The sequence below is a fragment of the Ceratotherium simum genome, chromosome 1 (assembly GCF_057802395.1).
Source record: "Ceratotherium simum simum isolate JZ-2026a chromosome 1, ASM5780239v1, whole genome shotgun sequence".
NCBI classification, from domain to species: domain Eukaryota; kingdom Metazoa; phylum Chordata; class Mammalia; order Perissodactyla; family Rhinocerotidae; genus Ceratotherium; species Ceratotherium simum.
In genome coordinates this window covers 81,982,282-82,126,460 of record NC_141900.1, presented here as the reverse complement: position 1 = coordinate 82,126,460, position 144,179 = coordinate 81,982,282, and the positions used below count along the sequence as shown (strand labels likewise).

The 144,179-nt window shown below is 34.5% G+C and overlaps 1 protein-coding gene and 1 non-coding gene across 6 annotated transcripts; one reads left to right on the top strand and one right to left on the bottom strand.

Annotated features, from left to right (window-relative positions):
- Positions 1–28,405: 28,405 nt before the first annotated feature.
- On the bottom strand, positions 28,406–28,512 carry LOC147918262 (U6 spliceosomal RNA). The gene has a single exon (XR_015553517.1). It is a non-coding gene; the product is annotated as a U6 spliceosomal RNA (small nuclear RNA).
- Positions 28,513–45,086: 16,574 nt separating this feature from the next.
- Positions 45,087–135,367, top strand: POT1 (protection of telomeres 1). 5 transcript variants are annotated; one of them, XM_087430285.1, is made up of 20 exons: positions 45,087–45,192; positions 45,951–46,135; positions 52,954–53,041; positions 56,798–56,889; positions 70,074–70,184; positions 70,959–71,006; positions 72,967–73,081; positions 94,790–94,920; positions 99,956–100,246; positions 107,337–107,492; positions 112,940–113,109; positions 114,218–114,306; positions 118,614–118,670; positions 120,976–121,132; positions 122,923–123,128; positions 125,004–125,139; positions 128,299–128,387; positions 130,252–130,343; positions 132,014–132,119; positions 134,187–135,367. In XM_087430285.1, the coding sequence occupies exons 2-20, from the start codon at positions 46,013–46,015 to the stop codon at positions 134,297–134,299; spliced, it is 2,370 nt and encodes a 789-aa protein (XP_087286411.1). In that variant the 5' UTR covers positions 45,087–45,192; positions 45,951–46,012; the 3' UTR covers positions 134,300–135,367. The 5 variants fall into 5 exon arrangements, with proteins under 5 accessions (XP_087286411.1, XP_014640680.1, XP_087286415.1 ...); XM_014785194.2 differs by lacking the exon at positions 52,954–53,041 and adding an exon at positions 51,505–51,577; XM_087430289.1 differs by having other exon boundaries at positions 45,116–45,145.
- Positions 135,368–144,179: the final 8,812 nt, after the last annotated feature.

Sequence of the window (144,179 nt, the reverse complement as noted above, 5' to 3'; positions counted from 1 at the left end):
AATAAAATAATTTTAATATAACAGTTTCCTAAAATATCAATAAATGAAGAAAATACAAGAAAATATTTTGTTTTTAGAAAAAATAGTAAATATCTAGGAATAACTGCAAAACCTATATAATAAAAATTACAATATTTTACTGAATGTCTAAAACAAAACTTGAACAAATGAAAAGCATTTCCTGTTCCTAGCTACAAAAATAGGATATTATAAAGATGTTGGGTCTTTCCACAATAATGCCACTTGTACAAATATCCCAAAGGACTCTTTATCAAAAGGACAGTAATTTTTTTCTGAAAGAATACATAATGGAAGAATATAATAAAGTAATATAAATGGAAGAAAATAAAGATAATTTTGAAAACCACATCAAATGATGACAATCTTAAACTCCCAGATACTATAAGATTATGATAAATAAACTGTGAAGGGCATACAGACAGAGAAACATTAATGGGACAAATGGAAAGTACAGAAACAGATTTACTGATTGTTTTTTAAAAGTGGCATTTCTAATTCTCAGTATAAGTTTGAATGGTTAAACAACTCTTTTTGTAACGACTGGTCAAATTGTTAGGACAATGATTAACTTAAATCCCTTTCTTACACTATTTAGAGAAACAAATTCCAGAGATTTTTCAGTAAATTAAAAATACCTCAAAATATCTAGACATTTCAAACAGGAAATTTAATATAGAGGATTGGTTCTTCCTATGCTGGAATAGCTGAAATGCCAAAAGGGTGATGCAAAATGTAACAACAGCAGAAGCTCTTATTACTTCCTTGTGATTGAGAGACAAAACGTGGGGTTACCAAGGCCCAGGATTAAAGATAAAGGAAAAAATGCTAAGAAAGTATTACCGTGTTCACTAAAATAACAACTTAAAACTTTCATATGGCAAAAATTGGGCTAATAAAATGGGGGGAATATTTGCAGCATATACTATACCCTTAATATATAAATAACTCTAAAGATAATTTGCAAAAGAAGAAATGTAAATATAAACATTTTCAGTGTTCAACTTTATGTACTAGAAATAAAATAATGCAGATTAAACCAAAGAGAAGCCTACAGTAGCTCAATAAATATTAGGCTGATTTAAAATCAATAAGCACAAAAGGAATGTAGACCATATGCTATTTTTGCAAGAGTAGGTGTACTTCGATTTTTAAGGTTATAAATATATTTAATCCTAGCAGAATATTAAAGGGGGAAAACTCCAAGCCCACTTTGTAAATATTAATTTTAAACATTTGTGAAAATAGCAGCTAATGTATAAAGATAGAGTAATTGTTGGTGTAAGCATATGAGTGGACTAGGTGAATATCTTTAATAAGGGAAAGAAAATCTCATAAAAAATTATAATTCTAATGCTTGGATAAATTTTTTTTAAAAGAGTTTTCAGCTTAGTTGGAATTCTTGCCACATAAAGGTGCTAAATGGACGCCTGTTGTGAAAGGCAAAACCTGTTTTTATGTGTTTGAAATACTCTACCAATCAGAGTTCTTGGTTGTAAACAAGAGAGTCTAGCTCTGGCCAACCTAAAGAGAAGAGGAATTTGTAAAAGGGCTTAGAGATAGCCCACAGAATCAACTGGTATGCAGATAAGCTAGCTTGGAAAGTAAGTAAAGATCTCTCGGCAGGTCAAGGAGCACTGCAATTGGATGCTTGCTGCCTTCCTGCTGCTCACTGCTACCATTGAACCTTCACTGCTGTACCATTGGTCTCACAAGTATGGGCCATCACCACAAGAATAAATACTAACAGTGTCCCCTTCTTTGCCTCATAACCTCAAAGTTAAGTGTCTTAAGCTTCAGCATCTGTACAGCTAAACTAGATCTGAAGCCTAGGTTAATTGCCAGGGAGCCAGGAGTAGGACTCTATACCCCACTTTAGCTTCCACAGAAGCTAAAGAATAAACAGAGCCTTGCTTTCTACCTAGTTTGGAATCCTCCCAAACTGAAAAGGAGTTTGAATGTTGGGTAGCCAAATACGGAAAATATTCAATAAAGTTCACACCTTTGACTTCCCGATATACCCAATATATATATACGCTCTCCTAGCTAGGGGCTCATCATTTCCTATATCCAGTTCTAAATTCAGTTTTTCTAGGTGATCTTTATGCTTCTTTAGTACTTTCGGGATAGTGATCATATCTTCATTCCCAAGATCTAAACCATTAGTGGCTTTGCTTTAGAGAGTTGCAGTGGTCTTTACTTAGCTCTTACCACTGGTCATTGCAAGTACCATGAGGCTCCCCAGGGAATTGGTTCAGTTTTGTCCATACTCCTCCCTGTTCCTACTGTGTATCAATATCCTATTTTCTATTAATAGCCTCAGTGAACACTTTAGCGCATAGTAATATTCTCCTTTTTCCTATATGTACAATGGTACGAATAAGTCTATTTAATCCAAAATAAATATCTATTCTTATGAGGAATGATAGAAGCTGTCCAATGTAATTAACTTGCCACTAGGTAGCTGGTTGGACCACTAAAATGTGAGACTCTTTAAGGGCCCGTACAGTATCCTGATCTGCCTTAAACAATTTGAGCGTCACTGGATCTACTGGATCATAATGGCTAAGAAGTAAACCTGCTTACATAGTACACTTCTCTTGGTCTTGGTCCCACTAGAGGTGAGAAACCTTCTAAAATCACCTGTTAGATAATTTGGATAAGTACAGACACAAATATGGTAAACTAGAAGCCCTCTTAACCCATCACCACTTAACTTTTACCTACTTGCAGAATTAACAAATACTCTTATACACACATACACTTTTGTGCCCACTAATTGAGTTGTTACATGCTTGCCAAAATTCCATTGTATTTGTTGTGATACCTGTTTGTGTATGTTGTGCTTCCATCTACAATGGTTTGAGTTAATTTATTACGTAAAATAGTGAAATATGGATGTGAAAAGAAAGTTGATTCTTCAAAAACTAAGTTGAATGTATGGAAAGACTCAATAAAATTAAATTCTTTAAAATTATGATCAATTAGGTGTGAGACAATAATAAAAAGTGGGAAAAATTGATTTGTCTGTAAAGATCTCTGCACTTAAATTTTTTTGCCAGTGCTTCTAAGTTCTTGTCCAGTTTAAGAAAACTTAAATTGAATGTGGTTATTAAAAAAATGCATAGTAAAAGCTTTTCTTTACACAAAGAAAGTCTTTGTTCTATCTCAAAATATTGATAAATGTACATTTTTATATTTATTTATTGAATTTTTGCCCTTTTGAATTACACAAAGCTGTATTCTGTCACCAAAATAACAAGTAGCCTAACAAGCATTGTGCCTGTTTCTTAAAGTAAGTGATACATGATGAAGAAATTTGCCCTTTGGAGAGGACATCCTCTCTGCTCATTGGTCCCCCAGAAGCTCCACTGAGGTTGCAGGTGCTTATATTATCATGGGATTTATTTCCTACCATTTGGTACATTCTTGTCCTACATGGGCATTGAAGGCACAGGCAACTTCTCGCTTTTCGGGTCTTAGCTTAATGTGATCAGTAGGCCAAAGTGATAACCTATGAGATGATGAGATAATCAAAATTCCTGCAGGTTGTGGGTCTATTTGGCGTGAATACAGAGACAAGACTAAGATTTGTGTTACTGCTCAGTGTAATCAAACTTCTCCTGGAGTTTTCAGCTACATTGGGCAAGATGAAACATCATTTCCAAGGTTAGTATCTGCTTACCATTTACCAGAGGTGGTAATAATTTCTTCAGTAAGGAAACTACAGTTTGACCGGCCGTTGACTACTTTTATGATAATCCATTAACATTCTCCAAAATGCATCCATCTTCTGTCCTGGCCAAGCTAGATGGTTAAATAAGGACGTGAAAAGAATCACTAAAACTGCAACTTTCAAGTGTTGATATTACTTTTTTTTTTTTTTTTCTATGTTTTATTTTATTTTATTTTATTTTATTTTTTATTTTTTTTAGTTTTTTGTTTATTGCAGTAACATTGGTTTATAACATTGTAAAAATTTCAGGTGTACATCATTGTACTTCTATTTCTGCATGGACTACATCATGTTCACCACCAAAATACTAATTACAACCCATCACCACACACATGTACCCAATTATCCCTTTCACCCTCCTCCCTCCCACCTTCCCCTCTGGTAACCACCAATCCAATCTCTGTCCCTATGTGTTTGTTTATTGTTGTTATTATCTACTACTTAATGAAGGAAATCATACGGTATTTGACCTTCTCCCTCTGACTTATTTCACTTTGCATCATGCCCTCAATGTCCATCCATGTTGTCACAAATGGCTGGATTTCATCGTTTCTTATGGCTGAGTAGTATTCCATTGTGTATATATACCACAGCTTTTTTATCCATTCGTCCCTTGATGGGCACTTAGGTTGCTTCCAAGTCTTGGCTATCGTGAATAAGGCTGCAATGAACACAGGGGTGCATGTACCTTTGCAAATTGGTGTTTTCAAGTTCTTTGGATAAATACCCAACAGTGGAATAGCTGGATCATATGGTAGTTCTATCGTTGATTTTTGAGGAATCTCCATACTGTTTTCCATAGTGGCTGCACCAGTTTGCACTCCCACCAGCAGTGTATGAGAGTTCCCTTCTCTCCACAACCTCTCCAACACATGTTGTTTCCTGTCTTGTTAATTATAGCCATTCTGACAGGCGTGAGGTGATATCTCATTGTAGTTTTGATTTGCATTTCCCTGATAGTTAGTGATTTTGAACATCTTTTCATGTGTCTGTTGGCCATCTGTATATCTTCTTTGGAGAAATGTCTGTTCAGGTCTTTTGCCCATTTTTTAATTGGGTTGGTAGTTTTTGTTGTTGAGATGCATGAGTTCTTTATATATTTTGGAGATTAAGCCCTTATCAGATGTATGGTTTGCAAATATCTTCTCCCAATTGTTAGGTTGTCTTTTTCGTTTTGTTGATGGTTTCCTTTGCTGTGCAGAAGCTTTTTAGTTTGATGTAGTCCCATTTGTTTATTTTTTCTATTGTTTCTCTTGCCCGGTCAGATGTGGTGTTTGAAAAGATGTTGCTAAGACTGATGTCGAAGAGCGTACTGCCTATGTTTTCTTCTAGAACTTTCACAGTTTCAGGTCTTACATTCAAGTCTTTAATCCATTTGGAGTTAATTTTTGTGTATGGTGTAAGGTAAGGGTCTACTTTCATTTTTGCATATGGCTATCCAGTTTTCCCAACACCATTTGTTGAAGAGACTTTCTTTTCCCCATTGTATGTTCTTGGCTCCTTTGTCAAAGATTAGCTGTCCATAGATGTGTGGGTTTATTTCTGGGCTTTCGATTCTATTCCATTGATCTGTGTGTCTGTTTTTGTGCCAGTGCCATGCTGTTTTGGTTACTATAGCTTTGTAGTATATTTTGAAATCAGGGAGTGTGATACCTCCAGCTTTGTTCTTTTTTCTCAGGATTCCTTTAGCTATTCGGGGTCTTTTGTTGTTCCATATAAATTTTAGGATTCTTTGTTCTATTTCTGTGAAAAATGTTGTTGGAACTTTGATAGGGATTGCATTGAATCTATAGATGGCTTTAGGAAGTATGGACATCTTAACTATGTTAATTCTTCCAATCCAAGAGCACGGAATATCTTTCCATTTCTTTGTGTCTTCTTCAATTTCTTTCAGAAATGTTTTATAGTTTTCGGTGTACAGATCTTTCACCTCTTTGGTTAAGTTTATTCCTAGGTATTTTATTCTTTTTGTTGCAATTGTAAATGGGAGATATTACTTTTGATATGTTGCTTTTGCAAAAAAGAAAAGCTCTAGGATCTTCCCTTGCTCCACACTATTCCTTTCTTCTTAAATCAGGGAACCAATGTGAGGAGTTTGTCAGTTGCTGAATGTGCCTGGTATAGCCCCTCCAGATTTGTTTTCCATCCTTTCCCACCCTGATCTCTTACCCATGAGGCTGACCTGAATGGATTACATCATAGACTTCTGAGTCCTCTGATGTCTGGTTGGTTTTAGCCAATAAGGATTCTTTACAGGGGAGTGCAGTCACAGCATTTCTTTTCCTGGTTCCCTCTCTGTGAGTTCATGTTAGGCTAGCTACATTCCTTGATAGAAAGTTGCAGCTCTCAAGGCAGCCTTGTCTAAACTCCTATCTTACCTTCTGTTTCTGGTAACCTTTCCCTCCCCTTATCCTTTTTGGCCTAGGGATGTTAATAGCTACACTGTTGCTAGCCCCAGGTTTCCTCACTATCCTTTGTGGCCCCCCTGTATCCTTCCTATGCCTTTGAAATTACACTCTTTTGTTAATTAATTAATTAATTAAAACATCTAGAATTATCCTAATTTGACTGTGCTATTTGCCCTTGGGACTCCAACTGAAACATTCAGTATTTTTATTACCCACCCACTCAAAAATTTAAAAAGCACAAAAATGAGTTCTGGATTCTACTAGTTTAATATATATTTGGACTAAGCTCCAAATAAAGTCCAATAAAATACTCATTTTATTACCTTACCTCTACAACCTCCTACTCTAACTGAGAACCTCTGTGGGATTCCCGCTCATTCAGGATAAAATCCAGTGTCCAAAGTCACCCAAAATTCTGAGTATTTCTCTTTCCTCACCATAGAGTTTCCTTGGAAACAGCCACAGGTCCCTGTGTGGGAGGCTAGGAGAGAAATTCATAGTACAAACTTATTATTGCAATATTCTTTTATTCAAGGCGCTGCCTATTTATTTCAGTCATAATTCCATCATTAATTAGCTACCTCCAAAAGTTTGTAAATTAGATAATCCTAATTGCCACACAGGTGCTGCTTTCTGTTGGGCCACCCATACTTACTTTGCCTCTGTTAGTTAACTATCTCTTACTGTCTTCTACAACCTCAGGTCTTCGAGATTCTCCTAAGAATCAGGGAGTCCTCTTCATCTGCAGTGTCTCTCATGGAGACAAAAATCTCCTATTTTGTTGATTTTTGCTGAACTCTTGTGTCTGTAGGTAATCTTTGGTATCTTTGATACTTCATTGGTTGATATTTTCATTTCTCTTAACAAGTAAGACCATGAGTATCCCTGCATTTAGAAAACAGTTACTAAATCTTGTCTGAAGGATGTTGGCACTCCACTCTCCATTTATTTCTCATGGCCTAGAGGAAGAGTATGTCATATGGTTCTTCTTTGGAGATACTTTAGGGGGTAATTTACACATAATAAATCCATTACAATTTTGAATTAGTTTTGCTAGTAATGTTAACATGTTTTGCTGATGAACTTTCATACAGAATTTAAGGAAAAATAAAGAATTCAAGGTTGTTACTTTATTGCGGCTTGTGTAAGTTTGCAGTGCAGGGGACAGGGTTGTGGGAACGAATTCTTTTGTTTTGTACATGTAAAATTCCAGATACCTATTAGATGTCTAGAGATATATGGAAGTGGACATCCCATACGATCTGGAGTTCCAGGATATTCAGGGCTAAAGATATGAATTTGAGAATGAGTAGAATGTAGATGGTATGTAGAGCCGTAGGACTGGATGAAATTATCTATGGAGAAAAGAGAAAAGAGCTAACGTTGGATCCCGGGGGCACACCAATGTTCAGAAGTCAGATATAAAAGAAGGAGCCAGAAAAGTAAGATGAGAAGGAGCAGCCACTGAAGAAGTGTAGTAGCAGGGAAGTCAAGAGAATATAGTGACCCAAAAAGGCAATAATGGTTGGTTGTGTCTAATGCTGCTGAGATGGAGTAAGATAAAAGATAGAAGAGTTACCAATAGGTTGGCAACATGCAAGTGCTATTTTACTGGAAAGGTCAACAAAACAGGAGAATTTAGAAACATGGTTTGATGGCAGTGGGGAAGAGTTACATTGGAATATGCCGCAAATGGTTGGAACTAAATGATTCTTTAAAATCCCTTCCAGCTTAGTTATTCTATGGTTCTCCAAGACTACACGAACAGTTGGGAATACGAAAACATAGGGCCCACAGCTGATGCTCCGTAAGAGAGATCTTGGATAACTGATGCTTCAAGCCCAGTAGTTTTCAGTAGAAAGCATACTGATCTCAACTCAGATAAGCTGTTTTGCAAGGCCCAAAATCTTCTGATAAATTTGGTACAACTAAAAAATCAGTAATGTAGAAAATAAGATGGTACTCCTGGGTTTTCAGTACTAAACTAAAGATATATGAATAGTACATATAATAAAGTGTGAAAATGATATTTGTTTTTATTTATTTATCTATAAAGCTAATGAAAAACTGGTGTAGGGAAAAAAAATGAGGCCATCATAATGTTTGCTGGTACATGCCATTCCTAGCAGGAAAGTTTAAAAGAGAGGGAGAGATAAAATCACTCTACAATGAAAAGATAGTCTGATCAAACCCGAAATTTTGCTAAGTCCTTGGGAAACCAAAATTAAACAGCAGAATTAAAAGATGTGATTTCTACACCTGTGACACTTACAAACTGGTTGTTTTCAATGTAGCTCTCAAAAGTGGTTTGATGGGAGCCAAAGTATCTTCTGGCTTGTGAGCCTAAGTGACAAATTGCTCGGCCAGCACGTTCTCCTTCTCCAAGCCCACAGAAGTCTTTCATTACACTGTCAGTGACAGTTGGTTAACAAGTGTAGATAAACTAAAAACCACTCTTATTAAAAGTCTAGAGTTTTATTGAAAGTGTTGAAAATAACTTTAAAAGTGGTCTTTGTAGTGAAATAATATTGTAAGCCACAAAATATAGCTGTGGGTCTAATAGCTAGAAATCTTTTTTTTTAAATTAGAGAAGCATGATGATTAAAGGTGAAATCTCAAGAGAATTGATTGAAAATTTATTTAGCTGTCTTTCAAATTATTGTTTAAAAAGTGATAATTTTCTTGCAATTATGAGCAAATAATACTCTTCAGAATATACAGTTAAATCAACTTATTTATCATAATTTAGTTGTATATTTAAGAATCTTACTTATTGCATCCATTTTACATTCTTTATTGATCCATGTATAGAAAAGGCAGCATACTTAAGTTATTCTTGTTAAAACATTATTATTGGTAAAGAAGCCACTAATAAATATTCATTATTACCCATCGACAAGCATAGATACTTAATGTAACATACTAACACAGAGGAATTAAAGACCTAACTAGAAGCATAAAAACTAAAAATAGAATGAATTGATTTCCATAAAACGATTTACTACTGAAATACCATATTCCCAGAACTCCCTTTCTGCCTAATCCTCTAAGAGTCAAAAAAGAATTACCAGATAATGTGATGTAATTCATTATAAGAAAAGTTTGTTGTTACATAGTCTTGAATATGTGGTGTGTCACATTATGTCACCCACATATAATGTAATATGTAGTATGATTAGTTTTCACAATAGGCACTGCTTAAATTTTTCTATTTTTCAAGTGTCTAACTCAGAGAGAGAATGACTCCATGCACAGGTTCTTAATGAGCTCATGGCTATGAATTATCCATCTGACTTTGAGATAATAGCCAAAGAGGAAGGGAATGATGAGAAGAATGGTAGCAGTAGTTATATCCACAATTTGATTTGAAAGAAGTTCCTTGTTATAAGTGCATGAGGGAGTTGGTGGGGTAGTTTTCTAGTTTGTGCCTCTCTCTGTTAGAAAATAAAAGGTCTTCAAGGCGCAAGGGAATATTAACAGTATTGAGTTAAGGCTTATAAAACCAGCTTACATAAAAGATAAGGATATATACCGCTGACATGATCAAATATATTGAAAAATATAAGAAATTATTAAAATTTGAGTTGTATCCTGCCAAATCAGTAAATTGTGCATAAAAATAGTAAACACCAAGGATTTTGCTGTACTAAATAAACAAGAAAGTCCATGTACTGAGAACTGTGTTTAGCACACAGTACATATTCAAGAATGGCATCTATGATGAGAAGGAGGATAATGAAGTCACCTCAAATGTCTTACAATACTTAAGTCTTTAAAAGTATCTTTTAGGAGTAAGTTTCATACTCTGATGCAGCAATTTCCACTTTGAGAAGATTTTCCTAAAGAAATAATTAGATATATATGCCAAGATTTGTATGTAATAATTTTCATAAAAGTTAATTAGAACAAAGATATTGTTAGAGACCTAATTATTAAACAAAAGAGAATGGTTACATCAATCATGATTCATTTATAAAATGAAACACCATGAAGCCATTTTCAGTGGTGTGGAAGAATAACATTGGGTGACAGGGTACATTTTTCATATTAGATTGTTAAATGGTAAAATTTGTACATCTAGGATGATTTAGCTATATTTTGAATATACATATAAATAAAATATACTTAATATTATTTATATTTTAAAAGATGTATAAAAATTATACACATACATATAATGAAAAATATATACCTAAAATTTACGATTGTATCTGGGTGGTGATTACTTGTGTCTTTTATTCTTTTACTTTCATTTTTTTTTCTTTTTTGCATATTTCCAATTTTCCATGTGACTAGGTTTTATTTTTATAATGTTAACATCCATTGAATGATCAATTGAAAGATTTTATAATGTTAATATCAATTGAATGGCTGTTTTGTAGACACTGATAGAACTAGGAAAGGTATTTAGTGAGTACCTTGATTGGGATTTGATTTTAAATTTGAGGTTCTAAAGGATCCTAGAATCATAAATCAGCATTACAGCCGATGCTGGAATGAACACTGGAATGGATAACTCTGGGAATCCATAGGGTCAACTTTAAGTATTTTCCTAAACCACAATCTAGGAATAACTCACAGAGTCTTCAAGCAGTTCAGGACACTAGTTCACTAAATCAAGCAGGCACTTCTTTGACAAGTTCATCATGAGATGATCTCAATGATTGCTAATGCCTTAAAATCTGTAAGCAGAGAATGTGGCCCTCCCTCTACATCCTGAAACACTGAGGGGAAAAGCTAACATAAAGAGGTGGGTGAATGCATATGAGACTCTAAGCATCAGGTGGCTCTGGTGGTCTTCAGCAGGCGCTCATTTACGTACGTTGGCCATAACCTCCCTCGCCTTTCCCCCAGCATGGCAATATGCTCTGGCTTGAATGCATGTTTAGAACAAAAGCTGTGTGATTTAGTGAAAAATGTACTGAATATAGAGTCTTAGATTTTATTTATTATCCTGGCCCTTATGCTAATTACACCCACAGTCTTAAACATGTCACTCAACTTTGTGAAGGCCCCTTATCTCAACCAGATTTCCTGGTCATCATATTCATACAGAGATTAAAGGGAACTAATGGAACATTGTGCTTGGAAGGACTTGGACTTCACCACGAGTCACTGATATTTTAAGGGCCTGAACTTGGGGAAGAAACAGAATGATGTAGTGGGCAAAGCCACAAAAATTGGAGGTCAGGAGTTTCTCGTCCTCTCCCTGTCAATAGTCTTAGTGAGACCTTTAATATATACCATTTCATCCATCCTCAATTTACCCATGTGTGAAATATGGGTAGAAGAGAGGAGAAAGAGAAGATAGGAGTTAAGCTATATAGTGTTTAAGATCTTATTAAAGTATAAAATGTTTCAATTATGTTCTATGAAGTGAGTAATCTGGTAGTGCTTTTCTTTTGAGAAAAGTAAATTTATTCTGAAATTTTAAATGATCATCATATATTAATGGAAATATATAATAGAACATAATTGAAATAAAGAGTATGTATAAAAGAACATCAGTGAAACAAAATGGCATTGAACAAATTCTTTGCCAACACATTTTATCTACGAATGGAAAATAATTGATATATCCCTCAGATATATGTTATTTTTCTTTTTTCATACTATCTAAATATAAAGGTTCAAGGTTCCTTCTTACATATAACATATTCCTATATTATTAGTATCATAAACTTTTGTCATTATGATCCTTTCAGATAGCAGAAATATTGCCTAACGTAGTCCTTAGAGTACCAATGAAACTTTTGAAATAGTAAATTAAATAAATATTAAAATTGTAAAGAAATTATTCAGACTAGTTTAAAACATGTTTTGTGGAAAATGACTAGTTTTTTTAATATTCACTGCCATTTATTTAATACATTCTAAGTACAGTTACTTTTGTGTGTCATAAAATCAAATTAATTATGGAAAAATTCTCCACAGCAAAGTAATAAAACCATCTGGACATTTGATGATATAGTAAAATGTTTTAATATCACATTAAATAAACTAAAGTTTAAAACTAAAGTTTAAAAAAATTGAATGCAAAGTTTTATTTGAAGTTCATTCATTTGTTGAACAAGGTTTAATCGAGTATCTGATAATGTATATAGCACTGACATAGGCATGAAAGTCTCTAAATAACATTAGGTGAATAGTTGAGAGGAAAATCATCTTAATCTCAGTTTCTTTGTATTGTTCTTCAGTCTTTATGATATGCTGATCCTTCTAGCTGTAATGGCATTTTCTTATCCCGTAAGAACTTTCAATTATCTGGAACTTTAGAAAAATATAAACAGAGAAATTTCATATCCAAAGACCAGCTTAAATGAATAGTATTAGAGATCACAAAGAATCCCACCAACCTAATTATTTTTATTCTAGGATGCAGAAAAATAAGCAAGTTTCAAATACAACAAAGGTGAGAGAATGAATTATGCCATCTCCTAAAAGGTTAATATCTGTCATGTTGAATTTTCGTAGATTTTAGAAAGAAGATAACAATGAAACATACTCAAAGCTGACAAACCTTTTGCCATGGATTTTTTATTTGCTGGTAGAAATGCATTTCAATACTGAAAAAAAAATAGTGATGGGATTCTAAATCTGAACAAGTTATCAAGTTTTCAAGCAACTATAATACAATACAATAAAAATACTTAACGGGAAATGAAGTGCTCAAAATTCTGGTGAACAATCCATTTCTTTTTCAATAGTTGCTTCAAATCCAAAGAAAATCAAGAGCTTTCCTGTTACTGAGCATTAAAGATTTCCCGAAGATCTCAGTTTCTGAACTTTTCAGAAACCCACTCTCCAGATAGCAATTGTATTGGTTTTCAAGTTTTCTGAAACTGACATCGAGCAAGATAAGCCAAATCTGTCAGAAATGGTAGCATTTTCAATGGTAATGTAAAAGTCAATCGTATTACTTCAGGTAAATAGGCTCAATATGTTTTTGCATAAGTGCAATGAAAGAGAAATAATTTGATTATTACAGAAATGTAAAGTATTTGCTATTAGCTCTCTTAAAAGGCTAGGATGGAATTAATGCATAAACAATCACATCACGGTTGCAAATCAATTTCTAGTGGTCACCCACCATTCAGTTAAGAGGACTAAACGGTTATTTTTGACCACCTCTTACTCTTGCTAATATTTCATGTTTTCTTGTTTATTTTTTTATTCCTAGTTTTTAAATTAATCGTGGCGCATGTTCAGTTTTAAAACTTGCTTCTTTCTCTAATGAGAAAACTTGCAGCAGAATTATTTGAAATAATAATAGTTAAGAAAAATTTTCATGGCATCGTATAATTGAAAAATAATTGTACATTGATTATTTTGTTTTCAGATCTCCCTTTAAAGTCCTTATTGATATATCATAAACTATTTTGTTTCTTAAAGGTTGATATGCATGTAGAACCTAAGTGAAATTATTTCTACCATAGTAACAATTGAGTTGTATTCAAATTTATTGGTGTCACTGCTGTTTTTCACGCTTATTCGAAGAGTGAAATTAAACTGCTAAATGTCTTTCAACAAGAAAATTAAGATTAAAACATAAATATATACATAAGCTCCAAAATTGGGTAAGGGTATTTCATGAAAATAAACATTTTTGTAATCATTCTCAAGAATGAAAGAGACAGAGAATCAGAGAGACCCAGAGAGAGAGCAATCAGTAGAAGCAATTTTCTTTCTTTAGAAATAGCTTGGGGCCGGCCCAGTGGCTTAGCGGTTAAGGCGCACGCTCTGATACTGGCGGCCCAGCGTCGGATCCCGGGCTCGCACGGACACACCGCTTCTCACGACCAGGCCGTGTCCCACATGCAGCAACTAGAAGGATGTGCAACTATGACATACAACTATCTACTGGGGCTTTGGGGAAGAAAAAAAGGAGGAGGATTGGCAGTGGATGTTAGCTCAGAGCCAGTCTTCCTCAGCAAAAAGAGGAGGATTAGCAGGGATGTTAGCTCAGGGCTGATCTCCCTCAAAAAAAAAAAAAACAAAGAAAAGAAATAGCTTAGATTTCATTTTTGTTCCAAAGAAACAAAAGTGTAATATGGAACATTTCACTTTGACAGACCTAACATCTTAAAAACCAAGGCAAAATGTGACAAGTATTTTAACAAAAGTGAATGAGAACTCTGTTTCATTTGAAGCTACACAATGAATCACTGTGCAAGAACTTAAAACTGGAAGATAGAACAGATAGGGTGTATCTTCAATAAATACCTTCCCAAGAGCTTTTAGAAATACAGCATTCCCCCACCCCCACTCCCATTCCACAGTTTTGCTTTCCACAGTTTCAGTTACCTGTGGGCAACCTCAGTCCGAAAACATTAAATGAAAAATTCCCGAAATAAACAATTCATAAGTTTTAAATTGTGTGCTGTTCTGAGTAGCATGATGAAATCTTAACGCTGTCCTGCTCCTTCCCATCAGGGACATGAATCATCCCTTCGTCCAGCGTATACTCACTGTATACCTACCTGCCCGTTAGTCACTTAACAGCTGTCTTGGTTATCAGACAGACTGTCATGGTATCACAGTGTCTGTGTTCAAGTAAACCTTCTTTTACTTCTTTTACTTAACAATGGCCCCAAGGCGCAAGAATAGTGATGCTGGCAATTCAGATATGCTAAAGAGAAGCCATAAAGTACTTCCTTTAAGTGAAAAGATGAAAGTCCTTGAGTTAAGAAAAGAAACAAAATGGTATGCTGAGGTTGCTAAGATATGTGGTAACTTTTATTATATTGTTATAATTGTTCATTTTATTATTGGTTATTGTTGCTCATCTCTTCCTTGCCTAATTTATAAATTGAACATTATCATAGGTATGTGTGTATGTATAGGAGAAAACATAGTATATATAGAGTTTGGTACTATCCACTGTTTCAGGCATCCAGTGGGGGTCTTGGAATGTATCCAGCGCAGATGAGGGGAGACTACTATAACGCTCTCTTCTATAGATTATATTTTGTACATCAGCATTGTCTTCTTAATGACAGATGGCAAATACCACAAAGGAAGTTTAGGAGCTGGACCAGAGAATATAGACAGAAGTGAAGTAAAATCTTCTAAAGTTATATGACAAATATATGGGGGAAAAAAAAAACACAAGAAATAGATGCCCAAACTTTAAACTTTCTCTTTGGTGCTCAATCCATTAGACCGTGTCTCCTCTCAGGATGTGTTGAGTTGAGCAATTCTTACTCACAACACTAGAAACAAATGGGGAAACACTGATTCTGTTTCAAGCCTGGATGGGATTGAACCGACAGGTAGTTTGATGAAGGTAGTCATATGATGACTCTTTATAAGAAAATATTTGACAAGCTGTCAAAACTCTTTTGGAGAAAGAAATAGTGGATAGAGTTGCTCTGAGGAATACATGTCAATTCAGTTATCTTCTACCTACATCATATTTTGATCCCAGATGAGTGATCTGTGTGGATCTCATGCTAAAAATCAGGTTAAAGTAAAGTGAGTCAGATTGATTTCGAAGCATTTAGTTAATGTGATCAGAACAGTGATGACATTCATGCCCAAATTTTACCACAAGGTTTGTTTTTATCAAAATTTAAAACAAATATTGATGATATACAAATACGAGTTTAGGCTTGATCAAATAATTCAAAACAAATACTGTAGTTCGGAGGCTCACATATCAAATGCCAAAAGTTAGAATCTGAAGAGAAAAGCTGTCAGGGAATAGGGAAAGTAAGATAATTCTCTGAAAACAGACTAAAACCTGCAATCTGTCATCTGAGTAATGAGATCAAGAAACAGGTGTATAGTAGACATGTTGAGTAGAACATGATTTTTTTTAAAAAAAAACCCGAGTCCATTACCCTCTATAAGTTTTTTATGACTTGGCATTTCCTAAGGAATATCACCCACCTACTTTAACTTTGGCATTCTAGACCCTCTGTGATCTGGACCTCACGTGCCTCTCCAGCCTTAATCTCCCTGTTCCCTATATTCCAGCCACGCTAGACCACTTACCCGATGTTCATACTTACTGCCTACGAGCCTTCACTGCTGTTATCTATGCCTGAATTCCTCTCTCTCTACCTCTGACTGCTGAAACCTTACCTAACATTTAAGGCTTGGTTTAAATACTCAAATCCCATATCTTACAAGAAAACATCTCTGATTTCCTAGTGAGAATTATGCTCTCTTGTGTACATACAGACTCTGTAATTTGACTCTGTAATCGACGCATCATATTCTGCCATGAATTATAGTTAACTTTATACAACTGTCTCTTCCCTATATATAGTCCCACAGTACAGAAACTATATTAGTCACTTTGTAACTCATTTATATCTGAAACGTTTGAGAAATTTAACTAAATAAATTAATAAGCATATTAAAGAGGGTCATTTGTACTGTGACAAATGGAAACTAGCCTTTTGGTGGTGAACACAATGTAATGTATACAGAAGTTGAATTATAATGATGTATATCTGAAATCTATATAATGTTATAAACCAATTTTACCTCAAAAAAAAACAAAAAAAAATTAGGAAATCACGGAAACTGTTACGTTTAAATGTCCTTTATAGAAAACAAACAAACCTCAAGGGTCTTTGCAGACCTTGATTTCCCATTTTGTGTAAAGGGGGAAAATGTCCCCTGGAGTCTTCTGCCACATGTCTACTTTGCCATGGAAGCACTCAAGTATTATTCTAGGGGAGTAACGTATCTCGGAAAAATTCTTCTTAGACTTACCCTGTGTATTTATCTCCTGATGCTTTACTATAATATCATGTATTCACTCCCAAAAGCACCACACATTTTCTCATTTGGGATTACAATAGTCTCTGGCAAAATATCACACTGACTGTGTATCACAGAGTCAGTGCTCTGAATGCTGAAAATTAAAGTTGGAGTCAGGAGATATTAACAAGAACTGTTATCTACTTTTATGTATATGTGGAGTTTCAGATGCTAAACTAAAATGAGAAATATTTCTTTACTGTGCAGTAACTGCAGGGTGTTCCACAATAACATTCTGAATTTTCCTATGTAGTGAAAAATAAAGTATCATTGTGTTTCCTGATTTAAAAGAAAAGTATTATGTTGGAGTTACAGTTCAACACAAGCTCAGATCTCACCAGTGGCTCCCAGAAGTTAACATCTTCTAACTAAGCCTTGCAATGTTAATATTTTATGAAGATACTGGCTTAAATGATCAATATAAGAACTATCTCTGCCAGAAAACTGTGTCTGTACCCTCCTCTGGCAATCCCTCAGTAGTCAGCTATTTGTTTTTAGATTCTAATACCTATAGGCACCCAAGCAAGAGTTACTCAGGACCAAAACTCATTCGTGTGAGATAAGAATAAAGGAATCTGGGGTGTGGGGGAGCAAACAGCCTCAGCTTCCAGATTATTCCTCTCCTTTCTCCATTACTCTGGCTCTGTGTCCCTGTTCTCAAGTTACACTATCCTTGCTCCTTCAATTAATGAAGATTTCTGATTCATCAATGTTTTAACCAATCCATCTCCTACTGCTGCTTCAGTTTCTTCAGATCGCCTTGTCCTAATTACTTATATGAACCTAGATCTCCTGCTCTGTTCTGTCTCTTTTATCCACTTATCTGGCATTGGATACTTCTCTTGCCTGGACACCTGGACATACCATGTTTATCTGCGTTCTGCTTCTCTCATTATAGTTCTTCAAGGGCCCTCTCTACCCACTACCTAAAAAGGCAATCATCGATAATAGTTTTCTCCTTCTCAACTTTTCCCAAATGTCAGTTGTCACTCAGCTTATTAAAAGCATTGAATTTAATATTTTTACCATGAGATGTGTCACTGTCCTCAACTTACATTGAGGTCTTTAATGATACATAAGAAGAACAATGAATACCAGATTAGGTGGAAGGTTGTACATCTTGTCCCCCAAAATTCTAAAATTCTGTGATTCCATTGTCTTACAAATATGAAAATAGATAATAGGCAACATTCCAGATAGAAGAAAATCAAATTGTGAATAATTAAAGGGCAAGGAGAGTGCCTCTCGGTGTGATTGGTTTAAGGCTAAGGGAGTTAAGTGGAGATGAGATTGAAAAGGTGGCCCAACGTACGACCCAGGCTAGTTCCCAACAGGAACAGCCCAACCTCCTGCTTGATCAGAAATAGGAGATATACAAACCCTTCCCAGCCAACAATCTTGGGTTAAGTTTCAAGTCAATTTTACTGGCAGTAAAGTTTACTTGTAGTTCTGCCTGCTCCCTAAGCCTCAGTCATGTCATTTGTGTTTGAGTCTGTAAAAAATCTAAAAGAGTACTGTGGAGATTGGGTGGTCCGATGCCTTACAAGTGGAAATTTGAATTGTAACATCATGCTCGCAGAGCAATCTTACAACCTCTGTTAGAAATGAAAATATATGAATGACCTATTCGAGAATTCACCTCATGAGAATCTATCCTAAAAGCATTAAAGAGCTGATAGATAATGTTCTAGGTACAAGGATATTTATGGGAGCATTGTTAATGATGGGGAAAAAAAAGAAAAAAAAAACAAGCTGAATAACCACCTTCAATAGAGGAATGATGGAATGAAACAAAATTTAATAATAATTTAGATGTATTAAGCTATTTAATCCATTTAAGCTGATTTGATTTCATTTGTTCTGTTTGTAAAAGATTACTCTATTACTGTAATCAATAGTATTCATTCTCAGTTTTCCTTTAGAAAATCTGTGGAGTGCATATATTTCATCACTACTTTTGAGTATCTTGACTAAAGTCATGAAAACCATTCTTTTTCTTCTTTAAAAATTCATTACTATACAAGAAATATATATTTATTGTAAAAAAAATCTGAAGAATTATATAAGCAAAAAGAGGAAAAATCTTACACATTGATAAATACTATACACCTTTCAGTGTACGTTTTCCCAGTGAAAAATATTTTTCACCAAAATATCATATTGAACAAAATGAGATGTTGGAGGGTGAATTGATTTCCTATTGCTGCTGTAACGAATTATCACAAACTTAGTGCTTAAAACAAGACAAATTTATAATTTCCCAGTTCTGGAAGTTGGAAGTCTCAAAGATTTCACTGGACTGAAATCAAGTTGTCAGCAGGGCCATGCTCCCTTTGGAGGCTTTAGGGAAGAATCCGTTTCCTCACCTTTTCCAGATTCTGGAGGCTGCCTGGTTTCTTTGGCTCATCATTCCTTCCTCCATCTTCAAATCCATCAGAGTAGTATCTTCAAATCTCTCTCTGACTCCTGTTTTTTGGTCATATCTCCTCCTCTGACTCTGATATTTCTCCTTCTCTTTAATAGGGACCCTTGTGATTGCACTGGGCCCACTGAATAATCTCCTCATCTCAAGAGCCTTAACTTAATCACATCTGCCAAGTCCTTTTTACTATGTAAGGTAACATAGTCACAGGTTTTTGGGATTACAACATGGACATCTTTGGGGGCTTTCTACCACAGATGGGCTCTCCAGAAGCAGATGCTAAGATGGAATTTGGCATACAAGATGTTTTTCAGGACTTAACCTGAGAAAGGGAAGGGAAACACAGGTTTGGGTAGAGGAAGAAGTCAAACTTCATCAGGTCTGACAAAGCCTCAGCCACCCTGTGGGCAGCTCTAGAGGAAGTATTATCTTTCAGAATGTTTTCTGTCAGGACCAAATGGTCAAGCCCTTATACTCAAACCTGCCTGCATCAATCACTGGGTGTGGCCTGCCCCGGGAAGGGAGTGAGGTCAAGCAAAGCAGCTGTCTGAAGCTAGGCTGACTGTGAAGGAAGTGACAGCTGGATGCTGTCTGTTAACCACATTCCTTGTGGCTGAGCAACAAATCTATCCTAGAAGGGGGACTCTGCGTGGCATGTCCTCATGTCACCTACATAATGTATTTAAGACATATCTATGGATTACTCTTCTATAACTTGATTTTTTCACTTAATACATTATGAACATTTTCCAAAGAATTGCTCGTTTTTTATTGTCTAACTAATACCTATGGTATCTGTAACAGATACCTTGCAGTTGAACATTTGGGTCATTTCCATTTTTTCACTCTTATGAACGATTAAGCCATGAACTATGAACATTGGAAATATTTAATAATATTCACTTAGACTTGATCTTTTCTATCTGCCCATAGTACTAATCACACTTTTTCCCATGCCCCATGACAATCAGGTCATATTGGAAAGGACATTATAAATCATCCAAAGCTAAAACTCTGCAATTTGTCTTTCCAAAGTTATATTTTAGGGCAAGATGTTGTACTTTTTCTGGCATTAAGATATAGAGTTTTCTTTTTGAATATACTTTTACACTAATGAATACTAAGATATAGGAAATTTTGTAAAAATTTGTAAAAGTTAAACATTAATTCTAAAAATAAAAATCTATAGCCAATTTTAAGTTCTCTATCCATGGTCAACCTGCCTTCTCGTTTTAGGTGCCTTGGATGTGCCTTACCTGCCACCAACTCCATCCTATCAATCCCATTATCATGGGCTTTGCCTTTATTCCCATTGAGACACAAAGGACTCCAGGCCTTGACATTTAAGCCTAGACCAGAGAAAATACCTTGAACCCATGCAGACTAGGGAGAATTCTACATTCCCCTTACATTAAGCCAATCCTGGGTGCACATTTATATCAACCAAGGAGAGCCAAGAATTCTCCAAACACAGAGAAAGAGTGGTTGAGAGATTAACAGACCTCATTCCTCTCTGGACCAAAAACTCAGTTGTCTTAGGAGTCATGTCTGTTTATCTTCTTGGCAAATGTCTTTGTCCAGAGGCACTGAGAGAATTAGGACACATTTGGGAACAAAATCATACCAAATAGGGAAATTTTTGATAACATCTTCAAATATGAATCTCTTTCTACAGAGACAGATATATTAATAATTCTGCCAGCACTTGGAAGTAAAATTGCATTCACAAAAATAACTTTCTGCATCCTTAAAAAATATCATTGCTCAGTACAGAATGTTTCTCCCATGCCTGTTTCTTTCACTTAAAAGAACATCAACTTTCAAAATTTAATTGGCTACTAAACTGTCATGTCACAGATTACATAGTCACATGTAAGCTTTAAATATCATAAAAAGAAATATTCAGGGCAATGCTTATAATATTAAATGCTCAGTGAAAATGTATTAAAATAATTTTAGATTTGTATTGAAAAAAAATCTCATGTACCAATACTGAACTCTTTCATTTAGAAAGTCAAATATCCCTGAAAATAAAAGTCATATAATAAAAACTCCTTGTTTATAAAGTTGTTCATTGGTAAAGTGAGTGTAATTTTTTTTTGCTAGAATTTATCAGTGAACTAGTATTTACATGTCTGTGTATGTGTACAGAATTTGTTATCTTCCAAGGTAAGGAATGCTACACCTGAACGCAGAGCAGTCACTTTGACAAATTACTGATGAAGACAAACAATAAGCTATTGTTCACTTTTATGGAAAGGTGTTAGTTGCAGATGAAATTAGTTGAATTAAGTATGATCTGACAGTAGGATGATAGCGTGAACTAATTAGTGTAACACCAAGTGAAAGGAAGAGATAATTGGGCACCAAACCAAGATATCTCATTTTAAACAGACTCTTCTGCTCCTTTTTAAAGTATGTGAAGGAAATGACAATCTCCAAATGAATTTCTCACCTGCCCCATAAGTTAAGACCCTAACAGTGAAGAGGGTAAAATAGTATCACAAGCACCAGTGAGATTGTGGATCATTTAGCACTTTTATTTAAGTAGCCATTTTTTTCTCATTGTAAGGCCATTTTTTACAACGGTTAAGACAATAATACCTTGAAAAACAGTAATTTTGTAATTATCATTATAACCTTCTGAAGTCTTCCATCAAAGCAACTGCTGTCAATGGAAGTTGCTCAGTGTAAGGTCAACGTAGAGCCCAAGCAGGGTACAGGTGAAAGACCATCATTCTCTTCAGGTCCTGGTTCTAAAGCAGACATTCATGGCAGCAGGAATCTAAGTCCTCATGTACTGTGGCACTCTAACTCCTCATTTTTAGTTGTTGGGACGGATCATAAATGTGTCAGACTGTGGCAGACTTCACAGAGGGCTGGGTTTAACAAGGAAGAGTGGAGAAAGCACAGATCTACATTGACAGAGCATTCTAGGGGTAAAGGTTGCTTAGGCTCATCATTTCTACAATTCAAATAGAGCCAGGAACTGGTCCCCAGGTTCACAGCAGGATTGATTGGTGCCAAAGGGTTGGCAGGTTTCTAACAGCTCTGGACCTGTATCTGAGGCTGACTCACTCCCGTATTTGTATCCAAAGGGGTAGAACTTCGGTTGTTTCATCCCCATTAATGGCAAAATACCTGGACCTTCTTTTCTTGCTTGGGTCTTTTCTTTCTTTCTTCTCTTTCTCCCTTTCCCTCCCTCCGTCTCCCCCTCCTCCTTCTTTGACATCACTTCACCTCCCTCCAGATCTATTCTTGATTTTATTTAGCTCTTTTTGCTCCTACATGTGTTACCCTGGGAGTTAGGGAAGATTTGGCTTTCTGGTTTGATATTCATGCCTTACTCTCTGATGCACTTTACCTCTGGCCATACTAGAGAAAGAACAGGAATCAGAATCAAGGAAAGGTTGCAGGCAGGAAAATGGTATTAAATGACAAGTCTGGGCAATAAACAGAGAAAAAAGGATGTAAGGTCAAGAGGATAAAGGATTAGAGACAAATTAGAATGTGGTGGATGTAATGTTAGGATTTGCTCTTTAAGATAGTTACGAAGAAAAACACAAGGATGTTGGTAACCATTTATGAAGCGTCAACTGTGTGTTGCAGAAGGGAGCCAGACAGCTTAAAAGGACCTGTCCCTTAGAATGCCCTTGTCCAATCTCACCTCATCTGCCTGAACAATTCCTATTCGTTCCTCAACTCACTCCAATTGTCTGTTTCATATCACCTGTTTGTTTCTTTGACAAAATTTGTCACCATCTACAATTAATGTATTTTATTTATTTGTAAGCATATTTATTGTCTCTCTTTCCTAATACATTGTATGCTACATAATGTTAGGGGCCTCTCTTTCCTTTTTACAATTTATAGTCAGCACTAAGCATGGTGTCTGGAATAAAATTAATGCTTAATAATTTTGATAAATGCATGAATGAATGGATGAATGAATGAATGAATGAATGAATTCTAATTCAAGCATCATATCCTTTGTGTAGTTTTTGCTATACATCTTAGTAACTTCTGTCTTGTTATAATGATGGCACCGTCTATATACTATTGTATTGTGTTCTACTTTAATAAATTCATTTTTTTACTGTGAGTTCAAACAGAATTTGAGTCCCTTAAAGGTTGGGTCATGTGTTATTCCTTTTTGGAACTCCAGGCCACCTGGTATATAGTTTTGTGAATGGATGAACATTTTTGAGACAATGTTATTAGGTTCTCAGAGCCATTATGACTACATGAGAAAATTGAAATTTCACAAGTAATCAAATATGGAAAATATACTTCTTTGTAATTCAGATAGCAGAGAGGTTTATATTATTTACTTATGGAAATATATCGTAATTTAACTACATATTTTCTCCTTACCTGCAAATTCCATAGTCAATTTTAACCACTTCCTTGGCTAAAAAATTAGCTGTTCAGTGTAAGCAAATGCAAGGCTATGAAACATCTCTGAAGTATTTTTTTTAAGAATTAGTGACTGACTTCATAATTCCTCCACCTTCTTCAACTTATCAGATGTAGTAGTGCTTGAAAATAATTGTGCATTTCTCTAGAATACTTAATAAAAATTCCAGGAATATCAGAAACTTCTTGATAACAGATATTAGTTTGAAGGAAAAGTCATTTTCCACTGTTTTGCAAATTGTTCACTTAATAAGATGCCCTACATTTAATCAAATTAGAAAGAAATACTTAGACTACAAAAGTTTTGACATTTCCTTTTCTTCTTTTCTTTTTTTCTCTTTTTATTTTTTTTAATTGAGGTAACATTGGTTTATAATATTATATAAACTTCAGGTGTACATCATTATATTTTGATTTCTGTGTAGACTACGTCATGTTCACCACACAAAGACTAATTGTCATCTGTCACCATACACACATGGCATTTACTCCTTTCACACACACCCCTACCCCCTTCCCTTCTGGTAACCACCAATCTAATCTCTATATTTATGTGTTTGTTTTTTGTTGTTGTTGTTGTTTTTGTCTTCCACTTATGAGTGAAATCATATGGTATTTGACTTTCTCTGTCTGACTTATTTTGCTTAGCATAACACCCTCAAGGTTTCTTGTTGCAAATGGCAAGATTTCATCTTTTTATGGCTGAGTAGTATTCTGTAATGTATATATACTACATCTTCTTTATCCATTCATCCATTGATAGGCACTTAGGTTGTCTCGAAGTCTTGACTATTGTAAATAATGCCGCAATGAACATAAGGGTGCATGTATCTTCTTGAATTAGTGTTTTCAAGTGCTTTGCATAAATACCCACAGGTGGAAAAGCTAGATCATATGGTAGTTCTATTCTTAACTTTTTGAGGAATCTTTACACTGTTTTCCGTGGTGGCTGCACAAATTTCCATTCCTACCAGCAATGTATGAGTGTTCCATTTTCTCCACATCCTCTCCAATACTCGTTATTTTTTGTCTTGTTAATTATAGCCATTCTGATGTGTGTGAGGTGATAGCTCATTGGAGTTTTGATTTGCATTTCCCTAATAATTGGTGATGTTAAACATCTTTTAATGTTGGCCATCTGTATATCTTCTTTGGAAAAATGTCTGTTCAGATCCTTTGCCCATTTTTTAATTTGGTAATTTTGCTTTTTTGTTGTTGAGTTGTATGAGTTCTTTATATATTTTGGATACTAACCCCTTATCAGATATATGATTTGCAAATATCTTCTCCCAATTGTTAGGTTGTCTTGTCATTTTGTTCATGGGTTCCTTTGCTGTGCAGAAGCTTTTTAGTTTGATGTAGTCCCATTTGTTTATTTTTTCTTTTGTTTCCCTCACCTGGTAGAACATGGTATTCAAAAAGATACTACTAAGACTGATGTCAAAGAGCATACTGCCTATGTTTTCTTCTAGGAGTTTTACGCTTTCGGGTCATACATTCAAGTCTTTAATCTATTTTGAGTTAATTTTTGTGTATGGTGTAAGGTAATGGTCTACTTTCATTCTTTTGCATGTGGCTGTCCAGTTTTCCCAACACCATTTACTGAAGAGACTTTCCTTTCTCAATTGTATGTTCTTGGCTCCTTTGTCTAAAATTAGCTGTCCATAGATGTGTTGGTTTATTTCTGGACTCTCCATTCTGTTCCATTGATCTGTGTGTCTGTTTTTGTGACAGTACCATGCTGTTTTGATTACTATAGCTGTGTAATATATCTTGAAATCTGGGAGGGTGATACCTCCAGCTTTTTTCTTTTTTCTCAGGATTGCTTTGGCTATTCGGAGTCTTTTATTGTTCCATATAAATTTTAGGATTCTTTGTTCTATTTCTGTGAAAATTATCACTGGGACTTTGATAGGGATTGCATTGACTCTTTAGATTGCTTTAGGAAGTATGGACATTTTTACTATGTTAAATCTTCCAATCAATGAGCACAGAATATCTTTCCATTTCTTTGTGTCTTCTTCAATATCTTTCAACAAAGTTCCATGGGTTTGAGTGTACAGGCCTTTCACCTCTTTGGTTAGATTTATTCCTAGGTATGTTACTCTTATTGTTGTAATTGTAAATGGGATTGTATTCTTAATTTCTCTTTCTGCTATTTTGTTGTTAGTGTATAGAAATGCAGATTTTTATATGTTGATTTTGTATCCTGCAACTTTACTGTATTCATTTATTATTTATGATAGTTTTTTCATGGATTCTTTAGGGTTTTCTATATATAAAGTCATGTCATCTGCAAATAGTGACAGTTTTACTTATTCCTTTCCAATTTGGATGCCTATTACTTCTTTTTCTTGCCTAATTACTCTGGCTAGGACTTCCAATACTATGTTGAATAAGAGTGGTGAAAGTGGACATCCTTGCTTTGTTCCTGTTCTCAAAGGGATAGCTTTCAGTTTTTCACCATTGAATATGATGCTAGCTGTGGGTTTGTCATATATGGACTTTATTATGTTGAGGTACTTTTTTGCTGTACCCATTTTATTGAGAGTTTTTATCATAAATGGATACTGTAGCTTGTCAAATGCTTTCTCTGCATCTATTGAGATGATCATGTGATTTTTTTTTCTTCATTTTGTTAATGTAGTGTACCACATTGATTGATTTGTGGATGTTGAACCATCCCTGCATCCCTGGAATAAATACCACTTAAGCATGGTGTATGATCTTTTTAATGTATTGTTGTATTCAATTTGCTAGTATTTTGTTGAGGATTTTTGCATTGATGTTCATTGGTGATATTGGCCTGTAATTTTCTGTTTTGTGTGTTGTTCTTGTCTGGTTTTGGTATCAAGGTAATGTTGGCCTCGTAGAATGAGTTATGAAGTATTCTCTCCACTTCAGTTTTTGCAAGTGTTTCAGAAAGATAGCTATTAAGTCTTCTTTGAATGTTTGGTAGAATTCACTGGGTAAGCCGTCTGGTCCTGGACTTTTATTTTGGGGGAGGTTTTTGATTACTGTTTCAATCTCCTTACTAGTGATTACTCTATTCAGATTCTCTATTTCTTCTTGATTCAGTTTTGGGAGGTTATATCATTCTAAGAATTTATCCATTTCTTCTAGATTGTCCAATTTGTTGGCATATAGGTTTTTTTAGTATTCTTTTATAATCTTTTGTGTTTCTGTGATGTCCATTGTAATTTATCCTCTTTCATTTCTGATTTTACTTATTTGAGCCTTCTTTCTTTTTTTTTTTTGGTGAGTCTAGCTAAAGGTTTATCAATTTTATTTCAAAGAATCACCTCTTAGTTTCATTGATCTTTCTATTGTCTTTTTAGTCTCTGTTTCATTTATTTACACTCTGATTTTTATTATTTCCTTCCTTGTACTGATTTTGGGCTTTGTTTGTTCTTCTCCTCCTTTGTTTATAGTTCCTTTAGGTGTATTTTTAGATCGTTTATTTGAGATTTTTCTTACTTCTTGAGGTAGGCTTGTTTTACAATAAACTTTCCTCTTAGTACTGCCTTTGCTGTATCCTATAAATTTTGTATGTTGTATTTTAATTTTCATTTACCTCCAGTTGTTTTTTCTTTGATTTCTTCATTGAACCAATAGTTATTCAGTAGTATTGTGTTTAATCTCCACATATTTGTGGCTTTTCCAGTTTTCTTCTTGTAGTTGATCTCTAGTTTCATACTGTTGCCTTCAGAAAAGATGCTTGGTATTATTTCAAGTTTCTTAAATTTATTGAGACTTGTTTTGTGGCCTAATATGTGATCTATCCTGGAGAATGTTCCATGTGCATTCGAAAAGATGTGTATTCTTCAGGTTTTGAATTGAATGTTCTGTATATATCTACTAAGTCCATCTGGTCTATTGTGTCAGTTAAGGCCAAGGTTACCTCATTGATCTTCTGTTTGAGTGATCTATCCATTGATGTAAGTGGAGTGTTCAATACCCCTACTGTTATTGTATTACTGTCAATTTCTCCCGTTATGTCTGTTAATAATTGCATTATGTATTTAGGTGCTCCTATGTTGGGGGCATAGATATTTACAAGTGTTTTATCCTCTTGTTGGATTGTTCCCTTTATCATTATGTAATGACCTTCTTTGTTTTGTTACAGTTTTCATTTTAAAATCTATTTTGTCTGATATAATTATTTCTATCCCAACTTTCTTTTCATTTCCATTTGCATGGAGTATCTTTTTCCATCCCTTTACTTTCAGTTTGTGAGTGTCTTTAGGTCTGAAGTGTGTCTCTTGTAGATAGCTTATATATGGGTCTTATTTTTTATCCATTCAGCCACCCTCTGTCTTTTGATTGTAGCATTTAGTCCATTGACATTTAAAGTAGCTATTGATTAGTATGTACTTATTGCCATTTTGTTACTTTTTTTCTGCATATTTTTGTAGTTTTTCCCTGTTACTTTCTTCTCTTTCTCTCTCTGCTTGTGATTTGATGGCTTTCTTTAGCATTATATTTGGGTTCCTTTCTCTTTATTTTTTGTGTATTTATTACAGGTTTTGGGTTTGTGATTACCATTAGGTTCATATATAATAACCTATGTAAATAGCAATCTATATTAAATTGATGGTTTCTTAAGCCTGACATCTTACTAAAAGCCCTACAAAAAATGTGGCACACTTCACTAATTTGCATGTCATTCTTTCACAGAGGCCTTGCTAATCTTCTCTGTATCATTCTAATTTTAGTATAAGTGCTGCAGAAGCAAGCATGACATTTTCTTTTTTTAACAATAGAAATAAGGACTCTGATTAAGGAAAATTGTTATTATTTTTCTCCATTATGGATATTAACTTTTGGTCCTTTGTCTAAACATTTACTTAGATGAAATATTCAATAAAGGTATAAGATGATGTGCTTTAGATTTCTTAAAAGAAGAGTGATGTTATCAGGCAACCAACTGTCCCGGTTTGCCTGGGACTGAAGAGTTTTCTGGGATACAAGACTTTCAGTGCAAAAATCAGACAAGATGGTTGTTCACCTTAGACTGATGTAGCATTATTTTTTTCTTTTTCAACTTAAATAATATACTTGAAGGAGCTTCTAGAATTTACAAGAATTCATCTGTAAGGTATAGTGAAAGAGAGGAAGGTAACTGATTTCTGTTTGAAAGGCTGACACTTTTATGTTTTATTTTCATCCCAAGATGATGATTATTATTTATTTATGATAGTTGTAAGGGTACATGGCACTTACAAACACATAAAAGACAAAGCCCCTGTGAGGTTTCCTATCTAACTCAATATATAGTACACAACATAAGAGCAAAGGGGAAGATAGAAAAGGGTTGAAAAAATCAATACTGGAAGGCTTAGTGAAAGAAATGCGTGCTAAACTTTCAAAGACAGCTGTCAAGGAATAAAAGGAAGTTTCTTCAAGTAGAACTAATCTAGTTTTAAACGTTTTAGAATTATACATGTATAAATAATAAGAAAATGGATTTCTATACCTTTTTTCTTATTATATCTTCCTAGTATTTTTTAATAATTTGCAATGACCTTCTTTAACCTTACCAATGTTTTCTCCCTTAAACTGTTTTCTCTGAGAGTTATATAACTACATCAGCTTCTTATGGTTAATATTTGTCAGGTGTTTTAGATGTGCCTCTTTAAATAGCATATAGCTGGAAATTTGTAATCCAATCATAGAATTTCCATCTTTTAATTGTCAAGCTTTTTACTTTTCCTCTTGATGTGTTTCTTAGTATTTTATTTTTGCCACCTTACTTGGTGGGTTTTTTTTTTTTTTTTTTTTTGGTGAGGAAGATCAGCCCTGAGCTAACATCCGATGCCAATCCTCCTCTTGTTTTTTTTTTACTGAGAAAGATTGGACCTGGGCTAACATCCGTGCCCATCTTCCTCTACTTTATATGGGACGCTGCCACAGCATGGCTTGACAAGCAGTGCCTTGGTGCATGCCCGGGATCCGAACCTGCGAACCCCGGGTCACCAAAGCAGAGTGTGTACACTTAACCGCTGCACCACCAGGCCAGCTCCTACTTTGTGTTTTTATGTTTTTTTTTTTCTTCTTTACTGTCTTCAATTGGACTGATCAAGTGTCTTTATTCCATTTTATTCCTCTAAATTATTGGAAGTTATACATTATTTTTTTGTTTTAGTGATTATTCTCAAATTTCTAATATGTATAAACTAACCTGACAAAGTCTAATATCAATCAATATCTTTATGCTTCTCACTCATAATAAAAGGAAAGTAATTTATAACCCCCTTCCATGTCTAATGTTTTAGTTATGTCTTGTTTTTAAACCACACATGATTAGTCACTTTTTACAGTAATTTTAATTTAGATTTACCACAAATTTATCAATATCCATTCTTACTATCCATTTATGAATCCTACTCCTACCTTTTGGGTACAATTTTCTTCTTCCTACAGTAAATCATTGAGTAGTAATTTAAATGATGGAGAATCTCTAGTGATTAAAAGAAAAGTTCAACAGACAAAAAATTCTCTCTATCTGAAAATATCCCCCCATCCCTCCTCTTGAAGAATTATTTAGCAGGATATAGAAATCTAGACTGATAATTATTTTCTCTTAGCATTTTAAGGATATTATTTATTCTTTATTTTCTACCCTTTCTTGTTGCTTTTGAGATATCTGCTGCAGTCCAAATATTATTTCTGTGTAGTTAATCTCTCCCTCTGTCTCCCACCACTTTCTTTCCTGATTATCTTCTCTCTCCTGGTTGTCTTTAAGACTTTTCTTGTTGCCTCTGGTGTCCAGCAGTTTCAACTAGATATGATTGGGATAACTTTATTTTTATTTATCCTGGTTGGAAATTATTTTTCTTGTGGACTATAACGATTCTTATTTTTCCCCAATCTGGAAAGACTCTTAACCATTATCATTTCAAATGCTGCCCCTCCCCTATTCCGCTTCTATAACTCATGTTAATATATATGTTGGATTTTCTCTTCTATCTTCCATGTGGCTTAGTCTCTCTTTCATATGGTTAATCTTCATACCTCTCTGGGCTACATTCTGAGAAATTTAACCAGCCAACCAATTCAACTTCTCTATTCAGCTTTACTTCATCTACTGTTTGATCTGCTCATTGATTATTTGTATTTCAAGAATCATAAAAAAAAATTAATTTCTAGAAGTTTTAAGAGATGATTTTTCCCATAGGCCTGCTCTCTTTTCATAGTGCCTAAGTCTTTCCTTATGGTTTCTATTCATATATGACTATATTAAGTATACTTATTTTTTTTCTGTTTCAGATTGTTCTATTATTCTCTTTCTTATATTTGCTGATTTGATTACCTTCATCTTACCTGGTTAGAGAACTAGCAAGTTGAGTATCCATATTAAATGTCAATGGGGTTTATTCAGGAAAGAAGACAAGCAAAAACCAAGATACACGATGTGCTTATTATGTATGAATTTGTAGGTGTGGTTTACTCCATCAATTATAATGACTGCTAAGCCAGACACCTCATAACTGTATGTACCTCATTATATAACCATAATTTTGTTAGCTTCAACACAAAGGTTTTACAGGAGCAGATGGATATGTCTACAGAATGTAAAACATTGTTTAATTTTATATAACGTGCTAAAATTATTTCACGTATTTTTTAACTTGTGTTTTGGGTGAAAATTGACCTAATTTAAGCATACTTCCAATTTATTGAAGTAGATATTTGGTTTTGCATAATTCTATAGGTTTGATGTTGTAGAAGGAAGCTTTAAACAGACGTTTTTGCAACAAGATTAACAACTGGCATAGTCTGCCTTAGCTGTGTGGGCTTATATCCTCAAGAGCTGTTGTGCTCTGTTGCATTTCCCAATTGATGTAAACCTCATTTTCTCATAAATTAATCTTTTAAAATCTTTAGAGGTGATGTTTTTAGTATTATGTTAATTATCTTCTAAAGAACATTTTTTTCTCTATAGAAATTATCTACTTATTTCACATTTAGGTGAAAGTGTAAGATATTTATTTTTAGCATGTCTGTTTCTGTAGTTCATTTGCTTTTATATCATCCATTATTTAAGAATTTCCCTTGAATTATTTGATGTCAAATAACAACAGTGCCATAAAATAAATATAAGGGCTTTTCATTATAGATATGTAAGATACAATAGTGTCTCGATTAGTTTTTGATAAATAAAAAATGTCTTTCTCCTCAAAACGACAGGAATAAAAACCTCACTATATTTATCACAGAACTTTTCTGGTACGGTAAGGAAAAGGTATGACTGCCTGCATTTCTATATTCGAGAGGAGAAAATTCAGTTAAGTTTCTGGCCCATCCCCATAGAGATTTTGAAAATGATGACAATTTCCTAGACATCAAGAATTATAAATTACTTCTAAAATAATTTTTAAATTTTGGAATAAATTATCAGAACTTCAAGAATAATTTCAAGTACAAATACACTATATAAGTTTTTGTCACTTGTGCTATTTAAATTTTCAATAGAGATTCTCATTGTTGTTACAGTTTACCTAGCAGTTTTTCTGATATATGTGTGTTCATAGAAAGATTTTGAAGATCAATGTGAGATAATGGTTGAACATAAGAATTGAGAGTAAATATGACTCTGTTTTCATTTAAAAATATCTTCATTTTTTTGAATTACTTTAATGATTTACCTTAAATTTCACATGAGCTCTGTTATGAACAACGGACTGTGAGGGCATTCTCTTCTCAGTGTAGATTTTGCTGTTTTCGCAGTCTAAGATTCCAGTTACCAGATAATAAAACAGCTAGCCTCTCTGGTTGCAAAGATAGTCTTCACGCTATAAATCGATGCACTAGTTTCCTGTAAACTGCTATGAAGCCAGACAGCCTGGAACAATTTAACACCGAGAGGTGTGAATTTCCTCTATTTATCTTAATAAACTGTTAACTTCAAAATATTTAAGTGCTTGCAGTTTTATTTCAGAATAAAATGCTCAGATCCAGTTATGGAAACTTAATTAAATCACTTTTCATTTCTCAATGTCTTTTAGGTTCTGCTATTTAAAAACTACTGTAAAAAAGGAGAGTTCTCTAGAACTAATGAAAATAATTGGTAAAACAAATTTTTGAGCATAAACACAAAAAGAATTTTAGTACACTGTCAAAGATTTTATCAATAATAACAATAACATTGAATTCGTCTATCATGTAATAAACTGTGACGTTACTACAGTTATAAATTGGCATAGAATAGGAATTGAGCTTTGTTATAAATCACTGAGTCTGGAGTGAGATTTTCTAGATTGAGGCCTTGGCTCTACTATTCACTATGTAGGATTTTTTCCGGGGTAAATTATGTAACCACTCTGTACCTTAGTTTAGTCATCTGTAAATGGGATGATTATAATGTTACTACCTCGTAAAGCTGTGATAAAGGTTAACTGAGTTGATATTACTATTTAGAACAGTGCCTGGCATATATAAATACTATATATGAATTCAAGAAATACTTAATCTAATAATGTATTATTATAGCATGTGTTGAATAACAAACATTTTCAATTTTGTGATGTTCGCTCTTTCTGGATATTGGATTGTTCTAGAGAATAACTAATACAAGTCAATCTCTCACTCAGAGGAAAAATAAAAGACTTAGCAAATTTGTTAATAACCCAGAAGTGAGAGTATAGTTAATACTATATGTTGGACAACACATTGGCATTCGAAAAGACTTGCTAGAAAAAAATCAGCTGATTCTAGCCAGATAAAATTGTATCAGGAAATATAAAGTTCTATGTTTGAATTTTTTTTTTTTTTTGGTTAGGAAGGTCGGCCCTGTGCTAACATTCGTTACCAATCTTCTTGTGTTTGCTGAGGAAGATTATCCCTGAGCTAACATCTGTGCCCTCTATTTTGTATACGGGATGCCACCACAGCATGGCTTGATGAGCAGTGCATAGGTCTGCACCTGGGATCCAAACCTGCAAACCCTGGGCCACCAAAGTGCAATGCACAAACTTAACCACTATGCCACCGGGTCTGCCCCTATATTTTTAAGATAAAATGCCAAGTCTAGAGTCTATGCAAAATAATCAATAACCATTCTATAGGTAAGAGAGATAAGGTGAACTTTACTTGAGCCAAGCTGAGGATTATAACCAAGGAAGGCAGTCTCCACAAAGGATGAAAGCATTCCAGAGAAGCATGGTTTTCAGTACAGTTTATACTTTTTTACTATTTTTTAATTTTATTTTATTTATTTATTCATTCATTCATTTTTGGTGAGGAAGATTGGTCCTGAGCTAACAACTGTTGCCATTCTTCCTCTTTTTGCTTGAAGAAGATTGTCACTGAGCTAACATCTGTGCCAGCTTTCCTCTATTTTGTATGTGGGATGCTGCCACAGGGTGGCTTGATGAGCAGTGTGTGGGATCTGAACCCTCGAAACACAGGCCGCTGAAGCAGAGCGTGCAAACCACTATACCACAGGGCTGGCCCCTCTTATAGCTTTTTAGAACAGAGAACATACATCAAACACATCCAGGACACATATTCATCAGTTTCAAAGAGGTATTCAGTTGCAAACTAGCAGGTCAACAGGACCCTGATGTCGGGAAAGGGAACTTATTTTAGGAGTACTAATATGGGCGTTAGGGATAGGGCATTAACAGTAGGGCATTACTGGCTTTGTAGGAGGGGAAGTATGCATTCTTAATTTAATGGTTAAAGTAGATGTACAATGTATGTTTGATAGGCCATAAATCAGGGTTTTTTTAGTTCACGCTGAATCAGTTTGGAATCAGAATAGTTACCCCACATATCCCAATATGTGAAAATCTCTTGTCACCATCTACAGCCTGGTAACCCAAAGTTTCTGGTATCACCCAAGTCATCTGGGAACATCATTTCAGGTAAAGGAAGTGTTGAGGAAACATAATTAAAAACAAAATCTCCTCCCAATCCAGAAAACCTCTCCACAAAGGTAGAGGAGAAAGAAAACAGTTTTACTTGAATAAGCATTTTCAGAATGCGATGCACATCACAAGCAATCTGCTGAAAGATTGCAAAGATAGAAAGAAATCTCACTCTTTTATATAGACAAGCAGATACAATGTATTACATACAGGTATTCAAGATAAACAATAACTAGTCCTCAAGAAAGAGAACTTGACAGCACCATTTGTCACACACAGTTCATTCTAAATTTACCAGGTAATTGACATGACCATCTGTGTTAGTTAATCAGCTTTATCCAAAGGGAAAATAAACTTTCCATAACTTTATGACAGGAGGTAGTTTTACAACTTGGTTTGAGGCACCCACCAAAGTAAAGTTCCAACCTTCCCACAGAAAGGGCAGATAGGGATGCTGCCTTCCTTGACGATTACATTTCAAAGAGATGGCTCCCAGTTTCCTTGAGAGAAACATACTTGGGTCAGAAAGCTGGTAAGAGGTTTATCTAGCTTCTAAAAAGATTTACATACATTTCAAAGATACAAAGAAAGAACACACAGTTACAAGTTTACTAAAGTGAATTCTCTAAGAAAAGGGGTGAGGGGGAGTCTCTTCCTTTATTTGCAACATGGAAAATTAAGTCTCTAATTTTTAATTTATATTTGCCCTTACAGTAGAAGGGAGAAATTAAAAATGAAAAAGGGAAAAGCAAAGAGAGTCTCTGCCATATATCAGCAGACTTAAGATGCTGAAAATATAAGTGGCTAAGGAGAGAAATCAAGGATATTTATTTTTTAACTACTTATAAATAAGTGATATCAAGGCAGATGGTTTTCATTAAGAAAGGAAATATATATGATAATGTAATTTAAAATTATAAGAAATATTTACCATTTATATCGAATATAAATTCAATCCAAGAAAATTATGCTTACAAATACGGGGAATAAAAAGAAAACTTTCTTCATTTGTGTCCAGGCTCCATTATTTATTGTTCCAGGAAGGTAACTGACAAGTTAAAAAGAATTGAATTGGGAAGACTCGTACACTTTCACAAACCCATTTCCTGGAACGTGCTCTGAGAAAAGAAGAATGCTTGGTAGAATAAGTATGAGAAACAATTCATTTGCCTCTCTGTGTTGGAAGTTCACAGGGCACATTTCCATATTAAAGCCTCTAAAAGAAGTCCTTTTAATTTTGTGGAAATAACATACACTATCCAAATGAAAACAAACGGAGCCTATTTTTTCACAGCTTGCTATAGTAAGGCAGTCAGCCACTATCACTTGTCTGTTGCCTTATAGATAGACAAAAATTTAGAATGGTACAAAATTTTACTGATATTATTGAGGATTTCCTAGAATTGCTTTACTTCTTTCCCATATTGAAAAATGCTGTAGAGAATGTTAAAACTATCTGACAAGTGCCTCTTAAGGTGAGTTGATCTTTTATTTTATTTAGTTTTGGTGGCTTGCATGCCATTGAAATCTTTCTTTAGTTTTAAGTCCAAAAAATTTAGGTGAAAATGTCACAGTATTAATAAATCTGAGCCAATTTAAATTAGAATACATTGTTCAACTTCCATTCATTGAGTCAAGTTTTTTTTTATTTCAGGAATTTTTCTTGATTTATATCTTTAAGTCGATTTTCTGTTCTAATTGTTCTATTCTCTTCTGTGTGGACCCTAGGTGTGTATATAATGGATCTATTTTGGCAAGCTTCCACATCTATTTCTTTCTTTCTAATAACTTAAGTGCTTTTTTCTTTTCTATTACATTTAATTCAATATACTAAAATTTATCCTTCATTTAGGTAGATTTGTTTTCAATGGTGTGGATGCTTCAATTGTTGCATCACGTATGTGGTTTTATTTTTGTTCTCACTTCTTTTGTTGTATTATTATTTCTCCTCTGAGTTCCTATATCTCTGTCTTGAAATCTTCATGCATGGAGGCCTTTTTTTTTTCCCCCATTTCCCAAGAATATGGAATTTGATTCCATAAGAAAATACTTCACCAAGGTTTTTTATCTACTCCATCTTAACATACGTTGTTGGCTGTTTTTGTTTTTAGCTTTTCATATTCTTTTATGACCTTTTCCTTGTCCCTTTTACATTGCTGCACACCTTAGATAGAACATGAGAAGTTCTTCCAGGTCCCAGTTATTTACAGACTTTAATGTGGGAATAGACCAGAAGATTACTTTAGGCTAACATGAAAAAGAGTGTGGTAAACCACTTTGTTGCAAAAATGGAATATATGTAGGTTTTTCTTTCTTCAACACCAACTCCCTTGCAACTCCATGAAGACAAAGAAGGAACAGGAAGCCTTCTTCAGCCCACACACTAGATCTTGATGTCCAATGAGTTAATTTTCCACTGGACGGTACCAACCACTCTGAAAACCTGCTGCTCTGACAGATTTGCTCATGATCTGAAGTGGTTGATGATCTTTCTCAGCCTTCTCTCTCAAAATGGTCCAGTGTTCAATGCATTTGGGATCCTTTATTAATATGTTTTAAAGTTTGGGATTATTGGTGTTAATATAATCTAAGATAAAATTTGTACTTCAACTTTTCATTTTCTTTGCTAGAAGAGGACAGAGCTTTTGTTCCTCCTCCAGCTTAAAGGTGAATATCTCCATTGTGTATTTTTCTTTTTTTGAGGAAGATTGTCCCTGCACTAACATCTGTTGCCAATCTTCCTCTTTTTCTTTTTTCTCCCCAAAGTCCCAGTACATAGTTGTATATCATAGTTGTAGAGCTGTGGCTCTTCTATGTGGGATGCTGCCTCAGCATGGTCTGATGAGTGGGGAGTAGGCCCGCTCCCAGGATCCAAACCGGTGAACCTTGGGCTGCCGAAACAGAACGTGCGAACCCAGCTGCTATGGAACCGGGCAGGCCCCACCGTTGTGTATTTTTTAAGAGTAAATCTTTTACTGTCTTTTTCATTTTATCTATAAGTATTCTTTGATTCACACTTTCTACCACTTTGGAGTCAATTTGAGTAATTTATATTTCCCTGGAAAATTATCCATTTCAAAGGCGTTAAATTTTATTGGTGTACATTTTTACAGAGCATTATTTTATATCCTTTAATATTCTACATCTATTATAGGCCCCTTTATTATTTCTGATATTTGGTAACGTCTAGACTCCATCTGAAGATGTTAATTATGTGCCTTTTAAAGTCTCCTGTTTGATCTCTAAAACCTTGAGACTAATTTCTTGTCAAATTGGGTTTGGTGACTTATGTTAATAAAGCATATTTTTCTCAAAATTTTGGTGATGCTCTTGCTAGCTCTTCATACTTTTGTTTGACAATTTCTGTTTGCCTGGATGTGGATGTATGTTCTGACATCAGAGCTGGCCTCAGGAGATTGTTGGAGCAAAATGCTGGTGAACTATGCCAGAAAGTTCTGTCTGATTATGTCTGGCTTCAATGACGCAGGCACTCACCCTTGCCATTTTTGCTCCGAGGGCAAACGCAGCTGATGCCCAGGGAAGGAGAGGACTCTGTCCAGCTATTCCACGTGCACTCACCCAAATAATCCCTTCTTTGGGGGCCTCCCCAACTATTTGAATGTGTTGCTCTGAGCGTGAAGCATCCTTTGGTACCATTTCACATCTGCTGCTCAATCCTCTTCTGTATGTCTTTTGGGCTATGGTTTACATGAGCCTTTTTTCTGTTTTCTGTATTTAATGAATTCCTCAAATTACATGCCTAATTGATAAAAGATATTCTAGCTTTCCGTCACCACTTTAGACCTATTATTTTGTAAAATATATGTGTCCATGTAAAGGCAGTTTGGGTTGGAGAGGGTTCTTAGGTTTTGTCAGCCATCTTCATCCAATGTCCTTGTCCAGCACTTCCTATGATTATTGTTTGAAACCTGATTTTTCTCTGACCAGAGTTAAACATTTCTAAGAAAGCAATGTAGTATCTGTGTGGATTTATCTCTTCTAGAAATTCGGGGGTTTGTTTGTTTTAATGGTATTTTTTGCGAGAGAATTTGTCACTTGCAGAACGTTTTTTTCCGTATGTGTTCAAAGGATGAGGCAATTTATAATGGCCATAATGGTAGAAGAACAGCCTGATTATACTTTATGCATCAAAACCCAATAATTCATGGTCCAAAGATCTGAAGAATATCATTAGATATTTTATTATCTAATGGTCTCCATTGAAATGGGACCTTTTAAACTTGTGATTTATGTTATTTTGGGGTTTTAAATATTTAGTAGTGTCCATGTTTTTCATCTCTGTGGTAGTCATCAGCACACACTGCAAATATCAGAGTACAGGCATAGCACAGATGAATCTATGCAAAAACGTGGATATTTGAACTCTCACTTAAATGGCTGTTGTTTTTATGTTTGCTTTCATTAAAAAATGGGAGATATGTTAAAGATAACTTGGAAAGTCTTATATTAAAACTTGGATCTATCTGAATGTAATCAAACTATGTAATTATAACTAGAATATGTTTAAACCATCAATCTATAAATATGACTCTAGGTGTAGTATGTATTTTATTATTTGACTCTGGGGGAAAGCTGGAAAAGAGGATAAGAATGGAAGTTAGGAAACCATTTTAGGAGGCTATTGCTTTGAAACGGTGAGAGGTAATTAGCTTGATGGAGGTGGTGAGAAGTGCCTGGATCCAGGATAGGATAAGTTCTGAAGACAAGAACAGATAAGAGACAACAGAACTTGCTTACAGATGGGTTATGGAGTGTTAGACGATGTATTAAGGGTATCTTCAAGGTGGTTTTGCCTGAGTAATTAATTGCATGAGGTGGTACCATTCATTGAGTTAGGGAATATTAAAGAGGAGCAATTCGGGATTCATAAAATCAAGAGTTCTCTTTTGGACTTGTCATGGTTTGAAAGTTGGAGATATCTTCTAGACATATGAGTAGAGATATCTAGTATGCAATTGAAAATACAACTCCGGAATTCATGAGAAATATAAATTTTAGAGATATATGTCTAGAGCAGAAGATACAAATTGGGAAGTCATGAGCATATAACCGCATTGAGAGTGGGAAGGGAGTGAGTCACCAATAGACTGTCAGCTGTTTTAGGATGGTGGATGAATGAGAAGTTAAAATCAGAATTCTTAGAGGCTATTTTTAATTCTCCCATCTGGTATCAGATTTTGCTAAGTGAAGATTATTAGTGATGTTAGATCTCTTGCACCTGTAAATTCCCTCATGTTCGCCTGAAAGAAGGCTGCTTTTGACAGCCAGTAACAGAAAACTGAAAACTCAAAATGACTTAAACAATAAGGAAATCTGCTAGCTCATATAACTAGAAATTTAGAGACACGTGAGGTTTCAGAGTTAGTTGATTCAAGGGCTTAACACTACCATCAAGTTCGCACAATTTTTTTAAAAAACCCAACATTCTGCTCAGTCACAACAGATTGTCTTCCTCTTAAATCTGGTTCCTTTTCGGTCATGGCCTGGCTGCCAGGGGTAACTGGCCTACATGTTTCCTCACTTAGTACTAGGAAGAGGGGAGGCTAATTTCTCACATTATCTCTACAGACAGAGAAAAACATTTCTCCCAGAAGTCCCCAGCAAACACCTCTTCCTCTCTCCTTGGCATGCACTGGGTCACATGCTCATTCCTGGATCTGTAACTGTGGCAGAGGAGATAGGATTTTTCTGTTGGAGGAATAGATGGTTTGATATAAAGGATATTGGGCAGAAATGGAAAGAAAATAGGCATTTCTAAGATAAGGAAAAATTAGGGAGGAGATTGATCAGGATTAATATTATTAGTATTTGGAAGTCTAATATGGATAGGATTAGCAGATTACTTGGAGTACTTAAAAAACTCTTGATATTCAGATATAAATGACAAGATAAAAAGAACAAATTTCCTTTTAACATTTTCTTTCATTCTAATAGACTTACAAGACTCTGTTAAACAAACATGACTCTAGACTTTGGACCCACCTGTTTACATAATCTTAATATGAAAATAAGTAGGAATGGCAAAGGATTTGTTTTTCTCTATCTGTTCTATGCCTTTGGCTGTGCCAGACTCGGACACTTCACTCTGGGTTGAATATACCCTAATTAAACTGAAGTTTTTCAAATGTAATTACATGGTAATCATTTTTATTCTGCTCTAATTATAGGAAAGATATCTTGGACTAATTTTTTACTATTGAGAATTAGATAAAAGTAGGGTCAACACAAATGACATTTTAGTCTCTAATTAATACAGTAGCTATTACCCTATCTTTCTACCAACACATAACCTTTGATGGGTAAGTTGTGGTGAGAAAAGATAAATGTCATTTAGCCATAGCAAGTCTCACTGTTATTGTACACAAGTGAAAAATGGATAAAATACCCTCAATTTTCATCAAAGGAACTCGGTGATGTTGATTTTTCCACTTCCTAAAAAATGTATGAACGTAATGAATAAATGCAGATTCTATTTAAACTAATGGAAGAAATACCTGACAAAATTGCAAAATGTCTGTGTTAAAAATGCATTTTGAACCTAAAGCAAATGGTTCTCAATTATTCCAAATAACCATGATGAATTTTAAAAACATGCAACCTTCTAATAAATTTTCCTTTATTTAAAACTATTTGTTATAAAGGTTTTAAAAGCATGCCTATTTTTGATCACTTAAAAAAGAAGGGAAAGAAAGAGAAAATATCAGACTAACCAATTGTTACCTGCTACCATGCTCTCCAACTTTTAGAGGTGGACCATTGTCTTTTCAAAAGAAACAAATCATCAGTACAATTTTTTAGCCTAAGATTATACAGAAAAAACATTCTATATGTGTTATTGCAAGGTTTTCCAGCACATAGACATAGCCCCATGGGATAAAATGTAGGGCATGTATAAAAGAGAGACTCTAAACTCAACATAAACCCCTACTTCTACAGTGTAAAGAAGTTGGAAGATCCTCTTTGACTAATCTATCCTTCATGTCTCTTCCTTTCCAGCAGATCTTTTCCTCTTTTTTCTTCATCTCCCTTCTGCATGTGCTGCCTCAATTATACATGTATCAAGCTGAACATAAACCAAGTTCCTTACTTCCTCACTGTGAGCTTTACTTTATTCTATATATATATATATACGTATATATATATATACGTATATATATATATACATATATATATCTTTTGGAATAGGTGAATGGAGCACAGCACAGGCATCAAAGAGTGGCATCTCTTCTGGGAATCCTAAAACCCTTTGGCTTTTTGCTGATTATTCCTCAATTTTTCGCTTTTCCCCATCTCTACAGAGAAACCTGAGAAGCAACCATTTTCTTAGGCAACGTGGTTCTTCCCACATGCAGGCCCCTGGGGTCTTGTTTATTTTCTATAAGCAGGCTTGTCAGAAAATATTTTTCTGAATTAACACTAATTAATGTTTGTGATGCAGTTTTTTTTTTCATCTCAACATATATCTTTAGTGTTACTTAACCAAGTAAGAGACAGGCTATCTCAACCCTGTGCCTTTTACATACTAGGAGTGACCCAGGTGCCACATGGCATGGTCCAAAACAGGAGAACAGCCTATTCCTCCTCACGGTGAAATCTTGGCCCCTCTTGCTTAGTCCATGCCTTGCTTCACACATTCAAATCCCCTGTTATGCTAACTTGACTTTTAGACTGTGATTTTCTGTTTCCAGCCATTCACTTTTCCCTTAGTGTATGCTTGGTCCCTTAGAATTCCTCTCAGACAGGGCTTTTCACTCAATTTGATTTGAAGGAAACTAGAAGTTATGCATGTACATGTAAAAAAATTTACTACTAAAATACAAAAGTTTTGGGGAGACCCTTTCAATAGACACTGATGTTTTTCTCAATTTGTGGTACTCGATATTATGTTTAAAAACATATCTTTATTGTCTTCCCAATATGCACTGAGTGATTACACATATTATCATTTAAATTTATGATTTAAACATAAATTTGCTATAAACAATATAAAAATTTGATGCTTTATTGAAATAGGATTTTATAAATTGATCAGATGTTCAAAAGGATTGGATAAAAATGCTATTAGATAACAAGGAAATGAACTCCAACTAATGTAGCCTAGACAGTACTGGTGGTAAATCTTGGGAAGAAGTAGAAGATGATATTGTCAAGCTGTAGGGATGTAAAATGATAACAATAGCTTGCAGGAAGATAGTAGGCTGCAATAGGACTGTGTTAATGAGTCTGCAATTAATGCAAAGGAAATAAATTCGAAGTGTTGGGTGACTAGGAAATTCAATTCAAAATTTCAACATAAACAAGTAAATAGTAAAGAGTAATTTGAGACGGCTAATGAGAGGGAAAAAGTGCCAGAAATTTGCAGGTTAATTCCTTTCACCTTTGATCAATTACTTATAATAACAGCACTGAATCTTTATATTTATGCTTTTTTTAATAAAAATACCCATTCCACTTCCGGTGCTCATTATTTATTAGTGAGAATCTAATTTTAACTTTTCTTAAAATGGAACATTTTTACATTGCAGATTTTATATCAAGACTTTCTTCATTGCACCTTTAAAAATTATAACTTTAATAGTTTTTACATTAACTGTTAGTCTTGGAGTAGATTTTTATGCTGCTTCAATAGATACACAAAACAGTAATGGATTGTTTTGTCATATATGACTTCAGTGCCTTATCTGGTTGACTCCAGTACTTTTCTCCCTCTCTTATTATCTTAAGTTGTACCGTATATTCATATTAAATGGTCTTCATTTGTAGGGCAAACTAATTGCTAATGTGAGAGAAACCAGTATAGGCTCTGAAGCCATATGCATCCCCAGCTCTGCCACTAATTGGGAGACCGTGAAGAAGAAACAAGATTGGACATTACCTGGATGTGTACCAAGTATTTGGGTCCTAGAGAAATTGAGAATAATCACACACAAAAAAGCACTTATAGACACTTCTGTTAGATATCTTTATCACAATAGAATACAGACATTTACAGACTAAATAGAGGAAAAGAAAGAACTGTAAAGGATTCAGTTGACAGAGGATAAGAAGAAAACTAAGAATATGTAGTAGCAAAATGAAAATGCTTTTAAAAAAATAAGTAAGAAAGACTATAAAGTGTCCTTTTGGCATAGCAACAAAGAGGTCTTCAATAATCTTGGCAAAGGCAGTTTCAGTGTGATGGGGTTGGGGTGGGGGTGAGATGGAGTCGGGGAAGCCACAGGTGGGGAAAGAGAAACATTTTTTTCCTGAGCATTTGTTCATTTAACAAATATTTAGCCCCTGCAATGTGCCAGACACTGCACAGGCTCTATGCATGTAACAGTCAACAATTCTCCCTGCTCTTCATATGCTTAGGTTATGGAAGAATGTGTTTAAATGCCAATGGCAAAAATAAGGAGGAAAATTTGAAAATATGTTGAGAGAAGATTTATAATTGACGATGGAGGTGGAATGAAAGTGGCCAGGATTCAGAGTCAAGGTGGAGGACTTCACTTAGCGAGAAGGAAGAGTATTTCTGAGCTGGGTGAGACCAGTGTAGGAAGGGAGGATCTAAGCGTTTCTTAGCATAGTTTTCCTCAAATGGACAGCTCCTAAGCTCAGACTCTTGTCACCGCTGCTCTGTGCACATGGTGCATACAGGGGTGGGAGGGAAAACGGAAGATGGGTTAACACCGAATGCTTCCTGCTGAAAAAAATAGTTACTTTAAAAATAGTCAGCTACTTCCTCCTGCAAATATGTATCTACAGCAGATATTTTAGTCCAAATTAGCCTCGGAAATATTTATGTAATTATTACATTACGGTTTTGCACTGAAGTAGTTTCACTTAAATCAAATGATCGGAGGCATAAGTCAGAAATCTGCAGAAGATTCACATTTAATAATACATCTTATTAGTTATACCGCAGAATCATAGCCCTATAAGCCAACGAAGAGGTCAATCAAATCTGTCTGAAAATCGCATTACTCACTAGGGGACTCTTCTCTTCGTCAAACTGCATTCGGACGCTTTCTTCCGCGAGAAGAGAGCTGAAGGTTAAACGAAGGGTCTGACCCACAAGAGCTTCCAATCTACCTAACGGAATCTCAGAGCCCGCCCTGGTTCTGGAAAGGCGTTTTCTTGGTTAGAGGACTTAGGAATCGCGCAGCGTACCGCCCCCGCATCCCCTGGAGGAGCCTCCGGCCTCGACCGCCGGAAACTGACAGGGGGCGGGGCTCAGGGGAGCGGCGAAAGTTCCGGGCTGATGCTGTACCGCCACCCGACGCTCCCTTTGGCGCCGCACCCTCTACGTAGTCCGTGAAACTTCCCGGGCATCTTAGCCCTGGGACCCATCACCCAGTTTATCCTCCGCGGGCGCGGGAGCGAGCGGCAGTTGATCCCTGGCGACCGCGTACGCATGCGTGTGACTGGGCCGCCAGCGTGCGTGTGACGTCACGGGCGCGCCCGTCTGATTTCTTCCTAGTTTCTCTCTAGAGCGCGGGTGAGTGAGTTTCCGAAGAAGTCTGGAGTTGGTTGCGTGGGTACAAGGTGGGTAGGGACCTGAACAGGTGTTGTAAAGAGGCTGATTTCGTTTAGATCAAAATTTGGTATAGTTATTGCAGTGAAACCTTTCATACTTGTCTTTATCATGAGCCTGCTGTGTTCAGCATCTTGCTTGGTGTTTTCTGAGCAGCTGACTTAATTCAAGTCCCCGCCCTCACAGTGCTCAGCTGGCTTGGGGAACGTTGGTGCGCACACGTTAAAATTAAATATTGAAACTAGTGCGTGTCCCAGTCTAGAGGTTTGAGAAATAAGATTGAACTTACAATGCACAAGTTGTCATCAATTCAGTAGTCGTTTCTTTCGATTGTATAGGGGCTGGAGGGAGGAGGCAACATATATTTTGGAGTAATAAGCTTTTGGTGCATAATTTGTGTGCACGATATTACAACGGCCAAAGGGATCGAAAAACGAAAACAAAACTTTTCAACCTCCCCCTTCCTTCCTCAATAGCTTGTACATTTTAAAGTACAGTGGTAAAGGCAGTTGTTAGTGTGGTTTTCACAGATCTGAAAACTGGTTTTTAGAGGTACTTCTTTAAGTAGATAACTAAATAGAAAAGGGTTGTTTCAGTGCCTTGGGAGAATGCTTGATCCTTGTAATAAAATTATAGAATAATCCCCCCTCCTCCCGTCACCCCACAACAGTGATAACTTAAAGGAAAGGAAAAGCAAAACTAAGTCAAAGAAGCTTAAAGCAGATTGTTGGTTACATTTTGGATAAAGCGCTGTTGTTTGTGTTTTCAGCAGCAACCTATCAACTTCCCTAGTTGAATTTGCTTTGGACAGCACTGTGAAGCAGATCTGATATGCCACTTGAATTAATAAAAGAAGTCAATGGGGTGCCTGAAGTTGAGCCGTTAAGTAAATTACACAAAGTAGATTTCAGATCCCTACAGCCAGGTTGTGATTATAGCAAGAAATATATCCAGGTAAGAATTTTCATAACTCAGAACAGTGATCTTTTATTTTTAGCAGTTGCACGGCCATGTATATGTGCCTAGGTGTGGTTTTTCTTTGAATTTCTCCTGCTTGTGGGTAGCTTTTTGGATCCTTAAGTCAATGTTTTTTATCAAATTGGGAAATTATTGGCTAATATTTCTTGGAATTTTTTTTTTCTACCACAGTATTACTCTTTTCTCCTTCTGGATGTTAATTACATGTATATTTATATGTTAGGCTGTTTGATATTGTCCCACGGGTCTGCTCCTTTTTCTTCAGTATTGTTTTTTGGCTGAGAGGGATTTTCAGATTGAGTAATTTCCATTTACTTATCTTTAAGTTCACTGAACCTTTTTTCTTCCATATATAATATTCTATTATGCATATTTAGTGAATTGTTCATTTTAGTTATTGTGTACTTAAGTTATGAACTAAGGAGAGTGATGGGAAAGAGGTGAGGGTCTTATTAGTAAAATAAGTCTAATAGTAAAAGAAAGAGAAATAATCCTACATTTCACTTTTGCCCTTCTAATCAATATTCTCCATATAGACATTTATCTTTTACTCTTTTGTTTTCCGTTTTCCTCATATTTTATTTCATATGAAATAAAGTTTTATGTATTACAGTTGGTCTTCTCTATTGTATTTAAATTCTTATCAAATACTTGTTAGTATTCACAAACTCATTTTGCATTTGGTAGATTAGCATGATGTTTCTTGTATACTTATATTTATTAGTGAAGTGCTATGATTTGATTCCTTTTCTTTCTGACAAATCATTAATTCTGATTATTACTGAACTGTATCTAATTTTATCATTTTTTTTATTTTGTTGTTTGATATAGAAGCATTTAAATAATACGACAGTTTGCTAATTTGTTATTTTTCTCCTGATTAAGCAGTCTCCTAAATACCAATATTTTTTTCTTTATTTTTGTTACTACTTATATTAGTGAAATACTTTTTCAATTCTAGCAGTTTTATTAATATTATAATAAACCCTTTTGAATATAAGTGAACATGTTAGTATACAATAGGGGTAAAACTAGGAAATACCTTTCACTTATTTCTCATGCTTATCACATTATTATGTACAATGCTTATTTAAAAAAAGACAAACTATATGACTTCTGCTCTTTCATCTATCTGGGTGAATCTCTTATTTTTCAACTGGCAGTTTGAATACTTGCATTCATTTTTCTAACCTGCAGATATTTCTTATGTTTCTTGAATTTTATTAAATGCATTTTACTGCTAAATTCACTGTTTTTAGTATACAGTTCTGTGAGTTCTGACAAATGTATAAAAATATATAACTACAACTGTAATCAAGCTCTAGAACAGTCCATCGCCCCCCAAAATTTTGTGGTCAACTGTTACCCCAATTCCAATCCCTGGCAACTACTTTTTACCAATTTTCTGGTGGTATATTTTTACCTTTCAAGAATGCCGTGTAAGTTGAATCATACAGTATGTAGCCTATTGAGTCTGGCTTCTTGCACTCAGCATGATGCATCTCAGAGTCTTCCAGGTTATTGTACTTATCAATAGTATTCCTTTTTATTGGTGACTGGAATTCTATCACAGTCTGTTTATCCATTCTTATCCTCTTATCCAGTGTAGCAGTATTTGGATTCTTTCTAGTTTTTTGTAATTATGAATAAAGCAACTGTAGACATTTGTGTACAGGTTTTTATGTAAACATAGGTTTTTATTTCATTTGGGTAAATGTCAAACGATCAAGTAGTTCCTAAGTGACAGTGCTTAATTCAGCTTCTAGGTTGGCCTGCTGCAGTTCAGTAGATTTGGCTAGTAAGGAGACAGGGAGCCTGAATGGATTTAGACAGCAGGCAACATGAACTTCCTGTTTGCACTGGTTCCCCTTGCCTCCTCAAGTCCCATGGGGGCATACCCAGGTTCCTATTGTGCACACTAGTGTTTGTATCCCTTCTGAGGGACACTGTGCTTAGAAAACCCCCTGTCTTATAAGAGGGTGATAACATTTTTAATATCCATATTAATTCATTCTTATCCTGAAAGCAGACATGAGATTTCTGGAGTAGAGGCCACCAATTATTACTCAGCAATAACTACGTCAATTCACCGTTCCCCCATCCTCCTCATTCAGGGCAATACAATGAGGGCCAAATGTCTTCTTGTGCTTGTAAAGGGGATTTCTTGCACTGTAGGAGAGGAACCTTGGAATTATGAATCTGGGAGTTTATATAGGTCGGCTATTCAACTTCACTCTCCCCTCCTGAGAGAGGGAGAGAAACCTAATCTCCTTAATGTAAATACATCATTGGAATGTAAAGCAATGTTTCTAGATTTCATCCATCCCTTATTGAAATGTGGAGACATAACTGCCCCTGGAAATCTCTCACTATACAGTCATCCTTTAACTTCCAAACTTGTTCTTTAACTCAGGTTCCGTTTTTCTTTGCTCACTTTAGCTAAAGACAGGAACAAATTGCGTATGACCTTTCTAATAGAATGACTCCTCTTGTAGGTAAAACTGCCTGCATAATGTTTAACTGAGGGCTACGTGATCAGCTGAGGGTGTTTTCTTAAACACTTGACTGTTTCTCATAACTACCCCTAGGAGCAAATCACATTGTCTTTTTGGTTAATTTCTGCCTTTCCCTCAGGAAGCACAATCTCAAGGGCATACATGCTACCCTTGGAGACAAAGAGTTTACAGTTGTTGGGGGCTCCTCCAAGAAGAACATAGCTCAGTCAGGCAGCACAGGTTGACAGGGTCACCTGTGTGGTCTGTCAGCTGGTAAGCCTTCAGGTCCCCAGCTCAGTCCCAATAATTCAGTTTAATCCTTGTTTTCAGAGAGACCACTTGAGGGCAGTTAGTTAAATCTGTCCTGCTTGTCCAGTTCATTTCCCCTACAAGTTGTGGACGATATTTGGAAGTATCTTACATGGAAGGTACAGGAGCTGGGCCATGCCCTGCTGCCTCTAACCGTGAGGTGGGGGGTGCAGTTAGTTTACTTTCACAGCTCCCTACAGTTGGTGAGAGCAGCCCAGTGCGTTTTCCTTTGGGGTGAGGAGAAGGCTTCTGGAATAGTTATAAAATACAAAGATTGTTAATGCCTTCCTTCCCCTAGACCTCCTGATGTCTGAGTTACTTTCTCAGGCTCTGGGCCCTTCCCCAGGTGCTAGGGATCTTTCCCTTGGTCCCTGGGTTTTTTGCTCTCTCTCCATTGTCCTGAAATCGATGTGTCCTGATCAATAACTATAATTTCACATTTCTTCAGTCATCCCAAACTCTCACCCAGATCTTTCAGTTGGTTCAGGTGCAAGAGTAACAAAAGCACCTACTTTGAGTTTAATTTGATTAATCTAATTTAATCTGATTGTGGTTCTCGATTGCTTTGTGTCTTGGTAGTGTGTTCTTTCTTGCTTTTCTGTATGCCCGTAATTTGTTGTTGTAAGCTGTACATCTTGTGAAGGGCATGGAAACTTAAGTCAATGGTTTTTATTCCTGGAAATGTGCAGGCTTTTCTGCTAGGCCTTTACTGTGGTGTGTTGAGTTAATCTAGTCCAGAGTTGAGCTGGGTTGATTTGTTGTTGCTCTCATTACTTCAGTGCACTACAGGTTTTAAATTCCTTTAGTTTGTATTTAGGGTGGGGGTCTGGTTGGCCAGAGGGTTTTTCTGATTGTCTTCCCACCTTTAAGTTTTAGGTCTTTCCTTTGTGCTTTGCCTCAGATAAGGTCCTTGTGCTTCTGTCCCAGTAGTAGACCCTGGTACTTTTTACTAGACACTTGTCAGCCTTGTGATGAGTGGATGTCCTCTATTCTGATTAAGCCTCAGTCTTGTCAGGCAGTGTGTCCCTGGTCTTGTGGTTGAGGCCTTCTCAGCCTTGACTCTAACTGCAGGTCTGGCCTTTGCACCTATATACCTATTCCTGCCCATCCTACAAAGGCTAGAAGGTGTTTTTTTCTGTTTTCCCTTCTAGCTGCAATGGGTTTCACCAAAGCTCTAAGATTCATAGGTTTGTTGCCTTTCTCCCAACAGTTTAAGGACGTTCTTCTGAAAGAAAGATAGGGAAGATCCATGCAGGGTTTCCTGCAGTAACTGCTGCGGCCGTTACCTGCCTTCCTTGCCTGAATCCGGTCAGGTTTTTGGAGAAGAGCTTGTAAGTGGGTGTGAATTCCCCTTGTGTTTGCAGCTCCCACAGGCTCCATGTATTTTCACTAGCCCCTACATGGCCTTTAGCAACTCGTTAAAAATGTAAGATGAATTTTGCTTACAGATGTCAGGCAGCATTTGCCATTTACCTCAGGTAAGCACGTGCTTACCTGCCTGTCTCTCATTGGAGGTTTTCTCTTTCCTTAGATTTCTGGTTAGTTTATTGCCTGTGACCTAAACTCTCTTGTCTCCCATCTCTACTTTCCTTTTCCTAGGTTTCTGGTTAGTTGGTTGCCTTCTGACCTCAACTCTACTGGGTCAAGAAAAATTTTGAAATTTGCACATTGTCCATCTTTCTGTTGTTCTTTCCAGCTTTCTGGAACTATTTCCTTTCCTTTGACTGAATCATTATGCACTACTGATAGCCGTATTTTAATTTTTTGCTGATTCCTATCTTACAAGTAAAATTGATGTATGAAGATAGTTGTTATTTTTTTGTTGGCTATATCAGACTCTGGGATATTAGTGTGAGAGTTATGTATTACAGGATCTACTTTTAAACTTTATTAAATAAATTATATTTCTGTGTGGAAGTTTTCAAAGAGCCCTATAATATGTTTGTTCATAGAATCATTAAATTTTAGAGCCAGAAGAAATTATAGAAACTATCCAGATTAAATATTTCATTTTATCTGAGACTGATTAAATAACTTTTTTAAGCTGATGGAGCTGTTTAGTTACAGAAGCAGAACAAAGACTGAACTGTACTTGTGCCTTAGTCTGTTGATTTGTCCACACTGTCCTTATATTTATGAGATTATCATTTTGTACTTGTTAATTTTTCTTTAATAAGTTTTCATTTCTTTCTAGGAGCCAACTCTTCCTTTTTTTCTTTAGTAGAGAACAATATTAGGTTAAAATGAAGCTGAAGTTGAGCTAGTTCATCTTTATCTATAAAATGAGCAATTGATAATATTTAACCAGTAAGATTGCTTAAGAAATTAAATTATGAACCTGAAGTATTTTTAGGCCCTCCGATTTTTCTCTAGAAAAATCACTTTTGTGTCTCAAAAATAATGACTTGAACACAGTACTTTGATTTCTTGAAAGATGAAAGTCTATTGCTTTTAAAAAAATTACTCCAATTTTTACTTATATCTTGGTGTTACATTAAGCTCTTTTGGCTTTTCTATGTAACTATTTTTCTCTCATTTCAGGGAAAACTTTCATATATCTCTCCCTTATCTAATGGTGGAAACAGAACAGCTGTTTTGAAGATTAGACTACAAGGTATATAGTATAATAAGACCATGTCTGCTTAACTTTTTGCCCATAATCTACAAATAGGTAATTATATATATGTAAAATTATATATATTAATTATTTATATTATATAAAATTTTATATATATATAAAATTATATGTATATACACACAAGCATATAAATGATTTCTAATGGGTAATACATGCACAGGAGTATAAAAATCTGTGCAATGAAAAGTTAATCTTTTCCTCACTGAAGTTTTCTTTTCAATATCTGTTCTCTCTTTCCCTCCCCCACTGCTTCTATATTATTACTTCAGATTCCTTTAACCTCCTGTCTAGACTATTACGGTACCTAACTGGTCCCCGTACTTCTGGTTTCATTAACATGTCCTAAACAGTTTAGTAAATTTAACTTTGCTAAAACGCTGCTTTCAGCACATTGCTTCTTATCTAGGTGTAGTTACATGAGATAATTCCTTCTCCCTAGAGACCCTCAGATAATCCTGGTAAGCTAGGAAGAGCTACCGTCGAATATTTGGGGAACAAAACTACTGAAATTAGTTTGAACAATGGTCTGTAGCAGAGAATGGATATTAGTCTGAATCTTTCTTTTCTTGTAATGATTTTGACTGATTTTGGTATCAGAGTAATGCTGTCCTCATGATAAGAATTGTTAAGCGGTTCCTCTTCTTCTATTTTCTGGAAGAGTTTGTCTAGAATTGTTATTATTTCTTTCTTAAATGTTTGCAGAATTCACCAGTGAAGCCAACTGTGCCTGGAATTTTCTTTAGCTTTTAACTCTAAGTTAATTAATTGATATAGGGCTATTCTTTAATTGATATAAGGCTATTCAGGTTATCTGTTTTTTCTTGAGTAAGCTTTGATAGTTTGTGTTCTAAAAGAATTTAACCATTTCATGTTAGTTGTCAAATATATTGGCATAAAGTTATTTGTGATGTATTTTTGATATGCTTTTAATGTTGATAGGATCTGTAGTGATGTCCAGTTTAATTGATTTGAAGGTTTATGACTACTCTCTATTTTTTTTCCTGATCATTCTGGCTAGAGATTTATTTTATTGATCTTTAAAATCAGCTTTTCTTTTCATTGATTTTCTCTATTTTTCAGTTTTCTGTAACATTTTCTTCTTTGTTAATTTGCTGTTAACTCTGATCAGTATATTAACTTCTGGTATATTTTTCAAATCTAGAAGTTCATCGTAACTTTTTTTTGTATCTTTCATTTCTCCTCATTGTGTTCATCTTTTCTTCTACTTTCTTGAACATGTGCCTTTAATAACTTTTCTGAAATCCTCTCTGTAATCTTACTATCTCTTATCATTTCTGGAGAGTGATGTCAGCATCATGGCAGAGTTGTTCCCTTTGTCTCTCCCCTCTAAGTTACAACCAGTAACATCCATTGACCAACAAAAGACTCCCTGCACATCACCAGATCGCCTGAGAGATCCATGCATCTATATATCTGAAGGTGAGTGGACTGGACCTCTGGGAGGCAATGGAACTAGGAGAGCAGCTCCCTCCCCCTCTCTCCGTGGCAGCAGTCCAAAATGCAAATGTTCCTGGTTTCAAGGAGCACACCTCAGGCCAGAGGCTACAGGAGCAGACATGGCACTTGTGGCTTAGCCCCTGTCCTCCCCTCCCCCTCAGCCTTGGCAGGTGACACCCATGACCTGAAGCTCCAGGAAACACAGTGGTGCTGGTGAATCAGCCCCCTCCCCCTCCCTAGGCAGCGGCAATTCCATCCCTGTTCTTTCCACCAGCAAGGGCTGCATCCAAAACATGGATAGCACTGACAGGGGTGGTGCTCCCCTGACTCGAGGTTTTAAAAAGTACACCAGTGTCCACCAGCAACCAGAGGCTTCAGGAGCAGCAACAGCACTCACAGCTTAGCCCCTGTCCCTCCCCAGCAGGGGCAGGTGGCATCTGCGATCTGAGGCTTGAGGAGCCACAGCAGAACCCATGATCCACCCCCCACTGGCAGCATCCCTGATACTGGCTCTACCAGCAATGGGAGTTAAATATAAGACCCTGGGCCCCTGGCAGTGACAGTGATACCTATGAACTGAGTGCCACTGGCAGCAGTGCTGCCAGCACCCCCAGATAACCTGGGAGCAGCAATGCACATGGTGCATGGGGCCTCAGCACCTGAGCCCACAGAAAGTCAGTCGGGGAACTTGAGACCCAGGAGACCACAGAAGCAGCAGAAGTGCTTGCAGCCTGATGACCCCATTGATGACACCCGAGTCTGCAGTGACATTGTAAACAGCAAGGCACCAGCAACCTCGGAGGCACAGGCAGCACAAGGAGGGCACTGAGGACACCTCTGTTAGAGGCATTGGAGGGTGAAAAGTGTAGGCTCTCAGATAAAACCAGAAGCAGCTCAGAATCAAAGTAATCAAAGCGTTACCCAAATAAGAAAGGTGTTTACTACCACAAATGCACTGGCAGAGGATCAGCTCAAGCACAGTAACTCATCAAGAACTACCGTAACATGGTAGAACAGAAAGAAAATGAAAACTCTCCAGAAACCAAACTTCAAGTCACAGAAGATTACAATCTAACTGACGGAGAATTCAAAGTAGCTGTCATGAAGAAACTCAACGAGTTACAAGAAAACTCAGAAAGACAGTTCAGTGACCTCGGGAATAAAATTAATGAACAGAAGGAATACTTCACCAAAGAGATTGACTCTCTAAAGAAAAAACCAAACAAATTCTGGAGATGATGAACACAATTAATGAGATGAAGAATAAAGTAGAAAGCATTGGGAATAGAGCAGACCATAAGGAAGAGAGAATTAGTGAGCTTGAAGATAGAAATCTAGATATGATTCAAGTGGAAAAGGAGAGAGAACTAAGACTTAAAACATGAAGAAATTCTGTCATTCTGAGTTCTTTTCTGTTGATTCATAACCGCCCACCCCCCTTGTTGTGTGTTTGCCTATTTTTCCTTTTTGCGTGGTTGGTAATTTTTTACTGGATACCAGACATTTAGAATTTTATATTATCGAATGTTGGATTTGTCATCCTTTAAATATTGATTGTCTTTGCTTTGGGATACATTTAATTTTCTTGGAGTCAATTTGATTAGCTTTTTTAGGATGGGTCTAGAGCAGCCTTTATTTTTGGGCTACTTCGGCCTTATCACTGATGATTCTACTTTATGCCTTGCATATAAGGATTCCATTCTGGCTGGTTGGAATAATTCCCAGCCCTGTGTGAGTCTGAGAATTGTTCTGCCTATTCCTTTCAGGTGGTTCTTCCCCTTCCTGTGATACCTTCCTCCTGTGCACTTGGAGATAGTGCTCAGCCAAAGACCTGAAGGCACCCATCTTCAGATTTCCAGAGCACTCTATCTGCACTGCTCTCTTCCTTTCAGCACTCTGTCCTGCAAAGTCTAGCCACCTTGGCATCCTCAAATCTGAACTCTGCTGAATTCATTGAGGCTGCTGGGCTTTTTTTAACTTTTACTTCTGTTTTCTGCTACCTGGAAACTCCAGGAAGTAAGCTAGGGCTATTGCTTTGTTTTCCTTCCTTCCTTCCTGCACTTCCTGTTGTCTAATATCTGAAAACTGTTGTTTCCTTAGTTGTCTAGTTGTTTTAAGACTGGAAAATAAATCCAGTCTCTGTTACGCCATCATGGCCAGAAGCGCCTCTGATAGGTCATTTAAGATATTAAAGAAGTGTGTTACATTTTGGTTAGAAATCACTGTTTTTTGTGTTTGAAGAAAATTAGTATTTCAATTTATGTATATACCTGTTTTAAGGAGTTGCATTAAAGAGGTAGGTGAAAGGAAGCATTAAGAAGCTACATAGTTGTTTCACTGCTGGCTGCCACTAGACCTAGTAGAGTAGCAGATTCAAGAGTTGTCAGTCATGCAAAGAAGACTGCCTGTTTTGGAAGGATTGTTCATGTACTTCATAGATGCATGAAAATCTGATATGAGGGGCCGGCCCGGTGGCGCAAGCAGTTAAGTGCGCGTGCTCCGCTGCGGCGGCCCGGGGTTCGCTGGTTCGGATCCTGGGCGCGCACCGACGCACTGCTGGGCAAGCCATGCTGTGGCGGCGTCCCATATAAAGTGGAGGAAGATGGGCACAGATGTTAGCCCAGGGCCGTCTTCCTCAGCAAAAAAAAAGAGGAGGATTGGCGGATGTTAGCACAGGGCTGATCTCCTCACAAAAAAAAAAAAAAAAAAGAAAATCTGATATGATGGCAGTTTTTTGGAGTCGTTGCATATTTGTAAGCTGATATGAATGAGACTTTCCTCAGATGATAATAACAGAGTCTTAGCATTTGGCCCTGCTGCAGTGATTATAGGAAATGACCTCTGGAGAATGAAGATTAGGAGATTCTTTCCCAAAGCCTAGAAAGTACAAATGAGGTTATTTGTAAAATGTTCATTCCTTATTTCCCAAGTAATTTTCATTTTCAAAATCACAGACAGTTCAGTCTTTAACTACACACGCTCTGCTCTTTTACTCTTCAATATGTAAGTGCCAGGGGAGTAAACCACACATTTGTAGATTAAAACTTAATGATAACTGTAGATTACTAGAAGTTCAGTAAAAATGGAATATTTGACTGGGGCCGGCCTGCTGGCATAGTGGTTAAGTTTGTGCTCTCTGCTTTGGCGGCCCGGGGTTTGTAGGTTCGGATCCCAGGTGCAGACTTACATACCACTTAACAAGCCATGCCGTGGTGGCGTCCCACATGTAAATAGAGGAAGACTGGCACAGAAGTTAGCTCAGCGATAATCTTGCTCAAGCAAAAAGAGGAAGATTGGCAACAGATGTTAGCTCAGGGACAATCTTCCTCACCAAAAAAAAAGAGAAATATTTGGGAGGGTGATATGTTATACAGTATAAAAATTGAATAATTAAAACCTTATTCAGTTTCTTTCGATTATAAACATGGGAAAAGAAAAAGAAAGTGGTCATTATGTGATGTTAATGTGGTATTTACAGAAATTTATACAATGTATTGTAGTTGAAGATGTTTATAATTTTGGTTTTAATGCCTAGTAGCATTCTGTACATTGTTTTTGCAATACTTAAGATATTAGACTAAACTGGAAGTGAATTATAAACATTTTTATTCTTCTTCATAATTACATTTTGAAGTAACTGTAGTTTTTAGAATGTAGTTGTCATCAGTTTTCTTGTGTGTATAAAACTGCTGTATCTAATAAGTATTTTTGTCTGTATATGTGTGTTTTTCTCTATAGAACAAGAAAATTCAGATTCAGAGATCAACACCATCAATGTATCATTTTTCGGAAAATTAGCAAAGGACTGTGCAAGAGTTTTCTATGAAGGGGTAAGATATTTTCATATTACTTTATTGTTTTAGAAGTAGGTTTAGAATTATTGATGATGCTGTAGTCATCCTGTAGACCTTTTTTTAGAGATTCATTATATGTTTGGAGTTATGTAAAAAATGATACTTAAAAGTAAACATCTTTAAATTTGCAACAATCCTAAGGGGTCAGTAAAATTTATCATAGACATAAAAAGGGACAATTTTTCCTCTCACTTCATTTTAATTTTTAGTCTTCAACAGAATGTCTTAAAGATATATATATGTTTTCCCCCTACTTAATTAAAAAATAATTCTTACTAACTAAAAAATCGTATGATCTATAACTCTGTATATTTGTAATATTTTCTTATGGTTGTTTTAAAAATATGTGCCTGCTAAATCCTCAACAAGATACTACCAAACTGAACCCAGTAGCATATTAAAAGGAGTAGACACCGTGACCAAGTGGGGTTTATCTCAGGAGTACAGTTTGGTTCAACATAAGAAAACCAATCATTGTAGTACATCACATTAATAGAGCAAAGGGAAAAAGCAAATGATCCTCTTAGTTGATGCAGAAAAGGCATTTTATAGAATCCTACACCCTTTCATAATCAAAATACTCAGAAAACTAGGAATAGAAGGGAACTTCCTCAACATGATATAGGGGAATTATGAAAAACCTACAGCTCACATCATACTCAATGGTGAAAGACTGAAAACTTTCCCCCTAAGATTAGGAACAAGACAAGGATGCTCGCTTTCATTGTTTCATCAGCTGCTATTCAACATTGTACCAGAAGGTCTAGCCAGAGCAATTAAATAAGAAAAAGAAATAAAAGACATCTAAATTAGAAAGAGGTAAAACTGTCTCTGTTCTCAGATAACATGATCCTATATTTGAAAATCCTAAAGAATCCAGAAGAAAGCTACCAGAGCTGATAAATGAATTTAGCAGTGTTGCAGGGTATAAGATCAACACACAAAAATCAGTAGTGTTTCTATACACCTACAATCTGGAAAGAAAATTATGAGAACAATTCCATATATGATAGCATCTAGAGGAACAACATACCTAGGAATAAATTTAACCAATTAATTGAAAGACTTGTACACTGAAAGTTAAAAACATTGCTAAAAGAAATTAAGTAAGACTTAAATAAAGGAAAGACATGCATGTTCTCTGGTAGGAAGACTTAATCTTGTTAAGCTGTCAGTACTACCCAAAGGGATCTATATATTCAATGCAATCGCTATCAAAATTTCAATATTTTTTGTAGAATTGGAAAAGTTGATTCTCAAATTCATATGGAGTTTCAAGGGGCTCTGAATACCACAACAATCCAGAAAAAGAACAACAAAGTGGGAAGACTCAGGCTTTGTAATTTTAAAACTTACTACAAAGACACTGTAATCAACAGTGTGGAAATGGCATAAGGATAGACATGTATACCAGTGGAATAGAATTAAGGATCAAGAAATAACCCTTACATCTATGGGCAGTTTATTTTTGACAAAGGTACCAAGTCCACTCTGTAAAATGATACAGCCACTGAGTAAAACAATTTGGTGGTTCTTCAAAGAGCTAAACATAGAATTATGGGATGACCCCTACCAGGTATATACCCCAAAAAATTGAAAACAGGAGCTGAAACAGATACTTGTACACCAATGTTCATTGCAGCATTATTCACAGTAGCCAAAAGGTAGAAACAACTCAAGTGTCCATCAGCAGATGAATGGATAAACAACGTGGTATATACACAATGGAATATTATTCAGCCACAAAAAGGAATGAAGTTCTGATACATGCTATATCATGGATGAACCTTGAAAACGTGCTAAGTAAAATCAGACAGATGCAAAAGTACAGCTATTTTATGATTCCACTTATATAAACACTCAGTATAGGTAAATTCACCAAGACAGGAAGTAGTTTAGGGGTTACCGGGGGCTGGGACTGGGTGGGGAGAGAATAGGGAGTTATTAGCTTAATGGTTAAAGAGGTTCTATTTAAGATGATAAAAAAGTCTTGGAAATAGTGGTGATGGTTGTATATCATTGTGATTGTAATTGATGACACTGAGTTGTACACTTTAAAAATGGTTAAAATGGCAAGTTTTACATTATTTTTATTTTGCTTCAGTGAAAAAAATGCATGCCTGCTATGCAATATTTAAGCAGTTCAGCTACATAATAGAAAAATGAGAGACCTTGGTGACTGAAGTCCTCTAGAGTAGCACCATCCAATAGAACTATTTGCTATGATAGAAATGTTCTATGTCTGTGTTGTCAGAATGGTAGCCACTAGTCATATTTGGCTAATGAGCACTTGAAATGTGGCTAGTACAGCTGAGGAACTGAATTTTAAACTTTTTATTGTTTTAATTAATTTAAATTTAAATAGTCACATGTGGCCAGTTGATACTATATTGGACAGCACATCTCTAGAGATTAACCACTGTTTGGTGTATAATCTTATGGATTTTTCTGTATGTTATTAAAATGATTTAAAATTAATTTTCTTTAAGAATCATATGATCTCTTTGATGTTAATTGGAGACCCCCTAGATATTTGCACAACCAGATTTGGCAGTTAACTAATATTGAAGCATGTATACTTATTAAGTATATTGTTGAGTCAGCAAGAAGTCTCCAAATAAGTTGTTTAGAGTTAGGCAGTACTTCTAAAATAATGTTGCAGAAATATTAGATATATGGTTTCAGTCCTTTTTGATTTGTGGTCGTTACTAGGAAGTAAATGACATATGGGAAAAACTCTGATTTCTGCAAAACCACAGAATCAAATGAGATTGTCTGTACGTACTGTCTTTTTCATTTACATTCATTTAGGTTCAGTAAAGATTTTTTAAGGGTTGATGTTTTGCTAGACACTGCTAGTCTCTGGAGAAACCAAAATGAATAAGACACATTGCTTGACCTTATGGAGCCCACTCTCTAGTCTAATGGAAAAATCACTTAATAGTGGTAACTATAACAGAGCTATAACAGCAGCATCAAACAACTGAATCTGCCTGGAGATTTGGGAAAAACATCTAACAGTAGGTAACCTTGTTTTTTAGTGGAACATTGTATTTACTAGTCTTTAAACTTTTTATTATGGAAAATTTCAAACATATATATAAGTGGTGAGAATTACATCATGAATGTCCATATACCCATTATCTAACTTCAACAATTGTCAACATACAGACTTATTTCATCTGTTTCATCATCTACTCATTGTACTGCCACAGATTATTTTGATGCAAGTATCAGGAATTATATAGTTTAAGCCATAAAAATTTCAGTATGTGAAAGAAGTACTTTTAGGAGAAGACTCCTAAAATTATGCATATATATGTGTATATGTATATACACAAATGAGTACATACCACAGTACCATTATATTACTGAAGTATTAACTTCAATTTTTTAAAATCGTGAAATATCAATGTATTCATATATATATACACAATCTATGTATATCTATGTCTTCCTATCTATATGTATACACACATAAACACACAATTTCATTATTATGCCTAAAATAATTTGACAATAATTCCTTTATATAATCAGATATCAAGTCAGTGTTCCAGTTTCCCTGATTATCTTATAAATTATTTCTCAATTTATTTTCTTCTCTCATGAAGAGACTAAGGTAGGGAAATCAGTGTGGAGACTTTACAGTAATTTGAAAGCTATCCTGGATGTATAAAGACCAAAACTAAAGCATTGGTGGAAATGGCATAGAATTGATTAGTTGTGCGTGTGTGTGTGTGTTTGTGGGTTAGAGAAAAGTGGTTGTCAGTTTTTCAGACAGCACTTATCGTTTAAGTCTGTGAGAACATTTGCTCCTTAGTTCTGAAGTTGAATTAATCCTGAGCAGTAATTTTTCCCACTTTTTTCTACATTAAATGAATATTTGAGTAAAAACAGCTGTCCTTGGTTATTACCTGTTCCCTATAAATTTTGTTAATCTAGCATAGCATACGTGTCTGATGTTCATTTGACACTAGGAAATGCATTACCTAGGAAATTGAACTCTGTCACTTTGGGGAGGAAATCCCCTATTAGTATATTCTTATCCCTTAAGATTTTTCTTAAAAAAGCATTTACTTCTATATCCTAAATTATTTAGGGAAATATTGCAGCAGATTACTGCCATAGCAAAAAATACAAGTTATAGTGAAATGGTTGCCCCAAAAAGTCAGCTTTAATCACAAAATTCTCTTTTGTTGCTGGTGTAATCAAAGGAGCACATAAATATGTGGATGGTGTGGAAATTTATGGTAAAATTTGGGACCTTCTGATTTTTCAGGTCAGAATATTTGTATTCTTAACTTTTTTTAAAAAGGCAAGCTTGAACACTCTCTTGCAATCCTTTTAAAATACTTTCTCTTCATTGACCAGCTGATGGGATCCTAGATGTCAGTATAGTATCTAGTAATTGGTGAGTGAGTTGTCCAGTTAGGTGAATACCTAAATAATTGTAATAATGCTGGGAATGAGGAGTACGTCCAGGACTGATAATCAACCATTATGCACGGGTATATGGCTGTACTGGCTGTTAAAATTTTCAAATAATTCTGTAGAGAATGGTAAAAAGTTGTTTGGAGCTCTCCAAGACCTTCTCGCCATCCAACCCAGGGAGCCCTGATGTGAAGAAGCATGGCACTCCCCTGCCTGCTTCCCTGCACGCTCCCAGCATGGGGAGGGGTAGGAGAGACCTTGCCTCATGTATCTAGTATAAAGTGCGGGCGTTGGGTTATCTGACAATTCTGAATAGTTCTGGCATACTATAGTTTCAGAAATCTTGACGATTCATAAATAATTCAGTGAACCTGAGAAATGGTGCTATTTTTACAAAACCTGTCTTTGGAGTCTAGAATAAAGATCCATTTCAAGGAAACTGTCAGAACATCTACTTTTTGGTTTTTTTCTTGTACAAGAATTTTGGGAATAGATTGCCGAATTCAAGTTTTGTCTTTTTTGTTAAAGCTTCTGTGAAGAGGGGCTAAATCAGTTGTTTCTTAATTTATAACTTGAACAAATGAAAAGAGAATCATTGTAGTGAATTTTTTTCCCCTGTGAAAAGCTGTTATTAAATCAGTGATATATCTTAAAATCTTTAGAATTTGAGGAAATAAGATAGTTGCCATGTAATTCATGTCCTAAAACTCCTAGGACTGTTCATTAGACTGTTTCTCTTGGAATGATAACTAGAGTAATTTTAGATAGAATTTGAAAATTTGATTGAGATACAGTTTTAATCTAGTTGGTATGGCACAGCAAAGTTCCAGAAGCAAATATACTAAAAAAAGAAGTGTTATATGATAGTCGGCTTCAGGCCATTCAGGTAGGGTAGGACTCAGTAGCTCTATACAACTCTTTTGATGAGGCACTTTTGTGGGTGGCTCCAGTTAAAGACCTGTTGTCATTCCTATTATTATTTCTATTATTATTATTTTTTTCCTTGAAGGCATAACTTTATTTCAGCTTCGTTAAGATAATTAATATTCATGATGATAGTTCTGAATTATTGAGAATTCAGTGTTTAAGAAGAAAGGAAATCATGCCATTTTTTTAAAGGAAGATACTCCACAGAAATGATGAGAGGGAGAGGGAGAGGGAGGGAGAGAATATGAATGGCAGTGAGAATATTCAAGGAAACTGTCAGAACATCTACTTTTTGTTTTTTTTCTTGTACAAGAATTTTGGGAATAGATTGCCGAATTCAAGTTTTGTCTTTTTTGTTAAAGCTTCTGTGAAGAGGGGCTAAATCAGTTGTTTCTTAGTCAGTAGGTTCTTAAATCAGTAGGTTTAACAGGGGAAGATTCACTTATTTAGAAGGATAACTTACGTGTCATTTTTCCTTTGAAGTATAAAACAGTTTATTTATTACAATACTTTGTTGAGATAGGGGACAATGAAAAAAAAATCAGTTTAATTTGCGTGTGAATACTAAGCTATAACAGATATTTTCTCTGACTCCACATCCTTCCAAAAAAAATCATGCAAACAAGTGCTATTATTAACAGCTTCCTTCCTCATTCTTCAGGCTGCTAGGTATGCATGGGCAAGTTTTGCCTTAATACATTGAATTTGCAATATTTAGTTTTCATAGATTATAGAATATATGAAGTATATATGAAATGTAGTTTCATGTTCTTATTTTACATGAACTTTTTAGTTTCTGTAAAGACGTACACTTTTAACATTTTTAGAGATTTCATGGACCTGGCCCAGGAAATTTTAATCTACTTCTTTTCAGCTTGCTACGATCATTAAAGTTGCCTTTCCTTTCCTTCTCTCCTGATATTTTTTTTTAATAAGTAAGACATTAAACTATCTACTTCAAATTCCTGCTGGGGAGAAAAGGACATTTTAATGCATGATCAGGAAGAAGCTCTAGTCTTCTGTTTTAAGAGTCAATTAGCTATAAAACTAAAGCCTATTTAATTTTTTGTGAAAGGACCAGTAGTTTGTAGATGAAGATGAGTATCCTGGGGTGCAGGGATCTCCAGTGAACCCCCAGCAGTGTATAGATTGGCGAAAGAGGTTCTTGAACCAAGTAAAAGTATATGTAAGTGTATGTATGTATGTATTACTTTTTTTTTCCTCTGAGGAGGCCATCCATAACTTACATCATTCTCAGAGAGATCCGTGAACCCATGATCATCAAGAACTGCTTTTTAAGGACAGAATTTCATGTGATTCTATCATGGTATATAGTTAAGTTAATATTGAGCTCCTAGAGTAATTAGCTCTGTGCCCACATTATGCAGAAATAATAATAATTTGATATTAGAAATTGGTAACTTATAAAAATCTTCCTGCATTATTTTTAGAAAAATTTTATGTTCATGCAAGTCAAATGCTAATGTGAATTCAATATTTTAAGTTCTCTTAGAAAATTTTTTGAAACATTTTAAAAAAACAGTGCAAAAGTATATCTTTGAGGGAAATGTTCTAGGTAGAGTTGGTAAGAGAGAGGTGTGTGTATTGTATTTATTATGTATATATTTTTAAATTCATTTGACTTAAGCGCGTGGATCTCTTTTATCTTACACTTCCTTCCTCCACGTTACTCCTGCAGCGTGTCTGACTGTGTGCTTGTGTGTGCACATGCACATGTGTGTTTATGTTTTTTGGGAGGTTCATAACTTTTAAAGAGATTTTCTGGCTGGCATGTTTGGATGTTTTGAAATGGAATGATATAAAGAGATTGTAAATTCTAATTTCTATTGATTTAAGGAGATTAAAGAACTTCTCTGTTTCATCTCCTGTCCTTTGTTTATTTTGAATAGTTCAATAGCAGATGGTAAAGGCTATATGTAAGAGGCTGTTAGGCAGATTTTGCTTAAGAAATGGGTAGTAGAAAACATTATTTCTTTTACAAACATTTATTATAGCTAGCTCCTAATGTTTAACCAGTTTCTTTCCTAATCTTTTCTAAGAATATTATATTACATTTGTGTGGAATTTTACGGATGCAAAGTCCTTCCATATATGTTTATCATTTGAGCCTTTAGTGACCCCCTGTGACGATGGTCATTAGTACCCTTACAAAGATAACCGTTCTAAGGCCCAGGTTTATCAGAGGACTTGTAGTAAGTGAAGAATCTACTTTATCTCCTCAACTATATTCTTTTCCTGCCTCAGGATATATTGTGGACTTGAATTAGGTCTTGCAAATATTTGGCTTAGAAGATTTTGTTCATCTTAATGTGGTCATGGCTTTAAAAACATTCAAGCAGTATGGAAGGGTGTAAACGGAAAAGCAAAAGCCTCCCCACTCCCTCTGAACCCACTCCCATTGCCTGTTCCCCATTGTTAGATAAAACCAATGCTTTGCTTTTTTTTGGTATCCTTCCAGCTTTTATATATGTGTATCTATATATGTGTACTTATGTATGTATATGTGTATCTCTGTGTTTGTGTGTGTATATATATTAGCTTATGTATGTACATTTTTCACCAAATCACTTTATACTATCCATGTTTTGTAAATTGTTTTATTTTACAACATATCTTGGACATCTTAGAGAAGGGTTTTAAAAATAAATACATTGTATTGAATATTACGGATCTGTTTGCTTATATTTTAAATACATTTTTATCTTTATCCTCAAGATTCTTATATTTATTAAATTCTTATTTGAGAAACAGTATAAAAAGGTTATAATATAATGAATTAACAAAACATGTACAATATATTAGATATTCGTATTTTACCTAACTGACATATGAAAGGTCTTTTCTGCTATTGAAATATATTTTAAATAGGTATTCATTAAAATAGAATAGAGCTATACTAGCTAATTAGTACTTGTCAGATAATAGAGGATGTTAATAATGGTAAGTTAAGGTTTCTCCTGATTAAAATGTAATGATGAGAAGACTGAGGTCACAATTATCTTTAAATTCTTTCTGGGTTTAAAATCCACGAATGCTGATCATTTGGGAGGTCCAATTAGGCTATTTATTTTAGAGTTTATAGTATTAAGGTTAAAGATTAAAGTAAAATCAAAGGTAAGACTTTTTGCATAAAAGAATTAATTTTCTAATTCAATTCTTACACCTTTCTTCTTTGTCACTTGCTTGTTGCCTTTAGGTTAGCTCTATATTTGAATTAAAAGAAGTTCCTAAAACATTAAAATGAATTTTAACAAAATTTTAATTCTGGATTTGCTAGACTAATGATACTGTTTGCAGGAATACACATGCTCTGATTGACCCTTCCTCCATATGAGGCATTTTTTTCAGTTTAGCTTTCATTTCAAGTAAGTTTTAACATTTAATATGTGGATATTAAATATGAGGAAAGACTTTTCCAAAGTATTTTGAAAGTTTTAAAAAATATTTTATCACAAAACTGTCAAAATTATAGACATTTATTAATACATTTTTTTCCCATCCCTGTTAAGATTTAGTTGTGACAGAGGAGGTAGAGTAATGCCTGACTTGGAAGTCAGGAGATCTGGATTCTTGCTTTGATCTATAGCTAATTAGCTGTATGTGACCTTAGATTATTCATTTATCCTCTCTGGCCCTTATTTTCTTATCTGAAAAATGAAGGTGTCTGACTGCATGATGTCTAAGGTCCCTTGAGTTCTAAAATGCTAAGATTCTATGAAGTAAATTTTGTAATAGTGGTGCAGTTTATTTAAGATTTAATGTAGGTAACTGTAGTACATATATATGTGAGTATTCGTGTATTTTGTTATTCGTTTCGTTGTCCAAACACTTGTTGAATGTTTTCTGTCTTCTGCTATGCTAGATGTTAGAGACATCATAACTGAATAAGACAGTTATGGACCTGGCCATCATGAAGCTGTTCAATGGGCAAGAGTGGAATTAAATGACTATCATGTAATTAATTATTTTATCCAGATGTGATATGTAACTAAGAAGAATGAGTAGCAGAATGAGAAAAGAAGCAGAAAGAATGAGCACAGGGCTATGGGAGAGTGGATCAGTAAGAGAGACAAGTATATACAGAGGCCTTGAGTGAGAATCCTGGTATGCTCAAGAATTATGAGAGGGCAGAATTCCAGAGTGAGTTACACAGTATGTGGTTGATGAGATGGGTGGGCATCAGACCATATAGTGAATTGCAGGCCATTTAAAGATTTTTGTTTTTATGCTATTATTACACTTATTACTTCCAGTTATATCGTTGGTGTTACATGATCCAATAAATGCTAATACCCATGAAATACATTTTTTATATTAGAGAAACATTTTCTGTCAATCACTACACTATCAATGACATCAGATCCCTGGCTTCTCCCTGTACCTTTTCACTCTTTAACAGTGTTTTAAAATATGATAAGCTAAGAAGATTTGCAAGGTCAGAATATTAAAAATTACTTAATGCCTGCTAAAGTCAGATAAGTATTTTTCATTTTGGATTATCAGTTTCATATTTTCTGTGCCCTTTTCCTGCTCATTAAGTGTAACGATTTGAGAATTTTTAATATATTATCTATTAAAAATTAGCAAATTTATACACTAGTCTTGTGGTTTACATTTTTGTTGTTCACCTGTTGATTTGCTTCTTATGTCACCACTGATTGTTCTCTTCATTAGGAGCTATTAGCATGTAAAAAGCATATTTGTTAATATGCAAATAAGTTGTCTGATTTTTTTTTCTTTTTAAGTTAAGTGTTGATTTTTTGAGGAACATTTGTTTGTGTTAAAAAGACCTGTACTGATTTCATTCATTTTCTCTGAGACTGGTTTATGGTAGAAATATTCCTGTTGGGTAAACTAAACAGGAAACTGTTTAATGACAAGGACTCACTCTTCCTAAGGCACTGTGACAGCATAGTACAGACACAAAAGGGAAATGAGCCATTTGCTGGTATCTGAGTATCCTGAGTTAGTTCAGAGATTTCAGTTATACCAAATGTGTTTTCACTTACATAACATTCATGCACAGATATTGATAAAGCCTTGTCATTTTTAGTAGCGTGTTATTCTTCTCAGGCTGGTTTCCTAATACTTTTTTCAGCAGATTGAGATAAACACCTGCTCTGGTATATCAGAATATACTTTTAGCACCCAACTGTGTAATTCCCATTCTTATCTGAATGTCTTCAGTATGTTCTTCTCAGAAGCTTAGAACTTAGAACAATGCATATTAAATCTCATTTTCAACTCAATCTAATGAGTGTTTATCCAAACTAATACTGCCTATTATAAATTTATCTTTCTTATCCTCTGTGTGTTTGAATTAATTTAAAAACCATTGTGATTTGTAAATTCATGGGAACTGAATCCTAAGAGCCATTCGTTTTTTTCCCCTCTTGTTTAGATGTGTTCTTCAATTTTTACCAGTATTAAGTAATTTATTCAACAGATATTTGTTGACCACTGACTATGAACAGAAGCTTCTGCCAGTCACTTGTATGGAATACACAGATGGATAAGACCTTATTCTTAGTCCCAAGGATCTTACAGAGTTTTAAGGGCATTAAAAACGTTAAGAAAAGTATGGATAACACGCAAAGTGAAAAATATTAAAATACTGCATAGGAGAGCTCAGAGGAAGGAGGAGAGAGAGAATCTAAAATAGACCTCACAAGGGAGAAGCATTTATAGTCCAGACTTTAAAAGACAGATAGAGTCAGATATGTGCAAAAGAGAAAAATACTATTTATTATTAGTGGGGGCTCAGAATAAGCAAAGAATATATGTGAAAAAGCGCTAGGCATGTAAGAGAATCTGATCTGGATAGTATTGAATGGAAATATATAGAGATAAAACAGGCAATGTCAGTTGGGGTGAGATAACTAAGGGCCTTCAATGCAATTTATCTGTGTATGTTCAAATATAAGTTCATGTTCATAAGTATAATAAACACATTATTTTTCTTTTCTTAAAAAATACTTTTGGTGGTTATTTCCATTTTGCCAAATGTGTGCTAGAGGGAAAGTTGTAATTGTTTACTGAATTGTGTTGCTAATGTTAAAATAGAACAAGCCTTTTGAAAAATTTTGTCTTATAAGTGTTGATGTCTAGCTTTTAGTGATCTATTCTCTTTATTTAAAATGTTTTCTTCATCGTAAAAGAACTGCTCTTTATTCTAAAAGTTTAGATTATACAGAAAACCAGAAAGAAAAATGTGCTTCTGTACCCCTAACGCTTGCAATTAGTGTATTTCTTTCCATATAACATTTATGTTTAAGACGCTTGTAAATAAAATATAAAATAACATGAAGCAGGTTATTTTTTGTTATTTTAAGAGAATTTAGAACTGATAAACCAATGATAAGCTTCCCTGCTTCTGTTATCTTCCTGTGTTAGTTTGATTAAACATTTAAATCTTTGACTGAAATCTTAAGTGTTCATTTAAATCAGAATGTATTGGTCTGAGGTAAACTGAAAGCATTGCATATTTTTCGGTTTTTAAAAGTAATTTGTTCCAGAAGCAGTCTTACTGTTTATTTTATTTCCCTTTAAAACCGCCTAACACATGGTAGAAACATAGAAAAATCTTCAGTGAGAGGGAAAATTTTCTCCCATTTGACTATAAAGAGTTGTGGCTATTTAGCATTATTAGCACAGACACAATTATATTTGTAGTCTCACTTGAAGAAAACAAAATGCAGACATTTGCAGAGCTGAAATATCTGGATAGGGCCAGAGATTTTAGAAAGGCAATATAAATATAAGATCCTTCCTTTGATTCACCAACAATTTTGTGTAATTACGGAGAGCCTCGTTTGTACCAAGGCCTGTAAATACTAAGCAGAGTGAAACATGACCTCTGTCATCAGGGTGCTCACAGCCTCGTTAATGGATCTAGCTAGAGAATCCTGGGGATTGACACCAGACCCTTGTATGTGCAAAGGAAAATCAGTAATGCAGAAGACTTCCACTTGGTAGAAATTAAGATTGTTGAACAAAGCTGCCTAAAGCCCAGCAATTTTCATATATCTTAAGATTTTTGGGTAAAATTAGAGCAGTAAGATAAAAAATATATATAATGCAGCAGGACACAACTCGTTGAGTTTGTATGTTTCACTATTTGGAAAATAAGAAAAGGAAGATTTAACTAAAGAACAAGAGAGGCAGGGATAAATAGCGAATGGCTGCTTACTACTATTATAAACCTAAGTAGAAAGAAAATATCTCTGTTCTTATTAGTATATAATTGGAAATTTCTTATTTATGTCTGATGCCCCGGATTTATATGCATATAACATATAAATGTTGTATATATATAAATTTATATATGTATAACTTTATAACAATGTGGAATTTTTACACTAGTGACATGCTTTTCTCAATGTAGTTTCTCAACTCTGAGATTTGGCTTCGTTTAAATTCCATTCTTAATACTGTTGGATCATCTGTTATCTCTCTATTGTGTTTATTCATGCAGACTTACGTAAATTGAGATAAACATTGATTTTCGAAGTCCCACTAAATAAAATTTTCTAAGTGATTTAGTTAGTGTTTTCTTGGATGGGGCATTATACTCATCCTACGCTACATTGTTAAATACCCTTTCAGAGGAGGTGGTAGTCTCAATCTTGTATGTAGAAAGCATCAAACAAGTTTAGGCTAACCAGTTTTCCATTTTATAGCAATGATTCCTATTTTTAAATACCAATAAAAATCAAGATTTATATGGCATTCAGAATGATAGATATTTTGATGACTGAAAACCCTTTTCTCCTATGTAGGACACTATTGCACTGGCTGGATTTATTGTTTTGTCAACAGCATCTACAAGCAAAGATGATAAACAATGTTTGTTTTTGAAAGCATTTGAGGACTTAACATCAACTGTTTATGTAAGTGTATAACTTTTAGTCTCTAATCATATTGTAGTTTTAAGGAGCTAAAGTAATGGAATAGAAGTAGTTTTTCTGTAAATCTGCAGATAACCTATTTAGTCTGATGAAATTATATTAATTGAGTATTTTACTTTAAAAAGTAGAAATTCTTTTCTTGGCTTTATGTTTAGGATGACTCCAGGTGGAAAAGAAAGACACCTTAAAGATATTTGTTAATGAAATTTAAAAAACCTTCACAGACACTCTAGACCTGATCTTGTGTTTTGCAATTATACCATCAGCCTCTTTTGATGATCTACTTGATTTCATTTTAAATTGATCAAGTACCCCTTTTTAGGTAAAACTGGTTTCCTCCTATTTTATTCTTTATGAAGATATTCATCTTCTCTCTCCCTCTTCACCGCCCCCCGCCTCCCCCCCCACACACACACTAGGAAACTACCTATTTGGTCAAGGCTGTCAGTAGAGAAGTCAAGTTGGGCCAAGTCGTATGTCTACAGGCCAACTTCTGCCTGGTTTTTTCTAGTAGACACCAAGGCATTATATGGGCTAGTGGTGGTCCTGTGATATTAAGCTTCAGTCTGAATTAGACTGAAACTTAGCTTAGACAGCTTTGCACATGTCACTCTTAATTTGTAAGCCATAACTTTATGCCATTCTAGTGAATTTGAATATTATACAGTTAAGTGTGTAGTTTTACGAAAATTAAAAGTTTGTAATCACATTGGAGGTCATTTGTGTATTAAAAAGCCCTCTCTTTTTTTTTTCCAGGTTTATGTTAAATCCGTAAGAGATTTTTCTACAGAATCAATGTCTTTGGTAAGATGATATTCGGTTTGATTTAGAATATGTGCACACACCCCCACACATGCACTCACATTTAGATACACACATGTATATACAAATATATATGTACATACGAATATATTTTTGATCCACTTTATAGTCTGATTTTGAAATACTATCAGTATAATGGGGAAATGTAACCTCTACTTTTTTCATATCTGATAATGTTACATTCAAGTTGTATATTTACCTAGTAATTAATATTTGGCTATTCCGTTGTCTGGAATATCTGCTGATATTTTGCATAAGCTACATACACAGGAAAATTAAAATGGCAAAAAAGTTTTACTGTATGAGGACCCTGGGATTTTTACGAGTTTTAAATCTCAGGCAAATTTATTTCTTTTATTTTTTTCTTCAGCTTGTATTTAAACGGATTATTATGTGCTGAATTGTAATTTGACAAATTTTATCATTTTAAGTAAGGAAGTTTAGTATAGTTGTGCTACATTTTGCTTTTTTTTTTTTTTTTTACCAGTTTTTTCAATGTTTTATGAAATTTTCTCTCATAGCGATAGGAAGGTTCCCATTTTTACAGGTGAGCTACCTGTAGCTGAGTGAAAATGGAAAGAAGATAATATATTGATAAAGTTTAATATAAAGTTTGTGTTCTACTTATGTTCTTAAACCTTTAGTTTCTAATGGACAGACAGAGTGTAGGGACTTTGGTTCTAGTTGACGATGACTACAGGATACAGATTTTAATTTGGAATACTGGTATAATAGTGTAATTTAAATTTGTTATTTAGGAAAACTGTAACCAATAAAAGGATTGATGTACTTTTTAAAAAATGTGAATTAGCCCCAAGTATTAGTATCTCAAATTGTTATAGATTGGTCAACTTCAAATACTTGATATGTCTATGAACCCGTAAATGAGGCAGAAGTAAACCAAAGAACTTCTGAACTTGGCAAAAAGGTTTTTCATAAAGCTCAGGTATTCTGAACTATTAGAATATAACTTAGCAGCTGTGCACACATACACAGGCTCCTTTACGTGGAAAGCCAACTTATAATCAAGTTGTTTGTTTGTCATGAATTAACAGGTATGTTACTTGGATGACCATAGTGGTTAGGGTCATTGAGCTGTACTGGCCCTCCCCATTCATCTCTACATTAGGGAGATACTTGTTAAGATAGTATATTAGGTCCAGTTATTTTGTCAGCTGAGTACATATCTTCTCTTTTCTGTCCCATATGCTGACCATTATTTTTTCATCATTGATGAATTACAACTTCTTTTATATCAAAGTTTGATGAAATTTCTAAGCCCTGCCTGTCTTGTGTTTGACGTGAGGGATCAGCTTCTTTGAAAAAGTCAATTCATTCATTTTGATTTGATTTTTAAAATTTTAACTCTTAGTGTGATAGGAAACCTTATTTCCAATTGAGGGGATGGGTGGGTGATGGCGCCAGATATCTGAACCCTTTTAGGATTGTTTGACTAATATGCAGACATATCCTTGTAAATCACTTTCCCTTTTTTTCCCAAACTTACGCACAGTTATCTCAGAAAATTTTTCTTTTCTCTTATTACCATTTTTAATGTCTTTATACCATTTATAAATCAAAACCTGGCTTTATTTCAACTTAAGCAAAATGTTTATAGAGTAAGAAAAAAAAAAAAGAAATATATACTGTAAGTTTTGAAGTCATCTTAATTAAGGTTAAAAACCAGAACTAAAACCGCATTTCTTATAATTGTGTACAAATTACACCATTTATAATGAAAATTATTTTGAAGAAAAACTAGTTGATTTATATAGTAACCTTTATTAGCTGTGCATTTCCTTTTTTTCAGGCTACAGCCTCTTTTTAGATACTTGGGAAAAAGGTGGTTAAATGGGTTTTCTAATTTATAAATTTGATCATAACATGATTCTAAAATGTAAATATTTAATATTGATATGTTCACTGTCTTCTCTTTCTTTAGGTTCCAGCAACACATTATGTATATACACCTCTGAATCAGCTTAAGAGTGGTACGATTGTCAATGTCTATGGTGTTGTGAAGTTCTTTAAGCCTCCATATCTAAGCAAAGGAACTGGTAGGTATTAAAATGGGTCAAGATTTTAATGGACTGGAACTGCTTCATTGGTTTCAGGAACACAGCTCTTTCAGCACCCTAAGTCTTAGAAGCTTGGTTCTGATTTATAATTGCTAAACAACACTGATGCATATTTTTTGGCCATCTTTATTTATGAAACAAGTATAGTCTTTAGATTCTAAAGAATAAATGAAGAAAAAGGTGCTAAACAGCAACATGACAGCATATGAAAGTATAAAATAGGCTAGAGAAGGTAAATAGACAAATACAGAGTACTATAATACTGTAATGATGGTATGTAAATTACTTTTAATTCTGGCATAGAAGTTAAAAGACAAAAGTATAAAAGAATGACTACTTGTAAACATATGTTAATGGATACACAATATAAAAAGATATGTGACATCAATAGCAAATTGTGTGTTTGGGGGGAGTAAAAGTGTAGAGTTTTTATATGTGATAAAAGTTTATTTTTTATCAGCTTAGGATAGATTATCATAACTATAAGATGTTTTATGTTAACTCCATGGTAACCACAAAGAAAATACCTACAGAAGATACACACAAGAAAATGATGAGAGAATCAAAGTGTTTCACTACAAAAAAAAATCAATGAAACACAAAGGAAGACCTTAAGAGAGGAAGTAAGGGACAAAAAAGCTACAAGGCAGACAGAAAACAATTAACAAAATGGCGACCGTAAGTCCTTCCCTATCAGTAATTACTAAGTGTAAAAGGATTAAACATTCCAGTGAAAAGAGGTAGTACTTGGGTTGTTTTTAAAGATAATTAAAAAGTATAACCTATTAATTCTATATAATAATGCAAGCTTGTAAACAGATTAACGTATAAAAGAATGAATCAAAAAACCTGAATTTTGGTTTCCTGAGACTTGATATGGTGGACAGACAACACACTTTCACCTTGGTTTAATTCAGTTCAATTAAATTTAACATTTATCGCTATTTAATCTAATCTAAAACAACATCTTTTGTAAAAGGCATCATTGTTTTGTGATTAAGAAAAGCGCTGCCAGTTAAGCTATGCTTCATTGTCAGTTGTAAGATGTAGCCATATTTTACAGATGTTAAAAATGAGAAACAGTGGTGGTGTTGATGTAGATAAAGACAGTAGTTGTTATCTTCTGCATACCAGGAGCTGTGGCTCATGCTGGGAACATAGAGATGAGCCACATTTTTCACGTAGAGAAAAATAGGAACTCTTGCTGAGTTCCTATTTTTAAAATATTTATTAAATTATGCATGTGCAAATTTTATTATTGTGGAAAGAGCTCAAAGTGTACTCTTTAGTGGAATGGATGGGGGAAAAATCTTATTTTCATGTGATGAGAATATTTTGTTAATGTATAATGTGAAGTCTTAGTCTATGTGAAAATGACTGTGTGAAGACTATTAAATCTAGAGATGAGAAGTTTGAAATAGGTGGTAACTAAGTCTGAAGACCACAAAGAGATGTTTTATTGAAAACTGATGATTTCTGTTGTTTTAGCAGACAGGAAAACATTAAACATGAAGGTTGAAGCAGAGAAATTTTTGTTTAAATATGTATTTCTCAAATATTTTCATTTGACTTTACTTTATCCTGTAGTCTACATTCCTTGCCCCATCATAGCGTTCAACATACACTTGTGTACTTTCACCTTAGTAGTTTCTTATCATCAGATTTTTTTCCCCTTAATCTTGTATGTGCCCATTCTGGGAATTCACTATAAAGGTATGATCACTGTGACCTTCTTATAGTTGCAAGAGTTATCAGGCTGGCTTTAATTGGCCTGCCAAATTTAGGAATATGCTACTTTACTGCTAGCAATGTCCATCTAACTTGGCAGAAGATATAATTTAAAAACTCTTTTTTTGGTGAGGAAGATTAGCCCTGAGCTAACATCTGTTGCCAATCCTCTTTTTCCTGAGAAGATTGGCCCTGGGCTAACCTCCGTACCCATCTTCCTCTACTTTATATGTGGGACGCCTGCCACAGCATGGCTTGATAAGCGGTGCTTAGGTCCACACCTGGGATCCAAACCCATGAACCCTGGGCCACTGAAGCGGAGCGTGCGCACTTAAGCACTACACCACTGAGCCAGCCCCAAAAATTTTTTGTACTTGATGTGTTGCTAATTTTTGTTGAAAGTTTTCAGTAAATTAATCAGAAAATATATTATGTTTTAAAACGTTGATGACTGAATATTAATTTTAAGTTGTTATTAGACAGCATAATCATGTTTCATTCTGACAGTGTTACTAAATCATGTGTGTTTAATGAAAAAGCATTGGAGAACTATAATATTATATATTCATGTGTATCTTATGTCTCTATCAGATATGTTTATTGGATCCAGTCCCTTGATAAAAAAATTCATGAATAGTAATAAGCCATCTATTATTACACAGATACTACATTTCTGTATTTCTTCTGAGATACTAAATTAAAATGAATGTCATCAATTTTATCTGAACATATTCATTGAAACTGTAAAATGTATCTTAAGATACAGCAAGATGTCTTGACTACTAGCAAGATGGTAAAGTTTTAAAACTATCTATCTTATAACTTTAGTTACACTTACATTTTTATTTCTGTTGACAGAACCCATCCTTCAACATGTTGCAGGAGAGTCAGAGAGCCCTGATTTTTGTGTTCAGGAAAGGATTAACTTCATTAGTATTACTACCAAGAAGCCCCAGAATAAATGTATAGGAAAAATCCACAGCTGTGCCTTTTTTATATTACATAAAGCAACATTATTTTGCAAATACGGGGCCACGATCTAAATATTACATCTGGATGTACATAACTAGTTATGTGGAGGAAAATTACCTTTATGCCACTCAAATTTAGGTAGAAAGAAAAAAGTTTCTTCTGTTATATATCATTAGCTAGAATTTTTCATGAAAATTTATTTTATAAATGTTAAATTCAATGTGGTAGAGGCAATTTGGTGCAATTTAGCATCCTTACTTCTTGACTAAAATTTTTCTCGAAGACTTGCCTCTCATCCTCAGTAGTAATGATTACATATGACCTGTAGCATGCTACTGTGCTATTTCTGGTAGCAAATGCTTTATTTCCCAAGCTTTATATTTAGTCTCTTGGAGGACTTGTAGCTTTTATTTTGCAAAAGTCTCAGTCCTCCTGTTAAAAGGACTATAGATACTCACATTCCTATTCAGTTGTGTTAAGATCATCATGAAAACTGAGATTTTCTCAAAGATTATGGAAACAGCATGTATTAAAAGATCATTGAAATCATCAAAATTGATTTTGATAATGGCTCATCAGGAGTGCAGACATGGCCTCTTTCACATAGGAAGGCAAGGTCGTTGCTGCCTTTTTAGGATTTTGAGATTTTTTGGCAGTTATCGTCTCTGAAAGCCTCACATTTGCTTTTGCTTTGGAGAGCTGGCTAGATGGAGTTAGGTTTGCAGTTTTTTGCCTTGCACAGATAACATTGGTCATATTTTCTTAGATAACATATAAAGAAGTTGAATTTTAGCTTTGTCTCAGATTTTAAGAAATAGCTTGATATTTGTTTAAACTTGAGAGACATTTACTCTGTTCTTATTGTCTGTCCTTGCTAAATAAGATAAATGTATGCAGGCCGTAAAACATTTGAAGACTTGTTAGTAGTATATGGTTTATGCTTGCTTGTTTAATATCATAATGCCTGCTCACTCTGTGAGCCAATGGGAAGGGTAGAGGGAACCCTGTTTCTGCTTACTCTTCTAGTATTTGAGTCCAGAGGAAGGGAGAGAATAGTCCAAATATTCATATCATCATTTTTTGTTGTTCACTTCTTTTATGTTATTCTCTTCCCAGATTTTGAGGCCTTAGAGGTCTTAACCTTTTTGTGCTCCATAATGTGGCACATCACCTGTGGTTCGCCAGCTTACCTCTGGAATGCTTTATGTTCCTAAATTGTTTTTCATACCCTGCCTCCCATTAAAATTCTCCATTTCAGGAAAGCAGTTTGATTAAACTGAACAGTTTTGAATGTTAATGGTATTTCTAGAAGAGACCTTTCTCTTGCTGTTCATTATCTTATAAAAGGATACCTTCTGTTTTAGCCACTTATTGAGTGTTATAATCAAACTTCTTAGAGTAGTATCCCAAACTTTGGACTTCTGAGAGCCCCATCTGTTTTACTTACTTTTAGTTCTTGGGATAGGGTGCTAGGATATAGGGCCCTAGGATTTTTTCTTTTCTTTTCTTATTCTGTAACCCTAGAATGCTATTTTTGGCTGTGTAAAAATATTATTTTCACTTATGAGAATGATTTGCTATTTATGCATTAATGTCATGTAGCATAATTGAATATTTTTGTTTTGTATGAGTAATATTGGTTGCATGTTAAATGATTATGTGGTTATTTTCTTTTTATTTTTTGAAGTATAAAAATAAATTCCCACATTTTCCACACTAAAGTGGTTGAAAAAGAATTTATTAATTACTGAATAATCAGTGACTCATTAATATGCCATAAGATCCAGAGCCTTCTGGTTCATCAAAGAGAGATTAAAGCATCTAGTATGATGTGAAATTATATGTAATATTTCACTACAAAAAGAGAAAACCTGCTCTAAAGCATACCTTACTCACCCCTACCCCACCCCAGCATGCCTCTGGGTTAGAAGCTTCCCTGTATGCTCCCCAAGTACTTGTTATGGCACTGATCACAGCGTGATTTAATTATCTGTCTGTCTGACTCTAGCTTCTCTCCCTGCTGTATAGCATTTAGCATAATCCTTAGTATATATCAGGCCTTCAGTGTTTAATGGGTGAATGAATGAACATTTAGCTCATATATCTTTATCTGTTTCTATAGTTATTTGGATAATTATGGAAGATTTTTAAGAAAGACTCTTAACATAATGTTGTTAACCTAGAACTTGCAGATTTATCTTTTATTGCCTTATTTTTTCCTAAGATTCTGGTAAGAGAGTCAGTGTTTTGGGGCTTATCCACTCCATCTTTATTAGGGAAACAAATTTAATAATCAGAACATTCTTCTAGTTGAGTCACAGTAACCTTTATGATGTTATCTTCAGTTTGTGATAAATTTTGGATCAAAAGAAATCTGTCTAAACTTTGAATGTATCATTATAATTTTTAAATTTCATATTTAAGGAAATATGGCATACTGAATTTTGTGTAATAACATCTACAGACTATTAATTAAGGGAGAAAGGATCTGATATGTGTATTTAAACTCTTTATATTCAAGTTACATTAAAAATAAAACTTTAAAACTATATACAAGGTAGAAAGTGGTGTGTGCTGTGAGAAAAGATAAGTGCAATAGGGAGTTGAAAAGGGGGGGATTACTTGTAGTTGTGGGAATCTGAGAAGGTGCTTTAGCGAAAACCTGCCTGAATGTGCAGTGCCTTGAAGATTACGTGTAGTTATACCTAACTCCTAAGAGTATTTTTTATGTATTATCTCATTTAATCCTCACAAAACTCTTGTGTGTTATGTTGTCGTCGTTATTCCCATTTTACAAGTGGAAAACCTGAAACAGAGTTTAAGAAGCTTGCTTAAGGTCACAAAAGTGATAGAGTTAGGGTTTGACTTGAAGAAATTCAGGCAACGTAGCGTATGAAGAAAGTCATCATCGTGGGGGCACTCCAGTATTTACACAAGGAATATTAAGTTCAGTTTGTCTGAAGTCTAAAGTGCTTAAAGAGTGATGGTGGAGAATATATTTGGAGATACATATAGTGGCAAATTGTGTTCAGTCTCGTTCCTGGCTAAATACTTAGGATTTATTCTGTATGCAGTGCACAATTCCTGGAGATGTTTTAGGAGAAGAGTGACAAGCCTGAAGAAAAACAACATGGTGGTGGTGTGATAGTATTGTAGAGAGGAAGAGATGGAGATATAGGGATACTGTTAAGAAATTATTACAATAACATGATTATGAAAAAAAGGGACATAAACTTGAGCTGTGATATTAAGAAGGAAGAAGAGGTATGATTGTTAAATAAAATATGGAAGTAGGATCAGTGGAAGTTAGCAACTGATTGGATTTGCCTATTATATTGCTTAATTTATGTTTATGAAATTACTGTAAAATTTTTTAAAAGCCCTGAATGCATATAAATGCTAAGTATTATATTTAATCCAATCAGAAGATATTGAAGTTCTGCTGAATATGTTATTTTTTCCCCCAGTAGATTTTATTTTAATTAATTTATTAACATCCCAAAACAGTTCACCCATTCTGCCCCGCCCCGGCCTCTAGCAACCACCAATCTGTTCTTTGTATCTATGAGCTTGGTTTTATATACATATGTATTTATATTTATATATATATATGTATACAATAAAAATTTACGTATGTAAAATATACAAATCACATATATATATATCTTAGGTTCCACACATAAGAGAGATCATACAGTATTTGTCTTTCTCTGTCTGATGTATTTCACTTAGCATATTGCCCTTGAGGTCCATCCATGTTATTGCACAATGGCAAGACTTCATTCTTTTTTATGGCTGAATAATATTCCAATGTATACGTGTACCACAATTTCTTTATCCATTCATCCATCAGTGGACACTTAGGTTGTTTCCATATCTTGGCTATGGTAAATAATGCTGCAACAAACATGGGGGTGCATATATCTTTTCAAGTTAGTGTTTTCATTTTCTTCAGATAAATACCAAGACATGGAATTGCTGGATCGTATAGTAGTTCTATTCTTATTGTTTTGATGAACCTCTGTACTGTTTTCCGTAGTGGCTGTGCCAATTTACATTCCCACCAACAGTGAACAAGAGTTCCATTTTCTCCACATCATCACCAACACTTCTTATTTCTAGTCTTTTTGATAATAGCCATTCTAATGGGTGTGAGATGATATCTCATTTTGATTTTGATTTGCATTTCCCTGATGATTAATGATGTAGAGCATCTTTTCATGTACCTGTTGGTAGTAAGATAGCAGTCCAGTTTCATGCCTTTGCATATGACTATCCGGTTTTCCCAATACCATTGATTGAAAAGACTGTCCTTTTTCCACTGTATATTCTTGGCTCCTTTGTTGTAAATTAATTGACCACATATGCGTGGGTTTATTTCTGGGCTCTCTCTTTTGTTCCATTCATCTATGTATCTGTTTTTATGCTAATACCATACTGTTTTAGTTACTATAGCTTTGTATTATAGTTTGAAATCAGGGAGCATGATGCCTCCACCTTTGTTCTTCCTCAAGATTGCTTTTGCTATTCAGGGTCTTTTGTGGTTTCATGCAAATTTTAGGATTGTTCTGTTTCTGTGGAAAATGCCATTGGAATTTTGATAGGGATTGCATTGACTCTGTAAATCAAGGCAATTGATCTACAAATTGTAGATTTGGGAAGTATGGACATTTTAACAATATTAATTCTTCGAGGCCATGAGCATGGACTATCTTCCCATTTATTTGTGTCTTCAGTTTCTTTCATTAATGTCTTGTAGTTTTCAATATATGGGTCTTTCACCTCCTTGGTTAAATTTATTCCTATTTATTTTTTTTCATGCAATTGTAAATAGAATTGTTTTCTTAATTTCTCTTTCTGATAGTTCATTATTAGTGTATAGAGACACAACAGATTTTTGCATATTGTTTTTGTATCCTGCAGCCTTACTGAATTCATTTATTAGTTCTAACAGTGTTTTTGAGTAGTCTTTAGGGTTTCTGTATATAATATCATGTCATCTGCAAATAGTGACAGTTTTACTTTTTCCTTTCCTATGTGTATGCCTTTTATTTCTTTTTCTTGCCTAATTGCTATGGCTAGGACTTTCAATACTATGTTGAATAAAAGTGGTAAGAGTGGGCATCCTTGTCTTGTTTCTGATCTTAGAGGAAGTTTTCAGCTTTTCGCCATTGAGTATGGTATTAGCTGTGCGCTTGTCATATATGGCCTTTATTACGTTGAGGTACATTCCCTTATATACCTGCTTTGTTGAGAGTTTTTATTATAAGGGGATGTTAAGTTTTGCCAAATGCTTTTTCTGCATCTATTGAGGTGATGATATGATTTTTATCCTTCATTTTGTTAATGTGTATCACATTGACTCATTTGTGGATGTTGAACCATCCCTGCATCCCTGAAATAAATCCCACTTGATCGTGGTGTATGATCCTTTTAATGTATTGTTGAATTCAGTTTGCTAATATTTTGTTGAGGATTTTTGCGTCTATGTTGATCAGGGATATTGGCCTGTAGTTTTCTTATCTTGTAGCATCCTTGTCTGGTTTTCATGTCAGGGTAATACTGGCCTCATAAAATGAGTTGGGAAGAGTTGCTTCCTCTTCTATTTTTTGGAAGAGTTTGAGAAGGATTGGTATTAATTCTTCTTTGAATGTTTGGTAGAATTCACCAGTGAAGCCGTCTGGTCCTGGACTTTCGTTTATTGGGAGGTTTTTGCTTGCTGATTCAATCTCCTTACTAGTGATCAGTCTTTTCAGATTTTCTCTTCCATCATGTTTCAGTCTTGGTAGGTTGTATGTTTCTAGTAATTTATCTGTTTCTTATAGGTTGTCCAATTTGTTAGCAGATAATTGTTCATAGTGATCTCTTATGATCCTTTGTATTTCTGTGGTATCAGTTGTAACATCTCTTTCATTTCTGCTTTTATTTATTTGAGTCCTCTCTCTTTTTTTCTTGGTGAGTGTCTAGCTAAAGTTTTGTCAATTTTATTTATCTTTTCAAAGAACCAGCTCTTAGTTTCATTGATCTTTTCTTTCTTTTTTTTTTTTGTCTCTATTTCATTTATTTTTGCTGTAATCTTTATTTCCTTCTTCCTACTCTTTGAGCTTCATTTGTTCTTTTTCTAGTTCTTTGAGGTATAAAGTTAGGTTGTTTATTTAAGACTTTTCTTGTTTCTTGAGGTAGGCATTTATCACTGTGAACTTCCCTCCTAGTACTGCTTTTGCTGCGTCCCATAAGTTTTGGTGTATTACATTTCCATTTTCATTTGTCTCACGCTTTTTTTTTTCCCCTCCCCAACATCCCAGTACATACTTGTATATCCTAGTTGTAAGTCATTCTAGTTCTTCTATATGAGCTGCTGCCGCAGCATGGCAACTGACAGACAGGTGGTGTGGTTCCACGACCGGGAAACAAACCCGGGCTGCCAAAGCAGTGAGTGCCAAACTTTAACCAATAGACCATCAGGGCTGGCTCTCTCAAGGTATTTTTTTATTTCTATTTTGATTTCTTTGACCCATTAGTTGTTCAGTAGCATGTTGTTTAATCTACACATATTTGTGAATTTTCCCCTGTTCTTCATGTTATTAATTCCTAATTTCATACCATTGTGGTTGGAAAAGGTGCTTGATGTGATTTCAACCTCTTAAATTTATTAAGACTTGTTTTGTGGCCTAACATATGATCTATCTTAGAAAATGTTCCATATGCACTTGAGAAGAATGTGTATTCTATTGCTTTTGGATGGAATGTTCTGTAGATATCTGTTAAGTCCATCTAGTCTAACATGTCGTTGAAGGCCAATGTTTCCTTATTGATTTTCTGTCTGGTTGATCTATTCATTGATATAAATAGGGTATTCAAGTTTCCTACTATTATTTAAGTGCTGTCTGTTTTTCCCTTTAGGTCTGTTAATAATTTGTTTTATATATTTGGGTGCTCCTATGTTGGGTGCATAAATATTTACAAATGGTATATCTTCTTGTTGGATTGACCCCTTTATCATTATGAATGCCCTTGTTTGTCTCTTGTTACAGTATTTGTTTTAAAGTCTATTTTGTCTGATAGAAGTATAGCTACTCCAGCTTTCTTTTGGTTGCTATTTGCATGAAATATCTTTTTCCATCCCTCACTTTCAGTCTGTGTGTTTCCTTACATCTAAAGTGAGTCTCTTGTAGGTAACATATAGATGAGTCTTGTTTTTTTAATCCCTTCAGCCATTCTTTGTCTTTTAATAGGAGAATTTGGTCCATTTACATTTATAATAATTATTGATAGGTATTTGCTTATTGCCATTTTGTTAATTGTTTTCTGGCTGTTTTCTGTAGTTCTTCTGTTTGTTTCTTCTTGTCTTGCTCACTTCCTTTGTGGTTTGATGAGTTTCTTTAGTGGTATGCTTATCTTTGTTTCTCTTTCTCTTTTGTGTATTTACTATAGGTTTTTGCTTTGTGGTTACCATGAGGATTACATATAACCACATATCTATAACAGCCTATTATAAGTTGATAACAACTTAAGTTTGATCCCATTGTAAAGCTCAATATTATTACTCTCCTCCACCATGTTTTATGTTTTTAATGTCACATTTTACATCTTTTTATCTTATGTATTCCTTAACTAATTGTTTTAATCATAGTTATTTTTACTACTTTTGTCTTTTAACCTTCCTACTAGCTTTATAAATGATTAATTCTCTACCTATACTATATGTTTACCTTTCCAGTGAGATTTATTCTTTCATATGTGTTCTTGTTAGTAATTAGCACCCTTTCTTTTCAACATAAAGAAGTCCCTTTAACATTTCTTTTAAGGCTGGTTTATTAGTGATGAACTCCTTTAGCTTTTGCTTTTCTAAAAACTCTTTATCTCTCCTTCAATTCTGAATGAGAACGTTGCTGGGTAAAATATTCGTGGTCGGAAGTTTTTTTCTTTCAGCCCTTTGAATATATCATGCCAGTCCCTTCTGGCCTGCAAAGTTTCTGCTGAAAAATCTGCTTATAGTCTTATGGGAGTTCCCTTGCACGTAACAGGTTGTTTTTTTCTTGCTACTTTTCATGTTCTCTCCTTGTTTTTAACTTTTGGTATTTTAATTATAATATGTCTTGGTGTGGGTCTGTTTGGGTTCCTTTTATTTAGAACTCTCTGGGCTTCCTGCATGTCTGTTGCCTTCCCCAGGTTAGGGAAGTTTTCAGCCATTATTTTTTTAAATAAGATTTCTGCCCCTTTCTCTCTCTGTTCTCTTTCTGGAGCCCTATGATGTAAATGTTAGTCCGTTTGATATTGTCTGGTAAGTCCCTTCAGCTATCTTCAATTTTTTTCTTTCTTTTTTCTTTTTGCTCCTCTGATTGGGTGAGTTCCACTGCTTGTCTTTGAGTTGACTGATCCTTTCTTCTGCTTCATCTAGTCTGCTGTTGAACCCCTCTACTGTATTTTTTGGTTCAGTTATTGTATTCTTCAGCTCTTTAACTTCTATTTGGTACTTTCTTATATTTGCCACCTCTTTGTTGAAGTTCTCACTGTGTTCATCCATTCCTCTCCTCATCTTCTCCCCAGCATCTTTGTGACCAGTACTTTGAACTCTTTATCAGGTAAATTACTTACCTCTATTTCATTAAGGTTTTTTTGGTAGGTTTTATCCTTTTCATTCATTTGGAATATATTCCTTTGTTTATTCATTTTGCTTGACTCTCTGGGTTGATTTCTGTGCAGTAGATGAAACAACCACCTCTCCCAGTCTTGAAGGGGTGGCCTTGTATAGGAGATGCACCTTGGTGTTCGACCCTGCCCTAGCTCTTGGTTGTCTCTCAAACCTTTGTCATTGTTGAAGCAGCCAACTTTATAATGCCTCCCAGTAGTTGAGGATGTGTCAAGACCTGTCAGTGCCCCGTAGGGGAGGATCTCAGCACCTAGATCAAGGTGGTTAGAAGCCAGACACTCAGGCAGCAGCTTTTAAAAGTATGCAAATATGTGCAGTCCTGTGAGACTACAAGCATAAGCCCCACTGTCTGCCAGAGCCAGGTGATCTGGAGGTGTCCTTTAAGTGGCAACTCTAGAAATCAGGGCTCCAGGCAAGTGTAAAAGCTCTTTTCTGGTGATATTGGTGAGCTGGAGCAAGGCAGAGGGTGAGCACCAAGATGGTGTCCACAGCCTCCGTTCCTTGAGAGCACCTCTGTAGGCCACTAAATGTGTGCCAGACCTGAAGCCTGCCCCTCAGACCAAAGCTTCAGGACAAGCGAAGAGGCATCCTTCGCAGAACGACAGGGGAGTGTGCCTCAGTCCCCTCTCTCTGCAGTGCTGTGGAGGTAGTAGCCGGCCAAGAACCATCTCTCCAATTGCCATGGTCCTCTGGGACTCAGGAATGCAAGCCCCCTCGGCCACCAGAGCAAGGCAATGAAGGGGTGTCCTTTCTGGGTGACACTGATTATTACAGTCTCTCTTGCCATCCTCCAGAGCATTAGTATCTCCCAGAAGAAGCTTTTAACGTGTCTGGTGCCCCAGTTTTTGCAGCTATTGCCTAGGGGACATTTCTTTTTTTTTGGTGAGGAAGATTGGCCCTGAGCTAATATCTCTTGTTAATCTTCCTCCCTTTGCTTGAGGAAGATTGTCCCTGAGCTGACATCTGTGCTAATCCTCCCCTATTTTTTGTATGTGGGATGCCGCCACAGCATGGCTTGATGAGGGGTGTGTAGGTCCGTGCCCAGGATCCCGGCCAGGAACTCCAGGCTGCCGAAGCAAGTGCGCAAACTTAACCACTACGCCACTGGGCCGGCCCCAGCCAGTGATAATTTTTAAAATATAAAATTAAGAATGAAAAGAGATTAAAAACATTATGATATAGTACACTGAAGGTGTATGTGAACCACAGAAATTTACCCTTTTGTTTTGTGAAATTTGTGTTGCCTGTATTCTTCAGGGGCATGCCCCTCTAAATAATAATATTTTAGCTATTATTTACTAAATTCTATTATATCTTTTATATATGATTGTCATTTATGCTATACAGGATACCCGAAATGTGATGTAGTGTCTTCTCTATTTTACAGATGTGGAAACTTGGGTCAGAATGGCACATGTTATGCTTTCCCCTGCTCCAAAGTCTTTTAAACAAATCACATATATCGCTAGTTACTGGCCCACAGTATCACACTGTTTAGGAGTGCCACTTGTCCGTGGGCATTGCTGGCCGTTGCTCATCAGTGTGAAACTTGACACCCAATTTTATAAGTCTTAAAATCAGCAAAACAAGAGTCAGATGGGTTAGTTGAGAAGTATTCTTAGGGTAATAATCTAATTGGTAGCTGTACTAGTAACTTCCTCTTTCAAACTTGAGTAGTTTTTGGTTGTGATTATGAATAGGTTAGAATAGTTTTAATGGTACATAAAAACTGAAAGAAAAATATAAACAAGGAAGATAAATAATTAATATCTAAAAATTGCATGGCACTTAAACTGTAATACATACATTTAGTTCCTTAAAGCAGCTATTTAACCAGATACTGAGGGTCTTTTTTTTTTTTTTTTACAGCTTTATTGAGATACCATTCACATATAATTGACCCATTTAAAGTATACAGTTCAGTAGCTTTGAGTATATTTATGGGGTTGTGCATCTACCACCACAATCAATTGTAGAACATTTTCATGTCTTCCAGAAAAAACCCTGCACCTCTCAGCTGTCAAGGCTTCAAACCTATTCCGATTCCTCTCAACCCTAGGCAACCACTAATCTACTTTCTGTCTATAGATTGCTTATTCTGGACTATTCGTATAAATGGAATCATGTACCTGGTCCTTTGTGACTTGCTTCTTTCACTTAGCATAGTGTTTTCAAGGTTCATCCGTGTTGTGGCATGTATCAATATTTCATTTTTTTATTGCTGAATAATATTCCATTGTATGGATAGACTACCTTTTATTTAACCATTCATCGCCTGATGGACGTTTGGGTTGTTTCCATCTTTTGCTATTACAAATAATGCTGCTATGTACATTCTTATATATGGTTTTGTTGGACATATGTTTTCATATCTCTTGGGAATATACCTGGGAGTGGAACTGATAGTCCTTTTTGAGTGTTTTTGTCTCTTAAACAGTTTTTCTTGTTAGAAATAATTGTTGAGTTGCTTTGAATATCATGATCTTTTGTATTATACTAAGGATATTATTATTTCATCTCTGTTATTCTATTTATGCTTTTTTCTCTTTCTGCCTCCCGTGATCTTTTGCAATGTAATAAAAACATGAGGGGAAATGATGAAACCTCACACCAGCATAATAAAGGGAGTGCTGTTGTGTAGTAAGTTTCCTCATAAAACGAATAAGATTGCAGCGTGTAATATTGCCTTGATTGAGTGATTTGCCTTCATAGCTTTTACGTGAGTGTTTGAATAATAAGCTTTTATATATTAGAAAACTGTTGCTGAAATACTTACTGGTTTAAAAACACCAGTGCTGTAGTAGATAAAAAGGAGGTGAAACAACTTTCATGGAGGAATTTTTTGTGGATTATATAATTTATGCATTCATGCTTCCTTGATTAAAGACCTTGCTTAGATGAACTACTAGCTTTCCCTTATAATAAAACTCCAAGGCAATTTATGCTTAATCATACTGAGGAAATTAGGTGAGTTGATCAAGGTTGCAGAATATAGGGCTTAATTTATCATTTGTTATCTTTTTCAGATTTATATCAAGTTAAGTGAAGTATTACCTAAGTGGTAAATAAATACTTTGTCAACAGTTTAAATATGAAGTCTTACTGAATCATTAAAGTCAATATTTTATTAAAAGTTTATATATTTTTAGAGATTATGCACTATTTAAGTAAAGTAAGAAAGAATACTGATTTATTAAAGATCTTTCTACACACCCTTCCCTGCCTTCCCTGCTGTTGATAGCTATTAAGAAGATAGAGTTAAATTACCTTTTAGCTTTGTAACTTTATTACTGAAATATGAAGTTGTAGGTTGTCAGTAATTTCACAAGTTTAGTTTTCCTTCATTTGAGAATGAGTGAAAAATGATGCATGGGGAAAATAAATATTTTTGCTATTTTATATAGTCATTACTGAAGGATTATTTGTTTGGTAGAACACTTCACTTCCTTGGAGCAGTTGGATAAAATTTATTTTGGTAGTTTGCCTTATTAGTATTTGTTAAAATGAGTGACATGGTTTCCAGTCATGTTATAAATCTGATGCTAATTCAAAGAACCTGAACGCTATTTAATATTTCATTTAGGGGTCCTCCTGGTGGTGTAGTGGTTAAGTGTGCGTGCTCCTCTTTGGAAGCTTGGGGTTCGCAGGTTCGGATCCTGGCTTTGGACCTACACACAGCTCATCAAGCCATGCTGTGGCAGTGTCCCACATACAAAGTAGAGGAAGATGGGCGTGGATGTTAGCTCAGGGCCAATCTTCCTCAGCAAAAGAGGAAGGTCGACAACAGATGTTAGCTCAGGGCCAATCTTCCTCACCAAGAAAAAAAAAACAAAAAAACTTTCATTTAGATTGCTGCTTGTCTTTATTGTTCTTGAGAGCAAATTATTGGACAGATTTTTTTTTAATGCCGCTTGTCTCTTGAATCTGAATTTTTGTTTCCTTCTTTTTTAAGTAAATTCATTTTTAAATACAAAATAATGTATATAAAAATGGTGTTTTATTTTGAAACTCCTCATTATTTTATAGATAACATTAGGAGATTCTAAGAACACCCTCATGTGTAATTATGCCATTCTAGAGAGCTTGCTTTGTAGCAGGTAGATGATATTTTGAAAACTTGCTATTGGAAGTCTATTTGAGCCTGCAGCTCAGTAATTGAGTAGAGTTGTGTATGTGCTCATGCTTGCAAAGAAAATGCTTAAAGTTATATTTAGTATACTAAGAAGAAAACTTGAAATGAGATATTTTTAAATTCTGTTTTTATAATCCTTGATGTTAAGAAAGTAGTTCTTTATTTGATAGTTCTATAATTAACTATATACACATCTGTGTATGTGTATATATTTACATAATATATATATATTTTTTTTTTTACAATTCAGAAATAACCCAAACAATACAAGTTCTTTGGTAAGAGTGGTGACATGATGGAAATCTTTCAAGAATGCTATGCTAATTGTTGTTTGTAGTTTAGTATGGGGAAAAAAAAAATCTGAAGGTAAGAAAAATAATTCCAGATTTTAATAGTAGTCCAAAATTGGAGCTCTAGAAATAGAGAAATAAGCAAATCTGAGAAATAACGTACAGGGGAGTTTTATAATTTTTCAGTTTATCTTTTCAGTACGTGGTATTTCTTTTTGAGTGCAATGTATGTGCCCCTTTCCTTAGTGAGCACACCAGATATTTATAGTATACATTGCTATAATTACTTGAATAAGGCAAAACAGTTTAATTCATTGATGTGGAGTCTTAAGCTTTGTTGTGAATACTTTTGAAGTGCTCGCTGGAAGTGTTACATAACACAAAATTACAATGAGTATGGATATATTAATGTTACCATTTGAATTTGTAGTATGAGTATTTGAAGACAAAGTCATTTTAAAACAATAGAAATTCTACTGAAATGTATAATTTTTAAACAAATTACTTAAAAGTAGATTGTCTTTCAACTTTCTTCAAAAACTTTTTAACTTTCTGAGTTATATGGTAACCCCAGCTCCCCCATCTCCCTTATCTCCCTTTCCCTGAATAAAAACACAAACAAAAAATTCTTTTTTGGTTAAAAAAAGAAAAGGATAAAAAAAGTAGAGGTTTGGAATAGAAAAACCGGTTAAAATTAATTTACGCATTGGAATATTTTTTATAATTGTTTTATGCTTTAATTTTTTACTTTTAGAAATTTGAAATGTTTTGCTTTATTTGGAAAACTGTAAAAACTTCATAGGATTGTGTATTTGCTTGGATATTATTACTAGTTGAAAAACAATAAATTTGACTCTTAGAGTAGAATGATAAACTAAATACATATTCTCTGCTTTGCAGAAATGTCATAATAAGAAAGTTTGTATTTTAGGCTATTTGAAAGATTTATTGTCATTTATATGCATTATATAAAGTAGGCTTAAGCAAAAGATTATTGGGAGCATGTAGCAGCAATCGAATAAGAACTGAAAAATCCAAATGAATTTCTATCAACACTAGAAATAGTTTTGATCATTTAGTAATAAACAAAACGTGTACTCCCGCAGTCTCCACCACTACCTCAATAGCTATCCATCAGTTTTTAGCAGACTCCTCAGGCTTCTGATAACTCCTCTCAGTTTTCCAGTTTGCATGATACTTTTGAAAGGCCAGTGTCATCACCCACAATTACCTTCTATAGCTGAAAATAAGATTCATATAGAGTTATAGATAGGAGAACACTCCAAATTGAGAAAAGAACAGAAATCAAAACTATGGTTTATTTATTTATTATCCTTCATAATATTATCCTTTATAATACTGTCGAACTATTTTCTTTCTTTCTTGGTTCTTTTGAGATAAGTTTATTAACACCTTTTAAATTCTTGTATGATTAATTCAGAATTTTTTGAGAATTTAACAGATCAAAAGATTCTATAAAGTTGTTCCAGTCAAACAACTAATGAAAATGCTGTTATGAAGAAAATATTTAATTAAAAAATATAAAACCCTACTTGTTTTCCTCAGCATTTTATAAAAATATTTAAATATACAGAGTATTGGAAGGAATTATACGGTGAACACCCATATACTAACCATCTTTAGTGGGTCTGTTCATTGATTTCTTTTTTGATCCACTTCACAGGAAGTTGAAGATATCAGTACACATCATCCCTAAATATTTCATCATATATGTCAGTAACTATCAATAACTAGAATTCGGTATTTATTTCATTTTTTTTTTTGAGGAAAATATTACATACCATGAAATGTATGGGCATTTTGTTCAGTCGGTCCACTTAAATCCACCACATGTAGTATAAGTTTATGAATATCTGTTTTTGTCTATCCATAATGATATAAAACCAAATACCATAATACTTTTGGACCCTTTTTAAAAAAATTAAAAGCTTTGATTGTTATTTTATTGCTTAGGAATACTCATTTGTGTAGGAAATAGTAAATACAGGTCTATAAACTTTAGTATAAAGAAGATGGAAACTGTATTAGACTTTTCTGATTGCCTTTGAGGTTTCGCTATAAAAGTTGCCAGTTACTTGCCTTGTTAAGGACAGGTTATAAGGATACATATTTTACACAGGTTTTATCCCACCCAGTTGCTTCAAAGTTTATTTGGGTTACTTGGTTTTATAGTTTATGTAAATTGGGACGTATTCTTCAGGATGGCAATTGCCCCATACTCATTTTCTGGGCGAGTAAGGATGCCATCCCTCTTCTACTCCCCTGCAGGAGGGGTGGGAGATGTCAAGGTAGCAATTGGTTTGACATCACAAAGCATCAAAATGGGAATTTACTCTTGATTTTTTTTCGTATTCTTGTAAGTAACAGCAAAGAGGGAGATAAACAGGCAAAAAAGAGACAAAAGTCTGGAACAGTAGATTGCCAAGAGACAGGGTAGGTAATGGGGGGGGGTAAGAACTGCTAAAGAGAATGTTCCAAGACAGCAGTAAACTCTAGTTTTAAATAGACTGTCTTCCCCTTCATCAAGGGAGCTGTAAGCTAGCCAAATTTCTCAATAATACTTCCTTTAAAATAACTTGCAGCTCTAATGTACATAAGTTTTTAGCAAAGCACTTTCAGTGGGTAAAACACCAGTCCTGTGAAACATTCTATGAAAAACTGGGAAATTCTGCATAATCTGTCTGGCTCTTGGGATTCACAATGCATACTTGCATCTTATCACCTCTGAGAAGTTTCAGTAAAGGAACCTGTTTAACTTTATTTTGAACATATTTTTACTTGAAAGTACTTGAACATGGAACCCTTTTTAATGTACTCTGATTCTTAATTGCTGAAACTGTTGTCCCGTGGAATCAAGTTTAGGGATTGTTGACCTAGGTTCAGGTTGATAGAGCTTCACTTTCAAGCAATTCATTATCCGTATTTGGTTTTTTATCTTCATTTGTTTATTGTGAACTGGAAAGAGGAGAGGGCCAATTTTTACTTATTTGTAATTTGGTCATGGTAGAATTGCAAGAGACGTTGTCTCTGTAATGATAAAATAACACACAAGCTAAGATGCTAGCATTCGTTTTTAAGGAAAATATAAACTTCCTAGGAGAAGGTGCCATGCCTTATTCATTCATTCTCACTGAATAAATACATCTAGGGACCGACCCCATGGCTTAGCGGTTGGGTGCGCGCACTCCGCTACTGGCGGCCTGGGTTCGGATCCCGGGCGCGCACCGACGCACCGCTTCTCTGGCCATGCTGAGGCCGTGTCCTACATGCAACTACTAGAAGGATGTGCAAGTGTGACATATAACTATCTACTGGGGCTTTGGGGGAAAAAAAGGAGGAGGATTGGCAATAGATGTTAGCTCAGAGCCGGTCTTCCTCAGCAAAAAGAGGAGGATTAGCGTGAATGTTAGCTCAGGGCTGATCTTCCGCACAAAAATAAATAAATAAATAAATAAAATAAATAAATACACCTAGCACTAAGTAGACGCTCAGTAAGTTTTAGATTACTTTATGTACTAAATGCTTTTTAAAAATTTGATTGGAAAACAGTGAAGCAAAGACTTAGTAGGGTTTGTTGCTGCTAAAATAAAGAATACTAACCAGAACAGAGGTATTCAGCATTCTAGAGTGACAAAGGGAGTTCCTAAGGAGATTTAAATTCTAGAGGGGTTTATTCAATACTTAAATAAAAAAGAAACTACAAAGATAGTGTTTCCAAACTTCTTGTATATCTTCTTGAAAGGTGTTATAATACTTTGAGCAATGCAGTGCAATAGGGATGATTCATTTCATTCTTGCATCATTCTTCCAGGCAATTCTCTCCTTTTCCCATTTAAAAATTTTTAGTCTTTTTAAGTCTAGATAGGAATAATGATGAAATAATTGCTAGGATAATGAAATGACAAAATATTTCAAGAAATAGGGAAACAGATGACTAAGATCCCATAATGTATCTTAGATTTATGAAAGAGTACAATAGAGCCATGTGATAATTGCAAGCAAGAATATGTTTTATTCTATTAAAAATAAGCAAAGTTATCTTTAATCCTTAAAAGACTGCTAAGAAAGAAAAAACGTCATGAAATAACACTTCTTACAAATAGTTAGAACTACTGAAAAACGAAACTCAAGAACTAAAATTGGGTCCAATGGATCCTGCTAGTATGTCAAGAGGCTGTAATATCTTTTCACTCTTTTTGGAAATGCTTATTGAGGTTTTGTTCTTAAAGTTTTTTTATGTTCTCTGAATTATTTCCCCCTCTTCACAGTATCAGGTTTCTCTTTTCCTCCCTCCCTCCTTACCTCTCTTTCTCCTCTCCCCCCTTTCCCCTCCCATGCCTTCCCCCTTTCCTTCCCCTCTTCCTCTCTTCTACTCCACCTCTCTCCCCCTCCCCCTCCCAATGTCCTTCCTTCCTTTCTTCTTTCCATTTTTGTTCTGTGTTTGGTAAGTGTTTGCTGTCTTTACCTTTACAAATGTAGGTATGGTTTATTTTAGGTTGTAGACATTGTTTTCCTTTGCTTTATATGTAAGTAATTTGTTTTTGCAACTTGATATCCTCCTTGAATGGGAAATCTGACAGAGACGAATAGTGCTTGCATAGGGTGTGTTGATTGAAAGTGTTGGTCTAGGGTGGCTGGGAAGAGAGCCTGGTATCTGGCTGTAGGTCCCCTAATGTGATAATGTGGAGGGATTTGTTCTGGGTGCTGTAACACCTACATTAGGAGCATTACCACTTCCTGGTTTATCCGTGAAACTTCCTCGGAAAATAGCCTGTGTTCCAGGATGGGGTGGGGTTAGATACTAAAATACCAGGCCTGCCTACCTGAAGTCATTTTCCTGGGGAGTGGGGGTTAAGATGGGTGGTCGTTAAAACAGTTGTTCTATGTGTAAACTTTTCTTTAGCCCTGATTTTGTCTCTGTTTTTCACTCCCATCCTTAATCCCAATGGCTCCTGGCTGCTGTAGCCACTTTATAGTATCTTCTGGATTGTAGCCTCCTCTGTTCATTTAATCGCCTAACTGTTTATCTTCTCATCTTCCTGAAGTATGTTGATATCTTCTCCCCCTCTCCTTCACTCCTCTCTCCTCTCCTCTCCCTTCAGTGTTCTGGGTTTATTCTTTTCTGTCTTTATACTGTCATTACTAGAGTACTGGGAAGGACAGGAAGTCAACACATTTTCTCAGTGTGCACTTTTCTGCAACATGCATATTAAAAGGCAGCATCTATTACAGTTTAATTACCATCAGTGTTTGAAGTTACTGTTTTCATGGCAACCTATCATTTTTTTTTTGCCAGTTTAAATTGTATAAAATATGTCTCGTTCTAATGTGTAACCTTTTCTACGTAACTAGCAAATCATGGTTTTCCCTTTTGAGTTTGTTATTGTATAGTTTCTATGAATTGTTTGTTCATTTGAATTTCACATTTGCTGTAAAGTCCTAGATTTTATAACCAGTTTTCATAGGATCTTTATGCAGTATATTGACTCTTCTGTGCTGCAAATATCTTCTAGTTTTTTGTTTTCACTCTAAATTTAATTATGTTTATTTTGTAAATTATGTATTTTTTGAATGTGTTTATCTGCTTCATGATTTCTGAACTTTGAAACATTGAAAAAGGTATTACCACTCCAGACAATTTATGTTAAGTAGGATTTTTATTTTTGTTTTACTAAACTTTCTAAAATTAATTTTTTGGAAAAGTTTTGCAAAATAATTTGGCAGTGCATTGTGGGAGCCAAGAAAATGTCTTTCTGTTTTGATCCTATTCTTAGGAAACTTAATTAAAGGGAGGAATAAAATTTGTTTGGTGTTCTGAACTCAACATATTCTTATTTTGTCATATGCTTTGAAATACTAAAAGTCAGGTAAAATATTTTTGTGTTTTCCAGATTATTGCTCGGTTGTAACAATTGTGGACCAGACAAATGTAAAGTTAACCTGCCTGTTCTTTAGTGGAAATTATGAAGCACTTCCAATAATTTATAAAAGTGGAGATATTGTCCGCTTTCACAGGCTGAAGGTATAGTTCATACTGTCTAGAACTTACATTTGTTTGAGGGAACTCTGTATTGTTCACTAAAACTAGGTAGCACTAATTATGTGGTTGGTTTGTTAGAACGTGATGTCAAGCATTTCAAGAGATAAGAAGAAATGTAAGTAGTGAGACTTCAAATAATTTATATTAGGAAACCTCTTCTTTTGAACAAACTGCCTGCCCTCCTTCCACAGAAATGTATTAGATACCATGATACCAGACTTGTTGCTTTTTGTCCTCTCACCGCTAAATATGGATTGGAGCTTTAAAGTACTGACATTTAAAGTACTGAAATGTTTGTACTGAAAAGTACTGAATGTTTGTACTGAAAAGTACTGAATGTTTTTAACAAATGTTTGATAAAGAGTTTGACAAAGAACATTTGTTAAAAAAAAAAAAGCCTTAGGTCAACAACAAAAAAAGTATACAAAGATTGGAGATGCTGTTATTCTTTTCTGTTTGTTGTATTAAATCAGGTACAATGAAAGCATTGAAATATATTATGTATAAAATCAAAGTAAATTGATCTTCATTTATGAGAAATGTGTAAAAATATGAATAGATACTTAGGTACTTTTAAATTATGCTAGCAGTTAATTAAATGTAAGAAAACCTTTAATATGAAGGTAAAGCTATTAAATAGTTACATGAGTTTTTAAAAATCAGCTTTTCAGTACTTTAACATTTTCAGTACCTTAAGTTTTAAGCATTTTGGTCCCTTCATTTTTCCTCTTGTTACGTGGGTTTCCATGCAACCCTCTCTTTATCTTGGTTGTCCTTTTTCTCTAGTGCTTCAGTTGATCTTTGTCCCTCTTGGTCAGTGGGCTGCTCATAAATGAGTGCAATATTCCAAGTGTGTTCTATTCTTAGATACGGGGGGAATTTCCTTTCTTGATCTATTAATGCCTTTTCCCTGAGAATAGAAGAATAGTAGAAGATATTGCATGAAGATAGAATAGAAGATAATGCGTGAAGATAAATAGAAATATTATTGTTGTAGCACTGTATTACAGGCTTATCCAAACTTGAAGAGAGAGCTTATTTCTCACACATTGCTGTTACCTATAGTATTTATATTCTAACAGTGCACCCTCTCCTAACATTTTTAGTTTTTATTCTTGCTATTGTTTAATTGAAATAGAGTATACATCTTTCCATTCACAGTATGAGCATACTCATGTAACTAGCACTCTAGAAACTTCCTTCCTACCCCCACCCAGGGTGATCATTAACACTTCCCCCACCCTCAGGAGTAAATAGTCATAACTTATAACAACATATATTAGCTTCATCTCTATTTGTTCTTTATGTAAAGGGAATAGACTATAGTTTTTGTTTTTTGTTTATTTTTCATGTCTGGCTTATGCTTGTGTGATTGAACCATATTACTGCATATAGTTTTACTTTGTTCATTTTCATTGCTCAGTGGTATTCCATTGTGTGAATACATCAGAATTTATATATTTATTCTGTTGGACATTTAGGTAGTTTTCAGTTTGAGGATATTATGCTACTATAAACAGTATATTTTTTTTAGTGAATATATATAATTATAATTATATATATTTTAGTGAATATATTTAGTGGATATTATGTATCATAATTATATATAATTATATACGAATATAATTATACAAATATATAATATATTACATATTATGTAATGCATATATATATTTAGATAGGTAGATATGGATGCAGTTCAATTGATTATATACCAAGGAATGTGGTTCCTAGGTCCTAGGATATGCTTATATTCATCTCTAGTTTTCTGAAGTAGTTTTTACCAATTTATACTCCCATTAGCAATATAAGAGAATTCCACTTGCTCCACATTTTCACCAACACTTGATATTTTCAATTTATTTTAACCATTCTGTTTCATGTATATTAGTATCTTATTGTGATTTTAACTTGAATTTCCCTGAAAATTTATGAAATTGAGTCTTTTAAAATTTGAGTATCTTCTGAAATATAAAGTGTCCATTTGAGTCTTTTGCTCATTTTTCATAGAATTTTATCTCCCTTTCTTAATGATTGGTGGAAGTTCTTTATATAGGTTTAGGCTACAAACCTTTTGTCAGGTATATGAAAAATATGTTCTCCATATTGTCAATATATTTCCCAACTCTACGGATTGCTTGTTTACCCTCTTAATGGTGTCTTTTGATAAACAAAAGTTCTTAATTTTAATATACTCTATTAACTTTTGTTTTATGATCGGTACTTTCTGTGTCCTTTTTAAGAACTCTGTCTACTCTACTCTACTTCATGTAGATGGCTCCTGTTTTCCTTTAAGTCATTTACTATTTTCCTGTTTTATATTTAGACCTGTAATTTTCTTTTCCCACAATGTTCTTGCCAAATTTTGAAGTTAAAGCCATGCTGCCTCATGACAATAGTTAGGAAGTGTGCTCTCTTTTTCAGTTCTAGAAGAGTATGTGCAAGATTAGTGTTCTTTTCTTCCTTAAATGCTTAGAACAATGCACTGGTGAAGCTATCTGAGCCTGGTGATTTGTTTATTGATAGGTTTTTATTAATGAATTACATTTCTTTAAGAGGAATGAGATTATTCAAATTTTTTATTTTTTCTATCAGCTTTGATAAATTTAATTTTTAGAAAAGTTTGTTTCATCCACATTGTCGAATTTATTGGTATAGAGTTGGTCATAATATCACTTACCTTTCAGACGTTTATGGGATTCGTGATGATAAATGCTTTTTTGCAGTCTTGATATTATAATTTGTGTTTCTACACTTTTTTTCCAGATGTCTTTCTAGATTTTTTATTTTTATTAATCTCTACAAAGAACCAGCTTTTCACTTTTAATTTTCTCTATTTTATGTTTCTATTTCTCTTGCCTTGATTATGTTTTCCTTCTACTTTCTTTGGATTTAAGCACCTTAATAAAATTGACAGACCCTCGGGGACCTGTGGAATAAGATCAAATGGTGAAATATGTCATTTGAGATGCAAGAGAAAAGAATGTGAATAGGAAGAAAAATATAATAGAAATAAGGACAAGAATTTTTCCAAATTTGCTGGAAAACGTTGACGGACAGATCCAAGGAACTCAGTGCACTCTATGCATGGTACCACAAAGAAAAGCACACCTAAATGAATCATGATGAAACCGTTGAAAAAGATAAAGGAAAAAAATCTTGAAATCAGCTGGTGGAGAAATGACACATTCCGTATAGGGAAACAGTGATACCAGTCATCTTTGATTTCTTATTGGAAATATTGACGCCCAAAGAACAAAGCAATAATAAATCTTAAATGGTGATAAAAAATTTATTTTCTTGGAATTTTGTACCCTTCAAAAATGAAGGTAAAATAAAGACATTTTTATCGACATGAAAATGGCCAGCATTCTTCACTATAAGAAAATGCTAATGGATGGTATTCAGAGCGAAGAGGAACACTACCAACCAAAAACTTGATTGTTAGGAAATGACAAAAAAAATCCCACAAAGAAATGGTAGATAAATGAGTAAATAAATGTGAAAGACAGTGTATTCCTTCCCATAATTTCACTAAAAGATAAATGGCTATTTAAAAGAAAAACAATAATATTGTAAGGTGGGGTTTATAAAATATGTAGGAAAATATGACAACAGTAGCACAAAGGATGGGTGGTACAGTTAAATGTAATTATACCACTGAAGGGTTATTACCTTCAGAGGTTATTACACTGTTAATAGAAGTGTAAAATGGGATATGGGAAAGTGGGAAATGTGAGATGGAAAGTAGAAAGTATGTAGTAGAATAATATTGACTCCAAATCAACTTTGAGATGTTAGGGATTCATTCATAGAACAGAGGAAGTAAGTGAGACACTAATAAGTTCAAAATAAGACAGGAAAGGAACAAGAGAAGAACAAAACTTGTAAAAAGCGAAAAAGCAAGGGAGGGAAACAAAAAGAAAACAAAAAAGATAACAGACTTAAATAGAACTATATCAATAATTACATTTATATAAGTTGACTAACCACTCCTCTTGCAAGGAAAAAATAGACTGAATAAAAAAACAAGAACCGGGCCCGGTCCAGTGACGCAAGCGGTTTGAGTGCGCGTGCTCCGCTGCCGCGGCCTGGGGTTTGCCGGTTCAGATCCTGGGTGCACACCGGCACACCGCTTTTCAAGCCATGCTCTGGCAGCGTCCCATATAAAGTGCAGGAAGATGGGCACGGATGTTAGCCCAGGGCCAGTCTTCCTCACCAAAAAGAGGAGGATTGGCAGATGTTAGCTCAGGGCCAATCTTCCTCACAAAAAAAAAAAAACAAAAAAACAAAAAAACAAGAACCAAATATGTGCTCCCTACAAGAAATAAAGACACAAACAAGATAGAAGTAAAACTGTAGAAAAGATATACCAAACAGTAAGCATAAGGAAAATGAAATAACAATATTAATATCAGAGTATTACAAGAGATTAAAAACAGTGAGGGAGCATTTCATAAGCACAAAAGGGTTACTTTATGAAGCAGATGTAACAATCATAAATGCATGTGCATCTAATAACTGAGCCTCAGAATTCAGAAAGCCAAAGTCTTTACAGCATATCTCAGGTCTCTCAGACTGATGAAACCTTCGCCCCAGCTGCATTTTATTTACTTCAAACTCATATTTTAAGTGTTCTATTTTTCCCTATAACATTCATAAGTAATTGTCACTTATTATCTTTTTTCCTTTTGTAAATTGTACCTTAATAAAATAACAAATGTGAAAATGCAAGCTTGATAGGATTAGGGAATCTACCACCTAGCTTTTTAAAAAGTAGAAATAAATTTTGCATAGTGTTTTACAGTTTACATAGTGCTTGTAGATCTTGATATAGCCCAGTTGATTTTATAATTTTGTATGCTAATTAAATGAAATATATTAAAGAATTATGTCCTCTGTTTACTATGCTGGCAAGATTTTATAATGTCTCGAGTTTCTTCAGTTCCTGGGTTCTGCATCATTAAGCTGTTTTGTTTGTTTCTGTTTTGTTTTCTACTTTGCCCCACTTTCTTAGATCCAAGTATATAAAAACGAGACTCAGGGTATCACCAGCTCTGGCTTTGCGTCTTTGACATTTGAGGGGACTTTGGGAGCTCCTATCATACCTCGTACTTCAAGCAAGTCTTTTAACTTCACTGCTGAGGACCACAAAATGGTAGAAGCCTTACGTGTTTGGGCATCTACTCATATCCCACCTTCTTCGACATTAGTAAAATTGTGTGATGTTCAGCCAATGCAGTATTTTGACCTGACTTGTCAGCTGTTGGGCAAAGCACAGGTGGATGGAGCATCATTTCTTCTGAAGGTAGATATTTTTAAATACTTGAAATTTTAAGTTAGTACCACCTACATGTCTATAAAGAGCTTATATTTCAGCATTCTGTTGGAATAAATATGCATTCTTTGTATTATATTAAGAACTTAAAATCTAACTTACCGTTTTTGATGAGCCTGGATATTCATGCAACTCTTCTCTAGAGCTTCTCTTCTTTATCCTGTACTTCCAGAGAAAAATAATATTTTCAGATCTATATTTTAAATATAGTATAGTTTATGCTATCTTTGTGTATTTCTTATTTGAGTACTCATAAAATATGGAGTTATTTTCTACTATTATTTTTTAGTTGTATTTCTACATATGCGTATTTCTGCTTTTCTGTCAATTTAACCTGCTTTCTCACTCATTTACTTTCTCAGCTGATTAATAATTGGGTTCTCTTCCCAAGTCATTTCACTGCCTGCTTTGTAGGTAGATCATGGACAGTTTTGAAGTGTTGTTGTTCCTATTAAGTTTTGTTTTGTTTTTAAATCAACAGGATAAAAAAAAAGTAGCATAAGACCCATCTAATCTGTGTTTACTCCTACCCCAGTTTACTCAGAAATAGCATCTGGAGAAGGCAGTTGTCTGGTACTGTCCTCACCTGCCCGTCCTAGGCAGGACGCATGCAAACAAATGCTGCTCCAGCCCTGCTTTTGTGGTTATTTCTTTAGCTTCTAACTCTTTGGAACAATAGGACAGGAAATGGAGTACAGTGTCATTTGGACAAGTATTGGGGTTTAGCATTGTTATCATTTGTATCTTGCCCGTATTAAGGAATGGTGAAGGTAGAAATCATTGAATAAAATATGAAATTTTTGAAGTTGAAAATAACATGTTTATATACACATGAAATACTCTGAAAAAGTAAATGTATGCTATAAAAAAAGTTAGATAAGTCAAGTATGACAAAGCTAAAGCAATATAAAATCATCCAAAGTTAGAAGGAATCTTAGGTCAGCCAGTCATACTTTCTGCCCAAAGTGACATCCTTAACAAATGAGCGCTTACTAATCACTGAGTACTTCCAATGACAAGGAATCTACTGTGCAGAGAAAGAAGTGTACTCCATCTTTTGACCGCTGCTGTTAGAAAAATTCTTAAATTCTGAGAGAAAGTCTGCTTTAGCTGACGTGACTGAATCTGCATTTTCTCTCTAAAACAACAAAACATATGCCTCATCCCATTTTTATAGATAGCCTTTTCAGATAAATGAAAACAGTTTTCATGTGGATGTTATTTTAAAATACAGCATTCAGAAGTGAATGTAAGAAATTACATTAGTAAAGCTTTCTTGAGGACAGTTTAAAATAAATCTCAGAAGTCTTTGTGTACTCTTTGACTCAATTCTATTTTTGTAAATTTTTTACAGTAATAATTTAAAATGTGAAAAAATGCATTTACAAGAATATTTATTTATATATCTTACAATAACAAAAATTAGAAAAAACTCAGATACTAACAATAGAAAATTAATTGTGTGAAGTATTTATGTATCATGGAATACGTATTCTGTGACTATAAAATGACATTGTAGACATATAGTTATTGAGAAAGTTATTCATGATATTCTGTTTAGTGATTAATGCAGCTTCATTTATGCACTAAAAATGTACTATGTACATAGCAAAAATATATTGAGAAGAATATATAGCAATACTTTACTTGTGTTATCTCTGGGAAGTCAAAGTTTGAGTGATTTTTTTTTTTTTCTGAAATTGATTTTCCTATCACAAACCAGAAATAAGTTTTTAAGTTATGTTTTAAAAACAGAAGGAGCTAGACATTACCCCAAATGAAGTCTGGTGAGCATGGACTATAGCATAATTATTTTGTCTCAACCCGGATATGATAGTAATATTGTTCCCTTTATTAGTAACTATGTTACATTCATTTTAATTATTCTAGTAGACATGTTACACCAGTGGTTTGCCTGAAAATCATGATTTAATGTAGCTGTAGGCTTACTGACATTAACTCACATTTTTCTTTATTACTCTGTTTATACAGCTTTATCTTTCTGAACAGCAAGCCCTTAAATTGGATTTCCTTTAAGTACTTAAATATTTTTGGATATCCACAGCCTCATCTTTTTAGTGTTTTGTTTGTTTACTTATTTGTAAACAGCTAGAAGTTATTGGTAGCCAGAGCTGGTAGATAGTTTGTATATCTAATCTGTACTATGGTTTGGAGATCAAAAAAACATAACATAAACCAGAAAATCATCATGTTAGAGGGACTATTCTGATTTTCACCGCTTAATTCTTTGTATGGAAACAGCAGACGAATGCTATATAACTAATCTAAGAACAAGACTGAATCTCGTAAATAGTTCAATTAATGCCAAAGGAATAAATCACTATTATCATAATTTTTAAAAAGAATCCATAATTTTACTATGCATATTTATATACACTAAACTATTTTCACATATGAATTTTTGTCAAGACCTTTTTGGTTTTTATTGTATAAAACACTGACTCAGGAGATAGAAATGAATTTAAATCGTTTTTTAAAATCAGTGATTAGATTCCTATCACTGACATTGTAACACATTATGAATTAAAAGGTTGAGTTAAAATTATTTAATTGGTAATTGTGTATTTCTTTTCAAATTCAGATGTAATAGAATTCACTATGGAGATATTTATAATTCAATAACAAAAAAAGTTTGGTTGAATCTTAAGATTATAATTTTACCATAATAAAATTACTGCAAATATTTATTCCCCAAAAAAGAGACGTTAAAGAATACATTCTTTTGACTAGAATCAATAAATGTGTAAATTCAAACATGTGTTACAAACCAAAACCAAATACTTAGATGTTAAAAAAGAGAGTATTCCCCCACACACTGTTGTTTCAAAAAGAAATTAAGTATAATTATAGGTTATTAAGAATGTCTTCATGAACAGAGAAAGAAAAAGAAAAGGCATAGCATATTAGAATAAGGTTTCAACTCAAGAAATTGAAAAAATAAAAAAATGGAAGTATGGAAAGTGGGAAGTAGTATTTTAATAAGGTATTTAATTTTTGGATAGGTAATTTTAGCATTGTCCAGAAATTTAAGGGGTATTTTTAAATGATATGTAGTGCAAATTTTCTGTCCTTGACTCCCTCTCTTGTCTCCATCTTCTCAGTCTCTCCCTCCAAAAACCAGGAAACCACTAAAGTGAGTTTCTTGAATATCTTTTAAGGACATACAGTCTTGCTCTGCATAACAATGTTTCAGTCAATGACAGACTGCATATACAACTATCCCTAAGATTAGTACCATATAGCCTAGGTGTCTATGATGTTCACACAATGACAAGATCGCGTAACAACACATTTCTCAGAATGTATGGCCGTTGTTAAGCAATGCGTGATGTACTTTAGTTCGTATACAAATACTATTGTGTTTTCTCTTTGTATACGCGTGATAGCATACTGTACACACTACTTTGCAGTTGCTGTTTTTACTTAACTCTATCATAGAGATTTTTCTGCATCACCACCTTAAAAGTTCCTTGTATTAGTTTCCTAGGGCTGCCATAACAAATTACCATAAACTGGATGGCTTAAAATCACATAAATGTATTCTCTCACCGTTCTGGAGGCCACAAGTTCAACATCAAGGTGTAGGCAGAGCCATGCTTCCTCCAAAGGCTCTCAGGAAGAATTCTTCCTTGCCTCTTCCTAGCTTCTGGTGGTTGCTGGTAATCCTTGGCATTCTTTGGTTTACCTGATGCGTTGCCCCAATCTCCGTCTCCTGTCAAATGGCTTTCTTCCCTTGTGTCTCTAAGTCCAGATTTTGCTCTTCTTATAAGGAGACCAGTTTAATGCCTACCCTATTCCATTATGACCTCATCTTAACTAGTTACATTTACAAGACACTATTTCCAAATAAGGTCACATTCATAGGTTCCAGGTGGACATGAATTTTGGGGGGACTCTACACAACTGCTTTGTTTTTATTGTATGAAGGTATGGCATGGTGTCTTTTAACTTGTATCTTATTGATGCATTTAGGAGGTTGACTAAAATGTTTTTCATTTCACATGTATGCTCATAGATCTATGAAGATAAATTGCTAGAAATAGAATTGCTGATTCAAGGAGTATATGCATTTGAAATTTTGATAGCTCTTGCTAAGTTACCCTCCATAGAGATTGCCCCTTTAAACAACTCCTAGCCCTGCATGAAAACACTTGTTTCCTAACAGTAAGGTATTGTTATATATAGTTAGGTAGGAATTGTTATATATAGTTAATGAGTTTTTTAAAAAATAGAAAAAGATAAAACTGATAAGTTTAAGGGCTTAAAAAACAAAGTTTGGTTATTCTGATTTTTAAAAAGACAAAAAAAGAATTTTCTAAATTAAGAATGATACAAGAGATATATTTTTATATATGGAGGAGTTTAAACATAAGAAAATGTTATATTCTGGTACTTTTATGCTGGTAAATATGAAAATCTAGATTAAATTGATTATCTTTTTAATTTTTAAAATTTAAATCAAATTTAAATTTTTTTAATTGTTGAATTAACTAGTAAAATGTTTATGAGCCCAGATGGTGAGCTCCTTCAAACCAAATTAGACCAAAGCAGACCAGTATCACACAAAACAAGGACACACATCCCAGTTTTGTTTATAAATACAGAAACCAAAATTCTTGATCAAATACTGTCAAACAGAATCCAATAATATATGAAAATAGTAGTATATTTAATCCAGCACAATTTATTTTTATAATTCAGAAATGGTTCAATTTCAGGAAAATTATAAAATCATCTCTGTTGATGTTAAAAATTATATGATTATCACCATGAATGTTAAAAATATTTATGAAAATGTTTAGCAAAACAGAATTGGAAGTAGGCTTAACTTGGCAAACAATTTCTATCATAAGGTAAACAAAATATTTAGTGTTGAAATTCTGAAGTCAGTAATGATAGGAACAAGACGAAAATATCCACTATCATCTTTGTTATGTAATATCATTCAGGAAGTCTCAGGAAATCCACTAATATAAGAAGAAGAAATGAGAGATTTAACTATTTTAAAGGAAAAAAAGGGTCAGTCAGTACTCAGAAGATATAAAAACCCCAAACAATTAACTGAAAAGCTATTTGGATTAATAAAATTATTCAGTGAAATAACTGCTTTGAAATATTAGTACAGTAGAGCTTTCCTATATATCAGCAATAAATAGAACATATAATTGAACACAAGATCTTTCCAAGTCCCAACAAAACTGTAAAACAAGAAAGGTCATGCAAGAAATACCTGAATTTCTGTGAAGAAAACTATGCAACTTTACTGAGGAGTATAAAAGAGAACTTGAACTATTAAAAGAGTTTGTGAATCTTGCCTTTATAAAGTGTTTTAAAAAAAATGCAATTTTAATTAAAACCATGTTTGTTTTTTTATTAGAGAAAATAAATGATCGAGAGTAAAAAAGAAAAGCTTGACAAAGTAAACTAAGTCGGACCTCCATATCAGATATTGAAACATATTATGAAACTACAATAATTAAAGCTATAGTAAGACTGATGAATGGAAAAGATGAGGAACCTCAGAAACAGTCTTACATTATGCATATAATAATTCCATACATGATAAAGGTAACATTAACATTTCAAATTGGTGAAAAAAGATTGTTAAATGGTGGATGTTACCTATTTGAAAAAAAGAATTAGATTTGTATGTAATATACAAATTCCTAGCAGATTGAGTTTTGATATAAAATTAGAAGAGTTTCAGAATTAAAAAAAGTGTGAGTTCTAGGCAGTTAAAACTGAAGCACAAAAGCAATATAGCAACACTCTACCCTCTCAACCCCTCCCCAAAAGATTCGTGGATTGGTCTGTAAAGTCATTTTAAAGTCACAAAAAACAGTGTACACAAAATGTAAGAATAAATTCCAAGTGGAGAAAAATGTTTGTGACATAGAGTATTACTGCTCCCGAAGTGATTGCCCTGGTTCTTTGAATAATTTAGGGAGCAGAGTGAGTGATGCAAACTCATAATTGTTTACTTGAAACTTAACACTGTCACCAGTGTTATTCAGTACTTCCTCTGTAGTCTGACACTGGCAGCCACCTTTTCTATAGAAATGTAGTTTTTCTATTCAAGTAGCCTCTTTACTCTTGTCCAGCCAAACTTCTTTTGACGTGCAGAGGCATTCCTACCTCAAGCCAAATGTCTTTTGTCATACTCTTTTACGGCGTAGCATAACTCAGCTCATCTCTTAAAACCCTGCACAGCACAGGCTAGTTAATGTCCTAAGCATGGGGTAGTGCATACTCATCCTGGGCCCACGTTCTCATCCTTATCTCAGTGTAGCTTACATAGCAATTGAACATAATTTTCCCTTTCCAGCACCTGTAATTTTCATTCACTTGTATTTGTAATATCTAACATAAACAAAATATTCATATCTGTACTTTTAATTGCCTTTTCCAAATCAGAACAAAATTTTTAAAAAAGGGCAAATGTCAGAATACATTCCTAAAAGTAAGAATTCATACTTAAGAAAATTAGGAGAGATACTCATAAAGATTTATACACAAGATGGTAATTACTAAATTATTTAAAATAACAAAAAATTTAAAACAACCCAAATGACCAATAACGGAATTAGTTTAATAAATTTGTGTGCATCTATACCATAAAATAATGTGAAGCCATGGAAAAACATATTTTAGAAGATTGTTTAAGTTGCCTGGTAAAGTTCTCAACAATAAACTAAGAAATGAAAAGCAGAATATAATGCCAATTTGTTAAAAGGAAAAAAAGACATATGTATTATAAATACACAGAATAAAAAAAGATAAAGTAAATTTAACAATATGTTAGTATTTTTTCTAGGCTCCTAGCAGTGTGAATTTTTTTCTTTACATTTTTCATATTACCTATAGTTCATGTATGTAGTCCTTTTATAATCAGAAAAGATTATACATCATATTTAAAGTTTTAACAGATATTTGGGAGAATATGTTTAATTCCTTTTTAGTTATATTACCAGCAAATAAGATTCTGCCTGCACAGTTTTACAAAAAGATCATTAAACTTTGCTCTACTCTCTTATGGCAGGTGTGGGATGGCACCAGGACCCCATTCCCATCTTGGAAAGTCTTAATACAAGACCTTGTTCTTGAAGGTGATTTAAATCACATCCATCGGCTGCAGAATCTGACAATAGACATTGTAGTCTATGATAACCATGTTCAAGTGGCAAAGTCTCTGAAGGTGATGTTGAGTAGCAGACTTGTTTGCTATTTTGTATTTTTATAAATTTGGGGGTTGAATCACATTCATAGGTGGTATTTGGGGTCTAGAAATTAACTCCAAACTTACTTTTCATTAATTTTTAATTTGTAAAATATGTGTTTAAAATAAATTATTAGAATATATATCAAATTGTAATGGTTTGAACAATCTTTTAAAATTAAAGAACGTTGGGCCAGCCCCAGTGGCCTAATGGTTAAGTTCGGTGCACTCCACTTCGGCGGCCCAAGTTGAGTTCCCAGGCATGGACCTACACCACTCATCTGTCAGTGGCCATGCTGTGGCAGCATCTCACATACAAAAAGAGGAAGATTGGCAACAGATGTTAGCTCAGGGTGAATCTTCCTGAGGGGGGAAGGGGTCGGGGGGTGGGGGTTAAAGAGTGTTTCCTGAATATCTTACAGCTGTACACAATTTTACTGTGAAAATAGTAAAAAAAAATTTTATTGGTCAAGATATGCTGCTTTAAAATGACAAAAAATATATCAAATATTTGTAAACTTAAATATTTGTGAACTTGGTTAATTGATTTGATAAAATCTAGCCTGTAACTTTGTTTAAGAAATTGTTAATCTGCCTCTAATATTTATCATAACTTATGTGTCTGTGTGTGTACTGTACAGTTTATTAGAATTTGCTCACTGTTTTTGAGATACAGTTTTTTAGGTAAAAGTAAAATGGATAGATATGGCACTTATTGCTTATTAATAATATTTTAGGGAATATTTTTCTTTATTTCATTATATCTTTTATTTGCTAGTATCCTTTCTAGCAAAGAATGGTGTCAAAATATCATTTGTTAAGTACTTCCTGTGTATTTAGCACTATTCCTGTGCAGTAGTACTGTCATCATTCCTGTTTTACAAATACGAAAACAGGCACTCAGAGGGTAAGCCCAAGATTTCACACCTAGTTGGGTGAAGCCAGTATTCAAATCTACAATGTCTATTTCCAGAGCCAGTCCTCTTGAGCAGTATAAAGAAGTGATTTTTTTTATTGCAATTAGCTTCTGTCCAACCTTTAGGGAGTTATACAGCCTACTTATAGGAAGAAAACAGTAAAAGTGAATTGTGATTTTTTAGATCTGGACTTGAATGCCCATTTTCGCTTTGTAAATAAATGTTCTTGGAGGAGGAAATACTTCTATTTGTAAATTGTATTACAAATAAGCCCACCCAACTCAAGTTAATATATTAGGTGAAAGTCAGGGTCCAGGAAGGTGGGAACTGCATTTTCTTGTCCTCTGTGTTGGTGTGTGTGCACACGTTCATACTTGACATATCAGAGAAAATTAACTGTTGAAGATATATTTTTGATGCTTTCACCCTGATTTGATCTACATTGATTATAGTTTATTTTGAAAATAAATGTAATGGTAAAGCCAATTCTGAAGGGTTTTGTTTTTTTTTTAATACAGATAGAGTTCTTTTGTGAATGAAAAAGATCAACATTTTAGATTTTACTCTCACCATTTAATTCCCTTCTGTATCTCTATGCTGCTTCTCTGGGTCTTTCTCTTCCCCTCACTTGTCCTGGTTTCTTTGTCCAAGTCCTGAATAGCACCAGTACTTTCCATATAGTAAGGACGAAGTAAATAATATCTGCTGGTGAATGAATGAATCAATGAGTGCTGTGAAGTTTTTTCAGAATTTTTTTCATCTCCTTTTTTATTGGTTGCATTATCTCACCCACTAGAGGGTGCTCTGAGCACACATAATTAAGAAAATATAGGGTACTTAAGTTTTTTCTAAAGATATTGTGACATTATATTATTTATCTGCAATATAATAGAAAAATGAGAAAAATTTTCTCTGTGTATAAGTAAAATAACTTGAGGCTTTTATTTAATGTATACTGATATCACATTTATTTGTTCTGAGACAACCTCTGTGCTATTTTCATATTAATTTAAGAAATCCCCAGAGTCAGATAACATTGATACAAATGAATTCTTATCAGCTCTTGAAGACAACTGCTTAAAATTGCATTTTTATACCAAACTATATGGGACAGATGTATTTTTGTTGTACAGGAATGGGGGGGAAAGTATGGAATTTTTGGTTTTTAATGAAGAGTACAGTTAAGGTAATTATAAAGTATAGTGTAATTGACTTGTATATATAATACATTTTACAGCCTAAGTTGCCCTTAACATTTTTCCTAAATCTTGCTTTTTAAGTTATCTTATTCCCTAAATATTTTATACAAGCACATACAAACACACAAACTGATATTTCAGACATTTTGTCTAGAAATTAAGGCAGTGTATTTTCAATCCCCAGTCTTATCCTGACACGGTTTAAAAATAGTTACAAAACATACCTAGTCATAATTATGTTTTGGCCTTCAGTGAACCAAGAGCTGTAGTTTGGTTATTTTTATACATATACATGTCATTAAAAATATTAAACCTAAAGGGAAATTCTTGATAGTTTATAAGGAATATCTAAATTATTTTTAAAGGGATAGTGATTTCTTAATAACCGTGTTTGATTTGCTTTATTTTTAATGTTTGTGTATTGAAATGGGATTTTATAATAATTTTTTAAAGTATATTTTTATAATTTTTTGGTTATGACTCACAATTTTTGGAATCTTATCACATTACTGATAAGACTAAGCAATATTTGCCTATTATAATAGAGCATCTGGCACATTTCATAGTATATTTAGCAAGCTTAAAAAAAATACAATGCTGCCTCCAGAAGGAATTTCTGGAAATAACAATTTGTCATCTTTATAGCCTATTTATATAAATAAATTCTCTCTTGGTCTTTAAATTTTGTTTTATTATGAAATACAATAGTAGAAAAGATAGTATAATAAAAACCCCTGTGCCTACCATCCCAACTTAACATTTCTAAACGTGTTACCACACTTATTTCAGGTACTTTTAATTTTTAAGAAATAAAACTCTACATGTTGAATCTTTTTTGTATTCCTGCTTATTTTCATTTTTTGCTCCCCAATATCCTCTTTCTATTTATCCTAACATGTGGGTATGTACACCCATGTTTATTATGCTTTTATTTTATGTACTTTTGTCTGAAAAATGCATATAGTATATGTATCATTCTGTAATTTGCTTTTTTCCTGTGACATTATATTTTTAAGATTTATCCATGTTCATGCATGTGTCTGTGTTAATACCAGACTGTCTTAATTATTAGACTTGTATTTTTAAATAATAATTCAGAGGTCAAGCAAGCCCCCCTCCCAGCTTTTTTTTTTTTTTTTTTTTTTTTGGTGGAAGATCAGCCCTGAGCTGACATCCATGTTAATCCTCCTCTTTTTGCTGAGGAAGACTGGCTCTGAGCTAACATCTATTGCCAATCCTCCCCTTTTTTTTTTCCCCAAAGCCCCAGTAGATAGTTGTATGTCATAGTTGCACATCCTTCTAGTTGCTGTATGTGGGACGCGGCCTCAGCATGGCTGGAGAAGCGGTGCGTTGGTGCGCGCCCGGGATCCGAACCCAGGCCGCCAGTAGCGGAGCGCACGCACTTAACTGCTAAGCCTCGGGGCCGGCCCTCCCAGCTTATTTTCCAACATTTACTTGCTCTTCACTTTCATATACATTTTCAGATCAGCTTTTCCAGTTCCATGAAAGACACTAGGGATTTTGATTGCATTGATTTTAAAGATTCATTAATTTGGGGGAAATTGTCATCTTTATAATGTTGAAGTTTTTCATTTATGAATATGGTATCTTTCTCCATGTGTTTAGGCCTCTGTAAGTCCTCTGTGGACTCTATACATGTACTGTACCAGTGTATTATATATATTTAAAAGAATCACAGAATAATTAACGTTCAAAAAGAGTAAGATAGGGCCGGCCCTGTGGCCTGGTGTTAAGTTAGATGTGCTCTGCTTTGGCAGCCCGGGTTCCATTTCCAGGCGTGGACCTACACTGCTCAACAGCAGCCATGCTGTGGCAGCAACCCACATACAAAATAGAGGAAAGTTGGCACAGATGTTAGCTTAGCTCAGGGCAAATCTTCCTCAGCAAAAAAAAAAAAAAAAAAAAAATAGGAATGAGATAAAAATAAGTAGAAATAGACTGTTTTATATTTACTTCCAGTATTTTACTTTGGAGACCATGAGGAAAATCAGGTTTGTCTTTTCTTTTTTCCTTTTGTTGTCTTCTCTGACTCTGCCCTGCTCCCCTGCCGTGATGTGAGTGTCAGTGGAAGAAGTCAGAGGAAGAGTCTAAATCCTTTTCTCCTCCTCATAAAACCCATAACTGGATGGGAAAAGACCCTTTGGGAATGAAGGAGTAGCATCTGGGAGTGTGGATTTTTCCCTCTTACTTTTTTCCCCCATTTCTCCCCTCCATCAGATCCAAAGGGTGATGAGGAGAAATACAATTAACTGACACAGGAATAAGCAGAGGTGGGAGACTGGTTTACGACCTTGTCTTTTTTTATATTCCCCCTTATGTAGTTTTGCTGTTACATAGAATCTCACCACTGTTACTCAATCCTGACCTTGTAGGAAAACAAGAGAATGTTAGTCCCACAGTCATCAGCAGTCAGTGCTGCTTTATGCAAGTGAATTAATCTCTCTAGGTGGTAACTCCTTTTGTTTATAACTCTTTGTCCATAAAAATAAATGTGATTTAGGTTATATAGCTTCTTCCTTTGAGTAGGTGTCAATTCTTTGATAAAAATTCTGCATCTGTCTCATTTTAAGTCTTCTACATTGAAAGAATATCAAATACTCATAAAGATATTTTTGACTAGCAAAACATCTAAAATTAACTATAGAACATTTAGTTCAAAACTGTGATTGGTTTAATCCTATATTTGAACTCATAGAATATGTTTCACATTATGATGTACAAATAAAAACTGTTCATTACAAAAGTTTTCTTTCCATAGAACTTGTGAGATGGGGGATATTTATTATTTTGATATAGTAGCACATTTAAAATTATTTTCTAGTATTCTCATAATGATAGTGCTTTAGTGATATTTAATTAAATCTTACGTTAAAATTGCTAAAGCAAGTTATTTTCAGAAACCTTAATCAAATAGGTTTCTTAATCAAATAGAAGGCTTGGATTTGATTTAGGTAATGGGTTTCTTAACTACTGTATTTTGTCAATGCTAAGACTCAATCTTATTTCACATTTTAATATCTCTGAAATGGAAATGTCTTACATTTGAAAAAATATATATATGCATATGTATACATGCATAAATATGTGCACACACACACACGTTTTGGTTTTGATACAGTGTCCTTGGGGCTGATATTCAGTACATACCTGTATAACATACCAGAATCCTTTCTGATCGGTCAGCCCCTCTGGTTTTTGTCTCTGCCCCATATTGATTGTTAAATATTTTGAGTATCAGAAATTCTTTGATTTTTCTCCATTTTCTAAATAGTAAATAATTTATTTTTAGGTTGGAAGCTTTCTTAGAATTTATAGCCTCCATACCAAACTTCAGTCAGTGAATTCGGAGAACCAGGCAACTTCGTTAGCTCTCGAGTTTCATCTCCATGGAGGTACCAGTTATGGTCGGGGAATCAGAGTGTTGCCAGAAAGTAACTCTGATGTGGATCAACTGAAACAGTAAGCATGTTATGTAACTATTTAGAAATTCTAAATAAAGTATGAATTAAGCTGATTTCCAAAACAGTACTGTTCTGGGGTGGGGAGGAGAAATCCAATAGGTTCCTTGTAATTTTTCCTCATGGCCTTCTATGCCATTATCCATTTTTTAAAATAGATGAACCAAATGAAACAGAAATCAAGTGATTGTAGGTTCAAATGGCTAAATAATAGCAGAGCTCAGGTTATAATCTGAGTTTTCCTGTAGTTACGCACTTAGGTCTGCTCTGCACTTTTGTTCTCCTTCTCCCGTTTGCCACATTCTCCACGTACAGCGACAGTGGAAACTGGAGCTTAGCTAAAGTTGGAAAACTTGATACATATCAAGGATTCCAAACATGCTTAATTCTGCCATGAAAAAATATTACCTTTCTAAGGTGCCTATTACTGATGAAACAGGTAACAGAAGTGTTTTAGGGTATCAAAATTTTTAAAACTTTCAGATGTTCCCAGAAAGTGAATCATACCTTAAATCCTGCTAATCCATCCAGTTCTCTTTTTCCTGAAGTTTTCCTGCTGGTCACAGTGGATAGAAACTTTTGACCAGTGTTCTAGAGAAATAAAAATAAATCTTCTGCATATCTTCAAAGAGATGTAGAAAATATCCTGTTCAGTGAATTGAAATGAAAAAATTTTCTGTTTTAATATATTGAAATCAATATGACTTTAAAATCAGATTAACTAGTTTAATAATCTTATATCAGTTTCACTACTTTATTTCTCCTATTGCAATATATAGCAGCATAGATTTTCACTTCTTTAATCTATAGAGTGAGATTGTTCTGATTCAGAATGTTATTGTTCAATTCCCAGTTTATTTTTGTTTACAGTATTTCATCATCCACTGTTTCACTTGTATCTTTCTAGACAGGTTTTTTTTCAATTTGGGGTTCCTTGGAACCCCCAGATAATCTGATAACAGCTGTAGATCTTCTACTGGAGAATGCATACACGCACATAAAATTTTTTTTATATAGTTTCAGTGAGTTTTTGGTTTCTATGGGTAGAGCTAAACTGACCGTATTAACTTTGTTTTATGCAATTTAAACTTATATTCTTTCAATTATAGGGTTTTAGAATCTGCAGATTTGACAGCCAGTCAGTGTTCAGATGGTATATGTCAATCAGAACGTGAGGACAGCTTTCCAACTGTTTCAAGTAAGGACAATTTTTTAACATTGACAGTTTCTGCTAAGTAAAATGGCTTTATCAACATTAATCCTCTTTTTAAATATCTTTTTGTTAAATCCATATTCATTGTAAAGGAACATGCTAAATCTTTATCTGTGTCCTATGGGAAGGTAAACATTATTCCTCCCTTAATTGTGTAATTACATTTTCACGTTGGGGTGGTAGGGATTACTTGATTTGTGATATATGTAGTATTTATGTATATATCTTTATGTGTATATGTGTGTGTGTGTGTGTGTGTGTATTTATTCATTAAAAATCTGTATTTCCTAGGCAACTATTTTATCAATTTCTAAAAGAAACAAAGTTTATTTTTGCTGCTTTATTTCAAACAGCTCAAGTATTTTTTGATCATACATATCTTGTAGGTATACATGATTCCCAGTCTTAATATTGAGTTAATCAAGTGCCTAATTACAAGATATTAACAAACAGTTGGTGGTGTATTTGTATTCTTATCTACCTGAATAGGTGACTATTCAAATCTAAATTTTAAAACTCACGATCTGTAAGATTTTTTCCTTCACCACTTTGTCTTAATATCTGCTGGTATATTCTGGGACCTAGAATCTATGTCATGTTTCTAGCCCGTATATATATATATTTTTTTTTTCTTTTTTTTAACGTTCTTCCTCTTTCCCTTCTGTGATCCAAAGAACCATTTTATAAGTGTTTACTCTCTTTCTATACCAGTAATGATAAGTAGTAAAATTAACATGTAAGGCTTGGTAGGCGCTTAGTCATTGCCTACATGTGTTATTATTTAATCCTAACAGCACTCCTATGATATTATTTTCTCCCTTTTATTGAAAGGAAACTGAGGCTTTGAGTGATGAGGATCATGTAATTTGCCAAGCATTACTTAGCTGTTAACTGATGGCAAAGCCAGTCAGATTCAAATGCAGGCTGTTTGGTTTTTTATACATATTTGATGTTTATTTCTTCATTCTCTCTGCCTTAAAACTCTTCACATTTCCTAGCTCCTTGGTGATGACATTTTAGCCTGATCTGTGATTACTTGAGCTACCATTAGGAAGCCAATTTACTTCAGTTGACAATCATTTGGAGACAGTATAATTCGTAATTACACTGTTTGAAGTCCTGTTTGAAGTCTTTCTCCTTTTAAAAGGATTTTTAAATTATTTTTAAATTACAAAAGTAATACATGTCATAATATCAAGTTACATAGCTTTCCCACGCCTTTACACCTGCTCTTTGAGGTGATGTTAACTGTTTAGTGTGATTCCTTCAACGCTTTTCGTGTTTATACAAATATATATCTCTATACATAAACAAATATGACTTTTTCCTCTGTTTAAAATTTTTATAAATATAAGACCATACTATACAGTTACTTTCTTTAACAATGTGTCGTAGACCTCTTTGTGGGCTAATTCTTATAACTCAAACTCATTCCTTTAATAGACACATAATATTTTATAATATGAATCTAACATTTTAAATTCAGCCATTTTCATTTGATAGACATTCTGGTTGTTTCCAGTTTGTTGCTCTTACAAATAATGCTTTAATAACCATCCTTGAGCAATTGTACTTTCATGCATTTATTTCTCTAAAATAAACTCCTAAAAGTGGAAGTATATATGTATGGATCAAAGGGTAAGCACATCTTTTATTTTAATAGATACTGGGGCTTTCCCCATGGTCTAGTGGTTAAGTTTGGCATGCCCCGCTTTGGCAGCCTGGATTCAGTTTCCTGGTGCAGTAACCACTCGTCAGCGGCCCTGCTGAGGCAGTGACCCACATACAAAATAGAGGAAGATTGGCACAGATGTTAGCTCAGGGCCAGTCTTCCTTAAGCGAAAAAGAGGAAGATTGACAACAGATGTTAGCTTGGGGCGAATCTTCCTCAGCAAAAAAAAAACAGATGCTGCTATTTTATATGCTAAAGTGTGATAGGATTCATATGTGAATAGCGGTGTAGGAGAATGTCCTTTCCTCACATTCTCAGCAGTATTGGAGGTTAACAATATACGTAATTTTTGACAATTTGGCAGATATAAGGTGATATCTTATTGAGTTTCCCTGAGTACTTGGAAACTTGAAAATATTATATATTTATCAGCCCCTTTTATTCTGTCTTCTTCGAATTGTCTGCTCTTACCCTTTACCTGATTCTCTGTTGGGTTCTTTATCTTTTTTCTTATCAGTTTGTGGCAGACCATGTATATATTTTGCACATGTTTTCTCTCATTTTCTTATGATTTGACTACTTTTAAGTTTTTTTGCCATTGTTCTCACTTCATGCAGAACGGCAGATATTAAATAATCAGATTCATTGAAATTTTTCTTTCTCAGCTTAAGATGTCCATTCAAGTTCTCTTGCCATGAACTCTTGCATCATTCGTTAGTGATGTTGAGGAAGAAAGACAAATAATGCATATGTTTGCATATGATGCCATTCAAAATAAATTATAGAAAATAATATATTATTATATGTAATAGAATGTAACCTAAAGTAATCGCAATATGTGGATACTTTTTTAAGTCTTAAGTTCTTTATTTTAGAAAGCATTATTAAAACTTATTGCTATGTTCACTAGTTATGCTTTCTTGTTAAAGTAAAATTCCTTTTTATGATGTTCATCAAGTCATCCTATTAAATTTAGTAAATTTATTACTTTATCCACCTCTTCCTGTATTTCCTTCACAGTGTATTTTTCCAATGTAATAAAAATTTTCAAACACGCAGAAAACTGAAACAGTTGTATAGTGAACACTCATATACCCACTACCTAGATTCTCCAATTAACATTTTGCTCTGTTTACTCTGTCGTCTATCTGTCTCTCTTTTAATCCATCAATCCATCTTATTTTTTGATGCATTTCAAAGTAAGTTGCAGACATAAGTACACCTCCTAAACACTTCAGAATGAACATCATTAACTGGAGTTCAATATTTGTTTAGGATTCTTTTTTATTTTTGAGGTAAAATTGTATGCAGTGAAATGGACAACTTAAGTGTACTATTCCATGAATTTTGAATAATACATAAACCTGTGTAACCTAAATCCCTCTTAAAATCCAGAACATCACCTTTGTTGCAGAAAGCTCCTTCATGCTCCTTCCTATCAATCCTCACCACGCCCCAGAAGTTCTGATTTTTTTCCACGGTAGATTAATTGTGCCTGTTCTAGAACTTCAAATAAATGGAATATATATTGTGTACTCTTGTACACACTATATGTTTTTGAGATTCATCCATATAGTTGCATATATCAGTAGTTCTTTTTTTTTTTTATTTTTTTTTATTTTTTTTGTGAGGAAGATCAGCCCTGAACTAACATCTGCCAATCCTCCTCTTTTTGCTGAGGAAGACTGGCCCTGGGCTAACATCCATGTCTTCCTCCACTTTATATGGGACGCCTGCCACAGCGTGGCCTGACAAGTGGTACATCAGTGCGCTCCCGGGATCCGAACCCGTGAATCCCAGGCCGCCGCAGCAGAGCGCACGCACTTAACCGCTTGTGCCACCGGGCTGGGCCCAGTAGTTTGTTCTTTTTGAATAATACTTAGTAGTACGGTATGAGGTAGACATTTTTTTAAATACGAATTTCCACTTGTCGTAGCACCGTTTGGTTGCATTTTTTCTGTAAGATGGCTTGAGTGTCTTTGTCAAAAATCAAATGAGTATAAATGTGGATTTATTTTTGAGCTTTCTGTTCAATACTTAGTAGTAGGTGTGAAGTAAGCACTTTTTGCCCTCATACTAATTTTCCAGTTGTTGCAGCACCATTTGTTGAAAGGAGTTTTGCTTTCCCTTTGGACTGCTTTGCTGTTTTTATTAAAAATCAAATAACCATATAAATGTGGGTTTATTTCTGGGCTTTCTAATGAATTTTGTTGATATATTTGTCAGTCTTTATGCTAGTACCATACCATATTGTCTTGATTACTATGACTTTATAGTAAGTCTTAAAGTCACGTAGTATAAGTCCTCCAATTTTGTTCTTTTTCAAGATTATGCTCTAGATTCTAGATTCTTTGCATGTCCACTTAAGTGATAGAATCTGCTTGTTGCCTTCTACAGTAAAGCCCCTGCAGTTTTGATTAGGATTGTTTTGAATCTACAGATCATTTTGGGGAAAATCAATATCTTAACAATATTGAGCCTTCAAAGTGAACATGGCTTATTTCACTATTTAGATTTTCTTCAATGTTTCTCAGCAATGTTTTATAGTTTTCATTGCTACATTGAATTTTTAGTGGATTTTAAAACTGTATAATTCTTTTTTTCTTTCTCCTTCCTATAGGCTCTGGATCAGTATCACTATATGAGGTAGAAAGATGTCAACAACTATCAGCTACAAGTAAGACCATGTTTCATTTTTGAAATATGGGTATAATAGTGAGCATAGTAAGGTCTCTCCTTACCCTTATTAACTAATTCATTCCTACCTAATATTGAGAGCAGGTATCCATTAGGACAAAAATATATCTATATTCACCTTTTATTCCTCTACCTTATCCTAACTGGCATAAAATAGAATCCAGAAAGATTTATATTTTTATGTTGAATATATATCTTAAGTCATGTATCTATAAGGTTTATAAAACATATTCTACTATATAACAGTGCGGCGGGGCTTATTTTTAGTTTGAGAGTGTAAAATATTTATATGACATTAATTTTAATTGGTTCACACTATGCAATTAGCAGTGTGTCCATAAAAGAACTCCTTACAGTACGCCCCAAAACTCTGATGTTAGCAATGATAGTAGATCTATTAGATGCCCTTCTTCTGTTACTTCAACTAAGATAAAAACATTTAAGAGAAAAGAAATTTTAAACACCAGTCTATTAAATAAACTTTGGTAATATACTATTATAAAAATATGAGTTTTTCATTATTGGAGAAAGGACATATAACTATTAAATGGGGGAAGGCTAGAAGAAGGAAGCTTGTAGTTTTGTACTGGAATTGAAGGTACCGTTATGTACTCATGGTTTTATAGATAGATACAGAAGTAGATATAGATGTGTGTTTGTATATATGTATTCACTCAAGTACATATTCATATATGTACAGATGCATGTGTCTAAATACAAGTATGAACTGAGTGCATAGGTTCCCTAGCTCTCAGTGAAAGAGCATAGAAACAATGGTACCCAGTAGCACTGAGCACACTTAGTGCACAGATCTTGGTTTATAAATAATATTCCCACTTAAAAGGAATCAGCCTCCTTGGAGAAATAGCAGATTCCAGGATTGGGAGAGGAGAATTACAAGATGAGTCTGGAACATCTTGTTGTGCCAGAAAATAAAGAAGTCTCCGTTAATGATGGAACATATCAAATCTGGTACAATTTGAGCATCAAAATAAAAAATACTGATGATGGAATAGAACTGATTGAATAAAGTAGGACTCAGGTGGTCCATGTGGATAGTGAATAAAAGAACAAAAGAAACAAATAAACGGGGCTGGCCCCATGGCTTAGCGGTTAAGTGCGTGCGCTCTGCTGCTGGCGGCCCGGGTTCAGATCCCGGGCGTGCACTGATGCACTGCTTCTCCGGCCATGCTGAGGCCGCATCCCACATACAGCAACTGGAAGGATGTGCAGCTGTGACATACAACTATCTACGGGGCAAAAGATAGTTGGGGGGAAAAAATAAATAAAATTATTAAAAAAAAAAAAAAAAGAAACAAATAAATGATGTTGAGTGGAAAGCTCTTACTTAAAATAGAATAGCAACTAATAAATGTAAAAGGAATGATAAAGTTAGGAAAAAAATCACCATTCTGCCATCATGATAGTAATAATTGATTTAGTTGTGAATCATCAATAGGTCTTAAACTAGTGGGATCCTAAATGTTTAATAAAGACTGGGATATTTATATTTTCCCAAGTACTTTATTATTATTTATAAAGGGGAAAATAGTAAGTTTATAGTAGAGAAACTTGTTGAACACCACCTTAACTAGCTGAATGAAGTTAACATCCCCAGGAATGAAAACACTACTTCATATGCCTCTTGATGTGATGCACTGAGAAGGCCACAATATCACTTATATAGTAATTTTCCTGCCAAAATCTGTATTTGATCACGAGAAAAACCAGACGTCCAAATAAATGGCCTCTACTCCTCAAATATATCAATGTCATGAAAGACAAAGAAAAGCTGAGGAACCATTCTACATTAAAGGAATCCAAAGAGACAGGAAAAATAAATGCAATGTGTGCTTCAGGATTGGATCCTGGCCCCAAAAATAAAATGCTGAATAAGAACATGATGGGGACAATTGGAGAAATCTGAATAATGTCTTTTGATTTAGTGATAATATTACATCAATATTAAATGTTCTGATGTTGAAAATTGCACTGTAATATGTCAATGAAATTTCTTATTCTTATGCAATACACACTGAAGTATTTAGGGGTAAAGGGGCATGAGATCTGGAAATAATTCTCAAGTGATTCATATATATGTATATATATATGGAGAGAGAGAGAAAAACACGATAAATCAAATGTGGCAAAATGTTAACAAGGTTGACAATTAATAGAACTTTAATTAGATTTTATTGTACATATTTGGTTCAGAGGGATTCATATCATTAATATACTTATTATTCTTATAGATTATTCTAACTTAATCTGAAAATTCTTTATAGTACTTACAGATCATCAATATTTGGAGAAAACTCCAGTGTGTGCCATTTTGAAACAAAAAGCTCCTCAACAATATCGCATCCGAGCAAAATTGAGGTCATACAAGCCCAGAAGACTTTTTCAGTCTGTTAAACTTCATTGTCCTAAATGTCATTCACTGTAAGTATTTTCCATAATAAAACAGAAGTTTTCTTTTCATAATGTTTGTGTATATACATTTTCATATATACCAGATTAAGTCCTAGCAATGAGTAAATTGTGATTTTATATATTGTATTTCGAAAGAATGGTAATGTTTTTAAGAGAAAATACTAAAATCGTAGCAAGTAAATCATCTGGTATTTCTTATAATAATAAATAAAAGTAGGTGCTCTTTTCAGTTCAATTTAGTAGCTCTCATAAATGCAAACAAATAATAAACTATGAAACTATTTGGGGAGAATTTCTCATTTGTCACAAAAAAATCTTAAAAGCAAACCATTATTAATTAAAATTCTTAAATAAAAAATTCTGCTTAGTCAAAATTTCTATTTAAGTGATATAGAAAGCCTTGGAACTATTTCTGTCCTGTTTAATAACTATAATATAATAAATACAATTTAAATATTTTTTAGTAATTGAGAATTTCTCAATGCCTCCAAGTCTTTATTCCAAACATCAATTACATAAATATACAAATAAATTTATAAGACATTAGAATGAATATACACTTAGTAGATGGAGACATATTCTGAAAGTTAGTTTTAATCCCTCTTTCTCTTTTTTATGCAATTTGACTTTGTTCCCTCTAAACATATAATGTGTAAATATATATACATCTCTATTATATTTGTGGTGTATATATTGTTTTGTGTGTGCTTCTGTGTACACTAATACACACATATTTTCCCCTCAAAAATCTAAGTGTAATACTGTTTGTGGAGATTTTGATCATCAGATCTTGTTAAATAAAATGGGGGACTGTCTTCTACCCATTTGAGCTTAAAATGATAGTTGGAATTAAAATATAAATACAGATTTTAGATAATTCTTGAAGTACTATCAAATTATATAAAATCATATAGCTTTTCCAAACAAAACCACTCTCTATGATCATTTTTGGAACAAATAAGGAAATCATCTCAGAAAGATTGAGAGGTGTTACGTAGCTGGTTGGTGACAGAACCAGGACAAGGACATAGACCTTTTGATTCCAGATCATGCCATTTCCTCTGTATCATACTTTACCATGTGACTTTTTAAAATTATTATTCTAGATTAAAAGGAATCAAAAGGAATATTGGGGGCCAGCCCAGTGGCATAGTGGTTAAGTTGGTGCACTCTGCTTCGGTGGCCCGAGGTTCACGGGTTTGGATCCCAGGCACAGACCTATGCACTGCTTATCAAGCCATGCGGTGGTGGGCGTCCCCCATATAAAGGAGAGGAATATGGTCACGGATATTAGCCTAGGACCAGTCTTCCTCAATAAAAAGAGGAGGGTTGGCAACAAATGTTAGCTCAGGGCTAATCTTCCTCACCAAAAAAAAAAGGAATATTGGTTTGTAAAATAGGTGCCTTATGAAAGTGAGATTACTTAGGTGGTAAGTGGATATTTAACTAGAGGGAAGAAAGGGGGCTGCTGCATTTTTTTCTCCCACTAGGAAGTTTAGCACTCCCTTACAGAGGTGAACAAATTGGTGCTAGAAATAATCGTAAGTAACCTTGGTATCACAAAACCAGGCAAGGAAATTGCTGGTGGTTAATGTTATTATGGTATGGATCTACTTAGCCATGAAATATCATCAAATATATTTCTATTGAATGAGTCAATCTGCATAGTAAATTATCTCCATATTTTAAAATAAGTAGTTGGCTCATCAGCATATAAGCCAATTTTTTTTAATTGGATAATTTGTTAAATTTGAATTTCCAAGTTTACACCAAATGTGTTATTTCATTGTCAATTTTAGGCAAGAAGTACCACATGAGGGTGATTTGGATATAATTTTGCAAGAGGGTGCAACTAAAACCCCAGATACCAAATTACAAAACACATCATTATATGATTCGAAAATCTGGACCACTGAAGATCAAGGAGAACGAAAAGTAGCTGTTCATTTTGTGAAAAATAATGGTATTCTCCCACTTTCACATGACTGTCTAATTTTGATAGAAGGTAAGATATTTAAGTTACTGTTTTATTAGAATACAGCTTTTGCTTATGTCTTTCTCTGATTATTGTTAAATATATTTTAGGGACAACCTAGGACATATAAAGTCAAAATATTGTTAAATTTCATAAAATGGAATATATTATATAACAATTAAATATATACATGTACACATATTTATAAATTTATCTGAATGACATTTTGAAATTATACGTTAAACTCAAGTGTTTGCATTTGTCCATCTTGTTGGATTTCTGCGTGTAATCTTAATCAGATCCAAGTTGATTGTCGAGCTGAGTGCTTGTTATGTACAATTGCTATCATCTTGGCCTCTGGATGTCACTGTTGTTTCATAAAAATAGAATGAGTCATCTATTGATATCTAAATCAAGGAAGGGACCCTTGAAACAGGTAAAGATAACTTGACATGTTTTAAAAGAATGAAACTTTGATTCCTTTTTATTTTTGCATTTCCTTTCCACTGTTGTCTTATTTTTATCTAATATTTATCTAATATTCATACCACATATTTTTCCCATCCCAGATTTAAAGTTTCATTGTTTTCCTTGAGACTTTTCTTCCTTAATAATATTCTATAATAAAAGGAAAACATCATCTTTAATTTGCATTAGAGAAATATTTAGTTTCATTTTATAAATGAACTGACTTTTAGTACAAAGATTTTTATTACTGACATTTTTCTATTTATAAAAGTAATACATAATCATTTTAGAAAATATGTATTTATATATGAATACACATGTATATACACATTGGTATCATTTTCATGAACACCTCTTGTTTTAGTACGTTTTAGGGTACTAGAAACTATTTTGATTAATTTCTGTGTATTAATTCATTTAGTCATCATCATAATTCTATGCAGTTGGTACTATTATAAGCTGTTTTTTATACATGAAAAAACTGAACCACAGAGAACTTAAATGTCTTTCCCAATACAGATAATTGATTAATTTCTAGAGTTCTGAAAAAGTCAAATTTGTCAGTTTTTGGCAATGTTCTTTTTGCTTTTTTGGAGAAGTGTATTTTTGGATGTCCTTACTCTGCCAAAAGTGCTTCCCCCTCACAATTGAATTTTAACATTACAAATTTTACACAAGTTTTAGGAAATACACAGAACTGTTTTTATAAATCAGAGTCTCTTTCTCTGGAGAGGAAGAATTATCAATCTAAGTGAAAAGTACACAGAAAAGGTACAAGTAGGTTTGAGTTATCATAGATAATCTTGCCTTCTAATAATGGTGCACCATTGGAAATACTATATCTTCTCAGCCAACATAATGGTTTTCATGCCCACCCTGTGATAGAATTAGGGAAAGTGTGATGATTTTCCCAGGAAGAGTGAACAAACACTATACATGAATTCATATTGCATGAACTATTTATATCTCTATTTAAATTTAATGTTGATCTGAAAGTTTAAAAGATTTATTTCAAACTCAAGGCTGAAATGTGCCTACACATTAGTAGTGTATAGGAAATTTAATAATGAGAATCCTGTCATCCTTTGGCTCTCAGTTTTTCTCTCTTGTGAGTATTTGAACCAAAGTGTTCCTGGCATGAAGAGCAATTTGTATAAATTTAAGAAGATGGTTAAAATTTCAGAAGCCTTATATTTTGCTCAAATCTCAGCATTTTTGCGCAGTGGTTTCTTTAATCAGTGTATAGGATCCTAAGTTTACAAATTATTGTTTTTCACAATAAATGTATAAGTGTATTAAACATCTAAATTCATGGCTTTTCTTGTCTTTTTCTGTCAACCCCCTTAATCTTTTACTATACCTCGTGTTATTAGGTACTCCATTTTGCCTACATTATATTCGTGCTACTTGAAGGGTTTGTTTATTCTCTTTTAATAGGAGGTACACTCAGTGAAATCTGCAAACTCTCAAGCAAGTTTCATAGTGTAATTCCTGTGAAGTCTGGCCACGAAGACCTGGAACTCCTTGACCTTTCAGCACCATTCCTTATACAAGGAAAAATACATCACTATGGGTATGTTTTCAATTCTGGAAATTTCTAGAATTAAAAACTCTTTCAGAGTAATTTTTATTTCTATTAGTTTATCTCACTAGTTACTATATATTCAATAGATATTTATTGAGTACCAATTTATATGTACTAGATTTTTCTGGTATATATTTATTGTTTTGATAGCATACATGTTGAGTACCTACAGTGTGCTGGGTAGAAGGCTTCCCAAGAGGCTAATATTCATTTGTTTTCTTTCACAAAGATTTAGCTACTAGTTACACAGAAAGGTTCAGAGCTGTATCCTAGTAAAAGTTTAGTGATTGAATTCCAGAATTTCTGTGCCACAAAGTTACAAATTAGTTGCCGCTAAGAAATTGGAAGATAGCAGGATACATTTGGAGCTAGAAACAGACTTGCCTTTCAAGAAACTTCTAGTCTCTCTTGTACCTTTTTAACTCTGTGGTTTATTTTGTTTTACAGATTTTTAAAATATTAATATAGTCACATTTACCAAAATGTTTGTCAAAACCTTAAAGGTTTTACTTACTTTACTTAGATTTCTGGACCTGATGCTTTTTTAATAGCATTTGGACTAATGCTTCAGTTTCTTTAACAGTTATACATCTTTTAAGGTTTTCTATTTCTTCTTGAATCTATTATATTAATGAAATTTTTCTAGAAAAATACTCATTTATTTTTTAAATTTATTGACGTAGAATTGTTCATAGTACTTTTTGATGATTTTTAAATCTCAAAATCCACTTAATATTATTTGCACCTTTTTTCTTGACCTTTTTTGCCAAAGCAACTAGCTTTTTGTTGATGCTATTATTTTACTCTTGTTCTTATCTTTATTTTCTTCCTTTATTTTCTTTAAGTTTCCTTGGTATTTCTTTTTCAAATATTTTTAATTGAATGCTTACTTTACTCAATTCATTAATTTTTAACACTTTTTAAAATATTTATATTTAAGTCTCTAATTTTCCCCCTGAGGAAACAGCCATGGCTTTAACCCAAGATTTGACATGTAGTGTGTTTCTTGCCCCTTCTAAATGTTTCATAATTCCCATCATGATTTCTTCTTTAGCCTATGTATTATTTAGCTGTGTATTTTTAAATTTTCACACAGGTATCTTAGTGCTATGTTTTTGTTTGTATTTTAGTTAGATTACTTTTTAACCAAATAGTGTGATGCATTTCCTAATGATTCTTTGAGATTTATTTTGCTTTGTTTTATCCTAGAATATATTCATTCAGATTTTGTATGTATCGTGTAGATGTTAAAAAGAATGTGTATTCTTTAATAGTTGTGTTTAGTAATAGTGTTTAGTTATGTCTGTTAGACAGGCTTGTTAATCATATTCAAAACTTCTTTTTCCTTTATAATTTTGTCTGTTTAATTACTTCTTAGAGAGTATGCTTAATGTCCTCTCTGGTTGTGGGTTTGTGACCTTTTATTCTGTCAATGTTTGCTTTATATATTTTCAGGCCCTTTTGCTGGTTCATTCAGGTTCAGTGTTTCCTTTTCCTGGTGAATTAATTGTTCTGTATATCCAGATGCAATCATCTCTAATCATGATTTTTTACCTTAACATTTTTTTTTTCTCAAATTTTTATTACTCTATAAGGGGGTTTTTTTGGTTGGTAATTGCTTGATATCTTATTCTCATCCCTCATTTCTTTGTTGTTATATTTTAGTAGGTCTCATAAATAAATACTTAGGACTAGATTTTATTTGTTTCTTAATAGATGAGTTTAAAATATGTTAATTATATATTTAGGTTTTATTTCTAAATTTTATGTTGTTTTTCACTTATACTATTACTGTTTCCCTCTCCCCCCTCCTTTTTTGTTATTATTTTGCTTATTTTTTCCTCCAGTCTTCTTTGGATTGTTTTTTAAAAATGTTCTTAATTTTCTCATTTTCCTCTTCTACTGCTTTGGAAGTAATGAATTCTCTATTTAATTTTTACTCATTATTCTTAATTTTTAATTTTGGTACTTAATTTTTAATTTGTGTTCTTGCTTTATCAATGTCTAAAGTTAATATCACAGCGTTTTTTTTAAGGCAGTAATACTCCTTTATTCAATTACCTTTTTTTGATAAAGAAAAATCTTCTTTGTATGTGAAGGATGGAAGGGGATAACATTTCATACAGTTACCCTCTATTTTTCCCTAGATTGCAAATGAAAAGGAGTCTGCATGAACTTTTTAAATGTTGATTTTATATTTTTATTCAAGCATATTTTCTTATCAACATCTAAACATTATGATGATATATAATAAAAAATAAATTACTTGTACTTAAAATATCTTTGTATGTAAGTAAAGCAAAATACCATACTAAATAATGTACAATTTTAGTATATTATGTGGTTTTAGATTGATTTTATATTACAAAGGAGAACTATAGTATTAGGCATCATAAACTGTGAACCTCTAAATACTGAATATATTACCTAAAATCTTGTTAGTACTGACTTCTTTAGTCAGAATAATTTTTTCCTATTGGTATATTTAATTAAGACCTTGGCTGTTATATATATTGTTCACAGAAACATAAAATGAAAGAGTCCTTAGAGATTGTCTCTTTAAACTTTTTCCTTTTACCAAATAAGGAAAGTAACCAAATTAATTAACAATCTGGACCTGGAACCTCTCTCTTATTCTCAATTTAGTTTATTCTGAACCATATTACCTTTTTGATTGTTTCTATTATATAAAGCTTGTTTTTTGTATAATTCTGTAATATGCACATTACAACATAGGAGGTGTATTACTCTTTTGTTTAATAATTGACTTTTTTCTGTGTGTGTGTGTGAGGAAGATTAGCCCTAAGCTAACATCTGTTGCCAATCCTCCTCCTTTTGCTAAGGAGAACTGGCCCTGGGCTAACATCCGTGCCCATCTTCCTCTACTTTATATGGGACACCGCCACAGCATGGCTTGATAAGCAGCGCGTCAGTCTGCGCCCAGGATCCGAACCCATGAACCCTGGGCCACTGAAGCGGAATGCACGAACTTAACCACTACGCCACTGGGCCAGCCCCAGTAATTTACTTTTTAAACTGTGCATGCTTAAACGGCAAAATAAGTTATAATAATTAAATGGGTTATAATAATTAATTATAATAGATTATTTTCAAATGTTTATGGTTTTTTTCTTTTATTAATTTCAGATGTAAACAGTGTTCTAGTTTGAAACCGATACAAAATCTAAATTCCCTGGTTGATAAAACATCATGGATTCCTTCTTCTGTGGCAGAAGGTTAGCTGGATTTCTATGTTCTGCAATTTTAATTGTCTTTGTATGAGGTGATCTCACTCATTATATTTCAATATTTGTGGATATATATAGTAAAACCAGAGCAAAGGCTTAGCTCAAGTTTAATTTTCCTCAAACAAAACCATTGACAATGATTGTAATAAAAGTATAAGTGTGTAAAATATTTGAAAACTTAAAGCATATGCTAGTATCTTTTAATCATTTGTTTTACTATTAATCATTAATCATAAATACAACTTCTGAAAAAATCTCTCCAGTTCATAGTATCTTGAGATTGAAAAGGGTTTTAGAGATAGCTATTGCAACTTTTTACCCAATACAAGTCTTTAGCTGGAACAAGAATACTTTTATATCATGTTCCTAACTGTTCTCATCCAGCCTTGGCTTAAAATTCTTTCAGTGGCAAGGGACTCATTACATTGCAAGGCAACATATTCCCTTAATTTCTAGGCAATTCTTAATAGTGATGCAAGATCTGCCTACCTATAATTTTAACATGTGCCACAGTCTGTGTACTAGAATTAGTGTGTACCTCTACCCTCTTGTGTAAGATCAACAGACTTTGTACATTTGAAAATATCTGTGAAGCCTTCATTGAATCTATTCTCCAAGCAGGCACCCTCACTTCCTTTGGTACTTTCCCACATTCTTTACTATTTTATTTCTCCTGCTTAGGAAACACACCACTTTACCAATGCTTTTCTCAAAGTTTGGCATTCAAAGCTGGAAATAGGGCTGCAGATGTTGGCCAATTCAGAATATGAAGAAACCTTTATTGCCCTAAAATTGTACTCTCTGCTTCTACTAGCCTGAAAATTTCATTGTATAAATATTTATTTGTATACATGGTTTTGTTTCCTTTCTCTTTTAATTCGGCTATATGATACTCCTCTCTCGTATTTTGTTTGTGGTCCAGTGCAATTCCAGATTACTTTCACATGAGCTTCTTGCTATCAAGCTTGGTCTCCCCATTTCTTAATGTAATTCTTTGTTTGTGTGGTCCCTCAGGGTAGGTTTTATGTTCATCTTTCTTGGTTTTAGCTCACAGTTTTAACCTATTGAGACCTTTTGAATCTTAAAAATCAGTTCCTCTGTAGTAACAATTTCTGTCATGTCTGTATGCCCTAATTCAGTTCTATATGCCCTAATTTAGTCTTCTTACTTGCCCCCTTAATTAGTCCTATTTAAATATGGATTTCACAAATAGAAGACAATATTCTCTTCTATAAACATATCTTCCATTTCCAAACACGAAGTAGGATGTTCATTTTAACCTATAAATTTTCATATGATTTAATATATCTTTAATTTCTTCCTTTTTCCTCATCTTACCAGATTATGAAATCCCAGATTCTAACATTTTTGTCTAAACAAAAATATTTTTGTCTAACCAAATGATTTCTCCCAAAAAATGAGTGATCTAAGAGGAGAGACATGTTCCAAATCATAAATATTGAACTGCATTCTATTCTTTTAGAACTGGTATTTTAATTTTATCTTTCACAAGGCTAACATGCAATGAATTGCATTTCATGAATCAGTTTTTAAGTTTTCTTTCAAGATCAACTTGTTTTAAAGGTAATTATATTAATATTTAATCAAAAAAAGATACTATTGCTCATGAGTCATTGTCCCTGTATAGGTATAGTGTAATGTTTCAAAATGAACCTGCTAAAATGAGCTTAATATTGGAAAACAAAAAGGCATATGTGTAAGTTTTTCTTTCTCTCAAGTTATTTTAGTAAACAAAATTAACAGGTACATACTATCATAAAACAATTTTTACTTTACTTTGATTATTAGGAATGGAAGATTCATATGGTTTGATCTTTTTTTCCTTCACTAGTACTGGGTATTGTACCCCTCCAACATGTGTTTGTGATGACATTTACTCTTGACGATGGAACAGGAGTATTGGAAGCTTATCTCATAGATTCTGTAAGTAACAAAGGTAGTGAAGATATTTCTAACTAAAAAATAATACTTTTTGAATTTTAATGTATTCATTCATGCCTACTTTATTACTGAGAAGATTTAAGGCAATTTAGAAGAATAAATAAAATACAAGTACATAAATCACGTGTGTATTTAGAGGGAATGAAATTACTTTGATAGGGAGATAGTTATGTTGTGTGAAGCTAGGAAACAGTCCACAAGACTGCCCTCATTTCTGACAACAATTCCAAGTTTGATGGTTCCCAAGACTGTGCGCACTTCTGATACCAGTCACAAGTTTAGAGGTCCCCAAGACCACTCTTACTTTTGATAATTCAGACTCAGAGAACTTACTGAAAGCTATTATAACTCACTGTTATGGTTTATTACAGCTAAAAGATACAGATTAAAATCATCCAAGGGTAGAGGTGCGTAGGGTAGAGTCCAGGAAAGTTTCAACGTGGAGTTTCTGTTTGTCCTCTTCTGGTAGAGTAGTAGACAGTGTTACTTTCCTGGCAATGATGTATAACAGTACACATGGAGTATTGCCAACCTGGGAAGCTCAACCAAGTCTTAGTGTCCAGAGTTTTTATTGGAGCTCCATCATGTAGTCATGGTTGACTGCCCATGTGACTGATCTCAGTCTTCAGCCCTCCATATGTCAAGCTAATACCACGTGCCTAAACTCCCCACCCTAAATCACATTGTTAGACTATCCAGTGTGACCCAAGGTCCCCAGACAAACAAAGACACTCCTATCAGGCATGACATTCCAGGGGCTTAGAGATTACCTCCCAGAAGCCAAGGGCAAAGGCCAGTAAGGTTAAATTTTTTACTGCATACATTGGGAAAGAACCTGGGGTGAGGTTGAGAGGAGAATTTGTCTCCTGCCTAACAATTCATTTATCCATTTATTAAATAAATATTTAGTGAGCACTGCTATGTACCAGGTACTGTTCTACGTGTTGGAGATGTAGCAGTGAGCAAAGCAAGCAAAATCACTTCCCTCCTGAAGCTTATCATCTAGTAGAGGAGAAAAAAAATTGAACAAGTAAATGTATGCTATATGTTATACTCTTTTTTTTTTTTTTTTTGGTGAAGAAGATTAGCCCTGAACTAACGTCTGTTGCTAATGCTCCTCTTTTTGCTGAGGAAGATTGGCCCTGGGCTAACATCTGTTCCCATCTTCCTCTACTTTATACGTGGGACGCCTACCACAGCATGGGTTGATAAGTGGTGCATAGGTCTGCAGCCAGGATGTGAACCCTCGAAACCCCGGGCCGCGGAAGCAGAGAGCGTGAACTCAACCACTACACCACCGGGCCGTCCCCTGTTATACTCTTTAAAACTTAACACACGTTGTAGGCACTCAATATATATGCCTATCAAGAGAATAGTAAGCCTCACTGTTTTCCAATCATCATTATTCTTATTATGAAGTCAAAGCAGTTTAACTGGATTTTGTATATATATCTCAAAGCTGTTTTTAGATTAAAGTAGTAAATGAGATTTTAGAGTTCAGACTAGACTCCAGTTTGTGAATTCTACAATCTTGATAGAGTGAAATAGTCTAGATTATTTTAATTAGATAGTATTGAAATACTTTTGTGTTGATTATAATTTTAGAAAGAGATTAATATCATTTCCTTTTTTCTTCTATAATTTTTTTTAAGGACAAATTCTTCCAGATTCCAGCATCAGAAATCCTAATCAATGATGACCTTCAGCACAGTATGGATATGATCATGGATATGTTTTGTCCTCCAGGATTAAAAATTGGTAGGCAACAGTATTTTAACAATATCATTCATTTTTTTTCTTGAAATGACACCTAGCATATATCTAATATATGAACTTTTAGAGGTATGAAAACTTTGAAATCTAAATCTAAATAAATTACTAAGTAGTCATTGAGTACTGTATGATCTACCTTTTGATGAAGACAGTGGCAGGAATAAAATAGGTATGAATCATAATTCCTGAAGTGAAAATATTTTTTAAATATTTTTAAATGTAATAAAGAGGGGGCTGGCCCGGTGGCGTAGTGGTTAAGTTGCGTGCCCTGCTTCAATGGCCTGGGGGTTCACAGGTTTGCATCCTGGGCACAGACCGACGCACCGCTTGTCAGGCCATGCTGTGGCAGCATTGCATATAAAGTAAAGAAAGATGGGCATGAGTGTAAGCCCAGGGCCAATCTTCCTCAGCAAAAAGAGGAAGATTGGCAACGGATGTTAGATCAGGGCTGATCTTCCTCACACACGCAAAAAAAAATATATGTGTGTGTATGTGTGTATATATATATATATATAAAAAATAAAGGAGAGGCAGCTTTGATCACAAGCACATTTGGTACTATGTTTATGCATACAAACATTTTGGTTGAAATTATACCAAGAGGGATGAAATTTTGATAAGAAACATTTCCTGTAACTGTTTAGCCAGTTTAATTCACTGATGAATTTTGTATTCAATATTAGGTAGTTTCAGATTTTACAAGTTTTTATTTTATTAATTATTTTTATCAGCTTTAGTTGTTTTCTGTATAACATTGGATTCATCAACCAGATCTTCAGGTCAGATTATATTGATTGCACCTACTGCCACTGAATTCCTTTTGTGGCCATTGTTTCTGTTTACGTTGAAACTTGCAGATCTAAATCATATTAAGACAATTTGGCTCTTCTAAGAATTTTTCAGCAGTAACGAATATTACCAGCTGCAGATTTAGCTGTTGTCAGTTTAACTATTATAGGTTACTTTTTTGTGTGTGTGTGAGGAAGATTGGCCCTGAGCTAACGTCCATGTCCGTCTTCCTCTACTTTATATGTGGGACTCCACCACAGCATGGCTTGATAAGCAGTGCATAGGGCCACGCCTGGGATCCGAACCCGTGAGCCCCAGGCCGCCAAAGCAGAGCACACGAACCTAACTACTACGCCAGTGGGATGGCCCCCATTTTATAGGTTACTTTTAATCAGGCTTTATTTTCCCCTGGTCAATCTTTGCATTTTATAACAATTCCAAAAAGATAATTTTTTTACATCTGTAACAAATTTTAACTTACATACTTTTGTTTAATGTCACTTTTAATTTTTTTTGGCTGTTTGGATTCTTTTGGGTAGATTTCTGGAAATAAACTGTTGTATCAGAAAGCACAGGCCTAGTAGGCTTTTGATACATGCTGCCAGATTGTTTTCCAAAAATGCTTTACCTATTTCTAGTTCTTCCAGCGGTGTAACAGAGTGCCTCTCTTGCTTGACCCTTGCCATTACTGAGGATTATATTAAATGTCTTACAAACTCAAACTTGAAGAAACATGAAGAAAACTTTTCTAGAAGTTACGAGTATATTTACTGTGGTCATGACCAAAGCTTGGAAATAGCGTCTATGGCTGCCAATATTGCCTGGACACAATAGCTGGTACCTCATGGGAGTTTCAGCTATATGGGTGTAAGGTCTTGAGCTCATGTGAACTTCAGGGTCAGGTTTTTTGCAGTCAGCCAAGAAAAAAAAAACCAAGGAGGTCAGTAAGCAATCAGCAGGAAAAAAAGGAATAAAAACTGGGGAGGAGATGGCTTACTAAACCCTCGCTATCAGACATTTTGAAAACCCCACATTTAATTGCTTTTTCCTGTTGTTGGGAAAAAATTCAAATTAGAATTGCTGCAAAACAATAACATGAATCCACTGTGTATTTGGAAGAGTAGTTAAAATTTGGTAGGTGTTTATTTTTCAAGTTAAATTAAATATGTTAATTTTTCCTGTTAAGCATTATGCTTAGATACATATTTCAGAGTTATTTGTTTAGTTTTAATGGTTAAAGAGCATTTTCTTTTTGATTTGTAGATGCGTATCCATGGTTGGAATGTTTCATCAAGTCGTATAATGTCACCACTGGAACAGAGCAGCAAATTTGCTATCAGATTTTCGACACCACAGTTGCAGATGATCTTATCTGATATTGACATTTAACTTAGCATATGTAAAATATTGTAATTTTAGAAAACATTACTATTTTCTGTGAGTTTGCTATAAAATACATAAAAGGTTTAGCTCTGTAGTTTATTTTCCATTTTAACCGCTATTTAAAATTTTTTTTGACAAATAGACTTTGTGTTATCTTAACACCCTCTTCTAAGTTAAAAATGTTCCCGTTGCTCAAGATATCTAGTATGATGGCTGCTAGGGATGTAAAAGATAGAGAGACATTGAATAAATAAGGACTGTGTTTTCATTTACTCTTTGCAGTCCTTTCAGAGAAGCTAGTTTACTCCCCTGCACTATAAATCACTGTCCCTATTGGCTTTCCCGTGTGTCGGCCGCTCATTTCTCCGCCATCCACCATCCCTGCTTGAGCTGCTTTTCCTGCTCTGATTTTCATATCGGCAATGTTGATGATTTTAGCATGAGTGTGGGATTAGAAAATGTCCTTACCTTAATCTCTCAGCTTTTACTGAGTACAAGGTATGTAGTGGCTTGTGGTTTGGTTTGGTTTTGTTTTTGTACAAAGGGATCTGCTTAAACAAGTACTCCTTAAAGAAGTGCTTGTCTGAGTGAGTTATCGTGGACTTAAAAGAGTGATTTACTTTAAGTGGAAGTGGCGGGATTGCTTTCTTTGGGTGCTGATATTGACCAATTTAGGATAAATCCAGCTTTTCAGACCTGAATTATGTGCTTTGATTGCTTGTTTCTCTACATGATATTAGAAGTCATTCCATTCCTCTTCAGCCTAATAAAGTGGTGAGATTTACAGTGTTAGTGACTTATTTATATTACCCTTTTCTTATTATGTAACATACACTTATATTTCAGGTTGAATATTGAATGAGATGTTAACTCAGTATAATAGTCCGCTTTTTACCTGACGATATTTGTCAAATTTAAAATCATGAATATTCAGTTTTATACAAGTACTTTTATATATTTGTATATATGTGTAGATTTATGTATATTATTTGCTAAAGACTCAGAGATTCAGATCTGTCTAGTTCAGTATTCATGAAGAATAAATAAATGCACACATTTCATCTGTTTCGTTTATTTGCCCTGTGTTGAGCTGAGGCATGATTTGAGGCAAAGAATCAAAGCGGGTATGTCTATGTGGCAGAAATGTAGGACTGTCTGCACAGCCAGTACTGGGCTAAGCACTTAACATGTATTTGAGTTTCACAAAAACCCATATTCCTGATAAGAAAACTGAGACTTGATTGATGAGCTGATTAACTATGTTAAACAATTGTTAAATGCTAGTCAGTACTTGAATTCAGATAATCTCTGTTCAGCGTCTGCACTGTTAACCACTCCAGTTAGCACGGAGTTTTCCACAAATGATTCCTCCCTTAAATATCTGAAGTAACATTGGAAATAGATTATAAGAGGAGTCAGTGGTGTATTGTCTTATACTAACCAAAAGGCTTTTTAAAAAAGGATTGAATATCTGATTTTCTCTGCTCGTAATAACTCTAAATTCTGGTTCCTGAGTACATTAGTACATCTCCAGACCCAACTAGCCATCTCCTCCGTCACTGAATTGTCAGCTTCTTTGAGACAGTGAAAGAGACTGATGCTGCTGTTTGCGGATGTCAACTCTTGGTTCAAAACACATTCAAGGAAAGATTTTAAGAACCCTACAATTGAACAGATATATTTTGGTATTGATGGTGTGCTAGGGATGCAGAGGTGAGAGAGACGTTTTCTCTTCCTTCAAGAAGCACCCAGTGGAGAAGAGCAGGGGTCATGGGTGCAGCGGGCTCACAGTGTGGACCTACGCTATCTCCACGTTAGTGAAGTAAAGCTCTTCCTATGAATCTTCATGATGATAGACTATTTCCCTTTTTCTTTTTTTTTTTTTTGTTATAAACCCCCACATTGTCATTTCGTTTTGTTTTTTAACTTTTCAATTTTTTTTTTTTTATTTTCCCCCCCCCCAAAGCCCCAGTAGATAGTTGTATGTCATAGTTGCACATCCTTCTAGTTGCTGTATGTGGGACATGGCCTCAGCATGGCTGGAGAAGCGGTGCGTCGGTGCGCGCCTGGGATCTGAACCTGGGCCACCAGCAGCGGAGTGCGCGCACTTAACCGCTAAGCCACGGGGCCGGCCCTAACTTTTCAATTTTGAACAACAAGAATTCCGTCAACACTTAGGGTTTAACCAGTGTACCCTAATCGGGAACCTGGAGTGTTAGGAGAATTCTGTTTCTGGAGCAACAACTAGACAGTAGTTGATCGTGCCCAGATTTGAGCCCTGTTACCCTTTATTGTCCATGTGAATATTGGTAGAATCTTCCTGTCAGATTTAAAATTACATCCATTTAAGAAAGCAATTTGTGTACAGCCTCTTCCTCAATTTCCAGCCTCTGCAGCATCCGTTGTTTAGACACTACTGGATTGTCTCATGTGGCCCCTGCACTGTTCTCTATGAGGAAGAGAACGCGTGTCATAGAAAATCGGAGGCAGTCAATTATTCTTTATCTAGATACACTGCTTGCAGGCTCTTTCTGTGGTCACCCTCACTGCGCTGCCTTACTTGAGGGAACTGTACGTGCTGAGATGCAGTGCATAGTTCCGCATTTCTTTGTACCCCTGGTCGTGTTGCACATGGGGAGTTGTTTCTGAATGAATATAGAAAGACTGGTGTTGATGAAATAGAAGAAGCTGAATACATGTCTGTCCACCTGAGAAAGCAGTCTCCACACAACAGGGCACTGGCTGCCTCATTTTCAAATCAGTGGAGATCCTGTGCCGTAGCTACTTGCACATCGCAGGAATGGGCCAAAATCTTTTCCCTGCCTGCTTCCCGGCTGACTGTGCCATTCTGTTTCCGAAGTCAAAGCGTGAGTTTGTCACTACTTGGGGCTCTCAATCCAGCCACTTCTCTTCTACACTTTATGAACACTTTCCTTGGTATCTGGGGGAAAAGCTAGATTCTTCTGATTATTTTCAATGTTTTGAATTTTGACCATGCATTTCATCGTTTTGTTTTTATCCAAATTTTTTTTAATGAAAGTAATATGTACTTGTAAGAATTTGAAACAACATAAAGTATGTCAAGTTGAACTAATTCCTGCTCTAACTAGTACCCCAGAGGAAACGACGTGTAACAGTTTGGTATATAATTTTCCAGTTTGTTTTCCCTAAGAACATATAAGTACATGTATGTATACATTTTTTAAATAGCATCATGCTATAAATATATTTCTGCAATTTGCTTTTGTCCCTTTATAGAGTAGGCTTTGTTTTCTTATGTCAATACACATAGAGGGAGAAACTTGTTTGTAATTACTCAGCATAAGTAACTTTTTAGTGGGGAATTCTCTGAATATTTCATTTTCTATTTGTGTAGTGGTTTTTGGTCTATTTAAGTGTTCTATTTCTTATCATCGTGCCATTTTTGTAGTTTTATATTTTTATAAGAATGTATTTATGTTATCTGTTTTGTTGATTTATTACCTTATCATTATTCATAATATTATTTTATTATTATTATTTTAGTCTGTATTTTATCTGGTCTTATGTTCCTTTGAATAAATCTGGTGCCCTGGGACCTGGTTTCACTATCTCCTGGAGGTTTTCAGGTGATCAGAAGTTTGGAAGCCTGTCCAGACTTCCTAATTCAGATTAGGACTCTGCCATGACACAGTTGTCTTGAAATGTTCTTTCATGCTTTAGAGAACTCATTGTGAAAAGAATTATGTTAATGTAAGGAAGGAAAACGCCTTCTGTAATGCTTTTCATTAGGAAATTCAGGCTCTATGAAGGCTATGATGAGTCACACTAAAGTTCTAGAACATCATTTTAGGGGAAATAAAAATATCTCTTCCTGTGCTGGCTCCTCAGGATCTCTGGATAGTGTCAAAGCCTCCTACCCATTCCAGGAAAAAGGAGAGCTCGTCAGTCAGTAAAATCTGGGCGTAGTGATCTTCTCTTCCCTCTGGTACTTGGAAATAGTACCAGAACTCACTGAGCAGGAGCTCACTGGTGTGCTCAGGTATGTGAGATCAGATCTTCTGGCAGTCAGGAAATGAGTCAGTAGCACTATGTATTATTTTTCCCTGCAGTATTGTGATTTAAGCGGTTAGGAAATTCAAGATCACTTAGCGTTTCAAAGTGATGATCATCTTACATGGAGATTAATGTCCCTTCCATTCAGGACTGCATTTGATGGGTTGAGAAGTGTTTAGGCATCAGTTACAATGATAAGGATAATGCATCAATGTGTATGGGAGCTCTCCCTCCAATGTGCCAATTGGTGGAACATGGATAGTTCAGAGACTCTTCTGCTATTTTTAGACTATAGCAACATCTTAATGTCTTTTTTTTTCCCCTTGAAATCTAGGCCACAAAGTCACATTGGTGTAGTGTGTGTGTCTGTGTGTGCTTGCTTACTTGCTTTTTTTTTAAAGATTTTATTTATTCATTTTTTTCCCCCCAAAGCCCCAGTAGATAGTTGTATGTCATAGGTTCACATCCTTCTAGTTGCTGTACGTGGGACTCGGTCTCGCGTTGGACGGAGAAGTGGTGCCTCGGGGCGCGCCCGGGATCCGAACCCGGGCCGCCAGCATCAGAGCGCGCGCACTTAACCGCTAAGCCACGGAGCCGGCCCAACTTGCTTTTATTCTCTGCTTTGAGTTACTTTGCAGGGTACTGTATTGGAATTGACTTGACAACGTAGTCCACAACTGCCAAAGAAAGACATTTTCCACTTTTGTGAAAAGTTTGTTTTATTTCATCTATTCGTTCACAATATTTTGAAGATTTGGAGCATGTGTTTATTGAAAACTTTAACATTCTTATCATCTATTAATAAAATAGTCCATCAAATATTGTTGCAGGTTTAAACAAGTACCTTTTCATATATAATCCTGAAGCTCTGATATATACCTTTTTTTTCTCGTATACCTTCAGAATGATTTTTCCCTTTTTTGAAATATGAACTCCCAGATAAAAGCCAATTTGTTTTTACATATAACTCTATTCCTTAGCACATTTTTATCCTCTATTAGTGGGCAAAGTCCTTCTAGAATTTAAAATCTCTTGCCAAGTTTAGCTACCTCTTAAAGACTTTCTGTCCCAAGCTGCCGTAACAGATGATAGGAAAGGTAACACATTTTAAAATCAAAATTATTAACTTGCAGAGTCAGATGAAAACATAGCTTGCAGTAGATAGGCGTGGTTGTGGTTTTATTGGGTTGGATAGGAAGTCCTATGTGCTTAATCCCCGTTAGATAAGGTTCTAGAATGATAAACTTGTCCTTAAATTTTGGAATCATTGACAAATATTTCTGCACAATGATCAAAGCTTAAATGAAGGTTAAGATAAAGAATACGGAGTGCAAAATAGGTATTTAAAAGTCAGCTTCTACATTTACATTCATTTATTATTCATATCATGTCTATCCAAAAAGGATTTGACGTGGTTTACAAAAAAAGAGAGACGTGGGACACAACCTTTAGAAATAGAGCAAGAAGACAAGAGCTAAATAAAGAGAAGAGTGTTAAAACAACTCAAAATCCCTCACCTATGGGATGCTACAGGTTTTAAACAAAATTTATACACGAAAATGTAACAGGTTACATTGCTCTTATTAAATAAAACATATCATGTTATTAGGAAATACAAACCTTTTATCTCAAGAGTAACAAGGTGGATTTTTATATTAAGGACATTAAACAGAAATATTTTTATAATTAACAGTACTTTAAAAATACAGAAACTTGATCCAAAATAATGGAAGGTAAACTCTGAAGATGGAAGAAATAGAGCAGAGGCATTTTCCACTGGCTGTTCACCTTTTGGCTCTTATTTGAGGCACTTTTTTGTTTTGGTTTTATTATTAGTGATTAAAGCATTTCAAATATCTCCACATATTCAAGAATCACTAGAAGTATTAATGAATTACCACAGGAGAAAATTTAAAAATCAATTCCCTTGTGATATAAATATCACTCAGAAAATTAGCTCTTCTTACCTTTTCCTTTTCTAGTTGCAGATAATGAAATAAAAGAAATGTCTTGTATTTAATGTTTCGTGTCGGGAAGAATGTGGGTTTTAATGAATCACAGTCCTTCGGAAGACATGTGCTCCTCTCTTTCCCCTTCGGTGCTCCAGGGCAGGTGTTGCTTTAGTCATAAGTAAAACAAGCTTCACAGTGGTGCCCAAAGGGGAGTTTGCTGGGAGAGTATTTCACCTACACCAGATTTACGAAGCTCTAAATGCCCAACCATTAGATCTAGTTATCCTTGATTCCTCTCATTCAAAGCCGACATCCAATCCATTTGAAAAATCATCATGGCGCACTCTTTAAAATATATCCATAATTGACTACTTGTTACCACTTCCCCTACCATATGCTGGCCGTGCTACCATCTTCTCTTGCCTAGACAACAGCTAGAGCTCCCCAACGGGTCTTCCTGCTTCCACAATTTCCCCACACAATATATCCTCCATACAGCAGCCAGGCTGAGCGGTTAAAGCATAAGGCAGAGACTAGAAAACGTTTTCTAGTGTTTTCTGATGTCAGACAGAGTGAGAGTACAATGGCCTTCACCACCCAATGTGATCCATTTCCTTACTACCTCTCCGACATCTTTCACTATCACTTTTCTCCTCTCCTACGCCTCTCCAAACACTGAGCTTCTTGTTTTTTCAACACACCAGGCAAACTCTCCCTTCACGGACTTTGTACTTGATGTTGTTACTTCAGTCTGGACATAGTTGAGCTGCTCCAGGTTCCGTGGTTCGCTCCCTCACATCGTCTGCAAAATGACCTTATCAGGAAGGCCACCCCTGACCATATAAAAGACCACTCTGCCCCATCACACTCCGTGCCCAACTCCTGACTTGTTTTTCTCCATTGCACTTATCCACCTGACGTGTATGCATTTGTTCATAGTCTGTTTCCCTTCCCCAGCAGAACACGAACTCCTTAGAGGCAGGGAGTTTGCTCTGTTCACTGCTCTTTACCCAGTGCCCAGAGTTCGTGGCATCTAACAGGTGCTCAGTCATATTCCTAAAATGAAGAAAATCTTTGAGAACCCAGACTCAAAATCTCAGAACACTGGAATTTATTAATACCTAAAGAGATTTTAGAGCACTTAAAGTGATTTCCAGGACCCAGAAATGTGCATTTAAAAACAAATCCCAGGTAATTTTGATGAGGATCCAGCTAAGATTCTGTGTGGCTGAGGCTCAGTAATTTACATTTTTAAGAGTCTCCCCAGGTGATTCTTTTCAGGTAAAAGATTCAGAACCATTATTTTAGAAATATTTAGAGTGTGGGGCCTGTATCTGCTTGCTTCATTTGTTTTACTTGCCTGGCTCTGAAAACTTTTGAGTTGAAGCACCTTGATCTCGAAACCGAAGCATCAGGGGTTCTTAGCCCTGGCTCCATGTGATCACCTGGGGAGGGAGCTCTACAAGCATCAGCTCCTGGGGCGTCCCTGGGCTCTTGCTCAAGACTGCGTGGATTCAACCCCTGCCTGCGCTCCAAACTAGTTGTTTGACCCTAGGCAGGTTGATTAGTCTTGCTTGAAAATTGGGACTAGTAATAGTGCCTGCCCCAGAAAGCCGTAGAGGGATGGGGGTGGGGGGAGAATTAAATGAAATAATATTTGTAAAACACTTAGATTCTGGCACATAGGAAACCCTCATAAATGATTAGATGTTATTAAGCTTTGGTAACAAAAACTAATCTTTATTGCTGTTCTCTTAAAAAGAAGATTTGCGATTTATTTATCCTCCTCCTTTGCTGATTCCTTAGCATCGGAGCAAGCCCTGCTGCAGTGGTGACAAAGGTGACCAGCCACACCGCCGGGCCATTTCAGGCCCCATCTAGCGAAGCTGTTACAAAAATGGGAATGGAGTGGAGTGAATATCACTGCATCAGTTGACCAAAGAATCCTCTCCCAAGATGGTCATCTCGGATAGTTTTATTTCAAATCTTATTTTTTCAATATCTCACTCTTATTGTGAAAAATACAAAGAAACAAAGAAACTCAAGATAAACAGCAATCATTGTGTGCCAGCAGGGCTGATATTTATTTTAAAACAGGATAGCTTGACTAAGTGACAAAGGGAGAAATCTGAAAGGAGCACAGTGTGCAAGCCTTGAGAAAGAATGAAAATATTTTTTCTGATTAAAAAACATCTCTGAAACAATGGTGGAAAAAGAAGAAAGAGTCACATGTACATTTTACGGGGAAATGTATTTTGCAATGTAGTCAGTTTCTAAAAGTCTCTTTAGTTTCTTCATTTAAGTCACTTTAAAATACAAATAAAGCTATGGATTTCCCAATGCTTTTATCATTCAAAAGTGGTTATATTTAATAAGTCATTCACTAGCCATTAGTTGTTTCTCAGACAGTCATCAAGAAAGTTTTTTCGTAATATTTGGTAGGATCTAATTTTGGAATGGGCTTATATAACTCCATGTACCTGTCTCTTCTTCTTATAATAGAGATTTAAACAAAGAATAATGATGAAATACACCACTAGTGTTGAGTCCCTATGGTTTTAGTTAAATCTAAATGCAAATCAAAATGCATTTTTTATGCCAGAATATTTGGTGAGATATTTTAATGCTTATTTTATGGTTCCATAGACCATAACTGACACCTATTTGAAAGCATTGAATTTCCAATATTGAATGTGCAAAATTACTTTCTACTCTAAGATCACAAAAAGGGTGTGTGACATGTATCATAACTTATCTGTCTCAGAAAATAAGATTTGATCTTACAGAGAAGACACATATTAGATAGTTAAAATTTACTGAAACCTGGCTTCCATGTATTCCTCAGTCTTTATGACACAACACTTAGTTATCCTAAGACAGTGATAAAACATTTTCAGAACCAGACCATACCTGCAGGATCACGGCAGAGGACGTTAAACCGCATGGTACAATTCAGTTACTTCCCTTATAAGGGAAGCCGATTCTGCAAACGTTCATAACATGATTTCCCCAGATCCACTCTAAATAGATCCAAGTTCTTTTGGAAAGTTAAGATTCACTTCATACTTGCCTTAATCATTGGCTCTCAACCAGAAATTTCTCTTTGCCAAAAGAATACCTAGTGAGAGGTTGAACCTCTCTTGGAAGAGCTTCAGTTCTTTGGTTCAAGGCCTTAGGCCTTCGTAAAATGCAAATAAGTCTGGAAAAAAGGTAATACTTTACGTTGTTACGAGTATTTAAAATTAGTATAAAATCTTAAGTGATATTTTATTGAAAATAGAGGACTGTGCGGGGTTCCCAAGCACAGGACTGAGAGGGCCACGTTGCAGAACTCCAGGGATCACCCGTCACACAGACTACAGTGGAGTGGCACCAGCGTCTAAGAAGTTTGGAAGTGGAGGCGGAAGTAGAAGATGAGGTTTCTTACCCCTCTTCTCGCCTATTGGCAAACTCGAGATCCAGTTCCAGCCTCCACATTAATTCACTTAATCCTGAGCAACCCACTTAACTTCTCTAGACTCTCACCTATAAAAGAGACCATTTGTTTCCAAGTTTTCACCCGCTGATTAGTTTGAAAGGCTATTCCTATGAAATTTCACCTATTAAATAATAATTTGTTTCTCATTTTTATTTATTAAAAACAACAGAGCTTTTGGTCTGGTGAATATAACTGGTGCTGTCAAACTAAATTCATCTAATCCTAAGCAAAAGCAAGGAATTGGTGCAGATTTCTCATGCGTAATTGTACAACTTAGTTTTTTTGAAATGTTTAAAATGGTTTAAGAACCCCACTTTCTACCCTTCCTCCTTCAAAGTCTTCCAATAGTTCAGAAGTCCAGATTGTAAACCAGTGAACCAGATGATCTTTAAAATCCCTCCCAGTTCT

Coding starts and splice junctions, on each gene's coding strand:
- POT1 (XM_087430285.1), top strand. CDS start 46,013: ATGCCACTTGAATTAATAAAAGAAGTCAATGGGGTGCCTGAAGTTGAG. Junction 123,129..125,003: donor CTGTCTAATTTTGATAGAAG/GTAAGATATTTA, acceptor CTCTTTTAATAG/GAGGTACACTCAGTGAAATC. Junction 132,120..134,186: donor TCCTCCAGGATTAAAAATTG/GTAGGCAACAGT, acceptor TTTGATTTGTAG/ATGCGTATCCATGGTTGGAA.